General features: G+C 44.3%; 8 protein-coding genes and 2 long non-coding RNA genes across 17 annotated transcripts; 6 read left to right on the top strand and 4 right to left on the bottom strand.

The window, feature by feature from the left end:
• The first annotated feature begins 39,654 nt into the window (after positions 1-39,654).
• LOC101156280 lies at positions 39,655-42,538 on the top strand. 2 transcript variants are annotated; one of them, XR_002292141.2, is made up of 3 exons: positions 39,655-41,844; positions 42,112-42,240; positions 42,316-42,538. It is a non-coding gene; the product is annotated as an uncharacterized LOC101156280 (long non-coding RNA). The 2 variants fall into 2 exon arrangements; XR_002875153.1 differs by having other exon boundaries at positions 39,663-42,240.
• Positions 42,539-55,698: 13,160 nt separating this feature from the next.
• Positions 55,699-60,313, top strand: LOC101157565 (B-cell lymphoma 6 protein homolog). The gene is made up of 9 exons (XM_004078721.4): positions 55,699-55,806; positions 56,917-57,088; positions 57,164-57,385; positions 57,487-58,302; positions 58,378-58,496; positions 58,570-58,734; positions 58,811-58,941; positions 59,036-59,173; positions 59,268-60,313. Exons 1-9 carry the CDS (start codon positions 55,776-55,778, stop codon positions 59,403-59,405), a joined length of 1,932 nt encoding a protein of 643 aa, XP_004078769.1. The 5' UTR covers positions 55,699-55,775; the 3' UTR covers positions 59,406-60,313.
• A 2,961-nt stretch (positions 60,314-63,274) lies between these two features.
• cmpk1 (cytidine/uridine monophosphate kinase 1) lies at positions 63,275-68,889 on the bottom strand. Its single transcript, XM_011486104.3, has 7 exons — positions 68,680-68,889; positions 67,952-68,098; positions 66,520-66,672; positions 66,369-66,445; positions 66,181-66,277; positions 63,809-63,845; positions 63,275-63,692 (listed from the first exon to the last, which is right to left on the bottom strand). Exons 1-7 carry the CDS (start codon positions 68,821-68,823, stop codon positions 63,658-63,660), a joined length of 690 nt encoding a protein of 229 aa, XP_011484406.1. The 5' UTR covers positions 68,824-68,889; the 3' UTR covers positions 63,275-63,657.
• A 45-nt stretch (positions 68,890-68,934) lies between these two features.
• On the top strand, positions 68,935-72,527 carry LOC101155797 (protein FAM78B-like). The gene is made up of 3 exons (XM_004078632.3): positions 68,935-70,084; positions 70,194-70,473; positions 71,492-72,527. The coding sequence occupies exons 1-3, from the start codon at positions 69,762-69,764 to the stop codon at positions 71,732-71,734; spliced, it is 846 nt and encodes a 281-aa protein (XP_004078680.2). The 5' UTR covers positions 68,935-69,761; the 3' UTR covers positions 71,735-72,527.
• Positions 72,528-72,943: 416 nt separating this feature from the next.
• On the bottom strand, positions 72,944-83,981 carry LOC101157322 (UDP-N-acetylglucosamine transporter-like). 3 transcript variants are annotated; one of them, XM_020710761.2, is made up of 8 exons: positions 83,874-83,981; positions 76,447-76,693; positions 76,147-76,301; positions 74,919-75,041; positions 74,672-74,849; positions 73,937-74,055; positions 73,695-73,828; positions 72,944-73,618 (listed from the first exon to the last, which is right to left on the bottom strand). In XM_020710761.2, exons 2-8 carry the CDS (start codon positions 76,649-76,651, stop codon positions 73,525-73,527), a joined length of 1,008 nt encoding a protein of 335 aa, XP_020566420.1. In that variant the 5' UTR covers positions 76,652-76,693; positions 83,874-83,981; the 3' UTR covers positions 72,944-73,524. The 3 variants fall into 3 exon arrangements, with proteins under 3 accessions (XP_020566420.1, XP_004078768.1, XP_020566421.1); XM_004078720.4 differs by lacking the exon at positions 83,874-83,981 and adding an exon at positions 80,536-80,648; XM_020710762.2 differs by lacking the exon at positions 83,874-83,981 and having other exon boundaries at positions 76,147-76,351; positions 76,447-76,538.
• On the top strand, positions 81,161-87,261 carry LOC111949032. Its single transcript, XR_002875056.1, has 4 exons — positions 81,161-81,253; positions 83,566-84,281; positions 85,525-86,448; positions 86,552-87,261. It is a non-coding gene; the product is annotated as an uncharacterized LOC111949032 (long non-coding RNA).
• A 143-nt stretch (positions 87,262-87,404) lies between these two features.
• LOC111949031 lies at positions 87,405-91,407 on the bottom strand. Its single transcript, XM_023964860.1, has 2 exons — positions 90,398-91,407; positions 87,405-89,322 (listed from the first exon to the last, which is right to left on the bottom strand). The coding sequence occupies exons 1-2, from the start codon at positions 90,482-90,484 to the stop codon at positions 87,586-87,588; spliced, it is 1,824 nt and encodes a 607-aa protein (XP_023820628.1). The 5' UTR covers positions 90,485-91,407; the 3' UTR covers positions 87,405-87,585.
• Positions 91,408-91,969: 562 nt separating this feature from the next.
• imp3 (IMP3, U3 small nucleolar ribonucleoprotein) lies at positions 91,970-93,955 on the top strand. The gene is made up of 7 exons (XM_004078630.3): positions 91,970-92,195; positions 92,467-92,574; positions 92,657-92,731; positions 92,799-92,878; positions 92,963-93,014; positions 93,086-93,158; positions 93,291-93,955. Exons 1-7 carry the CDS (start codon positions 92,059-92,061, stop codon positions 93,315-93,317), a joined length of 552 nt encoding a protein of 183 aa, XP_004078678.1. The 5' UTR covers positions 91,970-92,058; the 3' UTR covers positions 93,318-93,955.
• tyw3 (tRNA-yW synthesizing protein 3 homolog) lies at positions 93,944-99,529 on the bottom strand. Of its 4 annotated transcripts, XM_020710757.2 has the most exons (7): positions 99,283-99,372; positions 98,855-99,103; positions 95,809-95,889; positions 95,555-95,737; positions 95,284-95,355; positions 94,678-94,811; positions 93,944-94,614 (listed from the first exon to the last, which is right to left on the bottom strand). In XM_020710757.2, the coding sequence occupies exons 2-7, from the start codon at positions 98,858-98,860 to the stop codon at positions 94,410-94,412; spliced, it is 681 nt and encodes a 226-aa protein (XP_020566416.1). In that variant the 5' UTR covers positions 98,861-99,103; positions 99,283-99,372; the 3' UTR covers positions 93,944-94,409. The 4 variants fall into 4 exon arrangements, with proteins under 4 accessions (XP_020566416.1, XP_011484401.1, XP_011484402.1 ...); XM_011486099.3 differs by lacking the exon at positions 98,855-99,103 and having other exon boundaries at positions 99,283-99,529; XM_011486100.3 differs by lacking the exon at positions 98,855-99,103 and having other exon boundaries at positions 93,944-94,604; positions 99,283-99,529.
• A 6,115-nt stretch (positions 99,530-105,644) lies between these two features.
• On the top strand, positions 105,645-140,388 carry LOC101157087 (phospholipid phosphatase-related protein type 4). 2 transcript variants are annotated; one of them, XM_011486169.3, is made up of 11 exons: positions 105,645-106,104; positions 119,628-119,813; positions 120,657-120,786; positions 123,067-123,262; positions 125,211-125,268; positions 125,359-125,532; positions 127,391-127,526; positions 128,583-128,811; positions 130,626-131,241; positions 134,666-134,819; positions 136,231-140,388. In XM_011486169.3, exons 1-11 carry the CDS (start codon positions 106,021-106,023, stop codon positions 137,097-137,099), a joined length of 2,832 nt encoding a protein of 943 aa, XP_011484471.1. In that variant the 5' UTR covers positions 105,645-106,020; the 3' UTR covers positions 137,100-140,388. The 2 variants fall into 2 exon arrangements, with proteins under 2 accessions (XP_011484471.1, XP_020566414.1); XM_020710755.2 differs by having other exon boundaries at positions 125,359-125,598.
• The last annotated feature ends 549 nt before the right edge of the window (positions 140,389-140,937 follow it).

Here is a 140,937-nt window from a genome sequence, read left to right as displayed (position 1 = left end):
TTTATATGCCTTTATCATTGTTTGAACGATCCCACCCTCATCCCCAGAAGAACCACTCTGTACTGCAGTCTTATAATAGTTAATAATAGATAATAATTTGTTAATATTGAAATAATCTCGTTTTTCAAGGTGACATTGCTCAGCCAAGTTGACAAAACTCTCCAGCTTTCTTTCCTTCTTTTCTAAGAAGCACCATGCTGTTATTCCTTTTGGAGTCCAATATTGATAGGTATGATCATATTCTGCTGGTTTAAATTGCCTATCATATGCTACCCATTTTTACATTTTTTCTAACTATTTTTTAATGTTTGCTTTCAAAGTCTAATATTATTTCCACACCTTGACATTTCATACTTTTCATCTTCCAGTTGAATTTAAAGTTGTTTCTAATAAATTCAGAGGGGCAATAGTTGAAGTTCAAAATATGAGAATATTTTTTTACATCCAGATATATCTTCAAATGTTTCTAATAATAACTGATAAATTTGTTTAAAATAAATAAACTTTTTCTTCTATTTCTTATAACGTGTAAGTGCGTTGTTGTATTTTTTTTTGTTGCTTTATTTTTTTATGTTGGACATATTTTAATTTAACAACAGGGGTTATGAATCTTCTGACAAACCAGAGGTATGTCTGAATAAACCCCTTTGGTAATCTTGGCCAAACTTTATTCATCTTAATCATATTCTGATTGATTTTTTGTGTGTTTTGTATTTGTTGGTATATTTCTGTTGTATTTCTTTTTCTGAACCATTGTTCAATTTCTTTTCATTTTATAGACTATTCTTTATACTTTTTATTTCTATTTTTCCTTAACCATGTTGTTTTTGCTGTTTGTTTTCTACCCAATTGCTGCTTAAAGAGTATCCCATAATACTGTAGGGTCTACCGCTCCATCATAATTTTCCTCCAAATATTGTTTTATATCAGTTTTTATGTCTTTTCTAATTGCTTTATTATTCAAAATCCCAAAATTCAATCTCCATGTGGTTTGTTTCTTTCTATTTAAAATATTTTTTTACACATAGAAAGTTATGGTCAGACACATCTGCACACTTAATTTTACATTTTCTTTGTGATTTGCAGTCATGTGTAGAATGTTTCTGGAGGGGATTTATAGTCCTCCGCATCATTCAATCCTAATTCTTCGGTGCATTGAAAATCTTTTTTTGTAGGGGGGAAACCGGAGCATCCCGGAGAAAACCCCTAAAAAGGTGTGTGTGTTTGGGTCAGGGGGACTTTATGGTAAAGTAAAAAAAGAACAAAAGCTTGAATCTGCAGAAACTTTGCAGGAGGTGTGGAGATTATAAGTAGAATGTTTTTCAGCTTTCTTTCTTTCACTTGTGTGTGTTTAGTAACATTTTTTTCTGCTGTGCGGCTCATGCAGGGGGAAACCGGAGCATCCCGGAGAAAACCCCTAAAAAAGTGTGTGTGTGTTTTGGGCTATTTATATTACTATTTATACAAAACCTCTCTTTACCATACATGCACATACTCTTTCCATACCTCTTTCTATGTGTCAAAGAGTTTTACAATTTTACAACAACAAAATACAAAAAGAAAACAAAACCAACCAACCCCTTTGACGCCCCCCCCCATAAACACATGCAGAAAAAAATACCCTAAAATAACAAAAAATAATAAATAAATAATAACTAACTATAAGAATTGATGGCTTGGGGATCTCATACCAGGAGCAGCTCAGCCACTTATCATCACCACGGCGCCCACCCATAGCGGACAGCTACAGGGTCCACGCCACAGGCGTGGCCCTCAGCCGACCCAGCAAGGGCGAGCACTGCGGCAACAACCCCAGACCAAACCAGCAAGCCCTGGTAGAAAAGATCCCCACATGAAAACTTTAAACAGAGAATAAAGATGATAAAAATCAATACATGACATCTATTTAAAGACTTTTAGACTTTTTGTTCTCTTTGCCCTTAGATTCCTTGTGTGTGTTCAGTAATGTCTATCAATCATAACGTTTGTGGAAAAAGGACTAAAATCTTTATCTAGAATATCCACAGAAACGTTGGAAAAGCATGACGTTGATCATGTTAAAGTCTTTTGTCCCTAATTGACCTTAGTTTCTTCAGGTCCAACACACACTGTTCCCACTTCAGGCTTTTTTTGAATTGGTTCGTCTTTTTGGTTCTGAACCTCCTCCAGCAGTTTTTAACTGTCCCAGGATTTTCTTTTTCCCTTTATTCCTTGCTGTTTTCCTTCTGAACAATTCCACATAATCTACCTTGTGTTCAGACTTGCGGCTGGACATGTCTTCTTGTGGCCTCATGGTGTCTTGCTGAGCTACATTTTCCTCATGTTTAGCAGACACGTCCATGTGATTGACAGCAGTTGTTTCTTTGCATTTTTCATAGAGGAAGATGATTCCATGTAAGCTAATGTCAGCCAGACAGGTCTCATCTGCTACAGAGATCCGACTGTCGTTTGCTTTCAGAATGACACCATCTTTGGCAACGTAGGTGTAAAAGTGACTGCTTCTGTGGCAAATGACAGAGGACAGGTTGAATTGTTCCTTCTTGCCATTGATAGGAACATAGATGGAACTATCTGGTCTGATTTTTTCCCTGACTGCAGACTGTCTTGGCACATACAAGGGAAATATGTCACAGTCACCAAAAGAGATTGCCGTTTCCACATTTGATGAGCAAAACTGACACTTTATGTTGGAGCAGATATTTTCAGCGTTGCTGCCAAGAAGTGAGGCGATGGAATCTGTGTTTCCTGGTTGCGGTGGAAGGAAGAACATGTTCCCCAAATCATTGAACCCACATGAGATGTTCTGGCACTTGTGACATCTACTTTCTTGGTGCATGTGGAGATTTGCTTGGACTCCACAGTCTTTCAGCCAGCACAACAAAGGATTGATGAAGTCAGCAATGTCATTTTCTTCTCCGAATTCTAAATCTGGTATGACATGAGCTAACTCCAGTAAAGCTACTGCCACTTCAGATTGACAGAAGAACGCTCCTGGGGTTTGGACTGCATCCAGAAGCAATTGGGAAGTGGCTGGCATGGTTGATATGGCAGCCATGACTTCTGGGTCCAGGGATTGAACGGCATTCCTCACAGTGTTCATATTGATTAGAGCTTGGAGGGTGGAGTTCAACCAACAGTTGTTGTAGTCGTTAGAAAACTTGCAGAAGTCCTTTGTTACGTTGTGACTATTAACTGTTGAAGATTTCACAAAGCCGTTGTTTGCAGTTTGTTTGGGTGCTGCACTTGTCATTCCGACTTTAGTGTTCATCTTGTGTTGTTCATAATTGTTTGTCGTAAATGGTGTAGATGTCATGGGCTGTTCCATGGAGGAAGGCTTGATTGGTCTTAAGAAGAACATTTTCTTTCTCCTTTTAAGGATTTGGGACTTCATCATGACACTACGTTTGACTAGTTTTCTTGCTGTCCTGAGCAGAAATCTTTGCATTGCAAAACTTTTCACAAACATCTTTCACGTAATTTCTTTTCAGATGTCTCTGTCCAGCTCCACGATAAGATGTCTCAAAAAACAAATGCAGGTCTATTTATGCCTTTTTTCCAGGTGATGTCAAATGACACGATTTACAAAAAATACCTCAAGTGACATCATTTACGACCTCAAATGACATCAGTCTATATTCTGAAAGTCAACAATGCAAAGACATCACCTTTGATGACATCACCATTGATGACATCACCATTGATGACATCAGTGGTGAGGCTGTGGGGGATGTCTGGCTATGTTATTATTTATTTATTTATTTATTTAATTTTTGTTTATATATTTATTTACGAAAAGTCTTCATCTCCAATAATATTTTGAAAGGGTTCTTGTAAAGTTTAGCATTCTATATTTTTGTAAGAATAATAGGATTTGGTTTGGTTTTGGTGGTTTTTGGTCAAGTTCTGAGTCTCCCTCAGTCACACTGTTTCCCGGTCCATCATGATCCACAGCTGTCATCGTTTTAGCCAATTGCCCTCAACCTATTTAAGTGTCTGGTTTTCATTTCCTTCTTGGCAGGTCATCTACTCTGCTCTATTGTATAACTTTTTTTGTTACACCGTGGGTTTTGTCATGTTTCAGTTTGGTTAGTAAATCTTTTCTTTTTCTTTTTTTTTTTCTTTCTTTTTTTTAACTTGTCCTGTCCAACAGCTAGACAGGCAGATGAGAGCTGAGGGCCTCTTGTGTTGGACATATTTTACTTTAACAAGAGGGGTTATTAATCTTCAGACAAACCAAAGGTATGACTGAACAAACCCCTTTTGTAATTGAGGCCAAACTTTTATTCATTTCAACCATGATTAAAAATCTTTGGTGTTGGACCGGATGGAAAAGGAAAGAAGGGAAGAAGAGGGGGGGATGTCAGAGGGGGGGGGGGTGATAGTGAGAGGGGGGGGTAAGACCATGAAGCAGCATAAAGCAGACAGGTTTACTGGTTGTTTATCATTACGGTACAGTTCAAATGTAGTACAAAAAGGGCGGGGCCTGTTCACACACACCCAAATATTATCAACACACCTGCTAGCTGCAAAAAATGTTCACATGTCAACATGTACACAAAACAGATAGTGTTCACGAACGCATACCTATGCCTTTAAACCAACTAGTGTGAAATCTTTCATTCATTCAATCATGCAAACTATAAGTGCAAAGTGAGCTAACACCTGTGCTCAGGTGAGTGTTTATGTTCTTCTAAAATGGATGGTGGAATGTGAAAAGAAGGAGGAGGAGCGCCAAGCCACCCCCACACCCAGACCCCCGCCACAGCAGCAGCGGCAGCCGGAATTCCCCCAACGCCACACGGGAACAGGCAGGGAACGACTGCCCCCCGGGCGACCAAGACCGCCACCCAGGCCAGGGCCAGCAGGACCGCCGCAAAGCCCCCAGAGCCAGAGAGCAGGGAGGCGCGGAGGGAAAGAGAGCGCCGCCCCAGCCCAGCCAGGAAAGCAGCCCCCCCGCCGCGCCGGAAGAGCCCAACGCAGGGCCCCACCGGAGAAGGACGCCCACAGCCCCAGACGAGCACCCCACCACCACCCAGGAGTTCCGGGCATCCCCCCGCCCCAACCCCAGGTACGAGCCAGGACCCCCCAAGGGAGACCCGCTCCGCACTCCAGGCAGCCACCCACCCGGCCCACGGTTGGTCCAGGGAGGAGCAAGGCAGGGGCCCGCCTCCCCCGCCCAGGAGGGGGGAACCCCGGGGAAAAAAGGGTGGCCCACAAGGGGTGTTATAAATATGGCCCGACCAGGCTCGGCCATGTTGGAAGTTTGGCGGGGCCCAGCGCTCAGGGGCAAGGACCAGGACCCATCCCCCAGGGACACGAACACCCCCGGCTCAGGTGTAATATGAAGCCCCTGCAGCATTAAAAGAAAGGAATTATAGTACTAACCTGTGAAATGATTTACCTTCCTCCTTCGTGGACTCATTTCTCCGATTTTGGCAGTTGAAACCCGCACAATGAACTGGCATTTTGCAAAAAATGTGTTCACATGCTTGCACTGCAGCAGTGACTTGACCTCACCAAGATGGCGGTGCCCTTCTCCCATGAGGAATCACGTGATGTCTCCTCTAGCGATATAACTCATTGGGTAGATCTTCCTTATTGAAATTGTGCCAAAGCTTCACGATGATGAAGAATGTTTCCTGAAGATCCTCATATACACATATTTGTTTAGCAAAGAATGAAGAGAAGTATCAAAGAGTAGAACTGTTGAAAACGTTTTTACTGTGTTGTTGTAGTTTTGATGTCAGACAGCAGATGTCGGCAAAGTCCCACGTTTGAACAGGAAAACAAAGCTTCTCAAAAAACTCACAGCCTCTGCTCTACAGTCTTCCCATGAATGGATTTTTTTGTTTTGCTTTATATCAAAAAATGTAAAGTACAAGCTAAAGAGCATACATATCCTCTTTCAAGCAATAACAAGTAAGAGAGGTGTAATAACTTAAGTTCACTTCCTCAAAACTGAGCTCTTTGGTATCAACCCAACCTGTCGTGTTTGGAGGAAGAGAAATGCTGCATATGACACCATGAACACCATCCCCACTGTCAAGCATGGAGGTGGAAACATTATAGTTTGGGGCGTTTTTCTGCTTAAGTGTCATCTGAAGGATATAGAAATCATTTGCAGAGAAGTATATGAAGGTAAATTTGTTCCAAAAAGAACGCACTCATAGATTTGATGTGAAAACTTGTAATATAGAATGTGAGAACTTGCACACCAAAAATCTACAAATGCGTTCTTTTTGGAACACATTTACTTTCATAGAAGTATTCAATTTCAAATATTATTTACAGAAAGAGAAAATTCTAATGATTAAATCATTAAAATTTTAATGACCAATGATACGAACAAACCGGAGGGAATTTTGTGTGTCTGTGTGTGCAACTGAGATATTCTGGTGCCTGAACAAAAACGATACAAAAATATTCTAAAGTTTAAAACAAGGGCCCCTTGGTGGGGAGGGTGATTGGACATCACTGTGAGTAATCAGGACATGTCCTCTCACTACCCTACCCATCATTTTTAACTGCATCCCCTTGGTACACACACCTTTTACCCCTCAAAATATACACACTAATACAAACAAACATGCTTGCACACACACACCCTCACAAACATGCATTTTGTAGAGAAGGTGGGACCTCGGACCATCTGTCTCCTACCCCATCACTAGTAGGGGTACTGGGCCCTTGGCAACGGCGGCCGTGTTCCCTGGGTGCTGGCTTCCTGGGCCCGGCAGCCCTCTCCACGCAGGGAGAGGGATCCCTGAGCTTTCTGGCAAGACCAATAGCCGGGGATCACATCACATCTGAGCCGGGGGGTGTCCGGGTCCCTGTGGTGTGGGTTTTCTGGTCCTTGCCCCTGAGTGCTGGGCCTCACCAAATTTCCAACTGTGGCTGAGCCTGGTCGGGCCATGTTAACAACACTTCTTGTGGACCCCCTCTTCTCCTGGGTGTCCTCCTCCTGGGGGGGATGGCTGGCCCCTGCCTTGGTCTCTCTTGGAGCAACAGTGAGACGGGTGGGTGGCTGACTGGAGAGCAGGGCAGGTCTCTCTTTGGGGGTCCTGGCTCATACCTGGAGTTGGGGCGGGGGGATGCCCAGAACTCCTGGGTGGTGATGAGGTGCTCGTCTGAGGCTGTGGGTGCTCTTCTGGGGCGGGGCCCCTCGTCGGGCCCTCCCGGCACGGCGGGGGGCTGCTCTCCTGGTTGGGCTGGGGCTGCACTCTCCGTCCCCCCCATGCCTCCTGCTTTCTGGCTCTGGGAGCCCCGGTGGCGGTCCTGCTGGCCCTGGCATAGGTGGCGGATGTGATCATCAATTTTAAACCCCCCCCCTCTATAATCACCCATCTTCCCCCCCCTCTCTCTAACATCCTTATGTGTTCTTCCCTCCTTTCCTTTTCCGTCTGGTCCAACACAAAGGATTTTCAAATATAAATAAAATGAATAAAGTTCGGCCTCGATTACAAAAGGGGTTTATTCAGACATACCTCTGGTTAGTCAGAAAAGATTTACTAACCAAACTGAAACATGTGAAAGACACACGGAGTAACAAAAAAGTTGACACAACAGAGCAGAGCAAATGACCTGACCTGACCTGACAAGGACGTCTTCACTGCAGGGATGCTCATCTGGGTGGAGTACCTGTACCGGCAGACGGGGTTGTGGATGTCTGCGTGGACCCTGATGCTCCGGACGAGGCTGCTGCTGTCACTGTTCTCCTAGAGGAGGATGAAGAGCCCACCATCGGTGGGCCAGATATCTCCTCCGGAACTGCAGCCCGGTTAGGTGACCCAGTTGGCACCAGCATGTCCCGAAGGTCCTGGTGGAGATCAGGAGTCTGTCAGTAGTCTCCAACAGCAGGATTGACAGAATAGTCCCACTCTGGGAACTCCTGCCAGACACAAGCAGAGGGTCGTTTACCTCGCCAGGCACCAGGATAGGAAGCCTGAAGGACGTTTTAAGGCCACAAAGGGGAAGAACTCTTCCTGTCCTGGAAGGAAGAAGAGTGTCCAACGGTATGATTCGTTTCTAGAAGCCTTTTCCTTACTTTGAAATCTGCTTCATTTTTTCATGCTGTTGTTTCTTCCACACAACATCCACATCCCTGGTCTTGGGGGACTATGTGACCCTCAGAGACGCAGGGCTAGGCAGCCCCAGGCTAATGGACTGGGGTGGACTTCAGCTGTTGTCCTGTTTGGGATTTGCATATCTAGCTTAACATCAGATGCCTTTTCTAAAACGACCCTCTGCATTTACCCGGACTTGGGACCGGCACACAAAAGCACTGGATTGTGCCCTCATGTGGTTGCATTACGTTTTGGAAACGGCATGCTTCCAATTGTTTTTTTTATTTGATATGATGTATTTTACAATAATTTTGTATAATATATTTAGAGCCAAATCATTTTTTTAAACTTAATTTTTATTAGTTTTTGTCACATAAAAAAACACACAACCAAAATCAAAACAGAGGTCGATTCTTGGTGCTTTGTGTGTCTTTTTGTTGTGCAGTGTCCATTTTTTCCACTTTCGGTGTAATTGTGCCTTTTCAGCTTGGAGAAAAATAACAGACAAAGTAAACGCACAAGTTTCTGATCTTGTTTCCATTTTCCTTGTGACGCATATATATATACTTAAATAAATTACTTCTATTGGTAACAAATAATTTAGTTAAATTTATTCAACCTAATTTCTTACGTCTATAAAACTCAATAATTGTTTATACAACTCAAATTTACGTAGTTACCTAACTAAATGTCACATTACTCCATTAATCTTTTTTCCATCTTAATTACTTAAATTTCTTGAACACTCATATGTCTAAGTTTGAGCCGGCAGAAATGCTCATTTTTATAACAATGAATAGGACGGGGGAAAATGCACGGAGTGCAAAAATTCATTAAAGAACTTTCCATCATTACAATTACAGTTTTCACTTAATGTTTGCTTTTAAAGTCTAATATTATTTCCACACCTTGACATTTCATACTTTTCATCTTCCAGTTGAATTTAAAGTTATTTCTAATAAATTCAGAGGGGCAATAGTTGAAGTTCAAAATTTGAGAATATTTATTTTACATCCAGATTTATTTTCAAATGTTTGCGTTTGCGTTGTTGTATTTTTTTTTGTTGCTTTGTTTTTTTTCTTTCTAACTTTTCCTGTCCAACAGCTAAGCAAACAGCTGAGAGCTGAAGGCCTCTTATGTTGGACATATTTTAATTTAACAACAGGGAGTTATAAATCTTCTGACAAACCAGAGGTATGTCTGAATAAACCCCTTTGGTAATCTTGGCCAAACTTTATTAATCTTAATCATATTCTGATTGATTTTTTGTGTGTTTTGTATTTGTTGGTATATTTCTGTTGTATTTCTTTTTCTGAACCGTTGTTCAATTTCTTTTCATTTTATAGAGTATTCTTTATACTTTTTATTTCTATTTTTCCTTAACCATGTTGTTTTATGCTGTTAGTTTTTACCTAATTGCTGCTTAAAGAGTATCCCATAATACTGTAGGGTCTACTGCTCCATCATCATTTTCCTCCAAATATTGTTTTATATCAGTTTTTATGTCTTTTCTAATTGCTTTATTATTCAAAATCCCAAAATTCAATCTCCATGTGGTTTGTTTCTTTCTATTTAAAATATTTTTTTACACATAGAAAGTTATGGTCAGACACATCTGCACACTTAATTTTACCTTTTCTTTGTGATTTGCAGTCATGTGTAGAATGTTTCTGGAGGGGATTTATAGTCCTCCACATCATTCAATCCTAATTCTTCGGTGCATTGAAAATCTTTTTTTGTAGGGGGGAAACCGGAGCATCCCGGAGAAAACCCCTAAAAAGGTGTGTGTGTTTGGGTCAGGGGGACTTTATGGTAAAGTAAAAAAAGAACAAAAGCTTGAATCTGCAGAAACTTTGCAGGAGGTGTGGAGATTATAAGTAGAATGTTTTTCAGCTTTCTTTCTTTCACTTGTGCGTGTTTAGTAACATTTTTTTCTGTTGTGCAGCTCATGCAGGGGGAAACCGGAGCATCCCGGAGAAAACCCCTAAAAAAGTGTGTGTGTGTTTTGGGCTATTTATATTACTATTTATACAAAACCTCTCTTTACCATATATGCACATACTCTTTCCATACCTCTTTCTATGTATAAAACAGTTTTACAATTATACAACAACAAAATACAAAAAGAAAAGAAAACCAACCAACCCCTTTGACGCCCCCCCCCCCCCCCCCCCCATAAACACATGCAGAAAAAAATACCCTAAAATAACAAAAAATAATAAATAAATAATAACTAACTATAAGAATTGATGGCTTGGGGATCTCATACCAGGAGCAGCTCAGCCACTTATCATCACCACGGCGCCCACCCATAGCGGACAGCTACAGGGTCCACGCCACAGGCGTGGCCCTCAGCCGCCCCAGCAAGGGCGAGCACTGCGGCAACAACCCCAGACCAAACCAGCAAGCCCTGGTAGAAAAGATCCCCACATGAAAACTTTAAACAGAGAATAAAGATGATAAAAATCAATACATGACATCTATTTAAAGACTTTTAGACTTTTTGTTCTCTTTGCCCTTAGATTCCTTGTGTGTGTTCAGTAATGTCTATCAATCATAACGTTTGTGGAAAAAGGACTAAAATCTTTATCTAGAATATCCACAGAAACGTTGGAAAAGCATGACGTTGATCATGTTAAAGTCTTTTGTCCCTAATTGACCTTAGTTTCTTCAGGTCCAACACACACTGTTCCCACTTCAGGCTTTTTTTGAATTGGTTCGTCTTTTTGGTTCTGAACCTCCTCCAGCAGTTTTTAACTGTCCCAGGATTTTCTTTTTCCCTTTATTCCTTGCTGTTTTCCTTCTGAACAATTCCACATAATCTACCTTGTGTTCAGACTTGCGGCTGGACATGTCTTCTTGTGGCCTCATGGTGTCTTGCTGAGCTACATTTTCCTCATGTTTAGCAGACACGTCCATGTGATTGACAGCAGTTGTTTCTTTGCATTTTTCATAGAGGAAGATGATTCCATGTAAGCTAATGTCAGCCAGACAGGTCTCATCTGCTACAGAGATCCGACTGTCGTTTGCTTTCAGAATGACACCATCTTTGGCAACGTAGGTGTAAAAGTGACTGCTTCTGTGGCAAATGACAGAGGACAGGTTGAATTGTTCCTTCTTGCCATTGATAGGAACATAGATGGAACTATCTGGTCTGATTTTTTCCCTGACTGCAGACTGTCTTGGCACATACAAGGGAAATATGTCACAGTCACCAAAAGAGATTGCCGTTTCCACATTTGATGAGCAAAACTGACACTTTATGTTGGAGCAGATATTTTCAGCGTTGCTGCCAAGAAGTGAGGCGATGGAATCTGTGTTTCCTGGTTGCGGTGGAAGGAAGAACATGTTCCCCAAATCATTGAACCCACATGAGATGTTCTGGCACTTGTGACATCTACTTTCTTGGTGCATGTGGAGATTTGCTTGGACTCCACAGTCTTTCAGCCAGCACAACAAAGGATTGATGAAGTCAGCAATGTCATTTTCTTCTCCGAATTCTAAATCTGGTATGACATGAGCTAACTCCAGTAAAGCTACTGCCACTTCAGATTGACAGAAGAACGCTCCTGGGGTTTGGACTGCATCCAGAAGCAATTGGGAAGTGGCTGGCATGGTTGATATGGCAGCCATGACTTCTGGGTCCAGGGATTGAACGGCATTCCTCACAGTGTTCATATTGATTAGAGCTTGGAGGGTGGAGTTCAACCAACAGTTGTTGTAGTCGTTAGAAAACTTGCAGAAGTCCTTTGTTACGTTGTGACTATTAACTGTTGAAGATTTCACAAAGCCGTTGTTTGCAGTTTGTTTGGGTGCTGCACTTGTCATTCCGACTTTAGTGTTCATCTTGTGTTGTTCATAATTGTTTGTCGTAAATGGTGTAGATGTCATGGGCTGTTCCATGGAGGAAGGCTTGATTGGTCTTAAGAAGAACATTTTCTTTCTCCTTTTAAGGATTTGGGACTTCATCATGACACTACGTTTGACTAGTTTTCTTGCTGTCCTGAGCAGAAATCTTTGCATTGCAAAACTTTTCACAAACATCTTTCACGTAATTTCTTTCCAGATGTCTCTGTCCAGCTCCACGATAAGATGTCTCAAAAAACAAATGCAGGTCTATTTATGCCTTTTTTCCAGGTGATGTCAAATGACACGATTTACAAAAAATACCTCAAGTGACATCATTTACGACCTCAAATGACATCAGTCTATATTCTGAAAGTCAACAATGCAAAGACATCACCTTTGATGACATCACCGTTGATGACATCACCATTGATGACATCAGTGGTGAGGCTGTGGGGGATGTCTGGCTATGTTATTATTTATTTATTTATTTATTTAATTTTTGTTTATATATTTATTTACGAAAAGTCTTCATCTCCAATAATATTTTGAAAGGGTTCTTGTAAAGTTTAGCATTCTATATTTTTGTAAGAATAATAGGATTTGGTTTGGTTTTGGTGGTTTTTGGTCAAGTTCTGAGTCTCCCTCAGTCACACTGTTTCCCGGTCCATCATGATCCACAGCTGTCATCGTTTTAGCCAATTGCCCTCAACCTATTTAAGTGTCTGGTTTTCATTTCCTTCTTGGCAGGTCATCTACTCTGCTCTATTGTATAACTTTTTTTGTTACACCGTGGGTTTTGTCATGTTTCAGTTTGGTTAGTAAATCTTTTCTTTTTCTTTTTTTTTTTCTTTCTTTTTTTTAACTTGTCCTGTCCAACAGCTAGACAGGCAGATGAGAGCTGAGGGCCTCTTGTGTTGGACATATTTTACCATTTAACAAAAGGGGTTGTATTACAAACTTTACACAACCATGAAATGGTTGACATGAAAAAAAAAAATTTTAGTAATTGAAGGCATACAACACTGTTGTATTCATTTCAACCCTGAAACAAAATCACCATCTATGTGTTCACGTAAATGTAAAAAAAGATAGTTTGGCAAGAAAACTGTGTGAAATCTTTCATTCATTCAATCATGCAAACTATAAGTGCAAAGTGAGCTAACACCTGTGCTCAGGTGAGTGTTTATGTTCTTCTAAAATGGATGGTGGAATGTGAAAAGAAGGAGGAGGAGCGCCAAGCCACCCCCACACCCAGACCCCCGCCACAGCAGCAGCGGCAGCCGGAATTCCCCCAACGCCACACGGGAACAGGCAGGGAACGACTGCCCCCCGGGCGACCAAGACTGCCACCCAGGCCAGGGCCAGCAGGACCGCCGCAAAGCCCCCAGAGCCAGAGAGCAGGGAGGCGCGGAGGGAAAGAGAGCGCCGCCCCAGCCCAGCCAGGAAAGCAGCCCCCCCGCCGCGCCGGAAGAGCCCAACGCAGGGCCCCACCGGAGAAGGACGCCCACAGCCCCAGACGAGCACCCCACCACCACCCAGGAGTTCCGGGCATCCCCCCGCCCCAACCCCAGGTACGAGCCAGGACCCCCCAAGGGAGACCCGCTCCGCACTCCAGGCAGCCACCCACCCGGCCCACGGTTGGTCCAGGGAGGAGCAAGGCAGGGGCCCGCCGCCCCCGCCCAGGAGGGGGGAACCCCGGGGAAAAAAGGGTGGCCCACAAGGGGTGTTATAAATATGGCCCGACCAGGCTCGGCCATGTTGGAAGTTTGGCGGGGCCCAGCGCTCAGGGGCAAGGACCAGGACCCATCCCCCAGGGACACGAACACCCGGCTCAGGTGTAATATGAAGCCCCTGCAGCATTAAAAGAAAGGAATTATAGTACTAACCTGTGAAATGATTTACCTTCCTCCTTCGTGGACTCATTTCTCCGATTTTGGCAGTTGAAACCCGCACAATGAACTGGCATTTTGCAAAAAATGTGTTCACAGGCTTGCACTGCAGCAGTGACTTGACCTCACCAAGATGGCGGTGCTTTTCTCCCATGAGGAATCACGTGATGTCTCTTCTAGCGATATAACTCATTGGGTAGATCTTCCTTATTGAAATTGTGCCAAAGCTTCACGCTGATGTAAAATGTTTCCTGAAGATCCTCATATCCACATATTTGTTTAGCAAAGTATGAAGAGAAGTATCAAAGAGTAGAACTGCCATCTCTGCAAGACTCCAAACCCTACGTTACAACACATCCTGTCCGGTTGCAAAGCAGCTCTGGCCCAGGGTAGGTACAGATTGCGGCATGACCAGGTCTTGAGGAAACTGGCAGAGGTCCTGGAAGTACAGAGGATGGAGGCAGCTAAAGATCATCCCACAAAGACACCGTCTCTGATTCACTTTGTTGGAGAAGGGGCTGGAGCAAAGAACACCAACCAGAGAGGGACACCATCACTGCTAACACCAGGATGCGACTGGAACTTAAGGGTGGACCTCGACCATCAGCTCAAGTTCCCACCAGAGATAACTACCACCTCTCTGCGGCGAGACATCATCCTGTGGTCCTCTGCAGCCAAAGCAGTAATCCTGGCAGAGCTCACAATCCGTTGGGAGAGAGGAATGGATGCTGCATACGAAAGGAAGAAGAACAAATACACAGAGCTGGTAGCTGAGTGCCGAGATGCTGGGTGGTCAACCACCATCTGCCCGGTGGAGGTTGGCTGCAGGGGCTTTGTTGGAACATCCACCCAGCTCCTCCTAAGGAAAATGGGAGTGACTGGGTCGAAATTGAAGAAGGCATCCAAGGACATGGCGGAAGAGGAAGAAAAATCCAGTTTCTGGCAATGGTTGAGGAGGAAGGACAGTTCATGGGGAAAAGATGGGTCCTAAGGGCAGCTGCGGGGGGCGGCAGGGAGACGTCTCTGCCGTTGCTCCACCACCGTGAGATGTTCTGGGATTAATGGAGCGAAACATCAATGAAGGGTGGCTCCCGGCTGATGACCCTGCAGCTGCCCTACTGGCACCGTCGGAGGTGCGTCAGGCGGAAACGCCATGCAGGTAGCTTTTACCTGTGCTTACACCTTAATAAGAAAACTGTTAATATATATTAATCCCATACAAGAAATTTTTAAATAGAATTGTGAATAGAATTAACAAATGCTAATAAATGTATTTCTAAGCAGATTAATACCACTTTACTCATGCTTGTTAATGTCTCATAAGTAGTTTATTAATGAACATTTTAATGTATTTATAAACAGCTTATATAAACTTGTAAGTCAGTTGTAAGAGATTTACAAATGCTAATTAATGTACTTATAAGCAACTTACTAAAACATTACTAGTGCTTGTTAATGTCTTATAAATAGTTTATTAAGGGCTCTTACTATGAACAAAAAAATAAAGTAATTTGCCTTTCTGATGAGACACATATATTTCTATTTGACTAATTTAAGTAAAAGAAGATTTTATAACCAGTTTTTTACATTGAATTCGTTACCCCCCTTTACTTTCCATATTTCTCCAAGCAGGAGGCACCATAGTACTTTCATTCATCTTTTACCATTTACCATTTATCATTTACCATTCAATATCCAAAAACAGTTCTTAGAAAATGAAGGAGGCTAAAAACTGAGAGGATGTAGGAACTTCAAGATCAAACTGATAAGAACCACAAAGATAGCTGTGTGTCGGTGTGTAGCACTAAACTTTGGAACGGTTTAAGTAATGAGCTCAAAAAATGTTCAAATATTCAAATATTCAAGAAAATGTTTAAAGAAACTCATATTTCAGGATGTGAAGATAAGAGGATTTAAGGATCAACAGGCGTTTGAATAATTCCAAATACATGTGTGAACTTGATTGTTGTGAAATAATCAAATCTCTTTTAATTACAACCAATAAGTATTACATTGTAATGTGCAATAATGATTACTGAAATTTTTAAATTACAATCAATAAGCTATTGATTTTGTTTACTTGATCTGCAATGTGTAGCAATAATTACTAGTTTGACGTTATCATGTGTTCTAATGATAATCAATTATTATTACATATCGGTATCGTTACTGTTTACTGAAATCATGAATGAATGTTTTCTGAAGATCATCAATCATTTCTAGGCACTGGATTTTGTTACTTCAAGATAATCTATCTGATCAGAACCGGATTTAAAACACTGTAAAATTTTCAAATGAATGAACTCAGTAGGGGTGGGATTATATAAGCTTGCTTCTTCCCACTCCTTTTCAAGCAATAAATCAAACTCTACTTATACTTTAGTTAATGATCACTGTATTTAATTAAGCAAATGTGATTCAAGTGAGGTTTTTGTTTTATTTTCTGTCTTTTTAATCTACGCATTTCATCATTTCTGTAATGAGTTTGATAAATATATTTAATTTCTTTATTGCTTTGACTACAATGCTTGAAATAAATCAATAAATCAAATCAAAATCAAATCTCCTGAAACTTGCTCAGACTTTAGGGTCACAGGCAACGTTTGGTCAAAGGCAGACTCTGAGTGCACAGAGTAACGCATGCATGAGGAGAACATGCACACTCCACTCAGAAACGATCCGGTCGGGATTTGAACCAGGGCTGGATCCCTGGTCCAGAGTGCTAACAATACACCGACCAACCACACAGCCCTACAGTTTGGGGCCTTCATGCTGGATTTAAGGAACCTTAGCTTCCACAGACTTTCAAAAGTGCTGTATTTAAAAAAAAGATAAAATAAGTGTTGTCTTTTCCTTCCTCCTGGGCTGCACCACTGTTTGATGTCCCCCTTTTTATGAGTGTCTCGAGTTTCGAGTCTTTCTAGCCTGCTCTGCAGTGGTTTTGGTTGTAGTTTTTGTTTATTTTATTAAAGCCCGTTCCTGGAACCTTCTGCCTCCTCATTCTCTCTGCGCCTGGTTGCTTCTTTCTTCCGCCATCGTAACTTTATGGAGCAGCCCAGGAGGAAGAAAAAGACAAGACTGAAATACACACAGACAAACGAGACACAGGTGAACACAATCAGGAAAGATGGGGACCAAAGTAAAACTCAAAACTACAACAAAACAGGAAACCCTACAAAATAAAACAGGAACTTAACACAACCTATCCAGAACCAACAAAGAACCAAACACAAAAGGAAAGAAACAGAAACTGTTACAGTCTGGGTCTCCCTGTGCCTGGAAAATACAGGCCTGGAAAACCAGGAACCACCTGGGCGAATCAGTGACAGCCAGTTCGCTGGGGCAACCCCTGATGGGATACGCCGAAAGGTGAACCACCTTCTGTCAAAAACGGCATAAGAAAGAGTTTGTTTTCTGTTTGAGGACAGTTTGAAAAATAGGACATGACCTCTAGAGGGCAGCAGATTTCCTCCGGTGTAAACTGTAAATCCCATATCTGGATGTTGAAGAACACGTAGAAATGTCGCCTTATAGTAAATGTCTCTCCTGTCTGAATTCATGGGTTGATATTTGGATGAGAGCGGCAGAACCCCCACTTTATGTGTGTGTATGTGTGTGTGTGTCTGTGTGTAATTAAGTGTTCATGTGTGTAGTGGGAAGGGGGGGGGGGGGGGTTGAGCAGAAGCAGAATAATGAGATTAAAAGGATAAGTGACTCTGTTTCCTTTTTTGACTGTGCATGAGGGCAAACAAGTTAAGCGTGTGGAGACAGACCCAATCAGGGCGTGGTCACAAAATGGGTTCCTACGTGAAAAAAAGAAAATATGTAAACACTTGAGTGATTGAAAGCAGTGCAGAGATAAGAAGGTTGGGGGTGGGGGGGCACATACAGCTATAAGACTCTTATCTGTGTCAGCTGGTAGACTCACCTGCTCTATTTGCTCATTGATACGCTCAGGGGTGGGGGGGGGAGGGCACGCAGCATAAACTGTCTCAAAGGGGAAAGCTATCAAGAGTCCTTCAGGTTTAAAATGCTTTGATTTCTGACCTTTAACCTCTGACCACTTTATCCCCACAAAGCGTCAGAACAAGGCGCTCAGACCAGTTTCCATCACACGGCTGCTGCTGCTGCTGTTGGCCTTTGAGTGTTTCAACCTGATCTGCACGTCAGCAGTAAGCAATCAAACACACAAGAGCATCCGCCATCGAGCTCGCTGTTTGGAGCTGCAGCTCTGAACTTCAGGCTCTTCTGTCAGTCAAGGGTTTGGCCTGAAGGAGACCCGGGTCCTCCTGACTGAGGATAGCAGAGAGAAAGCTGCCAGACCTCTGAGGAAAATCAATACATGAGTCTAAAACGAGAGTGGATTCATTCAGGTGATTTTTTAAGTCTCTTCCTCTTTTCTCTGCCGTCAGAGTTTATGTTAGCCGGGACAGGATCCACTAAAGCTGCGCCTGACGCATCAAAATAACCTAATCTGTTAATCCAATCACCGGAGTGCTCTGACACCGGGCTGATGACTTTCCACCGGCAGGATGGACCACGCCCCTGTGCTGCCCATCTCCTCCTCATCAGCTCAGAGACAGAAAACCTTCTGTTCTGCTGTTTCCCACAGATGGAGTGTTTTTGAGGAAACATCCTCAGGCTTTGGCCACACCCACCAGAGCAGCTCTGCTGCCGTGCAGAGGCTCCCCTCTAGAGGCCGCTCCTGGTTGCAGCCAATGCTCACAGAAGCCCCCTCCCTGACCTGAGGTCCCCGGTGAGGGATGCTCATGCATGAGCTCTGCTTGATTCAGAGGCTTTTCTTTCCACTTGGCTGTCTCAATCAATAATGTGCATGTGTGTGAGCTCATGCACAGCTGTCAGCATGTGTGCATGCACACAGACACGCCAGCGCCTCATGTAAACTTGATCAGATCTGTCTGACCAGCAGCCGAGTCTGAAACTCAACGCCTGGACTGTGTTCTGGAGCAACAGATGAGCATCTCCATGGTAACAGAATCTTCTCACCGAGATCTGTCAGACTCTTCCAGAGAAGACAAATATCTCCTCCCTCCATTTGCCTGACAACAGGTATGGATTTTCATGAGGAGCCGGTAAATGTCAGAGGCAGAACAGAACAGCTCTCTTAACAGAGAGGCATGAGCGTGACATCTGGAGCTCCACGGCTGCATCTCCTGCATCGCTGCAGGATGATGAACCATCATCTTCCTCCTTTGTGTCCTCAGAACCACATGCTTCATCTCTGCTGCAGAAACTTCCAGAACCTTCAGGGTCTGGGCTGTGTGGCGGCATCCACTTCCTCCCTGGCTCTCCTGGTGTGAAGTACAATTGCAAGTCGATTTCCAAATACCTCACCTTTGATTTACAGGCCCCCACCCTGCCAATGAAACATCTGTGAAGGAGGACAGCGCCGTGCTGGGTGTGCCGCTTTGAGCCGCACCCTTTGGCGTGTGGAAACTTTGTCCACAAAACGTTCTGATCCGATTTCCTCTTTGATTGCTTTCATTTCAAAAGCGTAACACTCCCTTCCAACAGCAGAGGTCAAATGGAATTGAATCGGTTAGTTCAAAAGGGGCCCAAGATCAAAAGATTTGTTGTTCCAGGAAATGATTTTAATTGCACAGCTTAAAGGGACGCTACACCAAATGATTAATACTTTACCCAGATTTAGCACCAGTTCATAGCTTACAAATGCTATAATATGAAGCACCTCACTTTTACAATTTCAGAGGACTATCAAACTAAAGTCTCTGGACTTGGGCCCTTCTTGAATTAAACAGGGGCGCTGCCATATTGGATAACAGTGATGCCATCTATGGGATAAAGCTAAACCCATGCAAGAGAAACCCAAGTCCAGGAATTTTGCATTAATGCATTTTAAATGTCAAGCATAGTCAATACATTACAACGGACTTGGGACTTTTTTGTACATAATCAGATAGCTTTTCCCTTAAGACCATAGAACATATAATATCTGTATTTTGAAAAATTGTGGACTTGGGCCCCCTTTGTACTAACCGATTCAATTATTCTTGGATTTTAACTGAAGTTAATGTAAAACCGCTGGTCTGACGAATCCTCCCTCATCTGTTCTGCTCTCAGTAGAGATGTTCAGTATTCTGTTGTTATTGTTTTTTGTGGGAAATACGCTTCAGTTTGATAAATAGAAAAACAGTCTTACTCAACATATGACTGATCTCATCTCAGGCTGCAGCTTCTGTCCTCAGGGAACCTCTGAAATGTTTCTGTGGAGTCTGGACAGAGCCATGAAGCTCCACGTGGCAAACACATGGTTCTGATCATGAGGCAGGAATGTCTCAGTCCCAAAAAACACCATCACAGCTTTGTTCTTATCTCTAGAAAAGAAGAGCAAAACTACACAGAACTCAGAGAAGGATGTGTTTTCTTGAATTTTAGGTGATGTGGTTGAGCCTGTGTGTTTTATTTCCTCTGGATGTTTCCAGAACGTCAGTTTGACAAACAGCAAACTAGGAGTCGGAGCTGTCTGCACACAGATCTGCGTCTTCAGGGCAGACGGTGGCTCCAGTGGGCGTGTCCGTGTGCAAACTCTTCGGACTCTTCTTCACGTGTTTTAATGATTAAGTCTCCTCTTTGGCTGAGGGTTGTGTAACTCAACCTGCTGCAACTGGTTCTGCGGGACAAGGAGAGTGAGAGAGCTAAATGAAACAAGATCACCTCCACACTGAGAGGAGGTGCATGTACACAGGTTAAAGATTAGACTGTACAAGAAAGAGCTTAAAGGGACTGAAACACGAGGACTGTGAGCATGTTGTGGTTTTAATCTCTCAAACAGCCAGCAATCCTCCAGGGATCACATTCACATAAGATTCTCCTAAAACAGATGTGTGTTTACAGATGTGGATGAAAATGTAATGACACAAAACAATGGTTACTGAAGAGACGTCAGGAAAATTCCAGCTCCCACTTTGTGGAAAGGTGACTTCCCACTGGTGCAGGAAGCAAGGCTCATGAGGACAATGCATGAGTGACTTTTGTGACTGTTCTGCACAAAGACCTCACCTGAACCTGCTAAACACATGTAGGATGAAAGATTAGGGGCTAAGCCTCGTCTTACAACATCAGTGTCTAACCCAGGGGTGGAAAAACTACGACCCGGAGGCCATATGTGACCTGCTAAACTATTTAGTCAGGACCGCCAAACTAACAGAAACTAGAAGGAGCTGCATTTCCAGAAGAAAATTCTGGGTTGAACGCTATTATGAATGAAAAGGAAACTTAAAGGGTAATAATTGGCATAAAAATAAAGAAATGATCAAAGTTGACCATAAATAAAGTGAAAACAGCACAATAACAAAAAAGATATGTTTGTGAAAAATACCAGAGCCGGGAATCGAACCAGCAAGCTTCTGCACCAAGGATTCCCCGTGTATTTCAATGGAGGAAAAATCCTGGAATATCTTGAAAACTCAAGGATTTGAAGGACCAAAAGTCATAGCTGGAAAAAGCTGAACATTTGAATAGTTGAATCGTTAACCCTTGTGCTATCCTAGGCACTTTAACATTGGGAGTGGGGTCATATAGACCCACTAGACAGTGCGCTGAACCTTTTTTGATGGTTTGTGAACCTCACTGATTTGTGAACCTCACTGGTGTCCATGGATTACATGAAATCTTTCCACCTTTATTCACCTTTGTCATGGTAGGCAGAACACGTCAATGTAAGGGTGGGGTCATCTAAGATAGCACAAGGGTTAAAATAGCTGAAAAATTGTAGAAGGAGTTAAGCAGCAAAAACTGGTGGAAGATACTAGAATAAAGAAAGAGAAACAGGAAAACAATGAGTTAAATACTTTATAGCATTCAACCATCATACTGATAATCTGTAATTTTCCCTATAATTCTGGCGTCTCTCCATAGACGGGGCACTACAAATGAATTGACCTTTATTAAGGTACAGAAAGTAATTTTGCATTCCCTTTTCTGTTTAAGATTTGTTGTTTTTTCGACCTTCAAGTGTGTTTTCCGAGTCACACATCATTCCAACACCACATGAACGCAGCATTTCTCTGAGTTTGGATTCTCCCCAGAGGGACGTCAACCCATCGGCACTAAAATAAGAACAATAAAAACCCACCAATGTCCTGTTTTAAAATCAATTTTCTATCAGAATAAAACTTTGTTCTCATCCATATTTAGTGTTATTTTTCTCTCATGAGGTGGATTACCAAAACACTCCACACATCTGGTCGGACCCTTCTGTCAGATTTCAAAACCCTTTTAAAATTTGCACACCCGGGTCTAATGCCACAAATATGCTTCTAAAACAACAACAACAACAAAAAACCTAAAACTTTACTAAACCTGGCGGCCTGGTGTTGCAGTGGTTAACACTCACCTCACAGCGAGAAGGTCCTGCTTCAACCCCCGGCTGGGTGGAGTTTGCATGTTCCTCTCGTTCATGTGAGGTTTCCTCCCACAGTCCAAAAACATGCTTCACAGGTTAACTGGTGTCTAGATTACCCCCAGGTGTGTGTGTGTGTGTGTGTGTGTGTATGGCCCTGTAACAGACGGATGACCTGCTCAGGGTGAACCCCAACAACAGTAGCAACCCTGTGACCCCAAAAAGGATCTAGTGGGTTCTGGAGATGGATGCACTTCTAAACCTTGTGGACTGTAGCTCTATCAGGTCAAAAAAAAACAAATTGAAGGATTTCTTTCTTTTGTGTGAACAAAACCTTTGCACCGATCTCCTCTTCTGCTACATTTGTGACCACATGATTACGAAGCTCCAAATTCAAACAAAGTTAAAACAATCTGATGAGAAGCCCCCAGGAGCCATGAAAACATGCTCTGCAGGGTGGGGTCTTTCACTTCTGATGCAGTCAGACAGTTCAAAGTGATCCACCTGTAGAAACTGCCAACCGTTAAAGGGGGCTGCAGGTTTCCCATTTTCAATGGAAGAAGGTGACCTGAACCGCACCCCTGTCTTCAGTATGAACTGAAATCAATGCTGTGGATGACAAATGATGTTGGTACCTGAGCAGCAGCATCGTCTGGCGTGTCAAAGGCTTTAAGGACTTGTGGTGGGATGCCGTCGCTCAAGCACCTAAATTCAGGGTGCAGGTTTATTTGAAAGAGGAAAGACTTTGAATGAAAGTGGATGGTGTTTTAGCTGCACGGAGAAGTGTCCTCCCTTGAAAAACGGTTGATTGTAAGGGGCTCAGGGGTTTCTGTGCTGTTCTATGAATCCAGTTTACTGCCACCAATGCTGTTGACTGTGTGTTGGTTGACTGCGGGTGATGAGAGCGTAGGAGGAAGGCGTGTTTTAGGCAGAGAGAAAGACAGGATTATTGGACCTCCACCTCAGTGCGTGTTCCACCTGTGAGACTCACGGTTCCTCAACCTTCTCCTCCAGTTCTGCCTTTATCCCCAGTCCAGCAATTTATAGTCATTATGGTCATCATAGACCTTCTGTTCAGACATCGTTCTGTTGGTGGTCACCGTTTAAGGCAAGGCAAGGCAAGTTTATTTGTATAGCACAATTCGTACACAAAGTAATTCAAGGTGCTTCACAAAACAGAAAAATGCATCAAAATCACAATACATCATAGAAATAATCAACTTAAAATTTACTTTAAGAGAAAAGAAAAAAATTGAAAATTGATTTAAAAATAAAGGAAGGTAAGGAAAGCAAAGTGCAGATAGGACCTTTCAGTCATATACACGGCTAAACAGAAATGTTTTAAGTCTAGATTTGAACATGAACACAGAAGAGGCCTGTCTTACGCCTTCAGGGAGGCTGTTCCCGATTTTAGCTCCAGAATATTGAAACGCTGATTCCCCTTGTTTAGTTCTGACTCTGGGCATCAACAGGAGGCCGGCCCCTGTGGTCCTCAGAGTACGAGATGGTTCATATGGCACTAACATGTCAGAGATGTACTTTGGTGCTCGGCCATGGAGAGACTTGTACACAAGCAGAGCTGCTTTGAAGTTTATTCTTTGAGATACAGGGAGCCAGTGCAGAGACCTGAGCACAGGACTAATGTGATCATACTTCCTGGTTCTGGTCAGGACTCGAGCAGCAGCATTCTGGATGTACTGAAGCTGTTTTACAGCTCGTTTGGAGAGGCCGGTGAGCAGGCCGTTACAGTAGTCTAACCTACTGGAGACAAATGCATGAATAAGTATCTCCAGGTCTGGCTTTGACACTATGTTTTTGGTTTTGGCAATGTTTTTTCAGATGGTAAAATGCCGCTGATGTTACTGACTTGATATGGCTGTTAAAGTTTAGGTCAGAGTCCATGATTACCCCTAGATTTCTGACTTGATTTGAGGGTTTAAGAGACAGAGAATGAAGGTGACTGCTGACACTTTCTCTTTGTTTCTGTGGGCCAAAAATAATAACTTCGGTCTTGTTTGAGTTTAGCTGGAGAAAGTTGTTCTGCATCCACGCACTGATCTGTTGGAGGCAGTGGCTGAGGGAATCCACCGGCCCATATTCACCTGTTGTCAGTGACACAGGTGACACACGTTTAGTCTGTTTGTCGTGGGATCTTGGATTTTTTTGCCTCCTCTCTTGGATTATTGCGTTTCAACTTCTGTCTTCCCTGACTCCGGATTTCCAATGCAACTTTTCCCTCTGCCAATGCTTGATCCGCCGTGGAAGTTTGGGGTTCCCCCTGGTCTGACGTCGTCATCTGTCCATGGGGGCCCTTTTTCAGTGGGATTTTTATCTCCTCATTGTGGAGTTTTCTCAGTGCTCCTCTGTACAACTGGTGGTGCAGAGAACTATTTTCACTCAAACAGATCTCTGAGTATAATTAAATCAAATCAAATAAACTTTATTTATGAAGCGCTCTAATAGAGCCAAAACTGCTATAAGGCACATTGCAATAAAATGCAAAGAACACCACTGGATAAAATATATGCATAAAAACAAGGAAGACACTAAAAAAAAAAGAAAGAAAATAGGTACCACAGTGGTAAACAGAGCAGAGTCCCATGGCTGTGAAAATAGGTTTTAAGCTTAGTTTTAAAAATGGACAGAGAACGGATTACGAACGTTAAAGGCAGAGCGTTCCAGAGCTTCGGGGCACAGATGGAAAAGGTTCAATTCCCTCCACACTTCCTCTTAAACCTCGGTACCTGCAGGAGAAGCTGATCAGCCGACCTGAGGCGCAGAGGAGGAGTGTAGGGAGAGAGAAGCTCATAAAGGTAAGGCGGGGCGACATCATTCAAGGAGAGTTGGTGGTGGAGAGAAGACGTTCAGGAGTGTGTTAAGATGAAAATCGTGTTCATGCATGTAGTGAAGGAGAACATGAGGGTGGTTGGTGGGATCTGCAGAGGAGAGGGGTGGATGGAGGCAGATGGAGAAGAAGATCTGCACAGACTGTGAATCCCACCACCTTTTTACTGCAGTCACTGAGGGCTGTGTCACACAGCCTCTACATACATTTTGTGCAATTTCCGCGTATGAAATATCAGTCTTTCATGATAAATGTGTGATCTACGTCATTCATACGTGCTTTAGGCGTTCGTCATTCGTCGATGTGCACAGACGTCCGTCGAGGGTTTCTGACGGGTCTTTACATGAATTCGGTTTTAAGCTGTTCAGAATTTTTGGTCGGTTGAGAATTATGCCTTTTGTGCCTATTTTACATTGTTTATATGCAGTTATGACATAAACATTATGCAGATGTGTGTGCTTCTTGCAACAAACATACACAAATTTTTGGTTTTCCACGACCGTTCCACAAACGTCTAACGGACTTTTTACGCATGAACCTACGATAAATAGCTTTTACATCACGTATACGGCGCACACATCACGTTAAAATTACGTAATTGACGCACGAATCACTAATGAATTGCATGTATACAGCTCAATAATCACCAGCTGATCACGTTCCACGTTGGTTTAGGTGTTCTTTGCATGGTTTATTCGTACTTCTGTGGTTTTAACGTGATTGGTGATACATCTGTGAAAATTTCATGTAAAGATCACGACTTTTCTCACTTTTCCCGCGTATCCACGTCTGACCAAGTTTCACCTATGCAATATGCGCAGTTGTGGCTGTGTGACGTGGTCTTCACCGGCTTGTTCACTGAACTACAGATGTTCTGATGTCTGTCTGTCTCGTTAGTCTCTCTCTCCTGTCCTTTCAGACCTGGACTGCTCTCAGCAGGTCTGGCCTCGAGTCCTGGAGGGCCAGTGTTGCTTCTTCTGTCCTACCTCAGCTCCTGTATTTGGTCAGCACATCTGATCCAGGTACTCTGCAGTTTCAAGTCAAGTTTCAAGTCAGGTTCTATGTTTATAATAAACTTAATTTAAAAAACATTAGATTTACGCTAAAAACGTCCACGTTTTTTGAAATCTGTATCTTAAAAGGGAGGATTAGAAAAATAAGTGAATTCTCAAATGTGACAAAAATTAACAATCTGAAAGCATTTATAACACTAATCTGCGCTACAAGGTGCACCATCAAATGATGGTCTATTTTCTAATTTTTTTCATGTGAGGCGCACTGAACCATAATGCGGATTTAGCCAGACAAAAGAGTCAGAGATAAAAGATAGATCAAATAACAACAACTCAAGGCTTCAGAAAACTCACAACAAGGTTCGGTCCTCTGGCAGAGTGGCCACTGAATGAACTGAGGAAAGTGGACCAGTGGCACAGTCGGAAGCAGTGGTGCCGATCCGGCTAAACTCAAAATCCAAGACTAGAATTTATAGAAGGGAGAGCAGGAGGCAAAAAATCAGGACTAATCATTTTAGCACCTGCTGCAGCTGGAACAGAGGCAGCAGCCCAGGCTGCAGCCCCTCACACCCATTCTTGTTTGTCCACGTAAAAAACCAGATGGACACCGCCAAAGCGAACGTTACTATGACTACACCAACTTCCCACATTGTTAGTAACAGCAAAAAGCACTCCAAACAGTGCTACACGTGAGCAGAATCACAATCAGAATCTGGCATTAGGTGCTCCGGTTCATGAGGCGCACTCTTGTTTTAAAGAAAAAAAAAAGACTTTAAGATGTGCGTAAAATACAGAAACTTCCCTTTACTTCTCAAACTGTCTGACTGAAAGCAGCTAATCACTCTGCAGACGGCGTTCCCTTCTGTTTCAGTCCATTCAGGCCATGTAGGGAGGGAAGGGGGGGGGGGGGTAAATAATGGACTAATGCAGTCTGTCAAATACGGGACTGACCTGAGCTGCCCTACTTTGAACTGAAACAATTGATCGTCTTTATAATTTTCTGGACTTAATATAGATCAGATCTGGAACAGGAATATGAGGGATCCATGATCTGCGTCCAACACACGCGTGTTCTTTGAACTTCTCAGCGCGAGCCAACATTCAGAGTCAAGCATGGAGGCACACATGGAAACCACAGAACTCCAGGTGATCGTTCACTAAATCTTTGACCAGTCTTCCCTGATCCTTCTCAGACGGACACAGTCCAGCCTGTAAACAGTCGTCTGTCCTTCAGACCGCTGGGGTTTATGAAGACACATTCTGCATGATGCTGTTGAGGAGGAACACTCTCTCTGAGCCTCAGTCCTTCTTGCTCTTTGCAGCTCCAGTGTGCACGTCATCTGTGCACTGTGAAAGATGTACACCGGGATTCATTTTTTAACAGTATTTGCCTCTGTTTTATTATTATCATTTGTGAGAACATTAGGAGACTGGTTGAAGTGTCACACAAACAGACATGCAAAGACTTCAGTTGGTTTGGGAAAGAGCGGGAAACTGTGACTTATCTGTTTTGAATATTCGCAGCCACTGCTGTCCGTGGAGGTGCCTGCATCTGTCGCCTGAGGGGCGCCTTTCAGCAAACCTGCTCTGGCACAGATGAAGAAGATTTTAGGAATGAAGCCAAGGTCATCCGTGTGGCCTGGTGTGAAGTTCATAATGTCGGTGAGGTCACTTAAACAGACCGGAGTGTGCTTTGGGGGTAGCACCATCAACCAGCTGATGGCAGGTTTACATTTAGTTCTGTAGATCTGCCAAAATATAAGGAAATATGCAAAATCTGTGAAAAAAATATCAAATAAAACTCCCATGAAGTTTTGAGCTCACACAAGCAGAATGGGGTGGATGTTGCTGTGAATGAAAGCGTGCGCAGACTTCATGCAGATTGCTGCGTCCTGTCACACCGCTGCAGGAACCCATGCGGATGTGAGAAACAAAAATGCAGAGAGAAACATGAAGCTGCGGCTCAAATGGAGTTAAAATGTCCCGGCGTTGTTGCCGTGGAAACAAAGAAGCTGTGTCAGAGAGCATCTTGGTACAAGGTAACCCCAGTGCAAAGCCTGAGTATTTGTGACGAGAAAGGCTCCATGTAAACAACACACTCTCAGAAATACGCTGGTTAACCGGTTTCTGTCTGCAAGAGGCCTTTGAGTCAGAGTTTGCAGGTAAAACCAGAGGATGGGTGGCTGTTGTTTGAGGTCTGCAGACATCTGACTTTAGGACTTTGTTACCATCCAGCCTGCTGGATGAGTTCTGCAGAAACATGAACCCTGATGATGCGTCACAGTCTTATCCTCATCATCATCAGACTGAGCAGGTTCCCTGAGGAGGCCTGATGGAGGAAGAGGTGTGAGGGGTCAGAAGGAAAAGGGTCCTGCAGATCAGTGAAGAAAATTCAGTTACAAAACAATCAAATTCAAAGATCTATCTCTTTGTCTCTTAGACAAAAACAATTCCACCGCTTCCTTCTTATCTTTTGTGCTATATATTAGATGCTGCTGTTCAAACTGTCTTAAAAAAAATCTCCTTCATTATATTTATAAATTCTCTGTAATCAGTTTCAAAGTTGCTCTTTTGAGAGTTTTAACATTTTTCTACAAACAGAACTTCATTTTGAGACAAAAGAAGTTTATTTCCATCAAAAGGTTTTTCCCAAAATGTAAATAAACATAGTTTAAAAAAAAATATTGTTTGAATCTTTCATTTTTAATTTTTACAATTATTTAATTGATAAACAGAGTAAAAAGGCTGAAAATGTTTTCAACATATATTTCTGTTTTTATTGTGTAAAACAGCCTGTTCCTGTCATGTCTCATTAGTCCTATGTTTTTTCCTGAGTTGTGCCCTTTTGCTCAATGTTTGTCCCCTGTGTTGTCTTGTGTTGCACTTCCTGTTTTATTTTTTAACACCAACTCTCCTTTCGTTTCAGGCCTTGTTACTTCCTGCCCTGGTGTTTTCCTACAGGTGTGACTGTCTAATCCTCCCCGAGTGTTTCCACCTATGATTTCCTCCCTCATGTCTTAACCCTAGTGCTATCCTAGGCACATTACCATTGGGAGTTGGGTCATCTAGACCCACTAGACAGTGCTCTGAACCTTTTTTCTTCAATGATTTGTGATCTTCACTGGTGTCCATGGATTACATGAAATCTTTCCACCTTTATCCACCTTTTTCATGGCAGGGAGAACACGTCAATGTAAGGGTGGGGTCATCTAAGATAGCACAAGGCTTAAATAGTGTCTCTTTGTCCTCTGCCACAGCAAAAGCCTATTCCTGCGATTAAAAGCTCTAAACGCTGCATCTGAGTCCAGCCCTGAGCTCTGTCCTGACAGTTTCTCCTTTGAGGTTTTATTGGAATATATATAGTTTCCATTTGAAAACTCATCATTTTCCTCTGAGCAAAAAACACAAAGAAACAGGGATGTGAGGACACTGCATCAGGCCTCAGTCCTGCTTTAACGGTGTGAGAAACAGGATTTTTCCCACGGTGTGAGGGGTTTCAAACTCATTTTCTCTGAGCTTCGCTTTGTGGTTTAGCTCATGAAAATGGAGATTTGGATTTCATTGAATCCTCTTTGTATATAATCACAGCCTTCTCAGAAAAACTGAGTAAAGAAATGATTGCTGCCAAAAAATGTGTCATTTAAATGTTTCAGCGCTGGGAAAGTCATGAATCTCATGAAGAGAATTAGTGTGATTGTCTTGAACAAGTACGTCAGAATACGTCTGAACCTGCATGAGAAATTGCTGACAACCCAGGGGGATTCATTTTTGGAGGAGGCAGCATTCAGAGTGATAGCAGTCATGTGCTGGCGACGCACATCTGTCTGGTTAGAGAGCTGTTGCACTCATCTGTGGGGTAACCAGTCTGCAGGAAACATGGCCTCTGGTCACTGAAGAAGCTTCACCACAGACGTGATCCAGCAGCAGATGTATGAGAACAGAAACATCTTTACACTCGACAAAGGCACAGCGTTTCCCAGAGACGAAGGTCATGAACTGTCCATCAGCTGGCCTGGAAGCACCCGGCACAACCGGGGGGGGGGGGGGGGGGGGGGGGGGGGGGGGGGGGGATTCTGTGGAGACAGAGGTGTGGGGGTGTCCGCCTAGGCTGCTGCTCCACAACCTGGCACTGGATGAACGAATGGAAATGACTTGCTCTAGGCCAGGGGTCGGGAACCTATGGCTCCCGCGCCATATATGGCTCTTTTGATGGTCACATGTGGCTCGCAGACAAATCTTTAATTATAGTTTTTTTTTTTCATTAGACCAGTCCTTCTCGGGCGCGATGCAATGCCAGAGGCGCGCAGTAGTAGCGGTGCTTAGAGAAAAAACTATCAGTTTACTGTTATCTATTATTTCACAGAGTTTGTACCACCCGGAAACCTTTGAATTGCCTCCCTGAGGAAGAGCGCGCAGTTTTGGGGACGGGATGTGTGAGGAAGAAAGCAGAGGGGGGGGGGGGGGGGACCGGCAGCAGGTGAATCGCGCAGAGATGGTAAAAACGTAAACCTGCTGCCCGTCACTCCTGCAGCGTGGGTGTGTGTGTTTGGTTCCATGTCTGTCTCACATCTACAGAACATTCAGACTATGATCACGTTTAAAGTCTCAACGCCTGCATGAAGCAGAAACTCACCACGGATCAACCAGACTAGACCATCAGCAAAACCACCACGAGAAATACTCATCATTTATTAGCAACAGTATAACAATGTTATTAAAAAGAATCCACAGACTTATTGGACTTTAAAAATGTTGAAATTACATCAAATGCACACATTCACTTGTATTTTAGTTTTAAACAAATTGTCGCGGACTGAGTTTAACTTGGCTGTTGGGCCGCCTTAAAAGTTCTGGAGTTCATGGAACGCATCGTTCAAGCAGAGATCTGATTGGCCCTCAGTTCTGTCGCTCAGCCTGTTGTTAGGGAGTTTGGACCAATGGGGTTCAGCCATGGGCCGAATAAGGGAAATGGGAGGGCTGGAGCAGGACGGGGGAATATAAAGTTGGTAGAAGCGCTCTCGTCTCGGCGGGAGAGATTCAGGAGTTGCTGAATTGATTGTACGGCGTTTGTTGCGGTCTACAGTAACCAGAATAAAGAACCCTAAAAGAGGTTAAGTCTCCGTGCCTTAGTGTGGGAAAGGGACACTACATTATTGTATGGCTCTTTCGAAATTACATTTAAAAATATGTGGCGTTTATGGCTCTCCTGGCCAAAAAGGTTCCCGACCCCTGCTCTAGGCCAAAAGGTTTGCCGTTCAGACAGCTGTGTCTTCTTATGATTAGATGAAGTTCACCTGTGTGGAAGAGAGAAAGACTTAGTGCCATCAAATCATCATCTTCATGAATTTCTTTAGTGTTCCAGAGTCAGCTGTATTAAAAGTGCACTGCCAGGAACAAAATGTCTCCATAAGCGTCTTCAGTCTAAAGGTTTGTTGTTGTTTTTCTGAACACGTTCTTAGATAAATTGGTCCAGTTGTTCAGGTTCTGTTGTTGTTCCTTCAGTCCTGAGTGGGTCCGGTTTGTGATCACACAGCTGTTGTTTGGTTCCTAACTGTCCATCGGTGTGTTTAAGGCTGGGATGGATCTGCATACCTGCCATGCTGGTAAACCGTCTTACTTCAATTGGTTTCCTGTCACTTACTGTAGTCACTGCAGAGAACCAACGGCTAAAGTGGATCACGGCGCCTGAAAAGAGTCAAAGATTAAAATGATGCTCATTTGAGGGCCACAATGTTCAGAACCCTCTAACCAGGATGGAAAATCACAAACAAGAAGGAGACTTAGTACAGACAGAGAGGAAACTCGCCTTCCCTTGTTGCCATAGTTCATCCTACACTATTAGAAAATAAAAAAGCCTTTGTATTTGTGTTGAGGTCAGCTGCCCTGACCTTAACCTACCATCACTGTTGGGCTTACTCATTTTTACTATAAAATGAATTGCCTCAGTAGGGGTTTTCTGTTTTATTCCTTTTCAAGCAATACATTAAACTCTACTTGACTTTAGTTCAAGATCACTACATTTAATTAAGCAAAAGTTACTTAAGTGTGTCTTTGTTTTTTCTGTTACTTTTACACATTTGATCATTTCTGTAATGATTTTGACAAATCTGTATGATTTTTTTATTGTCTTGACTACAATTAATGCTTGCAATCAATCAATCCATCCATCAATCCATCCACCCACCCATCCATCCATCCATCCGTCAGTCAAGTATTACCATGAGAATGTGGCGTCTCTTCATACTTCAGTCACTAACTTCATTTGTTTTGTCGTCTTCGGTTTGTTTTAATTTCTCATGTTGAGGGCTTTTTTTTCATTCCTTTCACTGTTTCTTCACAAATTACTGACATTTCTATCCACCCGTGTTTGGTTTCCTCTACAGCCCAACTGTACCAAATAAAATCCAGTTTCACCAAAGGTTTTAAACTGGTTAGAACGTCTTCTGTTGGTGTTCCAACTGTCAGGTCAGAATCCCTTCCTGTTTGTGCTCAGTGAGGGCCACGCCGCACAGACTCTGTGTAAACACACTTCAGATGTTTGGAGCCATGTTGCCTTTCTCAGTCACACAGGAATGTGATCTCTCAATCCACCCGGATCTCCTGTGGATTTAACTGTAAACTGTTTTACCTGTGATGATCATCTGCTCCCACGTTCAGGAGACAGACTGACGCACTTCTTTCCAGCCTGCTGCCAGCAGTGGCGCCACCAGGGGGTGGCCAGGGGTGGCCACGGCCACCCCTCTCCGACACCTGGCCACCCCAGTGGCCACCCCAGTAGCCACTATAAGCTGTGGTAGCATCAGTTGTGCGTTTCATCCCAAATGCACAGCCAGCAAGCGTGCAAGTCGCTCTGATCACCTAAACCGGCCCTCACCCCCTCCCCTCCCTGCTGCCTTTGAGTGCGCAGACAAGAGGAGCCGCTGGATGCAGAATGAATAAGACGCGTGGTTCACTTTCGCGTTCGAACCCTCAGATCCTCGGTCAGACAAAAGAACCAGTCTCAGTCACTAAAGATGAACTTTCTTTATTACTTTTTCTTTAAGTCAAAAACGGCGACTGACCGCGCTCCACACCCTCACGCGCTCTCCCCCCTCTCTTCCTGCATTGCGCGAGCACCGGTTTCAGCACGCACACACACGCGTGCGCGCGTGAACGCACGCACGCACACACAATCACACATCCCAAAATGCTACGTTTCTTTTCCTGTTAAATATTTTCCGTGGGTCTTTAACAATCTGTTTACTGTACTTTAGATCTGGATAGATAGATAGATAGATAGATGACTTTATTAATCCCACAATGGGGAAATTCCATTTATCTGTGGCAGCAACACAACATTCAGAAATAATCGGTATAATATAACATCAATAAAGGACATCACAAATGACATTTATATTAAATAATTAAAAATATCACTAAAATTATTATCAAAAATTATTATCAAAAATTAGATTCTTATTAAATAAAGAAATATATATTAAATATTAAATAAACACAGCTGCAAAGGTGTAAAAAACATGCGGTCTGCAAAACATGTAAACCCAGTGTGCAAATACTTGGTGCAAATACGCCACATCATCAGCGGTGGTAGATGTGTCATTACTTTTTATTAATAAGTAAAAAAAGGATGTCCCTGTCACAAGCCACTCATTTTCATGGCACTATTTAAGCACTGGTTGTTGTGTTACCGCAACATTTTGATGTGTTTTTGTTTCCACAGAGTTACCTATAGTCATTAGTTGATGCTTGTGTCTGTCCATTTTCAGAGAATGAAGAGAAATTCAACATATATTCTTATTTTAAGAATAAAAGTGCAGCAGAAGGAGTGAAAGAGATGGTAGGGGAGCAACAGAGGAGTAGTGAGAAGGAGGAAGATGAGACAGAGCAGCATAAATGACAGAAGAGAATGAGGAAGACAAAGATGAGACGGCATCAGAGGAGGGACAGTCAGCATCATTGGTCAGAGAAGCAAGGCAGAACTCAGCATAAGGGGCTCCACCTGTTCCTGGACCAACTGGTGAAGTTAGAATTATGTTACCCTAATAATAAAAATGTTTCATGATTATTAGTCTGAATAGAAATGTCAACAGATATAATTAATAATTAGAAGGATATTTTTATTATTATTTCAGAACAACAGATTTAATTTTTTGTTTATTATAGATATCTCTCAGTCAAGAGCCGAACACCCCAAGCAGACACACCTAAGCATTAAATATAAACAAAAAAATAAATAAATATATATCAGTAGTAGTATGTACTAATGGTATCTACTAGTATCTATTAGTTATTATACTAGTAGTATCTACTATAAGTTCATGTTCTACAAAATATCAGTAGGCATTTATCTTTCTGTTGGTTTTCTAAAGGTTGTTTTACTACGTTTGGTAGAATGAATTTTAAAAATATAGCTCATGGTTTTTGTGTGCCACCCCAAGATTAAATGTGGCCCCCCACTGGCCACCCCCATGAAAAATTTCTGGAGGCGCCACTGGCTGCCAGGACCCCTGCAGCAGTGGAGTCATGCAGAGTCCTGCCGGACTCTGCATGTGTGTGGGCAGTCCAGTTTTGGGAAGTGGAAAACTTTAGTTGTCTCCGGGTTTCTGGACAAACAGCAGTGTGGATTACAGGGGGGCTCAGTTCTCCGGCAGCATTAAGTCTTTTGTCCGGATGATTGTGTCTCCATGCAAACCGACACAAGCCCCAGACACCGGACCTGCTGCAGGTCTGTCACCTCCAGGTATCAGATGCAGAGGAGAGACAGGCGGCTTGACAACCCCGATGAAAGGCTGAGTGTTCAGCACAGCCCCCTTTCACACCTAACACCGGCTCCTGTGCCGGTTCTGTTTACCAGGTTCGGGTTACGCCCAAGGTTCTCCTGAAACCAAAGATAGCTCTGCTGTAAATCAACCCACGAGCCCTGCGTGGAGGCTGCGCTGACACCCCAGCCGTCCTGCTTTACATGCAATAAAACACAAAACGGGCATCAATATTTCTGCAACCTTCTGAGAAAAAGTTTCGACTTCCAGTTTAGATTCTCCTCATACCTTGACTGGAGGGAATGTTGACAGAGAGCACAAAGACTCACAGGTTCAGAAACGTCTTTCAACAGTTCAACAGAAACATAGTTTTTTCATGAAAGCACGGCTAAGAGAATATTAATGTTTTGTGTATCAGAGGGGGAAAAGTTTTCTCCAGAAGGAACTTCCAGAGGTTCCAGGACAAACCACCACTTCAGTACAACATAAATACACACAAATGCATTTTTTTAGGAGAGGTTTGGACAGCATAAGAGGTTTGAGGCCTGCAGAAAGAAGATTGCGCAACATTGGTGAAGACTCGAAAACAAAAGCTGAGACATGTTTGCAGATGACAGAAACGGCTCTCTGTGTTTGTTCATCTGCAGAACGTAGAGGACAGGAGATGTGGGGAGTGGGGGGCACGTCTCGGCTGGAAGCTTTTTCCATCTTAAACTGATGGAAGAACACGACCATCCGGCAGATGCCACTAAAAACTGACAAAGTGAGACTCAGCCGGGCCGGACCGGCGGGACAAAGACATGGTCCAGCACGCACATGACTTCTGGGGTTTCCTGGTTGCAAATGGACACCATGTCCTCCAGAGAAACACTGACACAGACCTTTATCTGCAGAGGCTGTGAGATGACAGCCCTTCAGGAACGTCCAGGCTGTAAACAGCAGAGCTGTGAGGTGAGAAATGAGATCCAGAATGGGCATCAACATTCCTGTGCATCTCAGAGAAAAAGGACCCGGTTCCTCTATGTCAGATGCACTTTGGAGTTTGTGGCTGCACCGACACACTAACCTCATCATCGTGAAGTGTACTCTGGAGTGGGATGGTCTCCTCTCCCCATCAGGAGGTTCACATTTTATTTCCAAATCTCTTCTTGGACTTCCTACATATGCATCTTGATCAAGATGAGGACTGTAGAATCACATGGACTGCGTTCCAATGACCGTCTGTTGCTGGCTGTTCCATTTTCCCGTACTGACCTGGGAAAAAAGGCTTTTGTCTTTTCTGCCCCCTCTACATGGAACACTCTACAAAAAAGCTGGAAATTAAAAAAGCTCATTCCTCTGAGTATATTCAAATCCAGGCTGAGAATGGAGGAGAACGTCACCATTAACTGCACCTGTTTAACATAAGCTCTCATTTTTATTTATTTTACGTTTTAAATGTTTACATTTTTATTGTTAATGTAATTTATTGTCTCCCTCAAGCCATGACTCCCTTGAAAATGAGATTTTTAATCTCAATGAGACATTTCCTGTAAATAAAGGTTAAAAAAACAAAAAACATTTTCACTGGAAGCAAAAGATGAGCATTGAGTTTTATGGTTCAGAGGGGTTTGTAGGATGTTGAGGATTTTTGATTTTCAAACTTATGACAGTAAAGGAATTTTATGAAGGAAAGTCGTCAAATTGGGCTCTAATTAAAGTCAAATCAGCATCTGAAGGTTCCAAGTCTGAGGGATCCACTGCCTCCGAGTGATGCTTCTCTTCAGACTGAAGTGAATGATGAGGGCATGGCTGAAATCCTGCCTTTCAGAGTCTACTCTCACTGCTGCAGGTTGGTGTGGAAGAATGTGAGGCCCGGATAGGGACGGGGCTCCTCGGGCTCGTTCAGACCTCCAGCAGGAACGTTTCAGCTGACAGTCGAGGCTGCAGGACTCCCTGCTTTCACATGGACTCAGAGCAAACAGCTGTTGGTTCAAGTTCCCTGCTTTAGAAGAGCTCACTTGACTAAAACTTTTCACATTTATGATTATTACTGACCATAACGAATGAAATTCTGGAGAAGTTGGGACATTTTTTTAAAGCTTTTAGACAGAAAAAAGCTTTGGTGTAAAAGCTACCCTCAACTCTAAGCTTTCAGACCCCCCTCCCCTCCCATTTCTGCATCTGTGTACCAACTACAGCAACTTGACACCTTTTTTCCAGTTCACAATGTGTGCGGTTTGTATCTATTACTGCAACGTGACGAGCTTTAGCTGGGGAGGGATGGACTCGCCCCCCAGCAGCATTCCTGAAGCCAGCAGCACATCTGTCAGAGCAGCAGATCCTGCAAATGCCCCTAGCTGTGGCTGCTCACATCTGTCTGAACCTAAACCTCCTCAAACATGTTTACATGTGTGTGAGTGTGAACTGGGAGGGGAAGAGAAGGAAAGCCATCTGTGTTCTCCTGCGTGATGCTGAAGCTGCTGGACAACAGCCTCCTGTATCTCTATGTCCCTTCCCCTCCACGTTACCTGCAGGCGAGGTGATGGTGAAGAAGAGGGGCACAGCCTCCATAGAAAGGGGAGGGGATGAGGAGGAGCAGCGGGAGACAATGTCCTAAAGACAAATGCAGCTTGATTCAACTTAAGTCACAGCCTTTTTGGGTGCACTTACTTGCATTTTTAATGGGGGGGGGGGGGGGTCTCCAAGTTCCTTCTGAAAATAGAAAAACAGAAAATGATTAGAAGAAAGAAAAGTGGAAGCTGATTCTGTATCAGAGATGAGCTCACATCTTCTTATTGGTCAGTAATGAATATTTAAATCGTATTCTGAAAGTTGATTAGAAAAACAAGACAAAAACATTAACTATGAAACAGCCTGTAAGCAACAACAAACAGCACAGCTTCAAATAAACAAGAAGCAGTCATCCAAAATCACAGATGCATTGTTTTGTACTGTTTTATTGTCAATATTATTACCATACGCTAGACCATAGTGCATGCATTTTACTGTTAACATGTTTGAATTAAACTTAACAATAACAATTTATTGCTCTCAGGCTGCTAGAAGTTGGAAGCTGGGGAAAGTATGGTGTACTGGGGTTCTGTTCTGTCCTCTACTCTTATCTACTTCTCCTCTATTCTTGATCATTTATCATTTAGTTCTCTGTGCCTCTGATTGGTGCAGTGCAATTCATGTACTGTCACTCTTTCCCACTCCCCTCTGGGGGAGCAGGAGTGATTCCAGGTTCCAGTTGGCTCATCCATGGTCCTGTACATGACTGTGTACCTCATCTCTACTACTGCTCCTGTCCCTGGCTGTGGATCCTGCCTCTGGCTCGTCTGGCGTCCCCAGCCGTCCCCCAACTTCATCTGGATGAAGATCATCTGCTGGCCTATTTAAATATGCAGTTGTAGTGTTAGATAAGCTAATTCTTCTCTAAGAGTTCTGGAACCTCGCATGTCTGTCCTGGGGGAGGATCCCTCCTGAGGTTTCTTCGTTTTCTGGGATCCATTTCTTTTAGGAGGTTTTCCTTTCCTTAACCCTTGAACCTTTTTTCTTCAAAGATTTATGATCTTCACTGGTGTCCATGGATTACATGAAATCTTTCCACCTTTATCCACCTTTGTCATGGTAGGGAGAACACGTCAATGCAAGGGTGGGGTCATCTAAGATAGCACAAGGGTTATGAGGGTCTAAGGGCAGGGATGCCCAGTTAAGTTTAGTCTGTTCTGTTTGGTTTAGCAATCTGCTGTTGTATTTAAGAACAGACTTTTATTTTTTGTACAATAAGCGAAGCCCGTTGAGTCGACTGTGTTGTATTATTGGGCTAAATAAATAAAACTGACCTAAAATATTTATAAACTGCTTAAGTCTTAACCGCCAGCTCAAAACTGAATTTACGCAAAGATCCATCGGCCGAAACATCCGGGATCATCTCTCAGCGGTCCAATGTTGGCACCACACACGCAGCACTTACACACCACATACACACCCCGGGGTGGAGGGGGCTCTGCTGTTTGGCAGCAGTGGGGCTCGCCACCCCCCTGGAGACCCCCCCATTTTACGTGCAGCACACACACTGCACCCCCACACCACAAAATGTGGGATCGCGGAGGGGCTGGGTCCTCTCAGGGCAGCCTGTTGGCTTGGGCAGTGGCTAGGTGTGCGGTGTTGGGGGGTCGGTTGGCCAGCGGGGGTTACTATGTGATGATGGGGGGCAACCAGAAGAATGTGTGAGAGTGCATGGGTAGGGACAGGCCTGAGGGCTACCTCGCCAGGGCCCACTGAGGCTCACCAAGGGCAGATATGGGAGGAGGGGTTGAGGGAGGAGTTGGGTGAGGGGGGTTGTAGAGGGTAGTGTATGGGGTAGGAGTGGAGCTATGGTTGCGTTGTGATCTTTGGGGCCGCCCGGGTCGGGCGCCTTGCCAGCTCTGGCCTATGGTGGCGAGATTCTGGCTGGATGGTTGGTGGCTCCTGGGCCCGGTGGCCCCAATGGGTGAGTACGGCTGAACGCACCTGCCCTGTGGCCTTGGGACCCGGACGCCGGGGTTACCCGTTCTCCACGGTGCCAGAGGGACCCCCATAGGGAGGCCTTCTCTGCACCTGGCCGTGTGGGTGGGTGGTCTCCCTCCCTAGGCTGCTTGAGTCAGATTCACCACTTAGTCTAAACCTCTGTTCACAAACATTATTTCTGGAACTGTGTGCAAGTTTTCTTTACTTTAATTCAATTTTTTAAAATAAATAATAATATAATTTCAAGCATTTTTTATTTCTATTCTATTCTATTCTATTCCATTCTGTTGACAGACACCTCACACTCCTGTTTTTGGATCGTGCGTCCATCTTTCTGCCATTCCTGACTCTTTTCTGTTGCTTGGAGACAAAGTGAAGTCTCTACGTGAACCAGCCCCTTCGTCTGTGGCTAAAAATACTCAAGTAAAGTACGTTTTGTGAACATACTTGTATTTTTCTCTACAAAAACCAGGCATCTTCATTCTGGCGCAGAGGCTTCAAACAGTGGTTAATTGATTTAATTGTTGGATGATTTTCACATTTGTTCTGCCTCTGAGAGGAGGCGGTCGAAGTGACGCTGACAGCTCTGTGCTGACAGAGGAATGGCTGGAATGTTGCATAACTTTGTTATGTTTGCCATAATACGTGGCTGTTTGCTCTTCATGGACGCCTGTGGGAACAGGACTCTGCGTATTAAATTTGGTGGTGAGTTTGACGGCTCAGATTTAAAATCTCTGCTCGCCTGAATGTAAAAAGTCAAAACAGCCTTGAAGCATGTGTAAACCTGTGGCATTCTTGAACTGAACAAGAAAATGTTTTTCCTTCTATCAACACACAAAGACCAGATGTGCTGAGGGAAATTATTTGAATCCTAATCATTCCTCTATGAATTGTGAGCAGACAAGCTGCAGAGGACAGAGATCCAGGTACTGTGATATAACACCCCCCAAAGGCGCTCCACCCCCCTCAACACACACGGATACCTTTGCTCAGTTGTACGGAAAGCTGGAAATGTTCCTGCAGAAGTTCTCTAGTCCAACCCCTTTGGTGCTCCGGCCGTGCTGCTGCTGCTAACATGTTGCAGATGAACGTTCTGCTGTTCGGTCACCAACGTAAGCTGCAGCACTGAAGGGACACCTGCTTTTCTCATGGAGGACATGTTCACACAGAGAAGCATGCATGTGAACAGCTCCAGAGTCAAAGTTTTGGTTAAAAACAAACTTGTAATTCACGCTAGGCTGAAAAGCAGGAGCAAAAATGAGAAGAGAGGAGATTTACGGCATTTCTCCCTCAGAAAACTGCAGACATCTGACCAGCAAAATGAGCAGCCTGAAGCCCAGCAGCATCCCAAGGAATGCTGGGGGATGTTCCTGCAGAGGATTACAAGAACATGTCCCGACTGCGGTGTCTCTGCTGAGGTTTGGAGCATGAACAGGGCAAAAATCTGAGGGACAAGAAGGGGGCCTGGCTGTGGCTGAACACTGTCATCTGGACGAGAGGCTTCTGTTTTGAGCATCAGAGACTAAAGCTGCGTCCTTGCTGGGGGATCCAAGTCGTTTCCGCTTTACGGATGCAGTATAGGCTGTGGTGCAGAGGTGGAGCAGCTGACCTCTGATCACATGGTTCTGAGGTTTGGTTCCCACTGTCCCCGCCAATGTGCTGAAGAGGATGAAGAGGAGCCGCCTTTAGCGCGTGTGCGTACATGGGTGAATGTGTGCGTACATGGGTGAATGGGACTGTGAACCACTTTGGGGCGTAAAGTAAGGCAGAAAAGTGTTCTATTTTCAGTTGGGGGTTTATTATTCATGTCACGTTTCTCAGTTTTCCAAAGTCCAACAGCTGAAAAGCTGACGATAAGAAAATGTTGTCAAAAAATGCTTTTTTTTTTCTTTCTTTTTTTTTACAGAACATCAACCAAACATAATTTTCATTTCAAAATTCTTCTCAAAGTCAAAAATGCATTTAATCTTTACTTCAAAAAAAAAAGTCATAAATTTGCTTAAAAACAAAAGCCTCAATCCAGAAACTTTATGTACGGAGTCCTTAAGTCCTTACATTACATTAAAAAACTAAAATATATCTTCTTCCCACAAGATAATATTCTGTTCCCTCAAAACAGTTAATTCGTGCGAACTAAATAATTTGTGCGAACAGAATGATACTAGCCAATCATTTATCCATGGATGTGAGTAAAATCCCGTCATGCATCACGCATACCCAAGATGCATTTCGACCAATCACCGTGTCTCTTTAACTGAAGTGTAACAACAAGACCAAAGATTGGCTGGTCAAAATGCATCTTGGGTATGCGTGATGCATGACGAGATATTGCATGTTTGTAATACTAAGATCTAAGAGCTAAGTCTGGTAGGCGAAACAGCCAGCCAAATCTTATGATATTTTTCTGATTTTCATCAAAGACAATAATAGATCGATCATTCTTGCTTTTAACTTTACGCCGTTTGAATGTTCACAGAGACACGGAAGTAGCGGCAGAAAACGGCTTTTGCAGCAAGATGGACGGAGAGCGTACCAGGATGTGAATGAACGTAATTACCAATGCTTTTGTGCTTTCTAAAATAAATAAATCTGATCTGTAAACATCCTCTGTGTCTTCAATGCAATGTAATGAGACACACACAAACAGAAATGTGACGGTATCTGCTGTAAATCCAACTATTACTCCCATCCGTGTCAATGAATAACAGGATAAATGATTGGCTAGTAGTTAGCATGTAGCCTACTTGCCTTTGAATGTAAAGCGACTGCTAAAGAGTATGTTAATAAAAGACAAGTTGTCATGGTGCCTCTGTCAGCTCTCCTCCCCCTCCCCTCTCTGCTTGGCTCCTGGTGATTCCCAGCTGTGTCCACTCATCTCATCTACCACCAGACCTTCAAAAGGAGATCCAGAACCAGTATTCATCGCCAGTTCGTTACCCCTGATGGTGCCTAGTTTGGTCTGATGTCTAGTCTAGTCCATGTGCTCATGTTCTCGTCTAACGTTTATGCCTCGCCTTCAGGACCTTCATATCACGAGTGGACACCTGAGTCACCTGTTTAACCGAGCTGAAGAACCTCACTGAGCTCCAAGAACCTCAAGCCACGCCACGAGCCAATTTAGACCTTCAGCCATGCCACGAGCCATAGCTACTTCCAGGAACTTCACCTGCTGCTCTCCAGCCTCCAGCCACATCAAGATCTCAAGCAACTCCGAATAACATTAAACCTTTACTTACCAACTTACTCACCTTGTGTTTTCCTTCCGGGTTAAAGCGAATGAAATAGTATTTCGAGAGAACGGAATATTATCTTGTTGGAACAAGATATTAATCTGTGGGAACGAGATATATTTTTGTTTTTTAATGTCAGGACAGGTGCTCCGTATTTAAGTGGTAAATCAATTTTGTTTAGTAACTTTTGTTTGTAAAGATTTTTTAAACAATAAATGAATCCCACAAATAACAGCTTCATCAAGAAACACACATTCAAACATTATTGATTACCGTAATTTCCGGACTACAAGCCGCTACTTTTTTCCTGCGCTTACAGCCTTGCGGCTTATTCAGTGACGCGGCTAATTTATGGATTTAATTGGCGGCCGCCATGTACGTACTTTCGAACTCAGAGAATAGTTTGAATTCTCTATCTAACACCAAGCACGAGGAATTTTTATTCAACACACCTCTTAGCAGCCAAACAGCATGGACTTGACTTCAGGTCTTAGACACTTCAGTCATGGTTCAACAAAACGAAACACGCATGCCCGGCCGCATCCCAGAATCCTTTGGGGCCATTAGACCCAACGTGCACGTGATCGCCGCTACAATATGATGAAGCTTTCAAGTTAAAAGCAATCGTTAAAAGCAGCGTAAAAAAGTCCACCGTCACCAACGGGTTTGGAAAAGCCGGTTTGCTGCGTGACGGAGAGAACAGCGCATGGAGTGAATTTACACTCCATTTACGGTTTCTAAGGAAACCGTAAAAGCGGAATTTTGCTTTGAAAAACTCACAGCCTCCGTGTGAGCTGGAGACATCTTCTCCTCCTGCTGATTGAGCTGCGGGGCCGATGACAGTCTGAAGGCTCCCACACGTAACAACGCATCCGCCCCTCATACACAAAACGTACAGTATTAAGTCCGATTGCTTTGCACAGAAACGATTTGCTCCATCCACCGGCGCAACGGGGACGAAGTGCTCCTCCTTGAAGCTGCCCTGGCCAGAGGTGTCGGAGTAGATAGGAAGGGGAGACAAGGAGCGCGCGGGGCGGGAGCGGAGCGCAGAGGCGTCCGCGGAGTGCAGAGGCTTCTGAATTCTGACGCACGCGCCGCACTGAGGCGCGCGTATCACGCTGAGGCGCGCGCTTTTCAGTCGCCGCTGCTTTATTTTACCGTTGTGTTTTCTAACCAGTCCTGTTACTCCCATAACGCTGCCGCGACACAAGCGGAAGGAGAGCTTTTCCCGTTCACCCCTCCATGCACTGCTGCTACTTGCTAATTCTTAAACAACAGAATGGCGAGCCGGGCGTTGGCCCCGCCTTTAGCCCCTAAGACTCATGGGAAATGGGGGATCGCGGATGTAAATTTCCTCATCATAACTGAGGGATGTAATGTTGATTATATGGTTACTGTTTGTAATTTTATGTTAGATACCTAGATTGTCAACAAGTAAAAAAAAAAAATGAAATAAAAACACCATAACTGAGGGACTTGTGAACAGAATATAGGTCCATGCTGTTTGTCAGATGTCGATTCACTCAAACACGTGACCATTAGGCAAAACTGGCACCATCCACAATGTGCTAATAAATTGCACTTGCTCTGGGATGCTGGGCGTGATCTGTCAGGATGACAATACCGGCTAACACATGCGCGGCTTGTACTCTGACGCGGCTTGTGTATGTATAAAAGCAGTCAAACACGTGAATATGGGTGGGTGCGGCTTGTAATCGGGTGCGCTTTGTAGTCCGGAATTTACGGTAGTTTTCCTGCAACATGTTTGAATTGACATAATTATGAAGTATTTATTTAAGAGGAGCCGGTTTAGCTCGTGCTGGTTTGCGGCGCCTTACGTCCGTGAAACCCAGGTTCAAATCCGGGCTGGTCCCTGTTCCCCTCTCTACCTCTGTGCCAGTCCCAAGCCCGGTTGCTTTGAGAGGGTTGCATCAGGAAGGGCATCCGGCGTAAAACATTGCCAAGTTTACCATGCGACTCGTTCACTGTGGCAACCCCTGATGGGAAAAGCCGAAAGAGAAACAACAACATGAAGTATTTATTTAAGAGCCTTTTTTTTAGAGTTTAGAGGATTAGATTAGAAAGTGGTAAATAATGTACACCTGTAGAGCGTTTTTCTACCTTCCTCGAAGGCCCAAAGCGCTTCACAGTCTCAGTCCCATTCACCCATGCACACACTGATGCCGGCTCTGCTGCCGAACACTGGCGCCTCATAACCACCAGAGGCGAGGCGGGGTTCAGTGTCTTACCCAAGGACACTTCGAGAAAAGGGATCTGAACCTGCAATATTTTGATCAGAGGTCGACCACCCTACCGCTGCAAGTAAAATTATGAAATACTTCACTGAATACCGAAGAATATGAATCTATTTTTTTGATGTATATTTATTCATTTTTATACAAAAGAAGACAAGTGCACATGAAAAAAGACAAGACTATAATAAAAGGAACATAACAAAAAAACAGCAGTAAGTAAAACGAATAACAGATAAACAAAAGAAAAAAGCCTCTATATAAGTTTCTGTAATAATTACTGAGTCATTATCACTTCCAAAGTGTTCGTTGTACCGGAAAACAACGGACACATCAACGCGTACATCGTCCAGAAAAGGCTCCCATGTATTAAAAACTGATCAGTTGATGAGTGAACTACACGTTAGGTGGTCTGGGGGGATATGGTCAGGGGATTCAGACATTAAATGTAAGTTATATTCTAAATTTAAGTGAATATTGATCTTTTGGTTGATCTGTTTGGTTGTATTAATGTGAGATGGTGAGACCCCCCCACACCACCACCACACCCACAAACACACACACACGCACACACACACACACACACGGCTCTGAGGTGGATCCATGTGGGAATGAGATCAGGCTGCTTTCACTTTACTAAAACGCTCTTCTTTAAACGGGTTACTCTAAAATCAAGTTAGCTCCTTCCTCTCCAGGACGATGTCTGTGTGCTTTTGACGGGATGAAGACACGCTCCACTTACACTCCAAACAACATGTCTTCATTAGTTCAACATTTCTGAGTCAGACTGGCATTGTCAGGGCAGAACGTGAACTTCATGTTCTCTGAAAGGATCTTCTGAAGCGTCACAAACGATCTCTGCAGCGCTGTGGTTCTCCCTCAGCGTTCTCCTTTCTCTGTGTCTGCTGTCGGGCTGAAGTTGTTTTTATGAAGTTACTGTGTCAGCTTCAGGCTTCAGCTCGGCTGGCACGGAGCTTGGCGCCTGCGGCTCTCTCTCCTCCAGGCCTCAGATGTAACAGCAGCTCTTACCTCTTCTTCCAGCTTGTTTTGATTTGTTTCGAATCTTCCAAACTATCAGACTCACTATAGAAGAATCCGAACATCTCGGGTTCTGATTGGTTGGCCAAAGAACGTAAAGGTTTTCCAGCTAAAGTCAGGCAGATATTTCACAAGAGTGAAACGGCATGGGTTTAAATGAGTTCATGTCTCACTGGAGCCTCCCACACACCACACAAATGTGGGAGTGTTCATTTACACACAGATGAAGAGCTCAGGGAGTTGCTCCAACCAAAACATCTCAGTAACATGCAGGTAGCACAAACCGTCCTTTGATTGTTCACCTTTGTGTTCTGTGAGGGAGGAGGACGTCTGTTTTTCATGTTTCAAACGGTGTAAACTTCCCTCACGTCTCACACACCCGAACTGCTAAAAGTACAGTAAACACCATGTTTGCTTGAATATAAACTTGTTGGTGGTTTCATTTAAATCAAAAAAACAAACTGTGTGTTTATTAACGACATTGACGTTCTGAACCTGTTTGAAAAAAAAAAAACAGAATGCATTTCTGCCCCAAATCCAGCAGGTTAATTTTCAACGTAATCCAGAGGCGTTCGTGTTTCCTCTCACGCAGCGCCGCACTTTGTTTACTATTGTTTCTCACTATTGTGAAGAATAAAAACCAACCAAACAGGTTTTGGTGGTTTGGTAGGAGTGGTTGTGGACGGTTGGGAAAGCAGAAAAAGGAAAAAGCTGACTGTTAAGTAAGGAACTTAATCAGACTTTTAGAGCTGCGGTGGTACGAGGAAGCTGTCGGCTTAATGCTTTCTTTATCTGCCTCCTTCCTGTTACATATCTTTCTAAACTGAACATGATGGTTTACATTTCATGTGCAGCTGATTGGCTGACAGACGGCAGCAGATAAGCCGGGTGAAAACAGCAAACGTGAGCTGCAGGTATGGCCTCTGCTTTCTCTGCTGACATTCGCAGACTGTCCGTGGTATCGTCTGCTGCTCAGGCCACCTTCATTTTCCCCATCCAAATTTTCCCAGCTGCTCAATTGTCTGGGTAACTTTCCGATACTGCTCCACCTGAGAGGAACACGGGATCTGCACACAAACAGGCACACAAAGACCTCCCCCTGGCTCGTTGTGAAACAACAGGGGAATCTGCCATGGTGTCACCACGCACCTGAGTACTTTTCCACAGATAAGAGAGAGAAGAGCTCCGTGTTGATGTTGACTCTGCTGTTTTTACTACCTCACATTCAGTTAATGCTGCTTTTATCAACGTTCTGCTCCTTCACCGCTGTCAGCTGGTGCACGAGGATTTCCACTCTCGGTTTCCACCTCCATCCCATCCCCGGAAGGTCACAGGTCAGCAGGACAGTAACAACCTGATTCTGTGGACGAGAAGGCTGGATGTACAGGGGGAAAAGTTCACCCTGAGCAATGTTCCGTACATTTAACCACTTTCAACTCGAAAAACCTTCTTGTTTGTGTGCAACAAAGCAACTATTCATGAACACCCCCCCCCCCCCCCCACTCCCCAGCCATTAAATTTGAGGTTGGATCCCAAGAACACAAGTCCCCGTCCTCATGTGACCCTGGAGTTTGGAGACAATCCACATAAATAGATCAATCTGGGGCTGCGATGTCCAATGTTGGAAAACCAGCGTGTTTTTGAAAACCCTGACTGTGCAGAGCAGCAGCCTGACGTGACAATCAGCTTCTGTGGACCAACTCAGCTAGTGTAACACCGAATAGCTGTTGTGAAGTCATGAGGATCAAAGAAAACAACACTCTTTTAGCTCAACCTCTCTGTTTTATGAAAAACAACAACCTCCATGACGTCTCACGGCAGAAAAACAACAGATTAAAGCGCCTATATCATGAAAAATCAATTGTTTTAGCTTTTAAGTGTAATATAATGTTAATTTCTCACTAAAAACACCCCCAAAGAGGTAGTTTAAACCATTCACGTATTTCTGAGTATTCCCCCAAAAATCTTCTCTCTGAGCACCAGCCCCTCCCAACCCATGAAAACGAGAGGGTCCTCACATTGTGACATCACAAAGTGAGGAACCGCCCGTTCCAGGAAGAGTATGCACTGCCAGCCACGCCCCCGGGCTAACACGCACACCCACTTTCTCAGTAGAGCTAGCGGTGATCGACTGAATGCTTTTAAATTATATGAACATACATCTTTGAAAAAGTTCAGATGTTGTTTGTTTTTGTAGAAAAACTCAGACACACTGCTGAGGCCGGGTCTGGGATAATGTCAAGAAAGGGGCGGCACCCACAAGGAGAGAAAAGTGGAGCCTCGGAAAACGAGTCGTCTCACTACTGGGTTAGAAGAGAACTCAGAAAAATAACTCATATTTCATTAAAAAAGGTTCTTTAGTGTACCAAAGGTAATATATAATCATATATGTTTTTATGTTGTTATGGGGCGACAGTGGCTCAGGTGGTTGAGCGGGTTGTCCAATGATCGAAGGGTTGGCGGTTCGATCCCTGCTCCCACCAGCCAAAACGTCGTTGTGTCCTTGGGCAAGACACTTCACCCTCCTTGCCTCCAGTGTGGTTCCACTGGTGTGTGAATGTGCATGAATGATCCCGGTGATGGTCAGAGGGGCCGTAGGCGCAAACTGGCAGCCACGCCTCTGTCAGTCTGCCCCAGGGCAGCTGTGGCTACAACCATAGCTTGCCATCACCAAGTGTGAATGAGGAGTGAATGAATAATGGACACACTGTAAGCGCTTTGAGTGTCTTGAAAAGTGCAGATAAATCCAATCCATTATATATATATCATGCTATTCTTAAAGCCTTAAGAATAGCATGATATAGACTGTCTAAAGAATGAAATGAGAACAATTTGAACATTTGCTGAAGGAACCATCAGTGATCAGGACTCTGCAGATTCATTTTAATAACATTACCAGTAGGTCAACTGTCTCATTTTCATTCAGAAACTTTTGTGTTGCATGAAGTTGGATGTTGTTGCCTCTATCAGGTAACGTTACACCTCACCTTCTGCAAACAGCCAATAGTTTTTGTTGACAGCCTCGTAATTTTTATATCTGAATGTAATAACTTTGGGAATCATTTTTTTGAACACAAACTGGCGTCTTGTTTGATGGATCGCCTCCATTGGTTGGCCTGGACTTAAATGGTTGGATGGTTCTCATAGCCGGCAGTAAGTCAGACTTGTTCCGGGTGCATGTTGGACTCCGGCAGGGCTGCCTTTTATCATAGTTCTGTTCATAGTTTTTCTGGACATAATTTTTAGGCGCAGCCAGGGGCCAGAAGGGATCTGGTTTGGGGACCACAGGATTTCCTCTCTGCTCTTTGCAGATGATGTTATCCTGTTGGCTTCATCAAGCCAGGACTCCCAACTTGCATTGGGGCGTTTTGCGGCCGAGTGTGAAGCAGCTGGGATGAGGGTCAGCACCGCTAAATCTGAGGCCATGGTTCTCGACCGGAGAAAGGTAGTTTGCCATCTCTCATTGGGTGGAGTGTTCCTACCCCAGGTGGAGGAGTTTAAATATCTAGGGGTCTTGTTCACGAGTGAGTGAAGACCGGAGCGTGAGATTGACAGGCGGATCGGAGCAGCTCCATAGTGGTGACGAGAGAGCTGAGCCAAAGAGCAAAGCTCTGAATTTACCGGTCGATACTCGTTCCAATACCCCTTGTGCTATCCTAGGCACTTTAAAATTGGGAGTTGGGTCATCTGGACCCACTAGACAGTGCGCTGAACTTTTTTCTTCAATGATTTGTGATCTTCACTGGTGTCCATGGATTACATGAAATCCTCTCCACCTTTAACCACCTTTGTCATGGCAGGGAGAACACGTCAATGGTCTTCTTGACCCCATAGGATAGCACAAGGGTTACCTACCTATGGTCATGATTTCTGGGTCATGACGCCTCCTTGGGGAGGTGTTTCGGACATGTCCCACTGGGTGGAGGCCCCGGGGAAGACCAAGGACACGCTGGAGAGACTATGTCTCTATGGTGGCCTGGGAACACCTCGGGGTCTCCCCAGAGGAGGAAGTGGCCAGGGAGAGGGAAGTCTGGGCATCTTTGCTTAGACTGCTGCCCACACGGTCCAGTTCTAGATAAGCAGAGGAAGATGGATGGATGGATGGATGGATGGATGGATGGATGGATGGATGGATGGATGGATGGATGGATGGATGGATGGATGGATGGATGGATGGATGGATGGATGAATTGAATTGAACTAAAACATTGTGAGCCTAAGTTGATTGAACATTGTGCCAGCAGCAGCACACACACACACAAAGACAGAGGAGCAATCTATGTTGTACTTCAAAGTCATTTTACATTTTGCCTTTAAATTAGTGACTCTAGTCCAAGTCGCGTGTTTTGAGTCCAAGTTTTGTGATTCTAGTCCAAGTCGTATGACTTGAATCACCTCTGTCTGAAAGTGGTTGGAGCAGCACTTCGGGGTAGAGCAGAGGTGCTGCACAAAGCTTGGACAGTGGGTAAAATAAATGAAAGTGTTACAAACAGTGGTAAAAATCAAAGGTCACACGTCTTTGCTGACGGGCAGTGGACTGTGCAGTTGCTGTGTTTGAAGAGGCGCTGCATAATATCACATTCAGTGCCAGAAATTCTGTAAAAGGACATAAAAAATTAAGTGAGAAATTTTGTGCTAAAGGAAGAAGTCCATGTTTGTGTGCAGATGTGGATTTATGACATCTCTTGCCACAATTCTCCCAGTGTCCAAAGCAGTTTGGTCCCAGATCGTAGCGTTATTCAGCGTCCGCAGCATTAAGCAGAAACCAAAAATATGTAACCCCGAGGAGAGCAGAGTTAATGTTTGATGTACAGGGAGCAAACTCTGGCCCTGTTAGCTTTAATCTGAAATGATCTGTGGCCTGGACAGGCTGCTCAGAGGCCGCACAGATAACAGTTTCCATTATAGCAACCTGATCGGAAGGGTTGTAAATCTGTGCAGGGACAGGTGGATCCACACCTGAACAAGGACAAACACGGCTGTAAACAAAATGTTATCAGCTACATCTCAAAGCCAATGAAATAAAAGCAGAAAAGAACTTTTGCTGATGATCTAACTTAACTGAGACCCCTGCTGACCTGACAGCTGCTCGGATGTTTCCTCATTTCACGTGTGAACTCATGAAGACAGCTTTCATGACAGCACCTGTGCACCTAAACTTTCATCAACACTTTTGTTTTTTTTAACGCTTTCTTGCGCCATTGAAGCGGACAGCAGGGCATCGAACCGCAGACCCAGAAGTCCTGATTTCCTGTCTGTTTATACTGCCACTGCAATGATACGCTTCTGGAATTTTCAAAGGTTTGAGTGAAATGAGACTTTTCAGGACACCTTAAAGAGGGCTGGCTGGAGAGGCGCCTCAGTGTCGGATCTGACTTCCCTCTCCTCACCTGTGGATGAAGCGCGCTTCTGCAGCAGCTGCGAACACGACCTGGATGTGGACGGTTCATCACTGCAGTTACACCTCACCAAAAAGTCTTCACCTTCAGTTTGTCTTTGCTGCTCCTGATCGTCTCCTTTAACCCTTGTGCTATCCTAGGCACTTTAACATTGGGAGTTGGGTCATCTAGACCCACTAGACAGTGCTCTGAACCTTTTTTCTTCAATGATTTGTGATCTTCACTGGTGTCCATGGATTACATGAAATCTTTCCACCTTTATCCACCTTTGTCATGGTAGGGAGAACACGTCAATGGAAGGGTGGGGTCATCTAAGATAGCACAAGGGTTAGGAATATTCTCGCTCTATGCCTCGATCACATTTCAAACCTAAGGTCAGATTAAAAACCTTAATTTACTCTAAAGGGTCTATATCCAAATGTGTGATCGGATATTCTTTGGCACAAATAAAAACAATTTTTAATAAAATAAGGTCATGTCCGAATTCCCACCCTAACCCCTAGCTACTAAAAAAGTATGTAGTGCCCTGAATTTTAAAAGGAATTCGGACTCCATGCTCACTTCTTTCCTTGTCTTTTTTAATGGCGGATATGACATAATTGATTTCACAAAGTTAAAATCTAATTGATATGAGCGTTTTGCAACGATTATTTTTGAGTCCTCTGTCTTCTGAAGATAAAAACGTTAATGATTAAGTAAAAAAATATATTTAAATACATTTTTTTTGGTAACAATTTGTTTCGACGCAATGCATTGTGGTCTATATTCGCCACTCTAGTGAGCATCGATGCACACTGGTTTTTCGCAGAGACTTCTGTGAAGTTTTCTTGGGCATTCGATTTGGGAATTGTAGATTTGAACAGCACTACAAAATGGCCAACGTGCTATATAGTGCACTATGTGGGGGTTTAGGGGGGAAGTCAGCCACAGCCCTAGAGTTATTTTCGCAGCTCATTTTCCTACCAGGATGTAAGACGACTCGAACTCTGAGGCTCCGCCTTTCTCTCCTTGTGGGTGCCGCCCCTTTCATGAAGTCATCCTAGAGTCGGCCTCGGCAACGTGTCTGAGTTTCTCTCACGAAAAAAGCAAGATGGGCGGTTCCTCACTTTGTGATGTCACAATGTGAGAACCCGCTTGTTTTCGTGGATTGGGAGGGGCTGGTGCTCAGAGAGAAGGTTTTTACAGGTATACTCAGAAATGCGTGAACAGATCAAAATGCCACTTTGGGGTTGTTTGTAATGATGAAATAACATTATAATACACTTAAAATCTCAAAAAAGCTGATTTTGGGGTGATATAGGCCCTTCAAACTCCACCGTACAAGCTGTGGGAGTTCTGCTAAGGAGAAATTTTCTGTCATTTGCTTGAAAATTAGCTGTTATAGCTTCAGCTAATGTGGTTAAAAGTTGTTACTTGAAGGTGAAGTGACTACTCTCCTTGTTTAAAAGAAAAAAGATATGAACCCTTCACAGATCCGGTTTGCTAATAAAAATGAAAGAAGACAGCTTATTTTTTCTTCTAACTTGTTCTGCCCAACAACTGAGCAAACATCTGAAAGCTGAAGGCCTTTTGTGTCGGACATATTTCACCTTTACAAGAAGGGGTCATGATTCTTCGGAATCCAGGGTGTATATTTGTGCAAACCCTTTTTTTTGTTTTTTTTTAAACTATTTTTATTACATTTCATGTTTTAAATGTATGTTTTCTTTGTCTTTTTTTTTTTACAGAAGGAAGAGATAAGGGAAAAATGTGAAATGGGGGTAGAAGAAAAAGAGAGGGGGGGGGTGAGGAGATGCAAGCGCCAAGTTGCTCATTTGAGTAGATTATGATTTTAAGCTTCATAACATTTATGCTAGATGTGCTGGAAAGACAAATATTACATCCAGGAAGGAGAATCTGACACTAAGATAAGTGGAAGACCTCTGTCCATCAATATACTGATCTCAACTGGACAAACTGTGAAAACATTACCAGATAACGGATTCACTATGTTTTGATTTACAGTTTGAAACCCAAAAATAGTTCATTTGTAGCTGACATAACATAGTTATGATCATTTAATCATGTAATTAAATGGTCTGGAACCCCGGGGGGGGGGGGGGGGTCACCTGTAGTACCATGGTTCCTGTGCAGCTTTAAATACACAAACATGAGCAGCGTAGAAAATGTTCAAAGTTCACCATATTGGACTCGCTTTGAGAGTTTTTCTTGGGCTACATTTTAGCGGCAGTTAAAAACAACCACAGTGTGTTTGTGTTTGTACTTGTGTGGTCTTGTCTGTTGTGTGTGTCAGCAGTGTTGTGTGTGTGCGCACGCTGCAACCACAGACAAGTGGTGCAGGATTTCCTATGTATCTGGTGCATGCAGCTCCTCAAATTCAAGTGCGAGCCGACACAAATGCTTCCCTCTCTGCTCCTCCGAGGAAAAGTGGGGCAAAGATTTCAGAGTCATATTTTACGTATGCGACCTCTGATCCCTGTCAGGGAACCCTGTGCCTGGATCATGTTTTGGGACAGGCATGTTGTCTAGGCCCCAGGTTAGAGGAGTTCATACGGGGGGGGTGGGGAGCACTTGTTGACACGCTGAGCAGCCGCTGAAACCGGCCCAGCGACAGAGGAGGACTGCAGTAAATTCTTTCCAGAGCCAGCTGGAAAAACCCAAAAAGAGCTGTTTTGATGACATGCGAGGCCTTCTTCAGCCGGGCCCTGCAGACTGGCCGGTGCTCATGAGAGAACAAACACATCCAACCCACTTTAGGAGCAAAGTTGCATGTTTGTGAGGGTCTCAGGGCAGCTTCAGCCTGCTGCTGATATGAGGATGGAAGACTCTGTCTTTGGGACAAACACTGAACTTCCACAACAGAGACCCGGCGATGCCACGGTGATGTCAGCGAGGTTGTCTTAGACCAAAATTCTGTTATTGAACGCAGCCTAAAAGATGAGGCTCTTTATTTTCAGCGGCAGTCGGGCAAACAAAGCTCCAAACGGAGCAGCTCCAGCACCTTGAAGGCAGTGAGTGTTCACCGTAGTAGAGCAGTTTTTAAACCCCAAACAATAAAAGAAGTGTGCTTCTGCAGCTATCTTTGGTGCAGATATGAATTCCATGCAACCTTCTGCTCCGCTATCTGCATTTGCGCCTCAGCAAAATCTCAACGTGAAGCTCAGATAATGTGCTGATGGAGGCGAGCGAGTGCGTGCGGATGAAAAACCAAATCAGATGAATATTTTTTTGCCTCCTGCAGAGGATGTGGAGATGACAAACCCACAGAAACTTGGGCCACTGAAGACAACCGCAGGGGGAAAAACATCTACATTCAAAACGTCAACTACAAATAGAGCACTTTGTTGCCATGGCTACCTGAACTGCTGTAATTTAGACCTGTTTAGCTGCGCGGCACACATTGGAGCTCTGGGTCCAGTTTGTTCTTCATCAGTGTCACCAACTGTAGCGTGATGAGGGATGAAGTCAGCCTTCTGCGTTTGATTTCCCTCTTAATTATGTCATCTCTGGTGTTCCTTCTGTGTTTAGGATTCCTCCTCATGTGACTCATTTCAGAAAGTGCTATGATCACTGTGGCAGCGAGGAATAAACCGCTTTTCCAAGTACTCAAACAACACACAGAAAGAAGTCATCTTAATGCATAAAGTCCCATTATCTGGACTTGGATCATCTTCTAACATTAGGAATGTTTCCCTGCTTCTCCAATAGGCTTTCGGTTCTGATGTGGTTTTTGTTTTTAGCTTCACAGATGGTGTAGAATTTGCATAACAAACAAAATGAAGAAGTTCAGTGATGTCAGACATCATTATAGCATCAAACGTTTTTGTTCTGTGGTTTCATAGAACAGACTGTTCTAAGAGATCTCGCTCTTGCTTACACATCTGACACAGGAACTTCCTGAGTTCTTGGCCTTTTCACCAAATATTTAGACCGAGTTATCTACGTTAACCCGGTTATATTAGGTAGTTTATGGTTTTGCTGGTATTACAGGAAGTTCAAGGGAGAGGCAAAAGCACAAACACGGTTCATCTGTGAATGAATTCTGAGAACTGAGAATTAGCAACCACTTCAAGTCCCAAAACAAAAGAGACTTGGACGAAACTGACGCAGCTGATTAAAGAAAAGTAATAAAGTTTCTTTAAAGTTACCTGCAGACAAGTAACTAAACCCAAATATGTGAGAATATTCGAGGCTTTATTTTAATAAAAGCTTGGTTCTTTGCAGACAAGCTCGGCCCTGTTTGGTTCAGTATTTATAACTCGGTCAGCTGACCTTGCACTTGGACTGTTCCATCTCACGGGGAGACTTGTTTGTACGACAAAAACACTCCCGTTACAGCTGTAATAACTTTTTAAACTGACAGTTGTCTCACAAATCTTTCCCACCCGGGAAATCTGAGCGCCTCCTCTCACTAATTCTGGATGAAACCGCTTTTTTGGTGTTGGGCAGCTCGGCACATCGAACAACACCCCTGCGCTGCGCGCGCGATGGTACGGTCCCATGTTGAAATTCCCAGAATTGAGCAGCCTGGTTTCTTAGAACTGGATTCTCAGAACTGGTGATGCTCAGAGTTTCGAGGAAACTTTTACAAGGTGACTTTCCCCCCTTCCTTCCCTCCTTCCTTCCTTCCTTCCTTTCCTTCCTTCCTTCCTCGCTGTTCGGCGTTAGTGCAGATGTGCGGTGGGGTCGGCAGCAGCGGCTCTGCGGCGCCGTGACTTTGACGGTTTTGACGGTGTTTGGTGGAAACATGAGCGTCTGGCCGGCAGTGATTCCGCTGACAGCCGCTCCGCCGGGCTGCAGACGGAAGCTCAGGCCGAGCGACCAGAGTTCAAACATCTGCTGTGATAACTTAACATGTGGCCTTGACGCCTGATATTAGCTGAAGCCTTTACTGCCACGTATCTACTTGTGGTTCTGGTTTGTTTTGAGGACTTTGCTCCTTCTGGCTTATTTGTCAAGTTCGAGCGCGCGCGCGATCATGCTCCGCCGCGCGCCTCGGGACCGGTCGGTCCGGTTTCGTTAGCGCGCGTCCTGTTGTATGAGTTCATTCTATCAAACTTTATTTGGACTTTTGTGTGTGTTTGAGTTCCACAGCAGTCGAACTCCTCGGAGTTCCGGCTCGCCTGTGGCGTAACTCGCGCAGAACAGCCCGCGTGCGCTCAACCCAGCTGCTACAGAATCGCCTCGCCTGATTGGCTTGGCGGTGGGGGGGTGGGTTGAGGGGGGGGGGGGGGCGTTAGCGACATACGCGGGTCCCAAGTTTTTTTTTGGGGGGGGGGAACAGGAAACCTCTGTGTTCTGGGGAGTTAATCTGAGCGCGCAGGACGGAATGTGCCCAGAGAGCGCGCGCGCGCGCTGCTCCGTGCGCACTTAAATCAGAACTGCTGAACACAAAGTTGGTTCGGTCCCAGTCATGGTCGATCAAATACATTCTCTTTCCTTAAACGTGTTTTCCTTGCCTAAAATAAACCAAGTCGCTTTTATAAACGGTTATAAAGAAAGGGGGGGGGGGGGGGGGGGTCGGTTCGTTTCATAAACCCGCCTGTGTTCCGTTTTAGTGCCGCCACCTTCTGTTACAACGCCGTCATTACACGCTTGCTCTGTTCTAAGAGATGAGAACCACAACATCACAGATGTCATTCCTGTTGAGCTGATATGATGCCGCTCTGCCTTAACATGAACGCTCTGCTCTGTCTGCGCAGACGGCGACAGTATGGCCCTGACTGCAGACGGCTGCATTCAGTTCACGCGCCACGCAGGCGACGTCCTGCTCAACTTCAACCGTCTGCGCAGCAGGAACATGCTGACAGACGTGACCGTGCAGGTGGATGGACAGGACTTTCACGCACACAAGACCATCCTGGTGGCCTGCAGGTGCGTCCTCGCCAAACTCAGCCGCGCGCCTTTTCCCCTGAGCCGTTTGTAACCTGTCGCTCCCTTTGTCCTCAGTGGATTCTTCTATTCGGTGTTCATGCATCCCGAGAACGCAAACCTCAGTGCCATCAGCTTGGACCCCAAGGTCGACCCCGAATGCTTTTCGCTCCTGCTGGACTTCATGTACACCTCCTGCCTGAACCTCAACGACAGCCTGGTGCTGGCCACCCTGAACACAGCCGTCTACCTTCAGATGGAGCACGTAGCTGACACCTGCCACAGGTTCATCAAGTCCAGGTGAAGAAAATCAGCATTTCAAACTGTTTTATTATTATTATTATTATTATTATCGTTCTACTGAAAACGGAGGAACGTGACCTCTGAACTTGTCTCCACAGACATCAGAGTCTGAACATGCAGCTGGATGGAGAAGGAAGCGTCTCCATGAGCCTGCCAGAGGAAATACCAGCTGCAAGACAGACGAAAGAACAAGACGCAGACTCGAGAGCCAAGTCCCCCTCCAGCACGTCCTCTCTGCAGGACGGCAGGGCTTACATCCCCACCGTTTTCAGGGGGATCAACACCTCTAGCTCCTATCACGTCTATGGAGATTCCTACATTCCTGCTGGAAAGTTCAGTGATTCTCATGAGATCGGACCCCAGAACCCCGAGTTCAGCACCGTCCTGGACCGCTCCGCTCTGCCCCACTGCGCCTTCTCCTCTGCTGTCATCAAGCCAGCCCTCGGCCACGGCAGCACCCAAGCCCCCACTGCTGCCATGGAGGAAGACGGCCCCCAGCATCCTCCTGCCAGCTACCTCAGACTGTCCAGCAGCTACAACAGAGGGGTCATTTGCAGTCCTCAGAGTCCCCTAAGATCTGACTGCCAGCCAAACTCCCCAACCGAATCGAGCAGCAGCATAAGTGCCAGCATGAGCCAGAACCAGGCTCAACACTGCCCCAAGGAGGCCAAGGCCCGCAACTGGAAGAAGTACAAGTTCATTGTTCTGAACCAAACCACAGATGGGAGCGACAAGGAGGCTCAGGGCAGCAGCACGGATGTGAGGGTGGAGTCGCCCGCCCACAGCCCCTCCAGGAGTGGTGCGGCAGGTGGACCTGGTGAGCACATGGAAGAGGGCGCCACTGAGCAGCGAGACGATTCAGGCTCGTCTCAGAGCATCCGCAGCTGCAGGAGCAACAGCTGCAGCAGCATCAGGTAATGCTGCGCAGACAGAGAAGGCTGTAACCAGAGCAAAGAGGAAGGACACTAACCAGACTCCTCCCCCCACAGGTCCTCAACCTACGGCTGTGACAGTCCTCGCAGCGTGGAGGGCAGTCGGCTGTCCCCCGACTCCTACAGCAGGGAGGACAACGCCAAGCCGCACTCGGCTTATTCCCCGTCCAGCTGTGGTTAGTGAGCTGAACCTGCAGCCGTCTCCAGCTGCAAACGTGCGTGAAGCTAATATTTCCCTTTTGCCTGCAGACAATGATTACTTTTCCAGCGGCTGTGACTCCAAATTTGCAGAGGAGGAGCACCTGAAGGAGCACATGCTTCAGGCCCACAGCGACAAGCCCTACAGGTGCGACTGCTGCCAGGCCGCTTTCCGCTACAAGGGCAACCTGGCCAGCCACAAGACCGTTCACACAGGTACGTCGGCGCCTGCAGAGCCGTCGGGTCGCAGAGCCCGTAGAGTCACGTCTCTAACTCGCCGCTCCCCTTTCAGGTGCCAAACCGTACCACTGCAACATCTGTGGCGCTCAGTTCAACAGACCGGCCAACCTGAAGACGCACACCCGCATCCACTCAGGAGAGAAGCCGTACAAGTGTGAGACATGCGGCTCCAGGTTTGTGCAGGTGAGAGCAAATGCCCGCCGTGACGGATGAAGCCGACGCCCATCCAGTCACCGCTGGTGTCTGATTAGCTGCCTTTTCTGCGCCGTTCCTCCAGGTGGCGCACCTTCGTGCCCATGTGCTGATCCACACTGGGGAGAAGCCGTACCCGTGTGAGATCTGCGGCACGCATTTCCGCCACCTTCAGACGCTCAAGAGCCACATGCGGATCCACACGGGGGAGAAGCCATACCATGTAAGGCTCCGCCCCCTTTACCTGATGAAAGCAGACTCTCTGTGCTCTGAGCATCAGCGTTGACTTTAACCCACGGCTTTTTTCTTCTCTCCAGTGTGAAAAATGTGACCTGCACTTCAGACACAAAAGCCAGCTGCGGCTGCATCTGCGGCAGAAGCACGGCGCCGTCACCAACACGAAGGCGCCGTACCGTCGGCCCTCCAGCAACGCGGCGGCCATCGGCTCCTGCTGAGTCTTCGGCTCTGCTCCCCAACAATTCCTTCCTTTATTTAATCAGTTTTGGAAGAAAAGAAGAGACTCTGATAGCAGAAATTGTTAATATATGTTTGCCTTTCTGAGCTTGTAAATGGTGCACAGTTCCTCCCTAATGTGGCGTCTGGATGTGAAGCAGCAGAATGTAGACCTGGACGACAGTTTAGATTCCTGCTTTGTAAAGTGAGAAGAGCTGAGCGGTGAGAAATACTGTTACAGTTTGGCTTTTGGTTTTCGGTACAGCAGATAAAGATAATATATTTTCAGACGGCGGTCTGCTCTCACACATGCATGACCTGCACTTTCCCAGCAAACCGCAGCTTCACTCTCATAAGGGCTTCTGAGTCACTGCTCTGTTAAAAGTACTGATGTGAAGCTTCAGATTCTTTTCTATCATGTTGATATTTTGCACATACTTCTAATGTCGTCCTAGTTCTAAGTATTTCCACTATTGAAGTTCTCATTGAGTTCCATTCCCAGCACTTGCTCGGTTTGTTTTCATCTGGTACTGTTCTCGTCGTGCTGTTTGAGTTTCTCCTCTGGGAATCCTGCTTTTATTTTGAAACTCGTGCTCTCAGCATGCAGTCAGTAGCAGTGATGGTGCCTTACGTTCTCCGAGCTGAGAATGACTGCAGGGGTCCTCTGCCTCTGCGGCGCGTGCGAGCGTCTTGGGCGGTGCACGCGCTCATGCGTGCGGTACTTCAGACTGCAGCTCGGTCTATAGAATGAAGCTCTTCAGATGCAAACACCAGGCCTAAAGCTAAAACACTCAGGAATGTTCAGTCACATGTAAGCAAATGTCTTTTGTAACAGTAGATTGTATATATTTGAAATATATTTATATATATATAAATATCAAGAAAATAAAGCGTATTGTGGTAAAAAAAAGTGTCATGATGCTCATGTTTGAGTTCAGATGGACAAAGAAAAGCTCCAGTGTGAAAGCTGTAAAGCAGCAGCAAAAAAAACAAAACGTCCACGGTAAAACCAGAAGAGTTCAGAGGTCATTTCTGGACCTACAGGATTCAGTTTTCATATGCCAGGTCAACTCTTACAGAGCCGTTTGGGTCGATTTCTCACAGACGAGTAGAAAGATGGCCTGAAAACATTTGTGCTTATATTTTGATTTTGATTTGAAATGGTTTATTTCAAGCAATCAAAGAAAGAATAATGCACAAAACAACACCATCAGCAGTTTCACATTCATACAAAGACGTATCAAACTTAGGATAATTGGACATGTTAATAAAGATTGCTTAAAAGGGAGTGGAAAGGAAGTGAACTTCTATACCCCTGTTTTACCGTAACCATTTTATTACATGATTTATCATCTGGTTCTTAACTTTTTATCAGATATCTATGTATGAAGTATCAATAAATCACATGACAATGATGAAATACTTAATTATATAAAATAGACAAGTTATTGCTAATAATTTGATTTTTTTTTTGCATAAATATAATGCAAAGAGAAAATGGCTTTTTCTCCAAAATATTAAATAGTTTATAACTTTTAACAAAGGTTCCTATGACGCTTTCAAAATAAAAGACACCCTGTGTCACATCATTTTAAGGCATGTAGTGTAGTGGAACATCAACAGGAGTTTAAAAAATATACAGTTTATTTTCCCATTTGTGGCGCATCTCTGCCAGAACTTTATAAATCTAACAAACCAAAATGAAATCAGAGCTAATTCAGTGACTCACCGTGTTTTCTGTACCATAACTCACACTTCAAATACCCTCCTTTCCCCACTTTGCTTTAATATGAAGGCTGCTGTCTTTTCCACATCCCAAAATGCTATTTTGGAGATTATTACTGGTAGTTAGTGATATAAACATTTCCAAAAATCCGAGTTTGTTTAAGTTGGCATTTAGATCTTGCTAAAAGTTCTGCTCAACCGTTCTGCGTTAAAGTCCCACTATCTGTCACTCACTTAGGTGTGCGAAAGTTGTTCTCCGCATTTGACTCATCCCCTGGGGGAGCGGTAGGCTGCAGAGACAGCCGCGTTCGGGAACCATTTTGGATGATTTAACCCCCCAATCCAACCCCTCAATGCTGACTTTCATGCAGGGAGGCATTGGGTCCCATTTTTAACCCTTGTGCTATCCTAGGCACTTTAACATTGGGAGTTGGGTCATCTAGACCCACTAGACAGTGCTCTGAACCTTTTTTCTTCAATGATTTGTGATCTTCACTGGTGTCCATGGATTACATGAAATCTTTCCACCTTTATCCACCTTTGTCATGGTAGGGAGAACACGGCAATGTAAGGGGGGGGGGGGGGGTCATCTAAGATAGCACAAAGGTTAAAGTCTTTGGTATGACTCGGCCAGGGTTTGAACCCACGACCTTCCAGTTACAGGGCGAGTTACTGAGCTGGTTAGTACAGCGTAGATTGAGAACTAAGAATTAAGCGCCCCCTTCTGGACAAAGGATTAACAGTCTGTCCACCTCTGACATCTGCATCGGATGCACAGCATTTTAGTATTTTGGGAGTATGTTCCAGGCCACACATCTGAATTACTTCCTTCCATGCAGCCATCATTACACGGGAAACAGGTTCATCCATCAAATCTATCTTAGTCTGCGATTTGATGTCCGCCAGTCGAGCTCTGACTGCTCCTCCCTTCACAGTTGACACCTACCTCCACCCCTCCACTTGGTTTACTGAAGTTTTTTTTTTAACTTTACTAACTTACTTTTACTTAATTAAAAAATGTAATTTTTCTTTAATCAGGGAGCCACAACGGTGGGGTCAAAGGGCCTCAGGTTGCAGAGCCCTGTCAGTAACAGTAAATGGGATCCGGTGATGGTGATGAATGGTACTGCTTCACCAGGATGGAAAGCGGAACAGCAAAGTTTTGAGGACCCAATGGCATTCCCTGAAGTCACACATTGACTGACGTAACTGAAACACATGGAATAGTTGGAGTTAAGCATTATTCTTCCTTTGTGTTTCAGGGAAGTCTTCAAGTAAATGCTCATTTCATCGTGTTTTCAAGGACAGAAGTAGAAAAAGAGATGCACGAATCAGGATGGGTGGAAAGGACTTTTCTGATGTGGGATTAAGCAGATGCATAGCTAAAACATATGAAGAGATCATCAAAAAGTCAATGCATACATTCTTGCTTTGGTTTTTTTTTTGTTTTGTTTTTTGCAGCAGCATCCGTGTGATTGACAGCTGTGTAAATTAGAGGCTGGATAAATGGGTCTTTCTATGACTTTATTTATTAAAGCAAGAGTTTTTATGCACCATGTTGAGACCGTGAAGAGTTGAACATCAGACGTGAAGCCCAAACATCCACACGGGTTCAGCTGCTTTGGTTTTCTACAGTAAATCCAGACAGAATCATCCGTTTCTCTCTGCAAAGGATGGATTTTTATCTATTGACACCCACACATGTAAATGCCACTTTTGAACCCCCCCTAGTGTTTATTCTATAATGTTCTTAAGGCGTCTAAAAGTAAACTTATTTTTTATTTTCATGGCAGAAATGGAGACACACAAAACAAACCTGATAGAAAATCCGAACTTTACCGGTTTTCTCTTTAATACTCAGATGCATTCAGGATTTCTTTAGCTGAATTATTTAAATAATTCTTACAGAAACGTTTTTTAAACAGAAAAATAAATAGTCTAATAGACCATTGGGGATAGTGTTGGCAGTCTTAAAAACACTTTTTGTTTGCATTAACGTTGCTTGTGGTTAAAAACGTCTTTGACCTTCAGTTGACCTCTTTGTTTTTGGCTGTAATGCCAGAACAAAAGACCTTTCCGGCTCATGTCTGTCTTTCAGTTTGAACTCGTGTTTAGTTCAGGTTCCTAATGAAGCAGAAAACGTCAGTGTGTGTTTAACATTTATTGTGTTTCTATGGCAGATTGTCATGTTGGTTCAAATCAGAAAAGAGAAATGAAATGAGCATGATGTGAACTTGACAGTTTTATGCAGATTTTAAACAAGCTTGCACTTGATCCAAATGTACATTTTTTAAATCTGAAGATCATAAATACTCCAAGGGTTTGGTCAGCCAGTTTCACATGTATCACTGCAGCACGGCTGTGGAGGTCTTCATTTGACGGGACTGCGTTGGTGTCCGTTCAGGTCCACAAAGGTTTCTGTGCTCAGAGGACCGAGTCTGCCTCCATGACAGCACATGATCAGAGGGCGGAGCTCCACAGATCCTCCTCACAGACAGACGTCAAGCAGCGGCGGCCGCGCATTGCTCCTCATTTACAGCCGCACATGTCATTTACAAAAGACACTAATCAGAAGAAACCAAACAGAACATCCAGTAAGAATGGCCGCATAAATGCATAATTAAATGTAATAAAAAGAAAAGTAAAACATAAGCGATGCTTCCAGACGGAGACACTCAACCCTCTTTGTCTAGGATGGCTTTGACCTCAGCAAACACCTGGAGGAGAAGAACAGGTGGACGTTCAGTCAGCAAGCACAGACTTCAGTAAAACAGACAGATGGTCGGTCTGCTGTGAACACCGCCACCAGCTGCCTGCCGGGTTTGGCTGTTTAGAGGACGGCTCGGGGTTCTGAGGGAAAGCAGCTGTTCCCGGGAACATTCCCGCGTCGTTTTCTGTTGGATGACTGCATAAGCCGACCACGTCACATGACTACCGTAACCATGACGTTCCTGCAGAATCTCTGAGCAACAGCAGGGGGTATTCCAGAAAGCAGGTTATGCTAGCTCCCACAGTAAGTTTGAGGCTAAGGAAGTTGATAACCTCAACTTTCGGTTCCAGAAATGGAGGTATGTTTCAGGATATGTCAAGTTGCCATAGCAACTCATGCTCTGAACATAACCTGGTCTGGAGCAGGTTTAGTTGAAGGTTAGTTTGTTTTCAGAGAGGTGAAGCAGCATGGCGTGTCCATTTGAAGATGATTTAGTGGATGAAGAAGCTCAGTAATACTTTTTCCACCATGAGAGGGTGATAAGACCACATATGGATGTTGGAAAAATAAACTTTTTTACTTTGATCTAACTTAATTATTTGCTTCAGTTAAGATAAACCATTTTTTGTTAAGTCAGTTTAAAAATAACACGGAGTTTTCAGACATTTATTTTTACTTTCATTTAAATTAATTCAATTAAGTAGGTGTAACTTTGGTGCTGCTGTTAGATCGGCACCGCAAGGAATTGTGGGATACCATTCCCTTTGCATGTCTGGACGGATTTTGGTTTAAGTGTGGGTTTTTGACCAAATGTGTTTAGTTGTTTTACTGTGTTTTGCCATGTTTTGCTGAGTTATTTTGTCCTACTGTGGTTATGTCTCTGCACCATGAGTGAGAGTGAAGGAGAGGATGATGAGTTTATATAGCACCACTACAATGTAATATTGTAATAACAAGGACGGAAAATTGTTTAATGAATTTGTCCACAATGTGCATTTTTTTCCCGTCCATTTTATTGTTATAAAAATGATCATATCTGCCGGCTCATACTTAGACATATGAGAGATCAAGACATATAATTAATTAAGATGGAAAAAATATCAATTGAATTGGAGTAATATGACGTTTAGTTAAATAAATATGTAAATTTGAGTTGTATAAACAATTATTGAGTTTTATAGACGTGAGAAATTAGGTTGATTAAATTTAACTCAATTATTTGTTACCAATAGAAGTATTTCATTTAAGGTGGCAAAATTGGATAAGTTGCGTCACAAGGAAAATGGAAATAAGATCAGAAACTTGTGTGTTGACTTTGTTTGTTCTTACAAGCAGAAACTCTTTCTTTTGATGATGCAGCCGTGTCACTTTTTTGATGGACGTATAATCTTCATACGCCGTCATTCAAACCTCAGACTCTGTCTCACTGTAGTATAGCGCTTTCTTTTTTTTCACCACGCGTTTCCATGGTGACTCCAGAAATCTGCGATCCATTGAGAATGTCTGTATGTACTTGCTGTGCACGTGCATTAAACCAGGGTTACCAAGTCGAGCGTAATTACGCTAACTCATATCCGGTCTTTTGGAACCGACATATCCAGAGTAAGCAAGTTCAGGCGGATTTCAGCCAGAGTTCAGGCTTAAAGTCAGGCTAGTTTAAACATGCTTCCTGGAATATCCCCCAGGGCCGGATGCGGACGACAAACAAAGCGCAGAAAGAGGATGCTGGACAAACGCCTCCAGCTGAACGCGGGTGGTTCTGAACTGGAGCGCTGCTGGAAAACAAAACGGAAGAGGAAAACTTTTCCTCAAAAAGGGAACGATGGCAGCCACACGGTTTGTGCGGAGCAACAAACCTGTGCGACCCTGCTTCAAGACTCCGCCCTTCCTGAAGGTCAAACAGGTTTTCCTGAACGGTGTGTAGATGGAAAAGCTCTGATTACCGGGACAGCATTTTCCTCTCTGCACACCAAACATGGTTCAATTTTGGAAGAAATGACTGAATGAGTAAACATTTTTTTATTCCGGTTCCAGTGCTGCACGTCTTTTGCTCACGGCTGTGTCACCATCTTCATCTCTTTGTTAAAACATTTTAACTAAATCTGACACTTATTTGTATCGACACTGGTATTATACATGTTGGTGGTTAAACCCTAGATAAGGGGACGTCATGAGAGGCGGGACCACTAGGTGGGGCAGTAGCGAGAGTTCAGGACTGTATGGTTGTTTTCTGGTTGTCGAATTAAGCAGTCTACAGCACGTCCCGTCCCGGAGCTTTCTTTAAAAAGCAACAATACGACAGACACATATTTTAAACTTCTGTTTTTTTTGCTTGTCCTCACCTCGTCCACAGAACGAGACGCGTCCACCGTCCGCACCTTACCGAGCTTCTCGTACAGCTGGACGATCGGCCGCGTGGACTGAAGGTAGGTCTGGATTCTGCACACATGAGATGTTCTGCTGGTTGTGGCTCAAGGAAAACAAACGGGGTCAGACGGCTGCAGCCTGAAGGGCGGATGGGAACCCTCACCTCTTCTCCAGACTCTCCCTGTTGTCGTCTGTGCGCCCACTGCTCTTCCCTCTTTCTAAACACCTCTGGATGCAGACCTGTGCACAAACAGACGGCTCAGCTGGGAGCGGGACGGGAGCACAGTGCAGGTTCCCTCCGCTCCAGGACGCACCTGATTGTCACAGTCAAAGAAAAGCACAAACTTGACGTCCGCCTTTCCGTCCATGACCGTGTTCCAGCCTTGAAGGTTGTCCTCATTCCGGGGAAAACCGTCAATCAGGAAGCGGAACTTGTTCTCGTCCTTCTGCATGGTGTCTTCCATGGCCTACAAACACACATTTTAGAAAACAGGAGGAGGTCTTTTAGCCGAATGTGGAGTTGGTGGGGCTGTGAGAGGGAGCTGCTGCCAGCCGCTTCCTGACACCTGCAACACGCCAATCAACAGAGAAAACGAACAAAAACCGGAGCAGCAGAAGCCGCTTTCTTCCCCAAACGGATCAGACAGACAGAAACGACATCCTCGCACAACCGACGGCTGCTGCTTCAGGGATGAGCCCCCTCCAACAGCCAGGAGGTTTCCAATCTGGAGCAAAGATAAAGAGGTTTAATGGACTGAAACGTTTCTTAGCCAGAGTGGGACGGAAATGCACGGCTGAAGTCCTGCAGGGATTTTGAACAGACCATGACTTCATTCATGAATCAGGCTGACATCCATTTTCCCATACTCTGTCTAAAGCTACGTTCAGGCTTCTGTTTTTCTACCGTTTACAGCACTTGACCGCCACCAAAGTTCAACCGATTTGGCACGATTTGTATATAGAGCCCAAAAACGGACTTAATAATGAGTGTGAACGAGAGAGTTACGCGTTTGTGAGCGCTGACGCAGGCTTTTGATCGGAAGTGGTCGCTTGAACAAGCGCCGCTGAGCGCCTGTGAATGCAGAGTGACGCAGAGAAACAAGTCCAACAGGAATCAGGGGAACGGACCGCATTCTTTCTAATTCATCTGCCTGCTGAAAGCAGAATAGATTTCAAATGTCTACACTCTGCTGGATTTCCAGATAGGTCTAGAATTGGATAAACTAGAACAGGAAGACGAGGCTCCAGCTGTCAGACTAACCAACTGCCTACTTCATTTCAGGCAGCGCGCATGCTTCTGTCTTTTTACACTGATAGTGTAGTATTATTTAAGCAAAGTTCAGAAAAATGTCAGAATAAAGAAAAGGACAGCAGACACATCAATGCTGGGATAAAACTTTCTAGAACTGAACCTGTAGTTTCTACCACTGTTGACGAGAAAGGACCAGCTTCAGTTCTTGGCTGTTAAAATAAAATAAAACTATTTTGACTCCGAGTGGCTTAAAGCCTCAAAGAATCATTTTGGTTTGAGTTCTGGTCAAGTGGCGCCGTGCGTCACGCAAAGGCCCTCAGAAAGCCTGACAACATGAAGAGCTGCCTCAGGGCGATGAATGAGTGTGGTGACAAGGCCTCTTGACGTATAATAAGGTGTCTTTGCAGGATAGTAACATCCCCATCAGAAGAAACCTGTGGGATTCACCTGCAAAGGTGTCAGGGGTCTCACCTGCGACAGACCAGGCAGCTTACCTTCCTAAGTAGGTTGATGGTGATCTGCACCGGGACGATTTGGCCCTCTTTGATGTAGTTGTCGATGAGCTGGCCGAACTCGGAGCCCTCTCTGGCCCGCTCCTCCCTCAGCAGGTCCCCGGCCGACAGGTGAGTGTAGCTGTAGTTCTGAGAAACCAACAGGTGAGTCAGAGCACAGATGTGCCACCCTTCAGCACCCATCTTCCCTGACAGGAGCCGTTATCAGGTGAACCTCTGCACCTGAGGGAGGTCAGGCGAAGGTCCAAAGTCTGGCCCTGCTCATTTGTCCTCACAAAGTCGGAACATTTTCAGTTTTGGCGGCTGGAACCAAAGGCCGGGCGGTCCTGAACAAACACGTCTGACTGATCCTGTTCAGGAACCGGATCCTGTTTGCCTCCGTGCACGGTGGGTGTGCGCGCGCGTGCACGACAGGATCCGATCAGGAAGTGGAATACAGGAATCCTGCAGTTACACCGACGGAAGCCGGGTTCGGGTTCGGGACGGCAAACCGTCTGAGTCACATCCCGACAGACAGGCTAACAGCTAGCTCGCTAGCTAGCACCCACACTCAACGTAAGGACGACCGGAAATGAATGAAATGTATTCCTATTTGTTTACAAAAACTAATTATCAGGAGGAGATGAGTTCAGACTCTGACTCTCTAGACGCGGGTTTCATTCCGGTTTGTCGGACCGTGTCCTCAGTCACTCAGACTTTCCCTGCCTTACCTCCACGATCCTGGAGCACTGGGTCCCTTTCCCGGCACCGGGCCCGCCCAAAACGAACACGACCTGCGGCTTCATCCCCAGCGAGACCCGCTTCAACAAGCTCGGCACCTTCCGCGACACGTCAGCGACCCAGCGGCCGAACATAAACCAGCGCCGGTCGTTGGGCCAAGAGGCCGAAGTCACTTCCGCCTTCGGCAGCAGCGACCAATGGGATTCCAGGGTGGTGTGACGCAGGCCTGTAGCTCCGCCCCGCACCCTTGCTGTGTGTTTTTCAATGCAGAGGTCGGGTGACGCCCCTCCCCTGCCTCCACAGCATCAGCACCTCCGAACGGAAAGAGACCTGCTCCGGGAGGAGGATGTTCTCCGGCCCGCCATGCTCAGCAGCTCCGGGGGCCGCAGGCTGACGGAGACGCGGCGGACGAGGGAGGGCTGCTCTGCCGCTCCACTGCTTCCATTCAAGGCGAGCTATTCATGCGGGAGCGGCGGCGGGAGCTCGCCGCGGGGACGCCACTGAAATAGAGCATCATGGAGCGGCGGGCTTCGTTGCGGCGTTTCATGTAGGTCAAAGTGATGAAGAGCCCCACTCCCGTCCTTTGAGCGTGGAAACAGGGGCTTTAAAGGGCGAAGCGGGGAAACAATGGGGATCCAGCCCCCCTCCTCTGACGCACCTGGCCGCCCTGCCGCCTCCTGAGATGACAGCGCAGAGCCGGGGGCAGAGCAGCAGGATCAGGGGGCACCGACGTGCAGCCGGACGCGCGGACTCGACCAGGGCCAGAGGAGCCTGCGGGGGCTCGGCGGACAGGCAGCAGCCCGGGAGAGGCCGGATTGCGGTTTCTGGGGACGAGCGCCAAGGGCAGTGCGGCAGTCAGCAGACAGACCGGGGGGAGGAGGCTGCGCAGGTCTGGGATCTGCTTCCCCCAGCAGCAACTCTCCTGGTCCCCCCCCAGAGCAGGATGGTACATGCTTGAGCAGTGACAGTGGTCTCCTGTCGTCTTTCCTCTTCCTCTTCCCACAAACCCTGGATTCTTATGTGCAAAGCTTAGTTCTGCTCTTCAGGCAGGGGTGGAACCCCGAGGGGACAGATGAGCAGATACCACTGCCTCCCTTCCTTGCTGTCACTCATCGCGCTCGCCGTCTGCAGAATGGGCTGTATTCAGAGCATTGCTTGCAAGCCCCGTATCAGGCGGGAGAACATTGTGGTGTATGAGGTCTCTGCCTCCATAGACCAGTGCCCCACCATCATTGAGGAGAACTCTCCAATTGTGCTGCGTTATAAAACGCCCTACTTCAGAGCCTCGGCGGGAGTGGTGATGCCCCCAGTGCCCCGCAATGAAACCTGGGTGGTGGGATGGATCCAGGCCTGTACACAGATGGAGTTTTATAACACCTATGGTGATATTGGCATGTAAGTGTGTCGACAGAAGTCCTGGCTGGGCTTCGACGTGATGGCTCACACGCGCACCCATGAAGAGGTTGTCCCTCCTCTCCATGTCCTCTGCTTTCACCGTCGACAGGTCCAGCTGGGAGCTTCCAGAGCTGCGAGAGGGTCGGGTCAAGGCCATCAGCGACTCGGACGGTGTGAGCTACCCCTGGTACGGGAACACAACAGAGACAGTCACCCTGACCGGCCCCACGTCCAAACCGTCCCGGCTGACTGTCAGCATGAACGACAACTTCTACCCCAGCGTGACCTGGGCAGTTCCCATCAGCAACAGCAACACCCCCATGCTGACCCACATCACCAGGGATCAGAGTTTCATCACCTGGCTGGTGGCCATGAACTCTGTCACCAAGGTAAGACCAGAGGGATCTTTGCTCCTTCGTCACTTCCACCTTTTGGGCTACATGTTGCTCCTGAAAATCAAAGTTTGTGGACAAGCAGTTGTTCCTCACAGCTCCCTTTGGGTGTAAGGGAGGGGTGAGCAAACTACGGCCACATGAACTACTTTATCTGTCCCGCCAAACTGGAATAAATGCTGCTGATAATCCTTAATAATTTTCCCTTTAATTCTGGTGTCTTCCCATCACAAATACACCGACCTTTGTTTAGGGGCAGAATGTTATTCTGCATTCATGTGCTGCTGGAAGTCGGACATTTGTTTTTCTGATCATTCCAACACCACCATGAACGCAGCATTTCTCAAAAGATTGTGTTTTTCCCTGAGGGGCATCAACTCATCAGTACAAGTCGCTCTGAAATGAGAAAAGCAACTTTTCACATGAAAAACTCCAAAATGTTCTTTATTCAAATATATTGATTTTCAATCAAAATTAAAGCACGCTTTTGTCAGGATTCCGTGTTATTTCTCTCTCCGGTGAATTAGGTTATTAAAACACTCCACACATCTGCTCCTGGTCCTGCGCTTCTGTCAAATTTTAGAACTTTCTGTGTCCCACAAGTCAAAACGTTTTCCCACCCCTGGTGTAAGGTCCCAGATGGCCTTGTCTCTGCCTTCAGCTGTCCTCGTTCCGGCCAGTGCAAACCCCCTTCAGGCAGACCCACGGCTGCCGTACCCTAGATCTACCACTCTGCTTGTCTTTCGAATGCTTTTGCACCCCTCACTGCTGATAATGTCAACCAGAGCATGGACTCACCTGATCCTGGTTACTCAGCAGGACGGCAATGCTGATAATTCACAGCATTTTTCAGGAGAAGAGCTGAAGTGAAACGCTCGGCCATCTTTAAGAATTAGTAGAAAGTGAAGAGATTTCACTAAATAAACAAGGAACTGCAGGTCTGATGCCAGCAGACGTGTTTAAAGGAACGGCACACTTTTAAAATCACGCTTCCCTCCTCCTCCTCCTCCTGCAGGAGCGCATCGTGCTGCAGACGGTACGATGGCGCATGCGGGTCGACATCGCTGTGGATCCAGACATGCCTCTGGGCTCTCGAGCCTCGCTGGTCGGTCGTCCCTACCAGGAGCAGCCACACATCCTCAACTACCAGGAACCCATCCCGCCAAACGCTCTGGGGAGACCCAACGCCAACGATGCCCAGGTGTTGATGTGGAGGCCTCGGAGAGGAGCGCCGCTAGTGGTCATACCACCAAAATAAGAGCATAGAACTGTTGCAGCCACAGAAATAAAATCATCTCCGAATCTCTGAGAGATTCAAGAGGAGATCTGCTTTGAGCCAAACCCAATCAGCGAGCAGACGTCCAGCAGAAATTCCGTCTACAGCCGACTTTCCAGAAGGATTTCAGGGACACTGGCACACTTTGAACTGGAGGCCTAGGTCCATCTGCATTTGAACACCAACGACCCGTTTTTAGCAGTATTAGCCTGCAACAAGAACTGCATCCTGCATCCTTATGTAGACCTTTTTGCATGACAGTAAGAATGAGACTAACAGATGCTCCCATGAGAACTCTAAGGTTAGCATTTGTTTTGTATAAGTTTGTACCGATCGAGCTGGTTTAGCCTCGTCTGTGCCTGCAGTGGCCTCCAGCATCAGCAGTTATGAAAGGAGGCTTTTGCTAGAAGCTAAAGTAGTGTTTGCTTCTCTTTGGCCTAAGACTGAAGTCACTCTCCTCTCAGTTTGTGTTGACAGAGAAAACAGCTTTAGTTTGGCTGAAACACCAACCTGCAGTCGGCTCCCCGGAGCTGATGCTGCGTTCAGGAGGTGTCAGAGAAACGAGCTGCGCCTTTGCTGCATCAGATCATTCATGTTAGACATGTTTTCTATAGGTGCAGTTTAACGAGAGGGGATACGTTTAAAACCAGGGGGGCAGTTCTGAGGCCAAGTGTATTTCTGATGTGGCACTGATCAGTTCACCTTGCCAATAAAGTTGCATCAATCTTCCTATAGCAAGGTGATGAAAAGGTCCTTTGTTGAAGAGAAACCTGCAGTCCTGCTTCGTCTCTGATTCCTGCAGATAAACGTGGAGGATCTTTTTTGTCTTCCCGTCTCGGCCCTTGCCCTCCACCCAACGGGCGGCCATGACTCACGCTCCATCTGTGTCTCTGCAGGTTAACGCCTTCCTTCCCTCAGGCTCTCCTTCCTCCCGTCTACGCTCCGTGAAGCCTCGGAACGCTTCCTCCTTTATCAGCCGTAAATGAAAACAGTTGCATTGAGAAACGCCTTAAACCATCACTGAGACATCTGTTGCTATGGAGACGGCTTTGGCTTTCCATAGAGAACTGGAACTGAACAAAAATGTTGAAAACACTCATTGGTGAGCATCGTGAATGTGCACACTCACGTACAAACGCTGATGTGAAAGAGGATCAAGGCCAGGCTCGGCATGAAAGACACTTTCATTTACTCATTTATAAAAGAGTTTTATTTAGCATATAAATACTATGAAAATAGTCTTTGGAGACAAACAAACAGATCAAAGAGCAGCAAGGTCCCAGCATCACATTCAGGCCGTTTTGATCTTATATTTCAATTAAAAAACCAACAGATTGTGTATCAAAGTAGCCCCCCCCCCCCTCCTTGCATCCGTCCTGCTCCCCGTTCCACCACTAGATGGAAGCTGCACTCTTCTTTCTGACATTGTCAGCATGACCTGTGCAACCCCCCCCCCCCCCCCCTTCATATATTTCTCTCATTCCAAGTTTCCTTTTAAATAAACACAAAGACCTGCCAAAACCAGTTTAGACTTCCCGTTTCTCCGTGCGTTCGTTGTCCTACAGAGTTGTGGACTCACAGCTCAGCTCTGCCGTGCGCTCGTCCATATTTCAAATGTCAAATCCACGTTCCTCTATGACTACTTCAGGCTGCTGTTTTCCTCTCAGGACAGCACAGAGGCTCTTTCACTCCCTGCAGCCGTTTCAACTTTTCCTGAAATTTCCTGGTGCCGGAGTCCTCCTCCGGAGTGTGCACGGGGAAGTTCCCTCAGCTCATGCTTTGATGGCGACGACGCTGGCAGGTTTTCTCTCGCAGCCGTAAAGAAACGTGGCAGAAATGACCAGCAGCGCGCCCAGGAAAAAAATCCTGAAGGAAGCAGAGGACAGAGGTTCAGGGGGCGTGTAGCAGGGAGGCTGCAGGCTCAGCTCATCATCAGGATCACCTTGTAGGGTTAAAGTCCTCCAGCAGGAAATAGGAAATAAGCGTGGATGCAATTATTGACAGAGAGGTGGCGAATCCTTTGAGGATGTTGTCAGCATATTTTATCACCACGGCAACGACCAGCCCGCCCACTGCCTGCAGACAGAAATCTGGGTTTTAACTAGCATCTGCATACATTTGAGCTCAGACTTAAAACCAGGAAGTCTGGCAAAAAAAAAGGGGGGGGGGGGGCAGTGACCCTACCTGCAGGACAACCACAACCCAGGTGACAAAGTTGTAGCCTTGAAACATCCCTGCCTGCCAGACGCCGCGGCCGTCATACACCATCATGCCCACGAAGCCGAACACAAAGCTGAACAAACCTGAACGGCAGAAACGGGCAGAGATAACAGCTTTTTCTGGATGCTGACGTGTTCCTGCTGCAGCCTCACAAAAGAAATAATCTCATTCTTTCTCTGACTGCCCTCCAGGCCTCTCCTGCAAACCTGGAACCGCCTGAGCTGGTTCCTCTGCCGGCCTCACCTGTTCACTGTCTTCTACTTGACATGCAAAGGAAAACAGCAGTCTGAGCTCGTCAAGTGTGTGAAGCCTGGAAACTCTACACTCGTGCCAAGCTTGAAAAACCTGTTTCTTCACTCATGTACCTCTTAGATTAGCTGAAGAAGCAACACTGAATCAGAATTTATCAGATGTAGCTTGGACGTTTGTATTTCCACACCTGTTCTTTCTAATTCATGCTACAGTGATCCTCCCTTGAATAAAAAGAACCTTCCTGTCATTTAGTAATCCATAAATTTACATGGAGGGAATGCGTCACTGCAGAAATCACAAAAAGAAACATGAAGCTGAGGCAAAAACAAACTGCATTAGTTTTTTTCCCCCTGTAATGTTGTTGGAGAGAAAAAGTGAGTAGAACTGTTCTGATCAATGCACTCGGTTGTGTTTCACCGTTTCGAGTACAAAGGCAGCCTCACTCACCCAGCTGGATGTTACGAACCCACACGCTCTGCTTCGTCTCCTTTAGGATCTTCTCAAAGTAAACTCCAGCAAAACCACTGGAGATACAGGCCATCAGCACAGCCATGACGCCCACAAACCGAGAGCCTGCAGTCAGGACCTTCTGCTCCTCTGCGTTCCCCTCAGAATCTGTGGGCCACTGCATGAAAGGTAAACTGTCAGTGCATCATGCTGCCAGCAGCCCAAGCTGGCTGTTGGCTTAAGGTACCTGCACCAGAGTGACTCCAGCCATGAGCAGCAGCAGGGACAGCCACTGGAAGAGGCTGAGCCGCCTCCCCAGCATGGAGACGGAGAAGAGTGCCGTGGTGAGGATCTTCAGCTGATATGTGACCTGCAGCAATCACAGGGATTGAGGACTGTAACCATCGTTCACACGTTTGCTCTCAGTGCAGCGGCCTGCGGGCTGCTGGAACTCAAACCAGAACATAGAAGCTTTGGCCTTTCATGAACGTGCAAGGATTTGTGAAACCAAGGGCTCAGTCTTGTGAGACCTCAAAAGTGATTGGACGTCTTTTGAAAGTAAGACCATTTAACCCTTGTGCTATCTTAGCTGACCCCACCCTTCCATTGACGTGTTCTCCCTACCATGACAAAGGTGGATAAAGGTGGAAAGATTTCATGTAATCCATGGACACCAGTGAAGATCACAAATCATTGAAGAAAAAAGGTTCAGAGCACTGTCTAGTGGGTCTAGATGACCCAACTCCCAACGGTAAAGTGCCTAGGATAGCACAAGGGTTACAAGTCACGGAGTGACGGCTCAGCTCAGAAAAAGGGACATTACTGACTGCACGACTGAGGAGATGTAATCACGCAGTGGCATAAATCACACAAATTGGGGTGGAAACTTGATGTTTGGAGTTAAAAAGGCTCCAACCGCAAAAGCGTGAAATTTTACCAAGAATGTTTTAATATGTTCCAATCATCATAACATTTTGCGCAGGATGCACTTGACAAACAACGACTTAACCCTTTAACTACCTGCTTGGTTCCGTGGTTTTGAAAAAGTATTGTTAAAAAACATTGTGCTATTACTCATCCAAGGCAACACAAAATAGAAAGTAGAAGGAGCTGCATTTCCAGAAGAAAAGCAGGGTTGATGCTATATTGCTGAATGAACAGAACCTTAAAGGGTAATAATTGGCACAAAAATACATATGGTGGAGAAGAAGGATGACGCTGTTGGACAGGAACATCACAACATTTCTGGTGATGTGGACGAACCTTCTCTACCTCCACTTCACCAAAGAAAATCCATCTTAATATGAGGTGGTGTGCAAACAACTAACTGCTTCCTGGATGATTGACAGCTGATATGCTTGCATTTCAGAACAGGAGAGCTTTGTAGAAATGTTTGCTGAGGTCAAATACCGAAGTTCCAGAGCTCTAAAAGGGAGGGGATGGAGTCTGCACACAGAATCAGAACAGGATGTTACCTGATAGGTGGCTGCATCCAGGTTGGATAAGGCAACATAGAGCAGATTGTTCTGCAGGGTGTAGATCCCTGCAGGCACGGCCAGCTTCAAGGTCTCCATGGGCTTCTTCACCACCTGCTCCTTCATCAGCTGTTTCATTTCCTGCAAACTGAAATCTGACACGGACATTGGGAGGGCTGTGAATCAGTCAGCCTGAGGCCCCTCCCTGTGTTCAGAGACAGCCGAGTATTTGCATAAGGCTGTAGTAAGACGATCACTCCAGAGGCAGAAGAGGAAGCAGAGCTCATGAAGGCCACTCACTGTTCTCCATGAGCACCAGGACGCTGCAGGCGAACATCTTCAGCACCTCTGCTGAAACGACAGCAGATGAGGCCAGGTAGCGGGGGCCGTCCTCCTTCAGGGTGCGGGAGTAGCGCATGGTAAGAACCAGCGAGGTGGTCTGCAGCACCAGCACCCCAAGAGACACATACTTGAGGTGAACGGAGTTCACTGGAGCGGCGATCATAATGGAGGAGTCTTTTGGTGAGATGTCAGGTCAAGAAAGAGCCTTCAAACAAGACAAGAAGACAGACTGAATCACTGGAAGGACTCGGTTTGCCTCTGTTAACGGATCTTGATCCCAGACCAGAGTGACGGAGGCCTGCAAGCACCTCCCACTGTGTTCCTGACTGACAGCTGGACAGTGGAGGCATGTATGGAAAACCTTCGTGAGTGTGGAGTTCTCTGCTGGATGCTCATTGGTCTGAGATCAGGATTTGTCTGGTCTAGTTTGGGAATCGCTTTCATTCATCTCTCCTAGATACTCTTTGTCATAATATCTAGGTTAATCTTGACTAAAGCAGTTCTATCTATGAATATGACGTTATGTGTGTTATCAATATTTACTGATCCAAGCATTGGCCTAAAGGACAAACACTTACAGAATGAGATCTGCAGGTCTAAAGGCTTGGTGACGTAAGGCCTCAGCTGTATCTACCTGCACTGCAGTCCAACATCCTCTTCATCAGATTGTCTTGCTGTTGCAGTTGCTCTTACAGGACAACTCTTTTGTCCTGTACCAGATGGCTGGTGTCTCTATGCTCAGCTGTTTTTGATCCTTTCTCACTGGAACCTTTTGTTTTGTATCATCAAAGATGTTCCAGGACTTCAGGCTCATCCATCTGTTTCGTATTATTGGTGACAGAATCTCTGGTATTTTTCCTGGTTGTCTCTTTCCTGTCCCCTCAGACCCCGTCATGGGTCACCTTTCTGAGCCTGGTTCTGCTGGTTCGGAAGGCCGTGTCCCACAGCCACTACGTACAGAAAGTACATACTGCACGGATGAAAACTGGTCATAAGTGAATATAGGTGGTAAAGGGCGAAAAGTTGAGGTCTTTTTGTGAAATTTTTAAAACTGTTTTATGGATGAACCACACAAAGAACATGTGAATAAACGTAGAACCATGTGATTATTGCGCTGTTTATATGCAATTCATGAGTGATTCGTGCATCAATTAAATAATTTGATCATGATATGTGCGCCGTATACGCGATATAAAAGGTCTACATTGGTGATACATGCATGAAAAGTCTGTTGGACAAACGTGGAACGGTCGTGGAAAGACACACATTTGTGTATGCATATCACAAGAATCCCACACAAGTGCGTGAGATTTACGTAATAATTGCGTATAAACTACATAAAATACATAAACTGCATAATTCTTAACTGACAAAAAATTCTGAACAGCTCAAAAGTAAATTCACGCAAAGACCCGTCAGCCGAAGGAGTTTATTCAGACATACCTCTGGTTTGTCAGAAGATTCATAATCCCTGTTGTTAAAGTAAAATATATCCAACACGAGGCCTTCCGCTCTCATCTGTTTGCCCAGCTGTTGGACAAGTTAAAAAAAAAAAAAGACCCGTCGGCTGAAACCCTCGACGGACGCCTGCGCACATTGACAAACGCAATAAACGCGTATGAATAACGTATATCACGCATGAATCACGGAAGACCGGACTTTCATATGTGGAAAATGCGCTCTATGCATAGAGGCTGTGTGACGCTGCCTTTAGAATGAGGGTTAAACCAAATAAAATGTTATCATCATCTCCCGCTCACTTACAAAGGCTTTCGGTGAACACTTAGGCCAATCCGGCCTCAATGAAATGATCTGGACTAAACTGGATTTGAACAGTTCTTGTTATTTCAATTCAATTTTATTTTATTTAACCCTTGTGCTATCCTAGGCACTTTAACATTGGGAGTTGGGTCATGTAGACCCACTAGACAGTGCTCTGAACCTTTTTTCTTCAATGATTTGTGATTTTCACTGGTGTCCATGGATTACATGAAATCCTCTTCACCTTTATCCACCTTTGTCATGGTAGGGAGAACACGTCAATGGTCATCTTAACCTAATAGGATAGCACAAGGGTTAAACAGCCCAATATTTACAACAACAGTAATCTCAATGGGCTTCATATTTAAGTTTAAGGTTTCCAGTTTTTGCTCCTTTTTGTGGCACTGAGAGACAACTCTGGCGTTTTCTACATAAACCTTCATGGGATGCATGATGCATTGTAGAAAGAGAGAGAGGCCCACTGAACCCCAGAGGCACCTCCAGGGGGGGGCAGAAACGGCCTGGAGACCACGCAGACCCTTCTCAGACCAGAAAATTAAGCTTAAAATTGCATTTTTGAGTATTTCTTTATGAAAATCGTTGTGAATCAGAGGGCAGATCAAGAGATGCTGTTGGGAAAAGCTTCTGGCAGTGACAGAACTGCTACAAGCAGCAGGCCACTAGCTTCATGCTTTGCTCCATTCTGGTGCATCCACTTGCAGACAAACAGGTCCCTGTTTGTGTTCATTTCCCTTCAGAGGTCGCCACAGCAAATCCTTCTTCACTGATTCCCACAGACGGTGTGTAGAGGTTTTTATACGCCAGACGCCCTTCCAAACACAACCCTGTCTGGGACCGACACAGGGGGACTACTGTGGCTACATAGTAACCCGAAGGCTCTCGCCCACACTAGATGAAGCTTATTGCACACTCTGGGAATCAAACCCTGATTTCCCATGTACGTCTTTGATTGCCTCGTCTGATCTGGAATCTGGCTCAAAACTGTACGGCTGGATCGCTCTGATATCGTTCACCGTTTCTGTTGCACAATTAAAGGGAGGGGGTGTGAGGGGCTGTAGGGTGGGAGAGAGTGTACACAAAAGGATGATGGGAAATAGAGGCGGGCTTACTTACGGGCAACAGTCCTGCTCACAACTCAGAGGTGAATTTCTAATGAACACATGCTGCTCTGCAGAAACTATGTTCTTTTTAAATCATGTCTATAAACTGCATCCTCAACAAAAACACGACTGAGAACGCTTTGGAAACAGATCAAAAGATGATCAGAGTGGGACTTTTAAAGAAAAAGAAACAAATGGATATATCATAGTAGTAGCTGAGGACAAAGGACTCCTAAGGACCCGAATCTATGTAGTCTAAGTAGACAATACTATCCAGTTTCAAGGTCTGACTCCTCCCCCATGAGCACATATAAACCAGCTCTTTTACCGGCTATTTCAGAATTGACAAAGCCTTTTGGATAAAAGGTGAAACGTCTTAAACTTTAAAAACCAAGTCCAGATGACAACCTATAAACCTACTACTATGATGGAATCTACCTGGATGAATGAGAGTCTTCATAGACATACACATGGATATAATTTACTCTGAAGGGTTTAAGAAAAACAGGATATAGAGTCATGACCTCTGTTTTCACCCTGTTTCACATGAAAAAATCCTTCTTGGTTGAAAAGTTACACAAATTTAGATGAGTTTAAATACAGATTCCATTTACAGCCAAAGAAAACGAAAACATTAAATCGTTCTTGTTTTGATGTTTAATGTTGTTTTTACATTTCAAGAAATCTTTTAAATTATAGATTAGACGGATTTCTGGCGTAATCTTCTGTACTGAGATACCAAGAGACTAAAAAGTGCAGGAATGTGGCCCTCTGGGCCTCAAAATACTGATTATTATGGGCTTCTGTCCATTAGAATGCTGAGAGAACTGGACCCAGCCTTCAACTTCATCATGAGCTGCGTCCTCTACAAAAAGGTTTGTGGCAAAGAACTTTAAACTAACATTTTGGACTTAAGCCATCACGTCTGACCCGTTTGAGTCTTTCAGAGCAGAGTATCCCCAAACCGCATCCAAGCCTTCCGCGGACGATGATCTGAATTCGGCTTCGTTTCCATGACAACCACCACCAGTTCCCCCGACCTCTTCCAGCAGGAAGCATCCCGATGTGGCGACAGCGGAAGGGAAGGCATGGGGCCGGCGATCGCGGCTGCACGCGCCGCGCCAGCGCGCGCTAACGCCGCCTACGACGTTCAGCTTCTTCTTACCGGAACATCCGGCATCCCGAAGGTCTGCAGGCAGCCCGTCCGCGCGGCTCTGCTTCACCCCCCGGGCTGCAGCATGAGGCTCCCCCCTTCCCGCACACCGTCGCACATTTCCGTGCAAAGAGCCGGGAGGTGACCGGGAAAGCCAAAGTGGGAGGAGCAAACCCCCCTCCCCCAGTCACCGTGGCGACATGAATGTTGTTCACACAGTCAGAACAGCACAGTGTAACCACGGTCGGGTGGTGGGGGTGTCACATTGACCTCCTTGTGTGGCTGTGCTGGTTGGGGGGGAGGGGGTGTCTGCACAGCGCAGCTCTGTTTCTGTCTGCGGATCATTTTTTACGCGCGTGGATCTCCACATGGACGCTAAAACAACCAGACCCAAACTGCATCCTGGTGACACCCTGTGAGGATCCTGCAGTCTAGTTTGGGTTGGTGACATTTTAGTGACGTTCTCCAAGTTCTGCTCCGGTTTTTAGGTTGTCCATCATCCACAGCTGTCCTGGTCCTCTTTAAGTGTCTGCTTTTCAGTTCTTCAGTGTCAGGTTGTCTCGACGTTCCTCCCTTCCTTTCGTCATGTCTAAGTTTATTCAGTAAATGTTGACGTTTCTGCCACCAAGCCCAGTGCCCCGTGTTTGAGTTCTTCACCTCCAGCTCCTGGCACGTGTCATGTTGGTTTTGGTGCCCTGATCTGGGTCAGCGCGTCCTGCAGTTTCCTCAGGTCAGAGAAACACAAAGCACCTTTTGATGGAGGCAGGATTTCTACTTCTCTGCTAGCCTCACACACGTGCAGCCAAACTTAAAGTAGAAACACCTTCTTTCTGCAAAAGTGAACCACTGGGAGGAAAAGTGAGGCACAGTCAGAGCAGATGTTCTCCTCCAGAAATGTTCTTACAGAAGACATTTCCACAGAATCCAAAAAGAAGTCAAGCAAAGGCATGGGTTCCTGCATTCTTCTGCCGGTGAGGGACAGGACTTTGCTTCTGATCCTCTTTTGATCTATTTTCAAAGCATTCCCAGCAGTCTAATTGTAATTATACTTCTTTTAACCAAAAATCTAAAAACCTGGGTTGTATTCTAGGACATAGTTTCTGCAGAAATTCACCTCTGACTTGGGTGGGGCTATTGGCGCAGAGTAAGCCCTCATTTCCCATCATCCTTTATTTACACTCTCTTCCTAACTTTCCTAGTGCAACAAAAATGGTGAGCCGTGAGGCACTGGCATCATCAGTCAGATTTACAAACATATGAATCCTACTGAGTGGCTTCTTCACCATTTGCTTAGATACAGTTATTGTGTTTTCTCGATGGAGATCACTGCCAGAGACGAATCTAAACAAATTCCTGAGTTTAGACACGTAATTCTACACTCAAAAAAAGATGCAAAACAAGATTAAAGAAGAACTGGACAAGCTCCCACTAATTCCATTTTTCTGTAGCAGTGGTGTCACATTCTCTGGGATGACCAGCGCCCTCTGCCTAAAGGCAGGCGTACTGCGGGCCTCACCTGGTGTACAGCCGTGAACACCCACATTAAATAAATAGCTTTGTCTTAAAAAATATCAATGTCCAATCTTATTTTGAAAAATTTCTAAAACAGAAAGTGGTTTAATAAAAAAATAACAAAACATGACTATTATTCTACTCATAGAAAAAAAGATCTGAACAAAAATGTATATTATAAAGGAGGTCAAAGTTGGAACCCCTTGTGACTTATTAGCCATTTTGCTCCTTTGGCTGAAATTGCGTAATTGAGACACTTTTTTGTGGCATCAGTCCCTCAAATGTTTCTTAAGTGTGAAGTGTCTAAACGTCCACACAAACAGAAATTATATTCTTTTGAAATTATATTTCATAGAAAGTTACACATAGGTTTAAAAATGTTTAAAGTCAAGTTATATCACTTGGATCACTCAGTGATGTTCAAATTGATATTAAATGTGTCTGTATCCAAATATGTGGGAAAATATTCTATCTTAGGGTGTCCCAATTTTTTCACTTAACTGTGTTTAGCAGATAAAAAAAGACTAAATGAGTCACTGACCAATGTAATCAGACAGTTGGCTAGAAAGAATTATAAACAAAGCATCTTTTCTGACAATAGAAAGATCGAAAACAGTAAAGCACTTCCGTCAGCGTGTGCGGCGCAGTGCGGATGCAGGTGAGGCATGGGCGGCTGGTGCCTCACCTCCTGCTTTCTCGTGTTTTTGAACAGGAAATTCCTAAATTCACTACTTTTTTTTTAACTGCTGAAAACTCGCACAGAAGAAAGTAATCATAGAACAGACATGTCTAAAAAATGACGTTTCATTTTTAATTTTAAAAAAGTATATTCATCCATTTATGCATTTGCAGGTGAGCTCACCTGCCTCACCTGACTGCACGTCACTGCCGTACAGTTTAGATCCAGATTCCAGCTCAGACGAGGAAAACAAAGACGTTCATCCATTTCTCCGACGGGGGATGCATCAGAAAGGGGCGGAGCTGGGAGACTGTGGCTTGCTGACTGTAGCACTGACATCAAAACCATGAGCTTTTCCCAAAGTCATTTTTTGACTGCTCCTGATTTGCAACGATTTGAATAAAGGAATCCTCAGAAACAAAATTTTAATCCTAATTTGTCCTCCATCATCAGAAATCTCCCAAAAGAACAAGTTAAACACAATTTTCAACAAAGTGGATCTTTATTGATTCACTAAAGTTATAAAGATTCTTTACTGTAAAGACGCAATATTGTTGAAAAAGCTTTAGGGTGTGACTGCAGGATGTCAGCATGGTTGGCTCCTTCTTGGAGAAAATGATGCAGAAATTCCTTTAGTGCAGCCAGAAAAGGCACGTGGCAGAAGATTTGTGGTTCAGTCATGCAAACCAGCATCAAGACAGGAAACCCAAAATCAAATTGTTTTTCAAAATAAATGTTACTGCACCATCACTGTGACCAAAAGGTTGGAAATGAACTCTTTTGGTTTTTAAATTAGAGAGCTTTGAAAAGAAACAGATAAAACCGACTTTGAAGATATTTGATCTCCGCAGGTTCCAGACTCGACAAACCTGATGGTCTGAGAAACCCTGCAGCCAAATCCTGTAGCTCCGTCCGTGGAGCTTCTATTACTGATCTGCCTCCCTGTCTGAAGGAACTAAATCTGCGTCTGAAACCCAGTCTGAACGAACCGAAACACCAGGAAAGCTGGACTCTTTAGAGCAGCAGCAGCTGAAATGCTGAACGGGACCTTCAGCTCGAGCCTGTGGAGAACTTTGGGTCCAGCAGACAAACGAAGAGCCCAGAGGGAGCCAAGCTCCGTCTGTCTCTGCGTCTTTACGCGCGGGGACGCACTGCTTACCAGGACGGACCCTGAGCCGTGGATCGACATTCACACCCACGGACGCGCGGACACCCGTACGGAAGCTCTGAGCTGCCACTGCGAAAAATATTTTTTGGAACAGCTTCTCGTAATAACGAGAAAGTATCTCGTAATAACGAGAAAGTATCTCGTTATAACGTGATAGGTTTCTCGTAATAACGAGAAACATATCTCGTTATTACGAGAAACCTATCACGTTATAACGACATACTTTCTCGTAATAACGACATAGTTGTTTACAGTAAAACGTCATCTTCTCGCGGGACATTTCATTCTCGTCTTGATGACCTGTGGGAAAAGATGGAGAATCAGCGGGAGCCTCTTTATTCCTTTTTAAGGGATAGAAATGTGTCAGAGGACAGAATTTCCACCATGAGGAATGACAAAGTAAGTTATACTTGTGATAAACATAGTTTACGTGAGTTTCATATCGATTTAATTTATTTTTTTGTTACTGAATGAGCCTGCCGTGTACTGCGTAGACCTGAGACCAAGACCTCGTTAACTTAAGTATTGTAGTAGCTGCAAGGAAGCTCCTTAGGCGGGCGGTTGTCAAACAGCTCTTTATTAATGTTTCTGTATCTCAGAACGGTTACAGCACGAACCAACAGGCACAGCGAGCTTCTTCTAACTCCAGCGACAACGTTCACCGAACGCACACGCACACACACCCACAGGTAGACCCCGCCCCCTCTCTCCCACCAGTCATCAGCCCACCGCTGATTGACACACACTGTGGTCTAGCATCTTGCAGAAAGAGGGGGGCGCCGGCCACCTGCAGCTCTGTCCAAACTCTGGGTCGTCACAGTATGTAATGTTTTAGAGTTGCTGGGTATAACTCTCTTCAGTATGGACGTGCTTTGTTAACGTCTTTTATTAACATAACTGGTAGCAATCGCTTTTAACAGAAGGCTTCGTGCTTCGTTCATATCCCATAATGCATTATTCTTATTGTCAATACATCTTTACCGTAACGGAGATGCATTCGAGTGCAGTAGGATAAACGTATATCAAAATATTACAAAGTACACCTCGATTAATGCTGTTATCCTAAGCTAATCATAGCGTATACTTTTATCCTGCAGAAATGACGAGTTGAGGATGATTATTTACAATTTATTAGGTGTCAACATCAAGCAGTTAATGTAGAACTTTATGTTGATAGCATTCATGAGCAAGTGAGTGAAAACTATTTTATTATTGGCTTCATCATGACATAAGAAGCCATGCCAACTAGTTATGTTTGATATTATGTGTAAAAACCACAACTGGAGCAAAAGCGCGTCCTGGTGGTGTGATGCACGTATACGTGCGCTTTTTTGACGCGCTGGAGAGGAACAGGATGATGGCTGTATCAATAATCCGTCAAAAGATGCAGAGAAAACAAGGTTCTATTTTACGTTTTGGAATGCATACTTATTTGAATTAATATTTAAACTCTTAAAATTCACAGTGCCTATTTTCAAGCAACTTTAAATTTTGAAGACTTGAACTTCTGACATTTCTTTCAAAAACAAAGGCAAACTTTGTGTGAAGCTTAACGTGTAGAAAAGTTCAGTAAAATCACTTATTTAAACTGTTATTTAAAAAAGAAAAAAACATAGCACCAATAATTTTGTTGTTTTTACAGATCGACATCTCTGAGGCTGGACGAAGAAACACTACCTGAAGATTTTGAGAGGGTTAAGAAAACCTACTGACTGACTTCCTTCATGGATGCAGATAGAGGACATTTGCATTCTCTAATTAAAGTGTACTTTTCAATGGGGTTAAACCATAGAGAAATACTGCTTTCACTCAGCGCTGTTGATAGAATAATAATCAGCCTTCGGACTCTTCGAAGAATCTTGTCAACACTGAGACTTCACAGAAGAAAAAACCAAAGTGACGTTCTTGACATTGCATTATTTCTTATTGGACAACTGCAGACTTATGGTCAACTTAATGGATACAAACTGCAACATCTTAGATGTATACAGGAGGGATTTGTTGTCACCCAGAACACAGTGAGACAGTTAATCAAAATTCTGGATCCCAGAGGTGTTGAGTTGAGACAACGTAATCGTCTCCGTCGTCGACTGTATTGTAATCCTGGACCAAACTTTATTTGGCATGTGGACTCTTATGATAAACTGAAACCATATGGAATTTGTCTGAATGGGGCTGTGGATGGGTTTTCCAGAATGGTTATCTGGCTTCATGCATACTCTACAAACAGTAATCCTAAAATTATTGCTGGATATTTCATTTCAGAAGTTGAGAAAAGAGGTGGTACTGCAGCCAGAGTCCGTACAGACATGGGGACAGAGAACGGTACAATGGAAGACATTCAAAGAATTTTACGCCTTGATAATGATGACAGCTTTGCCAGAAATTGCTTCATTTTAGGATCCAGCACCCACAATCAGCGAATAGAGAGCTGGTGGGCTTTCTTAAGGAAACACCATGCACAGTACAGGATTAACGTTTTTCAAAACTGAAGGATTCAGATGATTTCACTGGGGACTTCTTGGACAAGCAGCTGATTCTTTTCACCTGTTTGAAGATCATTGAGGTGTGTACATGTATTTGAGAGAGAAAATAATATATGATAAGGATATGCTTTTAAATAAGGGATATGTAATGTATAAACATGTTTGTTTTTGCTTCCCTTTCAGGAAGAGCTTCAAAATGTTTTTCATTTATGGAACACTCACATCATTCGTCAGAGCAGAAATGAGATTGCTCCAAGTGGCCGACCATGCATGATGTATACCCTCCCGCAGCTTTTTGGTGGACAAGATTATTTGAAGCAAGTTTCCGAGCAAGCAGTGGCAACTTGCAAAGCACATTGTCTTCAGAGGGGACCAGACACATGTGATGAAACCGTCTTCTCACTATCCTGCCTCCTGATGGCAGAAAACTGTCTTCATGCACCGACCACACCAAATGAAGCAATTGAACTGTATCTATTTTTAAGAGCTTCCATACGTTCAAACCTGTCAGACATGCAACACTGGTTCAAATCAACAGTTTCCTGCTTTTTTTAAAATTAACTTCTGTGTACTCATAATTGGTGTCATATTGTCCTTTCATGCACCTTCATATGTTTTGTTTACAGAACTTGAAACTTTTTGCTGTTGTGTATGACTGAAAAAATGCTATGACATAAGAGTAGTGGAATGTTAGTAAGATATGGATCTAGGTTTACTCAGTTTTCTCATAAATGTGTAAGATATTTAGATATGTAAATTGTACATAATATACATTTAAGTGTACATGTTGGAGAACAATTTAGAAAATGTCATTAAAAATGTTAAATCTATAATACAGTACACAACCTATTCAAATTTGGTCCAATTTATAAACCACACCCCACCTCAGTAAATACATAAAATATACTTTTCATTATGTCTAACACTAAAACTCTCCTTAAAGTTCTCTGTACCTGGTGACTGAGGTCAGTTTTAAACTGATAACTAATCTGGAAATGCAGCTATGATAAAAAGTTGAAAAACTCAAGGACTCATGTTGAATGTGTAATGTTTTAATCATCACAAAATAAACAATTTGGGTGATCAAACCAACAATTTTGTTCTTTTCCTCATAACATTCAGAAATGTTACTACATGTGCTTTGACATGGTAAACAAAATGTTCATTTAACAAGTGCTCTAAAATGTTCTATTGGGAGAGATGTTTTTTTGTGTCCTCTATATGCTCTTGAAGACATGTGCAAATGTTGTTCTTGCAACTTCTGACATTTTATCAAGAGCATATTTTGGCTGTTGAATGATCAGCTTATGTGCAACATTTAAAAGCACAGCTTTCAAGTTTTCTCTTGTTGGGATAAATTTAGCAGCCACACGATCTAATAAATCAAGCAGTTCCTCATGCTCTTCACCAAGAAGATCCTCCAGCAAAGCCTTGTTCACAAGATCTCTCTCTTCTGGACTGATGTAAAAGAGGAGTGACTCAAATAGCAAGTCAGGTGACACCAAGTGCTCACCAAAAACCAGCGCCACTGTGAAAGCTGGTGCAAGGTGGCTTGGGAAATAGCCATGGTCTAGGAACCCCTTTACAAGGATTCGTCCAACAGATTTCCATTCTTCCTCCTGCCACTTTGGGGAAAGTAATGGAACTCTCATGTCTTGCCCTTCAGCAGCACTGTCTAAACACTCTGTCCAGAAAGCAGAATAGACATCTCTAGAAACTCCATCTGCATCTGCTCCTATTTCATCGATAAAACTAAATTTTAAAGGACAGGTGAGCAAGCTGGGATCTTTGAACTGTGTTATCAGTTCATCCATAAGCATTTTCCTATGAAGTTTAATGTTAACATTAATCGTGTCATATCCGGACAGCTCAGTATTACTGTGTGCTTCATTATCTGATGAAGTCATACTAGGTATGTGGGACACAGAGGTAGATGCAGGCTGCTCAGTAACACTGGATGTAGATGGCACATCACTAGTTGTGATATTGCTTTGACTTGCCAGCTCAAGGGCAGAAGAAGGAATAAGAAGAACTGCCGAGTCTCCTTCATAACTTGACAAAATAGACACAGCAGATGGTGGGAGCATAAGAGCAGGTCCAGGCTCTTCAGTGGAGGTAGCTATCGTTGGTGCAGAGTTGTTTGAGACAAACTGGTTCACAGAACTTAAGTTCAGGGTGGCTGAAGTAAGATTAAGACTCACAGATTCCCCTTCATCACTTGATGAAATGGGCAGAGTGTCTTCCAGTTGCCATGCCAGAGGTTCACCGGTGTGAGGACCTATCAGGACCTCTGAGAAGTTAGATGAATATGAGGAGCTGTTTTCATCCTCTGGCTCATCGTGGTCCATGCGGTCATCTGGAATACTGATTTCTGGGATTCTTGATTCCTTCCGTTCTCTTGTGCAAAGATAAAATCTTAACGTTCCCATTTTTAGCAGGGAATAAAGTTCTCCTACTGTGGTGTTTTCATCTAATACTGCATCCTCTTGATAATCTAAAATATCAAAAGTAAAATCCTCCAGTTGTCCCTTTTTAGATCTTCCATTTGGAAAAAATAGTTCCTTTGCAATGCTTAAAATGTCAGCCTTTTTTGCTTCCTTTGGCAAATCTATTCTCCTTGTTCCACCTCCATTTTTCTTGCGTAGCTGCTTTCCTTCGTGTATCCATCCTAACTCAACCTTTCTGGTCTTTCTCACAGCCAGCTTGTTGTTCTTCAAATATGCCCTTGGATGTGTTTGAGTTGTATCATGTTCTCCATGGTCAGGGCCTTCTGGTTGTGTGTCAAATCCCATCTTTCTTTTTAGTTTTTGAAGCAATGACTGGCGTTGTGCATCTCTCTCACCTTTCTTTTTATATTCAGAGCAAAACCTTCGTGTGGCAATCCTGTCACCGTAGATTGGAACGTAGGTGGCCAAGCTGTCATCATCCATGCTTCCAATAACTGATATGTCAATCTACAGAAACAATTTATTATTAGTTATTCATGGTAAAATAATTGTTTTAAACTGGACTAAACAGTGGTTTACTGTACCTTAAAAAAAAGTAGGATTGTATACGCAACATATTCATCAAGAAGCATCAAGACAGTTTGTGACTATCTGGAGCTACACTACGTGCATCACACCACCAGGACGCGCTTTTGCTCCAGTTGTGGTTTTTACACATAATATCAAACATAACTAGTTGGCATGGCTTCTTATGTCATGATGAAGCCAATAATAAAATAGTTTTCACTCACTTGCTCATGAATGCTATCAACATAAAGTTCTACATTAACTGCTTGATGTTGACACCTAATAAATTGTAAATAATCATCCTCAACTCGTCATTTCTGCAGGATAAAAGTATACGCTATGATTAGCTTAGGATAACAGCATTAATCGAGGTGTACTTTGTAATATTTTGATATACGTTTATCCTACTGCACTCGAATGCATCTCCGTTACGGTAAAGATGTATTGACAATAAGAATAATGCATTATGGGATATGAACGAAGCACGAAGCCTTCTGTTAAAAGCGATTGCTACCAGTTATGTTAATAAAAGACGTTAACAAAGCACGTCCATACTGAAGAGAGTTATACCCAGCAACTCTAAAACATTACATACTGTGACGACCCAGAGTTTGGACAGAGCTGCAGGTGGCCGGCGCCCCCCTCTTTCTGCAAGATGCTAGACCACAGTGTGTGTCAATCAGCGGTGGGCTGATGACTGGTGGGAGAGAGGGGGCGGGGTCTACCTGTGGGTGTGTGTGCGTGTGCGTTCGGTGAACGTTGTCGCTGGAGTTAGAAGAAGCTCGCTGTGCCTGTTGGTTCGTGCTGTAACCGTTCTGAGATACAGAAACATTAATAAAGAGCTGTTTGACAACCGCCCGCCTAAGGAGCTTCCTTGCAGCTACTACAATACTTAAGTTAACGAGGTCTTGGTCTCAGGTCTACGCAGTACACGGCAGGCTCATTCAGTAACAAAAAAATAAATTAAATCGATATGAAACTCACGTAAACTATGTTTATCACAAGTATAACTTACTTTGTCATTCCTCATGGTGGAAATTCTGTCCTCTGACACATTTCTATCCCTTAAAAAGGAATAAAGAGGCTCCCGCTGATTCTCCATCTTTTCCCACAGGTCATCAAGACGAGAATGAAATGTCCCGCGAGAAGATGACGTTTTACTGTAAACAACTATGTCGTTATTACGAGAAAGTATGTCGTTATAACGTGATAGGTTTCTCGTAATAACGAGATATGTTTCTCGTTATTACGAGAAACCTATCACGTTATAACGAGATACTTTCTCGTTATTACGAGATACTTTCTCGTTATTACGAGAAGCTGTTCCAAAAAATATTTTTCGCAGTGGCAGCTCAGAGCTTCCGTACACCCGACCCTCCAGCGTCACTCAGCTCTGTGAGGCTTCTCTGAGCGTCTGATGAATGAGTCCATGAATCCGGGAGTCTGCTGACACCTGCCGAGGAGAATGTTACCTGTGAGAGCACGCGCGCAGGTCCCAAACCCGAAGTGCCAGTTTCCTTTGTTCCACTCTGTCCACACCCCCACACACACATACACGCACACACACATTATTTGGTTATTGTACTAGCACAAATAGTCAGATTAATACTGCCTTTGAATCTTTTAAGAATATAAGAAATTGTACTGTGGAAAAAACGAAACAGAATTTTAGAAAGCATCAGCCGAGTCTAGCTCTCTGTGAGAAATTGATTCAATTGTATGAGGACAAAGTTTGTGGATGATGTGTCATTAAAAAAAACTCCTGCATTACATTTTCAACTCTGCACTAAAGTTGAAAAATACAGTATTAACATTTTGAGTTAAAATGAGTTTAATGAAAGAACGTGTTCTCAAAAAATACGAAATTTAAACATTTTCATATTTAAACCTTTTTAAATTGTTTTGATTTATTATCCTGTTTTCATAATTGTTCATTTGATCTTTTCTCATTTTACTTCAACACAACTTTAACTAGAAGAAACTGCATTTCCAGAAGAAAATGCAGGGTTGAATGTTATTGCTGAATGGAAGAAAATGAAACTTAAAGGGTAATAATTGGCCAAAAAAATTAAATTCAGGTCATGAAAAAAAGAAATGAACTAAGTTGACCATAAATACAGTGAAAATAGCACAGTAACAAAAATATATTTTTGTGAAAAATGCCAGCGAGCTTCTGCACCACAGAAAGAAGCAAAGGTTTTCAAGGATTCCCCCTGTATTTCAATGGAGGCAAAAATCCTGGAAATCCTGGAATATCTTGAAAAGTTCACGGATTTGAAGGACCAAAAGTCATAGCTAGAAAAAGCTGAAAGAGTTGAACATTTTAATAGTTGAATGGATAGAATAGCTGAAAAAATGTAGGAGTTAAATGGCGGAAGATGCTATGATAAAAACATAATGCTATAAAGCATTCAACCCAATTCTTTCCAGTTTCTCTTTCTTTATAATTCATATAATTCATAATAAACTTCATCATAATAAATTCATATTCAAAATGATTTTTTTTATTTCCTGATACAAACGGTAGTACTTACACCCTAACGCAGGGAGGCGCCGTTGTGATTCAGACTTGTCTTATCGAGGAAGAAGAAGAAATATCTCACGCATTTCCGGTTTCCTTCTGTTGGCACGCGGAGATCTAAGCGTGATATTCCTTAGGTCGTTAAATCCATCACGATGGTTCGTAAACTTAAGTTCCACGAGGAGAAGCTCCTGAAGAAGGTGGACTTCATCAACTGGGAGGTGGACAACAACCTGCACGAGGTGAAGGTTCTGCGGAGGTTCCGCATCGAGAACAGAGAGGATTACACCAAGTGAGTCCCGGGAGGCTGATGCTAGTCCGAGGAAGACGAGCAGATCATCATGTGTTCGGAAAAGTCTTTCTTGTGTTTAATCCTCTTAGTTTTAAAAAAAATCTTAAAATATTATCTGAATTCCTTCAGTCAAAAATATCTTGGTCAGTCTTGCTTAGCTGCGTCTGTTCAGTGACCTCTGACCTTTTGCACCTCTGCGTCTCTGCATTTGAAGTGCAGGCTTCCTTCGTTTGTTCGCCTTCTGGTGTCCTCAGAACTCTGTGTCTCTCAGGTACAACAAGCTGAGTCGAAACATCAGAGATCTGGCGCAGAAAATCCGAGACTTGGATGAGAAGGATGGTTTCCGAGCACAGAGCAGCCACCGGCTGCTGGAGAAGCTGTGAGTTCCCCGTCACTGCCCCCAACCCCACCGCAGCGATGCATTTCTGCGGCTGCATGACCCCTCCCTTCCCTCCCTAAAGGTACAGCATCGGCCTCATCCCCACCAGACAGAACCTGTCCCTGACGGAGAAGGTCACGGCCTCGTCCTTCTGCAGGTAAGGCGCCGCGCTGAGGCACGCTCTGCCCCTCAGCGGCCTGAAGCTGAACGCTGTGCTCCTGCAGGAGGAGGCTGCCCTGCATCATGCTGAGCCTCCGGATGGCCCAGAACCTGAAGACGGCCATCACCTTCGTCCAACAGGGACGTATCCTTGACTGCTGCGTCTGCAGAGCCCGTTTGAGGGTTTTCATTCACGTATGACGGCGTGTTGTTCTTGACCCGGAGGCAGACGTGCGCGTCGGTCCAGACATCGTCACAGACCCTGCTTTCCTGGTTACAAGGTTAGGTTTCTTCTCCAACCTTCCCTAAATCCTGAATGCCCTGAGATAACGAGGATGTGATCCCCGATTAGGAACATGGAGGATTTCGTCACATGGGTGGACTCCTCAAAGATCAAGCAGCACGTCATGAACTACAACGATGAGGTGGGTGGGGCTTTTCAGACCGGCTGCAGATGACCAAATGGTCATGAGCGTGGACTGAGCGTGGTCCACGTCTGTCGGTTCTGTGCAACTTGTTCTCTCCTCACTGAGGTTCCCGCTGTGTTCCTCCTGCAGAGGGATGACTTTGACATGACGGCGTGAGTGTGGACGACAGGAGGAAGGACTCTGGCGGTGATCCGCTCTGATCCTGCAGGAGCCCATGTGCCTTCTCTCAGCGGGGTCACTCGTGCTTTTGGTGTTTCCTGTGAGCCCGCAGGTTTATTTCTGCAGAAGTGGTTGTTCCTCTGATGTTTTTTAGGGAGGATTCACAAATTCACGGCCTCTGATGCCGTCAGATCACTGTTTGGGCTCAGAATCGGCCTAGCTTCAGAGGCCGCTCCATCGGACTTCATGAAGGCGGTTTGGTCCCTGACTCCGCCCACCGGCCCGTTCTGGAGTTGCTGCTCGTTTCTGCAGCAGCTTCAGCCGAAAGGATGCAGAGGTTTCAACAGCAGCAGGACCGTCCTCCTGACCGTTTATCAAAACATCCGGGACCGAGTGTCGGGTCCATTCAGATCTTCAGCTCCAGTTCTCCACATCACAGCTATTTTATTCCATAGATTCAATATTTATGTGAAGTCTGTTCTTTAATTATCAGCAGATCGGCTGGTATTCAGCCCACAAAGTACAGCTTTTCTGTTTTCTTTGAACGTTTTTTAATGTTATTCCAGATTTATGAGCATTTGTGTTTATTAAAGTAAATCTGTGTGATGAAACCAGAATAAACACAATGAAATCCAGATTTTATTTGACGTCTTCATGTTTCACCTCACATTTATGCATTTTAAACCACTTCACCACAAGTTCTTGACTGATTTCTGTCTGTGCCTGATGGTTTCTATCCCAGCGTCAAACGTCTTCATGCTGTGGACGGTCTCTTTGGCGATGGGACCACTGATGTGCAGCGGAGTATCCCACGCTCACGTCCGGCCGCCGTGGGTTTGAATCTGAAAGTGTCACTTTGCTGCATTTTTTCAGACAACTGGCTTCAGTAAATCCTTGGATCTGAGCTTTGAGTCCGGCTTTCTTCAGAGCTGAGATGAACCTTAAGACGGGCATGAAATGCTGGACCGCCGCAGCAGGGGTCACATGACCTCTGACCTGCAGCTGTGCGTGCGTCCTGCAGGAGCTAAAGAGCGGGACTCGAGCTGTTACGGCACCATCAGCAGTGCATCTGGAAATGTTTGTCATTTCTCATGAAAACAGATCCAGACAGTCGTCCAGTGAGCAGCTGTCCTCTTCGTCGAGCTCGGCGTGGGTCTGACTCTGGTGCCTCTTCCTCCTCCGTCTGTACACAGCGGCCTGGTTCTCCTGCTCTCCGGGAGTGACGGCCGGATCTTCTGCCCCCTGCAGGTCCGGGGTTTCTGCTGTCAGAGCTGCCTGGAGGATCTGGAAAAACCTGAACAGAGTTTCAGAGGCTGTCCAGTTCTTCAAACGACCTGGGAGTGGACACCTCACTGACCTGTGGATGCGTCTGAAGTTCTCCTCCATCTTCTGATTGGCTTTCTGTGTCAGGAAGTGGACGTACTCTTCTCCAACCAGGAGCTTCCCGCCGTGGCTCAGAGGAACCTCCAGGCCGTGGGTGCTGCGGACGGCCTGCACATCACAGGAAAGGTGATTATCTGGACTGCTCTGTCCTCACAGTCCGTCTGTCCTCCAGGACGGTGTCCCATGAACAGAGACACACGGGAGGCTTGTAGGTTCTGACTCTGGGATCACTCAACGCCTTCAGAACAGTTCCTTCATCTGCAGCTTCCCAGAGGAGACCCGTATTCAACCGACACAGAGAACACCAAACCTTTTTTATTTTTGTGTATCCAGAAGTCAGTAATGAGGTTTGAATCTACAAATATCTCAGACTTCCACACAAAATGATCTCACTATAATAGCATCAGGACTATTTTGACGTGAAAACGAAGCCTTGTCTTTTTCTGATTCTGGTTCAGGTGGACACCTGTTGTTGAGACCCGGCTAAGCTTTTCACAGCAGCATTTAATGATGTCACTGCGCCTCAGGTGAAGGAGCTGCTCAGGTTATCGGTTGATCCCAGCACCGACGGACGGCGTACCATGATGATCTTCCCAGATCTGCTGACGGTGAGCCCAGAGTTCCTGAAGCCGGAGTTGACAGCCACCGAGTGCTGCGGGACAAACGATACGGTTCAAGCTCACTTGGAGTCTGGATCTCATCACTGTGGATTCACTTCTTCCTAAGCTAACCTTGTAAGAAGTAACCTGTGGGTCACGTGACCTCCCCTTTCATTAATACATCTCAACAGTACTACGGTAACTCAGTTAGTGGTCCCAGCCTTCATAGAAGACGCAGTAGTAACATTTTACCAGGTTTCTGCGCAGCATCAGAAGATCTTTTCCACATATGAAAGTCATCTGCACATTGGCGAAGACGCGGCGTGCAGCTCTCACCAGCAGCTGTGCGTCCTCTAACCGGTGACACTGAACGTGGAGGACGAAGGCCTCAAACTTCAGCACCGCTTCCCCGCTGGACCTGCTCAGAGCGGACACCTGGAACAGAAGCCACACCGTGCTCAGGAACCGGCGTGATGAGGATTGGTAACGCAGGCTGGCGCGCTCACCAGGTCTTCAGACCTGCAGGGGTCATGGGAGATGAAGAGCCACCGGCAGTCCTTCTTCTGCACAACACCGCCCTCTGGAGGCTGCAGGGCAGAAGCACAACAGATGAAGGCTTGCCTTGGGAACTTACCCATTACACAATCTAAAAACATTTCCCATCTCCAGGATATCAGCTCTGTGTTCATCCAAACAGGCTATGATAAAACACTGAGTAGTTAGGAATATGAAAGATCATAAAATATATTTTATTTGTGTTTATTTGATTCTATTAAAGCAGTTTTCTTTCAACCTTTTTTGAGCCACAACACACTTTAACCTTGACAAAAATCCCGCAGCACACCAGCATCCAAAAATTAAAAAAAGAAGAAACTCATAGTCTGTATTGATCTACAGTCGCTCTACAATCTCACATGCTTTTTTGTGATAATTATGGTAGAAAAAGCTGGAAGCTGCAGCGTTTTTTTCTAAAAGATGCAATAAAAGTTAAGTTAGAATATTTAAAAACTGTTTGATGTGTGTTCGTTGTGGTTTCAAGACGTTTAACAACGACGACTCATTGTACACTGAGGCCCTGTCACTTTAACCCAATGCATCATGCTTTTTAAATTTCGCTGGCATTGGTGCCAGGATCGTCTGTACCCAAACTCGGCCATTTCACATGAAATTTCTTCAAAAACCGCCTGGTTGCGATAAGAGCCCTGGAGTTTGGCCCGAATCGAGCTGTCACCCCAAATATTAATCAAATCTATGACCTCGCTTCCCTTCCACTGACTGGTTTCAACAGCATCGTCCGCCATGGTTGATGTTTATGTTCTCATTCCCGCCTACTTCAACGCAGAATTATGACTTTTGTAGCGTATCAATAACGTACGGGTCGGATACATTTGATCTGGCCATTCAGACGGAGGTCGCATTTCAAAAGATCGGATCTGTGTCGTTCAGACTGTCATGAAAGATCAGATACAGGCCGCATAGGGGGAAAAATAATCGGAATATGGTCGTTTCAGCCTGCAGTGTGAACGTAGTCTTTGATAAGAATGACGGTACCGCTATTTAGCTGCAGCTTCAGCTCTGTTTTTGGAAAAGCCCCCCCCCCCCCCCCCCCCCTCAATTGTCTCCACCAATCATTCCTGGAGGCTTAATCATACATCATCAGTCTGACCAATCAGAATTGGTTATAGTCTTTACTTCCTTGTTCCAATTTAGCTCCTAAAGTCTCTCAGTTCCACCAAAAATACCAGCTATAGCTCATATTTAGCGGTGTAGCTTTCTACAGAATCCAGTGTCGGACGTGGAACAAGTGAACAAAACAATGAAGCTCAGAGAAGAGAGTCTGTCTGCCATTGGCGGCAGTTTTTAGCACTACATCTCCCATGATGCATTGTGTTTAAGTAACAGCGTCTCAGCATATAATGAGTCTTCCCTGATCAAACATATTGTGATCATATAATTGTTCAAAAATTTCAGTTGCCTTTGCACCAACATTGAAATACATATAAGAAAACAGATAAATCGCAATTTAGAAAGAATATATTTGTTTTTTTGTGAGGTTCCATAAAATTACATGTTAATAAACTGAAGGAAAAAACAACTATCAGGGTAAAATTACAAATAATTTAGTTGAAAATTATTACGTAAAACTAACTTAACTTTTATTACATCTTTTAGAAAAAACAGCTGCAACTTCCAGCTTTTTCCTCCACAATTATCACAAAAATGTATGTGAGATCTTGGAGGGATCAATGCAGACTAGAGTTTCTCCTTTTCTAATTTTTGGATTCTTTTGTGCCGCGAGATTTTTGTCAAGGATAAAGTGTGCAGTGGCTCAAAAAAGGTTGAAAAACACTGTACTAAAGGGCCGATATCCTGCTGTTCTTAAGCCTTTCAGAGTGAACTAGATCCATATATATCATCATTTAATATAACATTTTTTAATTAAATATTAGTTATTTTTACAGCTCATTTTCCTACCAGGAAGTAAGAAGACTTGATCTCTGAGGCTCCGCCTTTCTCTGCTTGTGGGTGCCGCCCATTTCATGACATCATCCTAGAGGCGTGTTATGAAATGTTCCTACCAGCCCTCACTGCACACGTGCAGTCTGAAATGATGTCATAATTCTCCGTTTTGGCAGACGGCCCATGAATCTGTGCTACCTCTTGGATCTTATGGTTACTTTATGATGGTTTTCGTGACTTTAGGTTACATTTAATTGTGTGCTTAATGCAATGCTGCACTTGCAGCTTAGCTCTGAACCTCTAGGCGAGCTGCTACTTAACTTTTGGGACTTGTAAACCGCTTTCACACCGTAACATAACTCTGTGTCCTCCTCCCCCGTCAATCTTTCCTATCCTGCTGTGTCAATCGGTACATTTGGCACCAAAATGAGAACAAAAGTCACAGTTTTGACATAAAAACTCCAAAATGTTTTTTTCATCTTCTAATCAGTTTGTTCCCTTTCGGGGTCTCGGGGCTGCTGGAGCCTATCCCCGGCACTTTTGGATGAAAGCAGGGGACACCCTGGACAGGTCGCAAGTCTGTCACATGGCCACAATCACACAACCATGCACACACACACCTAGGGACAATTTAGAGTGACCAATGAACCTATGAAGCATGTTTTTGGAAGGTGGGAAGCTGGAGAAAACCTACTCATGCACGGGGAGAACACGCAAACTCCACACAGAAAGGTCCCCCATCGGCGTTCTGGTTCAGGTCCCCCAGCCGGGACTTGAACCTTCTTGATGTTAGGCAGGAGCGCTAACCACTGCACCACCGTGCAACTCCAAAATGTTGTTTAAAATATATACATTTCTTTCCGATCATAATAAAACCACATTTTTGTCCAGATTCATGTTATTTCTTTCTCTTATGAGGTGGATTACCAAAACATTCCACTGATCTGCTCCTGGTCGGCCCTTCTGGACATTTTATAACCCTTTTTGTGGTCCAGAAGTTATTTTCCTTTGGGCTTTTCCCTTCAAGGTTCGCCACAGCCAATCATCTTCCTCCATGTAACCCTGTCTTCTGCCTCCTCTAACAGCAGCTACCTTCATGTCTTCCTTCTCTGCATCCAGAATCCTCCTCTCTGGTCTTCCTCTAGACCTCTTGCAGCTCTAGACTCCTTCCACCGATAGATTCACCGTCTCTCCTCTGGACGTGTCTGAACCATCTCAGTCTGACTTTATCTCCACAACCTCTAACATGTGTCTGTCCCTCTGATGTCCTCATTCCTGATCCATCCTGGTTCCTCCCAGAGAGAACCTCAGCATCTTCATCTCTGCCCACTCTGCACTAGACTAAAGGCATTGAGAGTTTTACCATTCCTCCTAAATGCACACGTCAGATAACTAAGCAAAATTAGGGTCAAAGGTTTGATCTGTAGTTATTAGAATACCTATAAACTTGCATTTTTATGTCTAATGTCTGTTCAAAATTACTTAATTACACGCTCGTGCATCCGCTTCCGCGCTCTCACCCCGTCCATGAGCACGATCCTGCCGGAGCACGAGCTCGTGGTGAAGAACCGTTCCTGCGAGTTCAGGAGACACACCACATGCCGCGCGCGCTCGTCCACGCTCCCCTTCCGGCTTTGATCCAGTTTCCCCAGAGTCGTATTTTTCCACTGAGCAAAGGTTTCCATGGAAACAGCCATGGATGCGCTCTGGAACCCGCGTGCAGGGTGCCCACACCAAAACACTCAGGCTGGAGCTTCTTCTTCTTCTTTTTCCAGGAGGCGACAGCGACGCCGTTTGGAGTCACTTTCGCCCCCTAGCGGAGCGCAATGGAATTTAAGGGAGAACGAGAAGCTGTTCAGTTTATTTCAGGGTTTTCAATGTTAAAGAATATAAACAAGCAGTGGGATACTGTTTTCCTAAATTTTAACATTTAAATAACTAAAAAATTAAAGGGAACAATTTACAAAATATTTAATAGGAAGACTAATAAGTTCCCTACCTCAATGTAATGGTGATTCACTCATGTGGAATCTGGCAAAATAATAACTTATAATAGAAACATCGAGCCTATTCATTCAATAGAACCAAATAGAAAAATCCTGCATATAGTTTTGGGTTTGAAGAGAAGAGCTGAAGCAAATAATAATTTCACAATAGGTCAGATAAAAGAAAAAAATCTACCAAAAGTGGAGTTCTAAAGAGGTTTAAAGACCGACCACACCTGCCTTTCTTCCTTTCATTGCCCAGCTGCATCTACTTCTGCTCTACTTTTGTTGTTTTCCATTTGTGAGGCAGAAAAAACGTTTAACACATTTCTATTAAACACTGCTAAACCTCTGCTGAGTCTCTGATGGCAAATCTTTCTGTGATACTTTGCAGAGTTTGGTGGAGCTAAATACAAGAGAACCAGACCCAAACTAAGGCCCTGGACTCAAATAAAAGCGTCTTGTGGTGGACAGAGCTGTTGTAGAGATTGTTCTGTCTGCATCTCCATCCTGCTGTTGCAGCTGCTAATGGACCTCTTCTGTTGCAGGGAGGGATTCTTCTGTTCATCTTGTCAGCTTCCTACTGCCTCATTGCTGCAGTTACCAACGTTTGCCTTCAAAGAGATGTTCCAGTAGTTTTTCCTGTTTGAATCTCTGTAATAATGCTCCTCTTGACAGAATCTGGCTCTGCTGGAGATTTCCTTTCAACTGAAGCACCAGTTGGAAGCACTGGTGCTTGAATGTTTCCTACGTTTTTCCCTGCTTTTCGATGAGTTAACGGCTGACGTGGATCAGTGATGGCGGTCAAAGAAATTAACGCCACTGACTGCATCCTGCTCTTGTCTTCCTTTCTTGTGCTCATAATTAGAGACCTCAGCATAGCCGGAAGCCGTTATTTGATCCCTCTTGCAAGGCCATCACTGGCCATTGTCAGAGCAGACAAACACAATATTACCAGGTGCAAACAGTGTCCTGCAAAGGCACGAGCATTAAGCCTTAGGGCCCCTGTCACCTGCAAAAAAAAAAAAAAAACATCACAAAACATGTGTGTAATGAATATAAAACCATAATTTACTGCAGCAGAGGGACTGGACACCTGGCTTTGCCTCAGAGAAGGTCATGCGTGTCTGCTGTGCTGCTCAAAAGGAGGACCACAATTAGATTTGTCAAAGTACAAAAGAGATGTGTCTTTGTCTGTTGAGGATGGAAGATTCCTTTTTCACATTTTAGACTTTTATACCAGACAGCAGTGGATGCAGTTTATTATTCTCAGGCAGAAATGTAGCTGTTGACATTTTGTTTAATACTTTTAGGCAGATAGCTTCATAACAGCTGTCACAACGCTGGTTTTTAAATCCAGTAGTGCTTTTACTAATTAACACTAGAGCTGTTGCCGGCGACAACAAAGTGACCCACGCTCTTTGAACCGCCGTAACTCTTCAACCATTTACACAATTAACATCATTCGATTATTTTCATGACTATGAAAATTGTAGATTCACAATGAAGGCATCAAAACTATGAATTAACACATGTGGAATTATATACATAACAAAAATGTGTGAAACAACTGAAAATATGTCATATTGTAGGTTCTTCAAAGTAGCCACCTTTTGATTTGATTACTGCTTCGCCTAATGTCCATTCCTTGTGTTCTTTCGCCCAAACAAGTCTCTTCTGCTTGTTGCCTTTCTTTAGCAGTGGTTTCCTAGCAGATATTCTACCATGAAGGCCTGATTCACACAGTCTCCTTTGAACAGTTGTTGTAGAGATGTGTCTGCTGCTAGAACTCTGTGTGCCATTGACCTGCTCTCTAATCTGAGCTGCTGTTAACTTTCCATTTCAGAGGCTGGTGACTCGGATGAACTTATCCTCCACAGCAGAGGTGACTCTTGGTCTTCCTTTCCTGGGGCGGTCCACATGTGAGTCAGTTTCTTTGTAGCGCTTGATGGTTTTTGTGACTGCACTTGGGTACACTTTCCGAATTTTCCCAATTTTTCAGACTGACTGACTTTCATTTCTTAAAGTAATGGTGGCAACTCATTTTTTCTGTACTTAGCTGCTTTTTTTCTTGTCATAATACAAATTCTAACAGTCTATTCAGTAGAACTATCAGCCGTATCCACCTGACTTCTGGTGGTCCCAACCCCATTTATAAGGCAAAAAATCCCACTTATTAAACCTGACAGGGCACACAGGTGAAGTGAAAAACATTTCAGATGACGACTTCTTGAAGCTCATCAAGAGAATGCCAAGAGTGTACAAAGCAGTAATCTTATCAAAAGGTGGCTACTATGAAGAACCTACAATATGACATATTTTCAGTTGTTTCACACATTTTTCTTATGTATATAATTCCACATGTGTTAATTCACAGTTCTGATGCCTTCAGTTTGAATCTACAATTTTCATAGTTATGAAAACAAAGAAAACTCTTTGGATGAGACGGTGTGTCCAAACCTTTGGTCTGTACTGTATGTTATGTTAATGCGTCTCTCTATATTCAGGGGAAACGACTGTTTCTCTGTTCACACAATGATATGTTCCAAACATGATAAAGGCTTACACTTTGACAAAGATACAGCACTTTTGATGTTTTCTAAGTGTTGGAGGTCAACACTAACCCTCGACTTGGAAGGAAGGTGTTGAATAAGAGCTGTGGGGTCAGTTTTCCATATGTGGGTGCAACGTGGTGTCAACAGGTGAGGACGTCCAATCATACATCATACATAAATACACTACAGACCAAAAGTTTGGACACACCTTCTCATTCAAATGAAGGGGAAGGTGTGTCCAAACTTTTGGTCTGTACTGTACATACATGCTTCCTTCCTTCCTTCCTTGCTTCCTTCCTTGCTTCCTTCCTTCCTTCCGCACGCACACACACACACACACATACATACATGTTTAAACTCTCAGTCCATCCTTTTTTGGGGTCTACTTTGACTAGTTCTCACACTTTTACTTCTGAAATACGAGATCTTTTGTTTTATCTCACTTTAATTCAGCTAGTTTTATCCTTAACTCTTGGATTGTAACCATCCGTTTTCTCGGTTTCATTAGTAAATCTGTGTTTCGTTTGCGTTTCAGATGTTGTGTTTACTGTTAAAAATCTTTTCTTTGAACATAACTGAGTAGATGCGTTTCTGAAACTGGGAGGTGAAATGTGCCCTGCATGCGCCTGTCTATTAATAGTCTATTAATCAAGGCTTATTTTATGTCACACTCTCATGGTTTTACTACTGCAGCTCGTTAGGATATTCAGACGATGGTTTGAGAGTTTCCTTTGGATTATTTTTAATTTGATGTTGCTTTAAAAACACTATAGCAGACTGTCTAAGTGTTGTTTGCGCTGAACACCGGTGGTAGTGGTCTGTCAGCAGATTGTAGTGTCGCCCTGAGGCAGAACCGTCACCCCATGTCCTGAGGGCCATATCCTACATCTCACCACCACTCAGTCATGCTGCTCTGCTGAAACTAGGTTTTTAGCACACGTCTGATATCAGACATCAACTTTACAAATCACACCACAAGGTTGCTGGTTTGAACACCAGCTGGCTCCGTTCTGTGTGGAGTATTCGTGTTCGTTTTGTATCTTTGTGGTAGAAAACCACCCTGCAGTTCTGTTCAAACTGAAAAACTCTGATTTTTTTGCAGGAGTGCACAGCTGTTCCCGCTGTTTTTCCTTACTGATGTGTGTGAAATAACCCGTTCTGTCACGGATTAATGTCTGGTTCCACGTCTGTGACAACTGCAGAGCTAAATACAGAACCAAAGCGGAGGCAGAAAAGCAGATGAGACGGAACACTGGAACCACTGAGTGACACAGCAGCGACACCCTATTGTTTAACGACAAAAAAAAGTGGTTGACAACATTTTTTAGTTTTTCTTCTATGCTGTTGCACAAGAGTTTTCACAGAATGAAAAAAGAAAAAGCAGCAAACGTGTTTAGCATTATCAACAACATACAATTAAACACAAAGTTAATTACTAATGTAAAAATATGGTTTTATTCATAAATCTTTATTATATGGATGTGCTTTTATTTTTATCGACGCCAGATTAAATAAAAAAAATAAACGATAAAATACAAAAAACAACTATTTACAAGTCAAATTTTAACTTGCTAAATTTTCTGCTTTTTTCTTTTAAGAGCATTTAAAGTAAAACAACACAAAACACAACATAAAATAAACAAACAACTATTATTCATTTAAACTAGCCTTTTTGTTTGTATGAAACACGTGTAAACATTATATTGTTCACCTTTCAGCTCTTCCACTAGGGGTCGCCACAGTTTTCACTAGCTGCATTTACATTGACTAGAAAATTGTGCAAGTTGGATTTCTGATATTACATTTACCAAAAGGAATTCCAAAAAAAAGTTTTTGTGCTTGGAGGAGGTGGTTTTTTAGGCATATCCAAATTGACATAGTTCTCAAAACTGCAATGGAAACACCAGAGGTCCCACAGCGTCACACAGATCATCCAAAGTTGAGCGTGTCGTGTGGAATTGTTGGATCCACAGCTCCTCTGGAAAATCACCAACCACCATTTCCCAACATGGCTTCATGAGTAGCCCCTCCCACGTGTCAGGAGCTCGCCGCTTCATGGCCTGAAGAGGACGCCGACGTCTTCTCAGATAGAGGATGATGAGCGCTAGTGCTGTGGCAGACACGTGAATGTATCTGCTGTCAATCAAAGTATTGATCACATCCATCGTCGTGTTTCTGAATGACTTATCGTGACAGTTGGTTTGTGTTTATTCCCATAAATAGGATTTAATGGAAACACTGTAGTGGAGAAATTGTGTTTTTTTACATTTCTAGAGTTTTGATAAAGTTTTGCACATAGGTGTGATGGTTATGCAGGTAATGACTCGCACAGGTGGTTCAGAGAATATTTACACTGATTAAGCTTCCTGGTTACGCTTCCTGGATACGCTTCTTGACACAACCCTGTATTTCTTCTGGGCTGGGGACCGGCCCAGGGAGACCTTGTTGCAATGGGTCTTGGACACTGGATGAAGCTCATTGCGCAAATCAAACCCTGATTTCCCGTGTGCTAGTCCTGCATTTTGCCAACTGAGCCATCCAGCGTGTAGACAGGAATTCAACAGACAGAAGACCCGGCTGAAAAAACACAAGCTTTAATTACAGGTTAGAGTGAAAAATAAAGGAATGCATATGTGATGCCAAACATTATTTTCTCCTAATTTTCTAACATCTGAGGTGACAGAGCCTCACCCCTTTTGAACTGCGAATAGCTGCGTTCGAAACCTTCTGGGGGGACGCTCCTGTCCAGGTACAAATGGGATTTGATGTGACCCTTAATATTTGGATCATGTGATTATACATTTAAGTGTTATTTCTTTTGTTGTCTGCAGTAATTACCAGTTTAGATAAAAACCTTAGATAAGCTCCACCTCAGCTGATTAAGGAATAAAGTTTATAGAGGTGGAGGTTAAAACATCTTTTTGCTTGTTTGTGTTCTGTAGTTTATAGTCTAAATGTCCCTGTTGGAGAAGAGACACCTGTTCCAAGGAGGAGTGTGTGATCTGAGAAGACCTGTCCTGCTTGTCCTGCTTGACTCCCTTTCACTGGAACTATGATTGCGCTCTTGGAGAGCCCGGCCATCTTCAAAGGAAGTTACTATCTACACTGTGTGACGCTAATTCTCTCACCAAAATAAAAATGTCAACCTTAGATGAAAAAATTTTCTTTCACAAATCCAATTCAAGTCAAATATATGTTGATGAGTCAACAAATATAAATCGATAACGTAAAATCTAAAAACATGTCAGGTTAGATTCAGAAGAAAACAGAGGAAATGGTTTATTTTGAAACGTGATGCAGGAAACGTGTTTCCCTGTTTTGTGTTTGTCATTCTTTGCTGCGGCAGCGGAGCCGAGCGGAGCCAAACCGAGCCAGCGCAGCGCGGCACAGCGCAGCGCGGTTCGCAGAGCGGACAGGTGCGCGCGAGCGCGGGTGAGCGTGACCGCGGCGCTCCTCTGCCTCCGACACCTGATGATAGAAGGCGGCGCAGTCACGTCCGGAGCAGACGCTGCCCGCACTGCGCAGTCCGCGCAAACGCAGGCATGAACGCAGCCGTCTGAAGTCCCGCTTCACGACTGAGGTCCACCTTTGGGGGGGGGCAAAGGCGGGGGGGTTGGTTGGACGCAGCGGGGAGAACTTGGACGCAGTCAAAATTACGCCGGGAATCAGGTACAGCTCACTGTCTCCCGGCAACGGGAGAAACCAGCGGCTGCCCGGGATGTCGCGCGCCAAGGAGCGGCTGAGGAGCGTAAAGGAGACGAAGGACAGCGTGACGCTGCTGCCCTGCTTCTATTTTGTAGAGGTGAATGTATGTCCGTCTGTCTGCTTGTCTCTGTCTGTCTGGGTGGAGACGGCCTGTGGTGGACCGGCGGGTCCAGACGTCATGACGTCCTCCCAGCTGCAGGATGCTCAGGCTGTGTGGTTGTGCTCGTGACAGTTCTCGTGGATTTGGAGGCTCTTCTGTATGGCAAGCCGTTCTGACATTTAGTGGCCTTTTAGAGAGTCCAGCTGCTGCTGCTGCTGCTGGGACCTCAGATGAAAATGGCCGTTTTGTCTGACTGAAGCTTTTATAGAAACACTCAATAATGTACACAGTCAATGTCAAATAAAGCTCTTTTTTTCATGAAAAACAACAGAAAAACTTTCGATTTGTATCATTCATTCCTCTAAAGACCAGTTCAAATGGTTTAAACACAAAAAAGTAGCTTCAATTTCACACAGAGGTAAAGTCTGAAGCCGCACTATCACACTGCTACAATGTTTGATATTGATTTGATCCTAAACGCTTCACATTTGATCAGTTCCTGCTCACAAACTGCTCAGACCCACATAGTAGTTATGGAAATTTTTTAGCTTTACGTGTTTTGACAAATAACAGGAACAGCACCTATATTCTGAAAGTAATATCAAGCCATTTCAGGATTTTTCTTCTGAAGGGGAGCTAAAGGAAACTGAGCTAAAGCCAAAGTTATTCACTATCAGAATGTAGGAGCACGAGGTCTGGATCTCATCTTTGTTTTTTGTTAACATGAAATTTTTTTCATCGATTTGATTACAGTAAAATTCTAAAAGCGTCACATTTGAACAAATGTTCCAAACAGCGACATCACCAAACACAGATTTAGGTCGTTCATTTGAATCTGAAACAAATGTTTTTGTCACCTTTCATATCAAAAATGTTAAAAGGACTTTTAGTTTGCTGACAAATTGTTTTATATTTGTAAATTAAAATCAAGTAATTAAAGATATGCTCTCTTTCTTAGAATTGTATTTTGTGTATTATTAATTACATAATTTGGGCATTTTGTTACCTTTTGTGTCCATATTTGTTGACAAAGTCACAATAAAGTGGAACTACTATTTATTCATCACTTTTCCTTTCTTTGTTTTTGGAATGGTAACGCAGAAAAAGAATAATGATAAAGCCATTTTTAAAATTATGCATATTGTTGAAAAAATATGTGGTTTGATATTTACACACTTTGCTTTATGATCTTAGTTTGATCTCTCAGAGATCAATGTGTCTGACATAAATGTCATCGTCCTCATTTATGACAAGAAACGACACAATGCAATAACTGGACACATTAACAACAGATTTTCCAAAAGATTCAGTAAATAACTGTTGATAGACGGACACAGACGACTATTTCAATGGACTGTTTTGCTTATATCTGGTTTTGTAGATCAGAGTTTCCCAACCCTGGTCCTCGGGGCACACTGTCCCGCATGGTTTCCATGCTGCCCTGCTTATGCACACCTGATTCAGCTCTTCATCTGAAAATGACAGTCATGAAAGGCAGGTGTGTTTGAGCAGAGGTTGACTGACAGTCTGCCTCAAGGACCTGGGTTGGGAACACCAGGCGACTGAATTCCAACGGAGAAAAACAAAATCCTATCATATTTTCACTTGTGAGAATTGAAAACGAAGCCAAATGATAAAGATAATAGTGTCAGAATGGCTTGTCCCATTTCCATGAAATGAAGAAGCAAGAATGCCAAAAAAATCTATCTTCATTCATTTGTGTTATATTATATTTCAAGAGTTTCCATTTTGGTGAAGTGAATTCATGAACAAATATTCTCCAAGACAAAGATAACATTAAAAAAGGGTTAATTCCTCTGTGAACCCACGTCTACATAAAGGAGCTCGGACAACACCTGTTAAAAAATCTTGCAGTTCTGTTTTGGATGTTGTGTACCTAATTATTGGTAGATATTTATGGCCATATATGGTGCTGATGCTTCTGACAGGCGACTGTGTCCCACTAAATCTCTCGCTGTAAATCAGTCATTTGTTTGTTGCAGGACTGAAGGCAGCTGACGTCTTGTGTTTAGTTCACACACCTCCTCGCTGTTAAACATCCTCTGAGTAAATTTACCGTGGGCTAATCCTGTACCATTTACCGTGGTAATCTACAGTGTCAGTAAGAGAATGGCAGATTAGTCTTTCACTGTCATTAAATGCAGCAATCAAAGTCAAAATAACAGTTTCCTTCTAAATTAGCACAATAAACCATAATAATAATAATAATAATAAAAAGGAACTATTTATTTAGGTGCTGGCAGTGGAAGTGCCTGATGGTGTGAAACCTGTGCTGTAAAAACTGTAAACTTGATTTAGTCGAGCTCAATGAAAACTCAGCTATTGTGTGTAGTCTTTATAAGGAGATGATAGTGAGGAGACCCAGGTGTTGCTTCACGCTGAATATCCACAGGAAAGGTGCTTTAGAGGCTCTTTAGACTGCACAGAGGTTCTAGCAGGACACTAATTTTTAATGCAACTTTCAGAAAGCATACATTGTTGTACCTTTAGATGAAGCAGCGCTGTGCTCTTCTTCTTCCCTTTGCAACAGAAACACTGTGAGGGAGAAGGCTTTTCCTTTGCTGCCGCTAAGTACAGAAGCAGAGTTCAAAATGAACTAGACTGTTGCCTGGACATTACACTACTGTGCCCTGTAGGTGTCGTTGACTGTATTTGAGAACTGGACTGAGTGACTCCTCTCCATGGCGTTCCAAACAGGAAGTACCCCTCTATTTCGCAGTCATCTATTGGTCAGAATAACCATTCTTGCTCTGAGACCTTTTTTAACTTATTCTTGACAGTCCTCATGTTCTTCATGATATTTGTTTTGTATTGGAAGGTATTTAAGTTATAAACTGACCAATCAGAGCCCTCAGTGAAAGTATGTGGTGCCTGATGGCCGTCATATCCAACATTCGAAAACTTTGATTGACAGATTTTGGACCAATCAGTGCTTACTGCTGACAGCTGGCTCCAATGTGGCAACGTGCATATCTTTCATTAGAGCCAGAACTAAGTCCTTTTCAATGGGTGACATCACACTCACTCTCTCCTAAAAAGTTCAAACTAACATTATGTGAATCATTTTTTCTCATGACAACAATTACTGACTGGTCTGTATCACATTTTAGCCGATAGTTGAACCTCAGATCCAGGAACGACAGCGCTGTTTCCGTTCAGGTCGTGGATCAGTGGACCAGCTCTACACCCTCTTTTGGGTGCTGCAGGGTTAATGGGAGTTTGCTCCTCCAATTCAGATGTGTTTTGTGAATTTGGAGAAGGCAGTGTTCTATGGAGGATGCTCTGGGAGTATGGGGAGTCTTACTGAGGGATTTCTGGTCTGTGTATGACCGGAGCAGGAGCTTGGTTTACGTAGCCGGCAGTAAGCTGGACCTGTTCCCGGTGCACATTGGACTCCGGTGAGGCTCCCTTTTATCACAGATTCTGTTGATAATCTTTATTGGTGGTTGAGGATTCCTGCCCCAGGTGGTATCTTGGGGTCTTGTTCACAAGTGAGGAGCATGAATTCGCTTTGGGGAAGAGAAAGCTGAGCCAGAAAACAAAGCGCTCAATTCAATTCAATTCAATTCAATTCAATTCAATTCAATTCAATTCAATTCATCTCAATTTTATTTATATAGCCCAATATATACAACAATGAACGTCTCAGTATGGTTCATACCGGTAATTGTGTAATAAACATGAATCATAAAGAGCATAAAGTCATAGAATTAAACTAAACTGGGCATCCCTGCCCTTAGACCAACCTTCTCTGTAAGAAAAAACTCCTAAAAAAATGGATTCTGGAGAAAAAGAAGTAACCTCAGGGATGTCCACATGAAGGAGGGATCCTCCCCCAGGACAGACAAGCGATGGACCAGAACTCATAGAGCGATTTAGCTTATCTAACTCTACAACCACATGTTTAAATAGTCCAGCAGATGAGCTTCATCCAGATGAAGTTGGGGGACAGCTGGGGGCGTGAGACGATCAAGAGGTAGGGTCCACAGCCAAGTGTAGGAACAGGGAATCTGGAATCACTTCCCTGGAGGGGAGTGGGACAGAGGGACAATACATGAATCGTAGGCACCAAAAGAGGCATGGAGAACTATATGATAAATAAATGATCAAGAATAGAGTAGAGGAAAAGTAGATGAGAGTAGAGGACAGAACCCCAGTGCACCATACTTCCCCAGCTTCTTGTAAGGGTTAAGCTTAGGGTTCAGGTCAGGGCTAGTCTTTAAAATGGGGTGGGGGGTTGGAGGGGAGCATTGTCAGTAGTCTGTGGATTTAGTCTTGGATAGATTGTAGTGCATGTGGGATCTGGACGTCCCTTGAAAATATTTGTGTGGTTGCAGTGAGATCAGATCATCCCTTGAAGTGTGTGTGGTACAAGAGTCAGGTCAGGTCGGGTCGAAGACGGGTTAAGATCCAGGCAGGATCTGGAGCAGCCTAATTGACAGAATAATTGAATCAGTTAGTTCAAAAGGGACCCAGGTCCAAGAGGTTTGTTTTTCCAGGAAATGATTTGAATTGCATAGCTTAAAGGGAGGCTACACCAAATGACTAATACTTTACCCAGATTTAGCAACAGTTCATAACTTACAAATGCTATAATATGAAGCACCTCACTTTTATAATTTCAAAGGACTAGTAAACTGTAAAAAGTCTCTGGACTTGGGCCCTTCTTGAATTAACCCTTGTGCTATCTTAGATGACCCCACCCTTACATTGATGTGTTCTTCCTACCATGACAAAGGTGGATAAAGGTGGAAAGATTTCATGTAATCCATGGACACCAGTGAAGATCACAAATCATTGAAGAAAAATTGTTCAGAGCACTGTCTAGTGGTTCTAGATGACCCAACTCCCAACGTTAAAGTGCCTAGGATAGCACAAGGGTTACACAGGGGCGCTGCCATATTGGATAAAAGTGCTGCCATCTATGGGAAAAAGCAAAACCCATGCAAGAGAAGCCAAACTCCAGGAATTTTGCACTTGACCCTTGTGCTATCCTAGGCACTTTAACATTGGGAGTTGGGTGATCTAGACCCCACAAAACAGTGCGCTGAACTTTTTTCTACAATGATTTGTGAACCTCACTGGTTTCCATGGATTACATGAAATTCTCTCCACCTTTGTCATGGTAGGGAGAACATGTCAATGGTCATCTTGACCCCATTTTAAATGTCAAGCATAGTCAATACATTACAATGGACTTGGGACTTTTTTGTACATAATCAGATGGCTTCTCCCTTAAAACCATAGAACATATAATATCTCTATTTTGAAAAATTGTGGACTTGGGCCCCCTTTGTACTAACCGATTCATTTGTTATTGTTATTGAGTTTATTTAAACACATTAACAGTAAGTTAAATATTCTCTGAATACTAGCTAGTCTGACAATAAGCCTGTCTAAAGAGGAATGTTTTCAGTCTAACTTTGAATTTAGAAATTGTGTCTTCCTCTCTTCGATGAGCTGGGAGTTTATTCCATAAAACAGGGGCTTGGTGGCTAAACGCTCTACCTCCAACTGTACTTTTACTAATTCTAGGAACCACAAGCAGTCCTGCAATCTACCAGTCGATCTTTGTTCTAATACTCACCTATGGTCATGACCAAAAGGAGGTTCCGAATACAAGCGGCTGAAATGACCTTCATCTGTAGGGTGGCTGGGCGCTCCCTTCGAGCTAGGGGGAGGAGCTTTGTCACTCGGAGAGAGCTCAGAGTAGAGCTGTTGTTCCTCCTCATCAAGAAGACACACTTGAGGTTGCTCTGCCATCAGGTCCGGATGCCTCCTGGACACCTTCCTGTGGAGGTGTTCCGGGCATGTCCAACTAGGCAGAGGCCCCCCGGAAACCAAGGACACGCTGGAGAGACTATGGCCAAATCCAAATTCATTACTTTGCGTCAGACTGTTCAGGCTTTCACGTTGTAAGTTAATTTCTGATAATGCACACTTCGTCGGCCATCAGAGCACTCATCTACGAAAAAATGCGCTTCTCCCGTGGTGGATGGATACCCAGCCTTAAGTGACTATGGCTCCCCAAATAACAAATTCGAACACAGCTTAAGCTCCAAATGCCCCATATAATAGTGCAAAAGGGAGGAGCCGTAGGGTTATAGATTGAATTTGTATTCGTCTATCTACATCCATCGGCTGGCCTGGGAACGCCTCGGGGTTCCCCCCCAGAGGAGCTGGAGGAAGTGGCCAGGAAGTCTGGGGACTCCCCCCCCCCCGACCCAGTCTCGGATGACTGGAAGAAGATGGATATCAACTTTTTCTAACTTTTTTACTTTGCATGGTGGTAGTTGCTTTAGCTTACAGGGTTGTAATGATAGTACTTTTGGAAAAAAAAAATTTCTGAGGTGATATTAATACAATTTTGACAATCACTTTACTAAAAGAATACTTTAATGATACATTAGTCTTATAAGACTTCTGCATGGTAGTAGGTGCACTGTAGTCAGGGCAGAGCTAGCCTGGATTTGTTTAACGAAACACTCAAATTCTCAACAAAACTAGTCACAAATTGGATTTATGCCCCGACCTTCCATTCCCAAATATGATACCAACTCAGAGGTCCTACATGTTGCTGGACCTCAAAAACCACAGGAGATGGGTTTTAAAAGGGGGCAATTTCTCACTGACTCCCATTTTAAAAGGTTTTCAAACAGTTTTGAATTTTTTTTATGTTTATTGCTTCACGGGGCGGCCGTGGTGCAGCGGCAGGGCGGTCGACCCATGATTGTAAGATTGCAGGTTCGATTACCACCTTGCACACCCATGTGTCAAAGTGTCCTTGGGCAAGACATTGAACCCCAACTTGCCTCTGGTAGGAGGTTGGCGCCAGTGTTCGGCAGCGGAGCCGCCACCAGTGTGTGAATGTGTGTGTGCCTGGGTGAATGGAACTGTGACTGTAAAGCGCTTTGGGCCTTCGAAGAAGGTAGAAAAGCGCTATTTAAGTATACACCATTTACTGTTTTTTATTCATGACAATATCTGCGGGGAGTCCATCCAGTTTCTAAATCCGCTTAATCCTGTTTAGGGTCATGGGGGGTTGCTGGAGCCTGTCTGTCAGGAAAAGGCACGGACACCCCTAGGAGGGTTTGCCAGTCCATCACAGGGTCACACAGAGCCAGAGAACCACACACTCTTACAGTCACATCTAAAAGACAATTTAGAACTACCAAAAAAAGAAACTATGAAGCATGCTTTTGGACTGTGGAAGGACACCAAAGTACCATGTGGACCAAAGTACCCTGTGGATCCACAGGTTCACTCAATAAAACTCATTTAATTGCCCAGTCAGCCGTTTGTTGTGCTGTTCAGAAAGGCAGAGAAAGCTGCAGTCAAGGTTCCACTACAGGCTTGATTTTTGCCATTCAGAATTCTATGGGTGGTTAGTGATTCTCAGTCCAGTGTTAATGTGTCAATGGTTCAACCAATCAGGTACAACACTCACAGTGCATTCTTGCTTGAGAAAGCAGAGATTGACAATTATAACTTAGTGTCCGTAACACTAGTTGTTGCACTTTTGCCCTGGTTCAAGTCCGACTTTGGATCTTTTCTGCATGGAGTTCGTGTGCACGTTCTCCTCATGCACGTGTGGGTTTCCGGCTGGCACTCTGGCTTCCACCAGAAGCCAGCAGATTTAATTCAATTCAATTTAATTCAGTTTTATTTATTTAGCCCACTATTACAACACAGTTGTCTCAACTGGCTTCACTAATTTTACAGAACATAAAATCAGTTCTAAAATACAATAGCTGTTTGCTAAACTAAACTAAACGCACTAAATTGGACATCCCTGCTCTTAGACCCGCCTTCTCGGTAAAGGAAAATTCCTAAAAAGCCAGAGGACTTGATGGGCTTAAAAGATGAATGATAAAACACTTGAACACTATTCATTGTCATAAGCCTATTCAAATTTAAATCTAAATCAAATTTGTCATGCCTATCTTACCCTGAGTGGCTCCTTGTCAATCAGTTTTGTCAGCCATTTATAGAGGATGCTCCTTATTTACAGCCTGCAGTCATTTAGGCTAGTCTCTGTCAGATTCTTTCACTTTCATAATAATTGACAATCATCCTAAAACAGCTTATATATTTATATTATCAAGCCACTGGAGGACCCTGAACTCATAACTGGAATGGAAAAACCCCAGTTTGTCAGGAAAACAGGGACAAACCTAACATGAGGTTTGAATGAACCATCTATCTGTTTGCCAGCCGCTAATCTGGAACTGAAAAGAAAAGCTGACAGGGGTCTTGTTATTATCCAGATGTTTACTAATTTCCTCAACAGTTTTCTGAGTGTCCATGACCTTTCCTACCTTCGCGACACAGAATATAAAATATTGAGTATAAACATTTTTATGGCTCAGTTCCTAACAAGCAAACCAGACAAATTGCATAACTTTTCTGACATTCAAAACCTACTTTTCAATTGTCTTGAGTCCTCTTTACTTGTTAACCTTTGGAATACCATAACTCTTCAACCGCTCAAGTGAATTCTAATGAGGAGAAAAGCCGCCTTGTGCTGAATTGCAACACTTTACAGTTGCGAAGTGCTTAAGCCATTTGTGTGCCATACTTTACTAATACAAAGCCGATGTCCAAAGCCACCTTTTCGCCGCCAGAATCAACTGATTCACGGGGATCGCGTGAACAGTTGAAGAGTTACAGGTGTTCATAGAGTGTGTGCCATTTAGGTGTCGCTGGCGTCATCTCTGGTATCAAAGGGTTAAAAGCTGCACTTCCGTTCTTCTCCCCAGAAATCCCATTCACCAAAACACCAGTTTTATGTCCACAACAGAAAATCCAACATAAAAAGGAAATTTCAAACAAAATAGAGGAATCTTCTCACCAAAAGTTGATTCAAACGGAAGGTAAAGTCACATCCAAACCAGAAACAGTTAAGTTTGAGTTGTCCTCAGCAGTTTATCTAAGCAAACTGAGTTTTTTTCCTTCGGGGCCCCTTCTGTCCCTTTCACCAGTCTAATTCATCCATCTTCTAAACCTGTTTTACCCCTTTCGGGGTCATTGGGCTGCTGGAGCCTATCCCGGCCACTTTTGGGTGAAGGCAGGGGACACCCTGGACAGGTCGCCAGTCTGTCGCAGGGCCACAATCACACACTCATGCACACACACATTCACACCTATGGACATTTTAGAGTACCCAAAGAACCTATGAAGCATGTTTTTGGACGGTGGGAGGAAGCTGGAGACCCCGGAGAACAACCACGCATACACGGGGAGAACATGCAAATTCCACACATTGGTGATTCTGTTTCGGGCCTCCCAGCCGAGACTTGAACTGGAGCCTTCTTCTTCAATTCATACCAGCTCAGTGGCCTTGTGGTAGAGTGTCCGCCTCCTGGTTTGGTACTCAGCTTTAACCCTTGTGCTATCCTAGGCACTTTACCATTGGGAGTTGGGTCATCTAGACCCACTACACAGTGCGCTGAACCTTTTTTCTTCAATGATTTGTGATCTTCACTGGTGTCCATGGATTACATGAAATCTTTCCACCTTTATCCACCTTTGTCATGGTAGGAAGAACACGTCAATGTAAGGGTGGGGTCATCTAAGACGGCACAAGGGTTAAGGGGTTGGATTGGGGAGGATTAAACCACCAAATGGTTCCTGAGTCTGCAGCTCACCGCTCCCCCGGGGGGGGGGGGGGGGGGTCAAATGTGGGGAACAACTAATGGAACTTACATCTATTGTTAACTAAATGTTTTGGTGTATGAAGCTGGTACCTTATGGCTTGCCGCTTTTGGAAGATGTCTACCTGAGTCAATAATAAACCTTTTTACAATTACAAGTGGGCTTAACCTATTTTTTGAGTCCAATACTTGAACATTAATAAATCCTTCTATGAGCTACTGAGATCCATGATTGATGTGATTGTAAAAGGGAAGGGTAAAATTTTTACATGACCGGATTCTGTAAGCCCTGACACTGATATGTGTCATGTAATTGAGTTCTGGTATATCGCCTGTCTGTCCTGGGGGAGGATCCCTCCTTCATGTGGACACCCCTGATGTTTCTTCGTTTTTTCCGGATTCAGTTTTTTTAAAGAGTTTTTCCTTACCGCGAAGGAGGGTCAAAGGGCAGGGATGCCAGTTTAGTTTAGTCTGTTTAGTTCAAGTTTTAGTATTATCTTATTGAATTCTATGCATTTATGATCCTTTTTGATTGTATGTTTTCCTTACAATTCCAGCACGAAGCCCACTAAGACGACTTTTGTTGTGAATTTGGGCCACACAAATAAAATTGTATTGAATTGAATTGAATTGAATTGAATTGAATTGAATTGAATTGAATTGAATTGAATTGAATTGATGCATAGAAATGCGGATGACTGGCCAATGGTTTAACCCCAAGTTACTTAGTAGAATTTTCTTAGAAACATTGCTGTGAAGTGTCTTCCTCCAAAACCTGCAGCCTGTTGTTAAATGTCCCACAAAATGTGTTTTAATTAGTGGTACTGTGCAGGGCACATGGAGCCTGACTGATGTGTTGGAAAAGCCTGTAGGTAGCAGTAACTTGTGTATTTTACATGGTGATGCAGTGGTACGAAATCTTTTGCCATGTTTTTTGACCGACTACATGTAGAACCGATCAGAATCTCTGCTTTTTTTCCTCCTGTCCTCCACTGCGCATCTGTGAGTCTCCTCGATTTTAGCATCTCACTCAGCACCTCATCATCCCACTCACCAGCTGGCTGCTAGGCAACGCGACCCTCTGAATGGGGGGTATTTTTAAATCTGTGTGCTCAAGGCTGCAGACATTATGGAGAGGAGAAATGTCTTCCTGCAGCCACAAAGGCTTTGGGTAATATTTCTATATTCGTTTTTGACATTAGCCTTGGTCAATGTCACGTCTGAAACCATGAAGGGAGGACAGAGATGTGTGTCAGACTGTCAAGCTGAAGCCTTTTTCTTTGTTGTTGGCCAGCAATGTATAAATACGATGGTGCTAGGGCGGAACGTAGTCTTCTTTCCAGCAGTTTCCACCCCTGTGTGTTTATCTAGGCCAGTAAATTAGGGCAACAGGCTTATGACAATGCATCACAGTGTTTCTAATCACTGATACCACAGTAGTGTGGAGGTGGTAGGAGTTCAGTGCAGAGTGCTGCATGGTCGGCGAGTCTTGTTGTTAGTAAAGCAGCAGGAGGAGGATTTGTGTAATCTGAATCAGAAGACAAATACACATTTAGTTCAACAACATTAATGGTGTCTGTATTATTAACTGACTGTGGCCTGCACATTAATACTGACTTTCGACGGACGTCTTCCGTCTTCGTCAGAGTCGTCAACTCTGACGAAGACGGAAGACGTCCGTCGAAACATGTCAGGAATGTGGGGGGTAAAAAATCCAACCGTGTCTGATAACAGAAGAACCTAAGAAGTCAAATACACATTTAGTTTGTCTGTGAACAAGGAAATACAATATGATGATGGTACATTCTGGTCTAACTTTTGACCTTAAAGCCACCTCAATAATAGGAGGCTCAGATTTGATGTTTCTGTCTTTATGAATTACATCCTGTTTGGTAAAAAGAGGCAGGTTGACAGTAATCAGCTGTGCTTTTAGCAGACACACTGTGGTGGTAAAAAGAGACTTTTTCCTTACAAAAGTTTAGAAATGGATCGCTGGGTCTGATAGATCCAAAATCACAGCTATCTTTGAAAAAGAACTAAGCCTCAAAAATGTGTGCAAAGCTGAGGGTTTTTATTGGAGGATGGCAGCTTCTGAGACGGACAAAAACCACTGAAACAATGAAGATGAGATTGTAAAACAGCTAAAAGATAACTTTTGTTTGAACATTGTGGACAATAAAAACATCAAAAATCTTTATGGTGAAACCACATTATGACACAAAATTCCCTAAATAATTCCGTGTTTTGAGTCTCTTTTTTATGAATACTCAGCTGAAGGTGAAGTACATTGTTATCACACGTACTCCATAAAACAAGCAGTGATATTCTGCCTAAATAAATGAATTTGGTTTTGAGCTGTTCAGAATTTTTGGGTCGGTTGAAAATTACAGGAGGGTTTACGTGTTTTATGCATAGTTTATACGCAACTATCTCATAAAACATATGTGCATGATTTTTACAAGATGCATAAGCAAATTTGTGGTTTTCCACGACCGTTGCAAGTTTGTCCAATGGACTTTTCACACATGAACCACAGATGTGGTGTGGTTTTATCACATATATCGAGCACATATCACATTCAAATGACGTAATTGACGCACGAATCGCTAATACATTCTTATGTTGATTTCCGTGTTCTTTGCGTGGTTTATTTGTACTTTTTCCGGGGTTTTAACCACGATTGATTCGTGATACATCTATGAAAGTTTCACATAAAGAACCCCAAAGTTTCTGACCAATTTTCATCCATGCATTATGAGCAAAATGTACACAATGGCTGTGTGACACAGCCTTTATCTTCATCTTTTTTCTTAGATAACATTTCCTCCTATAACCTCTTCATTCCCTCATTCCGGATGAAATGTGCAGCTAAAACCCATCTGGAAGAATCTCCTGATCTTACAAAGTCTGTTTCATCTCAGCTTTCACCACGTGGTCCACTGCTCTGCCCCCGTCTTCCTCAATACCAGAGTCATCCTCACCCCACCACCCTCTGTACTCAGCCATGACCTTCAGTCACTGATCTCTACAATATGTCTGCACGAGATGAGATGTGCTCCTCCTTCCGCTTCTATGCACCCATTCCTCCTCTCTTTTCACGTCTTCATCACTGACCTTTCCATTCTAGTGAAGTCTGCCCTCCTTGATTCCTGTCCTAAACACCAAACATCTCCATCACTTCCTCTTCACCCACATGTCTTTTAAAGTCTGCTCCCATCACTCCTCTCTTTTCTCTCTCCTGAATTTCTCCCTCTCATCTCACTCACATCCTACCAGGGGGAGCAAAACCACAGAAAACATTCAACATCGCACTTTCAACTTCCAGCTTCGTCACCCCATCGGTCACTCTCTTCCCCTCCAAAACATGTCAAACTGCCCCTTCAGGATCTCTCCTCTCCGTTCCTCTTTCTATTCACACCACAAAAAAACAAAAAGAAAAACCAGCTCAAACCTCCTCCCAGTCTATAAGCCTCGCTCTTTCTTCATCTGTTCTCTTAAAGACAGGTGGTGGATGTTTCTAACTTGGGCCATTGGCCGTCCAGAATGAACGTTCTGGTAGCAATTAGTTTGCTGAAAGAAGAAAAAAAAAGAAAGAAGAAAAACACATAAAACAAAAAGTAGGACAGATGATTTATCTATACCTCTTTTGAAAAGTTGTTCAAGTTCTAACTAGTGAGAGGGGCTTTAATTTAACACACGGTATCATTTCTAAAATAGAACATGGACAAGCTCTAATCTAGTTGCGTTACAGAACTATTATCAGCATTTTAGGTTTTTCTCTTTGGTTATAAAATGAAAAGTCTATTGTCTGCTAGCCCTCACGAGCTTTTTCTCACTCTTCTGAAGCTTCCCATCCTCGCCTCCTCGGTTGTCATCCTCTATTTTCTGGAGCTGACGGACATTTTCCAGCCGGTGCATTCTGGATACAGCTGCAATGACCGTAGTCTGTCGCTGCCCTACATCCCACCTCGCCAGGAACTCTGCCCACTACCGCTGCTCTTCAGCCTGGCCTTCGCAGTTCCCACCGTCACAGTGAGTAAATAAGACATGAAGCTGTGAAAAAATACGGATCAAACCCTAATGACTTCACCCACCAGTTCTCAGAGGAGATGAGTTGAATCTTCGTACTCTTCTCAACATCAATTCGTCAAAGGTCTCAGAGTCGCTGTGGTTCCATCAACACCATGAGTTTTGTGCATTCTCAATGCCGTCTTCCCATTTGGGCCCACGGTGGTCAGAATCGCCAGATTGGTCTGTGGTCATCACCGGGCCCTCAGCCCATGTCAGCAGCCCTCGTCGAGAGTTTGTGCTGCCACCGTCTGATTTCTAACAAGCGGACGGTGGCAGTTGGCAGTCTGAAATCGACCAGTCATCAGAAGATTTTAGGGACCTTGGAGACCCTCCTGTCAGTCAATTATCTGCTGCTTTCCTGTCATCCGACTGTCACTGCCACCGCGCGACCTCCACATGTGCCTGCGGTCCCTGAGCGATGTCGAAAAATCCTCCAGTCGCTGTTTATTACGAACTTTTTCTCAAAACCTCAGCGGTCACCGCGAAGCATGTAAAAACGCGACTGCTGCCACCCGATTACAAATGGCGCTGTGTGGCCACCTGCCGATTTTGCTGAAAAACGTGCATTTCAGTGGCGCAGTGGTAGTCTAAGCTCTTTGATATAGTTTGCGCCTTCAGAAGGTCGAACCGTGCAGAGTGAACAGAAACATGTGTGCATGTTCTGTTGCAGTCCAGCAGAGGCTGAGGGAATTCCCTCTGGTGGGACACAGAAAACATTATTTGACAACAATGTAATGTATGTTGTAATACCTATATTGAATATCTTTAGCAGCCCTCATTTATGTTCCTTTGTTGTGTCTTCAGATACTGATTGGAGAAGCCATCCTCTACTGTTATCTGTCCAGGAACTTGTCAGCCACACAGACGGAAGCCAGCATCAACGCTGCAGGCTGCAATTTCAACTCCTACATTCGAAGAGCTGTGCGCTTCATAGGTGGGAGGACAAATACTTGCTGTTGTGAGAAATACTTGTGCTCCATAATACTATATAATCTGTTTCAAAGTGTTTTCAAGAACAGCACCCATACAAAGTGAGTCAGAGCAAAGCAGATCGGTTAAAGGCCTGCATGGCTGCATATCACATCCTCTGGCCTAAAGTGATCTTCATCACTTCTTCTTCCATCAATTCACCATGTCCTTGTCCACAGCCTCATCACCTGTTAGCGAAATCACCCAATGACAAGCTAATGGTCTTCTCTTAAGGAGTTTCTGATCCATAAACTTGTCAAACGTGTCATCAGTCGCCTGTTCCTGTAATTCCCCCCATCCTGCAGCAGCAGCTTCCTTAAGGCCGTGTTGAACAGCCACTATGCACATTTTCCATTTTAAATTCTTTCCTGATTCATGCGTGATTTACGTTACACATCAGTGTTTCTTGCGTCCGTCAGTTGTCGGTGTGCGCACACGTTTGTTGAGGGTTTCTGCCGATGGGTCTTTACGTGGATTCAGTTTGGAGCTGTTAACAATTTTAGGTCGGTTGAGAATTACGCAGTTCATGCGTATTTTACGCAGTTTATACACAATTATTACGTAAATCTTGGGAAATGGTGCGTGGTTTTTGTGAGATGCATACACAAATGTGTTTCTTTCCACGACCGTTCCACGTATCTGCAACAGACTCTTCACGCATTAACACTATATCTTATATCGCATATACATATCCTGATAAAATTACTATTAATGCACAAACCACTCACAAATTGCACATAAACAGCACAATAATCAGGCACGGTTCATGCACGATTGGTGTAATATGTAACGGGTCTTTAAATCGGTCGACCTTTCACCCCTCCAGCAGTCTAAACTGAGTGGGGGGGTGCCACTCCCGCTCAGGGTCCCCGTCTCTGCCCCCCCCCCCCCCCCCCCCCCCCCCCCCCCCCACAAACTGCCTCGGATGGCGCCCAGCAGCTTAATTAGAGCTGGTGCAAATCAGAGGAGGCTGCCGTTAAATCGAACCAAAGGACTAGGACGGACCACTGCAGGCGCTGACCGTGGTGCTGGTGCGATTTGACTTCTGCTCAGAGCTCTGAATGTCAAAGTGAAGAAATTCAATGAAGCGCAGATTTACATGTTCTTTGTGTTGTTCTTTTGTGGTTTTAACGTGGTTCATTTGTGATACATTGAGGAAATTTCACGTAAAGACCACAACTTTTCTCACTTTTTCCACATAGATTCACGTATGACCAATTTTCATCCGTGCAATATGCACAAAATGTACATAGTAGCTGTGTGACATCAGAATAAAAATAATGTTCTGCCATTTTTTCTTCTTTTCACTCTGCCTGCCTTGGCCTGTCTGCTGGTGGTGAAGGAGCCAAAATTGCAGCAGACTAGGCTCATTGGCAGTAACTAAAAACTTCAATAAATAAACTAAAGTGAGCGACCTTGGGAGCAATTTTGGGCAGGCAACTCAGGCAGGTGTTCACTTCGGTGACTCCCCTAGGGCGGTTCAGTTAATCAACTCACCTGTTCAGCGTCCTATTTAAGTCCAGGTGTGTAAGCTGTTCATCCTTCTTTACTGAAGAGCTGCGTTTTTCACCCCACCCTCCTCCCCGGCTTCCACCTGTGAGCTCCGTTAGGGCTAGTTATTACCCAAAAGTTTATCGAAATTTGTCTCATGGACTTATGCCAAACTAAAGGAATGTGAAATGCCGACTAAAGGACTGTGAAATGCCAACTAGAGGAATGTGAAATGCCGACTAAAGGACTGTGAAATGCCAACTAGAGGAATGTGAAATGCAAAGTTAAAGGAATATGAAAGCAAAACAAAGATGTGAAAATAAATAATATTATTACTGCATGAGTTGTCTGACTGAAAGGATGATAAATCTATGAAACCAGGGAGAAACAAACAGTGGTCACCAAGCATGTAACCTGAAAACCAGACACTTGAAAACTGAGAATCATTCACTTAAATAAAGACAGCTGTGGATAACTGCACACTCTAACCTGACCTGCCTGTGACGGACAGATAAAAAAACCTGAAAACAGAACAAGAACCAAGAAATCCAGAATTAAAGTCAAATAAAACAAGCTAAATTCTGACACCATTATTGTATTTGTTACAGATTTCTTTAATCTGCAGACTTTGTGGAGTCTTGACAGACACAAATACAATGTAATGAAATCATTGGATGGTAAATGACTGAGAAAGGAAGTCGATGTGCCCATGTGCTCATGTATGTTGTGTTGTGAACACGCTCTCTCTGTGCAGGGGTCCATGTTTTCGGCCTGTGTATGACTGCACTTATCACTAACGTTCTCCAGCTGTCCACTGGTCAGCACACACCGTACTGGCTGGACGTGTGCAAGCCCAACCTGACACACATCAACATGTCCTCCTGCGATGAGGCCTTCATCCTGGAGGACATCTGCTCCGGGCCGGACGCAGGGCTCATCAACTCTGGCAGGTAAGGCTCCAGCAGCCCTCTGCAATCCTTTAGACGCTTTCTTCATTTTTACAAAGAAAAGCAAAAAGGCATTAAAGACATCTGTTCTGTGACCTTTGCCACATTTCAAGCAAAGATATGGTTCAGATTTCTGCCAAAATGATCAGTTTTACACACTTCATGTTCACTCTGCAAGTTACCAACAGAAATTCATTCTGTCTGTCTTAAAGACGTGTTTTATTTTTTGTAAGGTCTATTATGTGCATTTTTTTTTGTCATCTTGCCGCAGCGGATGTTTATTTTATGAAGGTGTCAGAAAACAACCCTTTTATCATTTATTTATATGCATTAGAATATTGGTATTACATAGAAACAATGATAATAGGTAACATTTCAGATTATAAATTGCGTTTTTGCATTGTTTGGCTTATACTCAGGTGTGACTTATATGTGTTGAGGGCGCTGTAGCTGAATGTGTCATGTATGATCAAACCTGGAGAAGAATCTGATCGTTCTCCTCCTGAACCTTGTGATTTTTTCTCATTTGTATCGAGACAATGCTGAAAAGTTCCTCAAATTTTTTTGATTGTAAGTTTTCCCCTCTTGGGATTAATGCCGGAATGCAAGTCTTCAAATTGGGTCACAGAGAGACGGAAGTACCGCTGAAAGCGACCATCATTCATATGCAGCTACTGCAATAGACGACCAAGCTTACCGTACAAAAAAGTCTCTGAATGATGTAATGAACCCAGACATGTAGATGTTAATACCATTGCTTTTGTAGAGCTCTGCAATGTACAAAAATCTGATCTCTCAATTTCATCCATGTCTTCTGTTTTAACATCCATTTATAACATTGCTCATATTACTTAACTTCTGTACTTTGACAGTTCTTTACTCATTGTTCAGGGAGGATTATCATCACTTTATAATACCTTTCTACAAAATAGTTTACAGAACATTGATTATCTTAAAGTTTATTTAACCTTGACATCAATTCATCCTTTGACTCATAACCCCCCCTAAAAATGCATTTTGTTAACCTCCATCCACTTCTTCCCAAAACACACCAACATTTTAAGTTAGCCTTTTTTTTAAAGTTAAGGATGAATCAGCTCAAAAGTTGACTCATGTCTGTCACAAAGGTCACTGGCGTCCTAATGGGCCCTGGAGCGCTCTTTCCCATTCTTTATGCAGAGAGCATTGCCAAATGTGTAAATAAAGAGAAAGGATCCTTGTTTGTTTCATAATCAGAAGGATGAGATTCAGAAAAAGATGGTCTTCCTCTTCAGAAACACCCTCCTTTATTTCACTGTCATGATCCATCATCTGTTTCCTAAACCTGACGGATTCCAGGTAGCTGAATCTCACCTTGGTTGGACTAGTGTGCAGAAAAAATGTCATTTTCTTACCCCTCTCAAAGGATTATTCTGAAAATCCTTCCATGTGGCTCACGTATAAGAACCTTTTACAAAACAGATTTAGGATCATTTAGTCCGGCTTGAAGGAGGCGCGTCAAATTAAATCCAATGAACGCCAGACCCAGGCATGAGGGTCTTCCTGACACAAACACACACGAGATGAAACAAGGAAATTCTTCCACTTCCTGTTTGAAGCTGGCTCAGTTTATCCCTGTTAACCAATCATCGCCTCTGCAAGCTGTGTTTTTCTTGCCTATTTTCATAATTCAGGACAGTATGAGGTTCATTAACATACATAAAAACAAAAATGACCCTTTAGAAAACGCCCTTTGTCAGCAGATGAAAGAGAAGGGCTGCATGTTCTCCTGACAAACCATCTGCCCGAGGTGAAGTTATTGACTTTGTTTATATAAGCTATTCTTGCTGCATTTATTAAACACCTGTTAGGATGGAGTCACCTCCAAACATGCACTTTAAAACTCCTTAAAGGTCATTTGAGGAGTTCTGTTGCAGGTGAATGTTAAGCATTTTTTTTTCTGCCTCTGTAGAAAGTCTTTCCCTTCCCAGCATGCCACACTGGCTGCCTTTGCTGCCGTCTACATCTCCGTGAGTGGTTTTTGTTTTAATGACATTTACTGGAGACAGAGTTGTGTGTCAACAGTTCCTCATTTGTTCTGATGTCGTGGATTCTTTCAGATGTACTTCAACACGGTGCTGACAGACTCAGCCAAGCTGCTGAAGCCGCTGCTGGTCTTCTCGTTTGTCATACTGGCCATCCTGACGGGACTGACCCGGATCATCCAGTTCAGGAACCACCCTGTGGACGTCTACTGTGGATGGATGCTGGGAGCTGCCATTGCTGTTTACCTGGTATCAGCTCGCTGCTTTCCCGAAGGCCGTGTCACACAGCCACTACCAACATTTTCAGCATTTTTGGTCGGTTGAGAATAACTCCGTTAACGTATATTGCGCAGTTGATACACAATTATTAGGTCAATCTCATGCAATTGTGCATGATTTGTGCACACACAAATTTGTGTCTTTCCACGACCGTTCCACGTTATCTGAAAGGCCTTTCACGCATGAACCACCGATGTATAACTTTCTCACATACGGTGCACATATTGCGTTTTGTAGTTTTGTAATTGACACACGAGTGAAATGAATCGCACATAAACAGCGCAATAATCACACACGGTTCATGTTCTATGTTGATTTATGTGTTATTAATTTATTCAGACTTCTTCCGTGGCTTTAACATGGTTCATTTGTGACACGTACGGGAAAATTTCACGTGAAGACCAAACCTTTTCTCACTTTTTCCACATATATTCACGTATGATCAATTTTCATTCGTGCAAAAAATATACGTTGTGGCTGTGTGTGAAGCCATTTAATTCATGTGGTTATAAATTTTGATTATCAAATGTATACTTTGAGGAACCCAGACCATCAAATCCCAGAACAGCGGTGCAGAGCTCCGTACAAAAGGGCCGTATGAACGCCTGCCACACATCAGGTTTCTCTTGTCTAAAGGGCTGGGTACCGTGCAGGTAGCCCGGCTGGGGTACCTGAACCAAAACATCAATGGGGTCCTTTCTGTGTGGAGTTCTCACCGTGCATGCGTGGGTTTTTCTCCAGCTTCCTCCAACCGTCCAAAAACATAATTCATAGGTTCATTGATTACTCTAAATTGTCCCTAGGTGTGAGTGTGTATGTGTGTGATTGTGGCCCTGCCAGACTGGCGACCTGTCCAGAGTGTCCCCTGCCTTCACCCACAAGTGGCCGGGATAGGCTCCAGCAGCCCCGTGACCCCGAAAGGAACAAAAATTATAGAAGACGAATGAATCCTTTTCCCATCCAGAATTAAGAAGACTTGAACTCTGATGCTCTGCCTTTCTCTCTGTGTGGGTGCCGCCCATTTCATGTCGTCAGCTTACAGACAGCCTCGGCAGTGTGTCTCTGTTTCGTCAAAGAAAACAGACAAACATCTGAACTTTTACAAAGATGGGTGTTCATATAGTTTACATGAAAGGAAAGCGTTTAGCCGTTCACTACTAGCCAGGGGGCGGGGCTGGCATTGCAGACTCTTCCTGGAAGGGGTGGTTCCCCAATTTGTGATGTCACAATGTGAGGACCCACTCGTTTTCATGGATTGGGAGGGGCTGGTGCTCAGAGAGCAGGTTTTTAGAGGAATTCTCAGAAATGCGTGAATGGATCAAAATACCACTTTGGGGATGTTTTTAGTAAGGAATGAACATTACAAAACGCTTAAAAGCTCAAAAATGTTATAGGCCCTTTAAAAGGGGGCTTGCATTTGAAAACAAAACAGACCCTTTTAGCGAGGGCCTTCTCCTGGAGCTTAGGTTGCTCTCACAGTTCTCCTGAAGAGATCACTGTCAAGTTTTTGTGAGTAAAACCTTCCGTCTCCACGCTTTCAGGCCTCTGGCAGCATCAGACATGAGGGTCACATCTGCCATGAAGTGGGGGGCAGGTCCAAATCCACTCAGGAAAAGTATTTCAGGGGGAAAAATCTTCAGAGAAAATCTGCTCTGCTTCACATTTCATGTCTTTATTATGAGGTCATCTATTCTGAAGATGATCACCTAACCCAAGAGAATTCTTATCATCCACCTTCAGGCAGGACTTTGGTTTGATCCTGACGTGAAGTCACAGTGTGGGTTAACAAGAGGCCACTGAGCGTCTGTCTTGCCGTGTTTGTGTGCAGGGTGTGTACGCTGTGGGAAACTTTCAGCCAAGTGAAGATCGCTCCAGAAGCCGACTGTCTCCTCCGATTCTGAGGGAGCCGCCTCTCTCGTCCTTACACAACATCAGCCAGGCAACAGTCAGCAACAGTCATCCAGGTGAAGCCCGGCGACATCTCCAGTGTTGGACGGATTTTCAGGAAAAATCATAGAAAAAGAAGTACAAATGTACAAATGACATGACCAGGTCGTTTAAAAAGGACTGGACAGATGATGGTCAAAGGCCTCGACTGGAGCGGCTTCAACACATGACTCAGCTCTTGTTAAGAGGCTGTTAGGAAAGTTCAATTAAAACAAAGCTTTCTAATGTTGTCGGCACTTCAAGTATTGTTGAGTCAGACACTTCTTCACATGGAAAGTACAATGCAAACCCCCCTAGATATTATCTTTTGTGGTCACAGAGGGGTCTTTTGGATTTTTTTGTAGCTTAGATAGCTAGCTTTATGCATCTGACTTTGGAGCTTGTTGCTGTGGAAGGCCGTTGGTCATCTAATCTATTAGAATTTTTATTAGTAAGAACTTTGTTTTAAATGACGTATGCAGAGGTCTTTGGTCCTTGGGTTTGGATTACAGTTCCTTTGTTAGACAGGCAGCTCTGCTTATCCGGGTTCATGTGAGGCGGTTAACAAAACAGGTTCCCAACGTTTTGCAAAAAGATCTTGTTGAGCTGCTCTGGAGAACACTGAGAAGTTTCTGGGTCAACTGAACTCTCCCTCATCCCTTGGCTTTGCCTTCCTTGGACAAGCCCATAATATCTGATAGAATAGCCACTCTGCAGACCCTCTGCAAAGTCATATTGGTGAGGGCGGTAACCTGTGACAGGGGGTAACCCCATCACAGTCTGGCCTCTGGACACTGAAACTACCTGGGCTCTGGATGAGCCTGGGCAGTGGGTCTACAGAGGGGGCGGAGCCCTGCGATCCACCGTGGGCTGCAGGACTCATGGATGATCCAACGTTGTTGAAGGATTTGCCTCAGTCTGACATGAACACAGGGTTGGGCCCCGCTTTAGTTGCCTGAGGCCAGTGACGTCTTACCGGTTAGTTGGTGGAGATGAAGGAACAAATTTACAGCAAGAGAAAATCAGACTTTTAAAAGTATTGTTTCAAACCTCATACAGGTGTTCATATTGTGAACTTTATAATTTTGTAATAGGTCACCACTCCCTGGGTCCCAGCCAACCGGAGCCCATAATAACCAGGACGTCCTCCCACATCCTGTCACATGAGCAAACGGGGCCCATCCTGACACGCAGTTCCTCCTACAGAGAACCCTCTCTGAGCAACCTGAAGAGAGCCAGCGCTGAGGTGGAGGTCATCTCTCCATCAAGCCCACTGGGCAACCGGGACAACATGATGAACTTCAACAGCAGCACACTGCCAAGGTCGGTCATGAAACTCTGCTGTGTCCTCCATGCAGCGTAGCAAATCAGTTTATTAAGGTCTGTGAGAAATATTCAAAGCCTGGTTTACTGTTTTCTTTTCCTGAATCTACAGTTATTGTGAGAATAAAAACAACATTGAGCTTCAACCTCCTCACCCTTCAGCTGATGTAATGTAACTTTGGTCGGACATGTCGGAGGTTTAAAGGGGTTAAAGCTGTAAAGCACATCTGTCCAACTCAAGGCCCACGGGCCAAATGTGGCCCTCCATGTCATTGGATGTGGCCCGCGAGAGCATAAAAGTTTTTAATTTCTTAGAATAAAAAATAGAAATTGGTGTGTATTTATTCATATGAGGAATCAGGCTTGAAATATGGGATTGGGCAACTATACATTAGGACTTAAACACTGTCTATAAAACCTAACCTGACAGAATCAAATCTAAAAGGATTTATGCTAGAGTAATAAGCAAACATATGTTTTCTATGCAACTGTAATTGTCACTTTAAAAAGTTATAATAAATAAACAATGAGTTATTTAACATTAAGGAGTAGTTACATTTATTTTTCATTACATTTAGTTACGTGTATAAGTTATATCTGGCCCTTTGAGGACAGCCACTATGCTGATGTGGCCCTCAGTGAAAATGAGTTTGACACCCCTGGTCTACAGGCTGCTGATCATAGGGTGATTAACAGATGTTTGTAAAGATCTTTGGTTGATTCTCACTCCTGGAACCAGAGGATCAGACCTTATTTGGAAGCTAAAAAAATGTTAGTTGCCTAAAAAGACAGTTTCCAGGTCCAGGAGCTCATTTTCCCAGGCCTTCCATCCTCCTCCTGCTGACATTCAAGGTGTTCAGTAGACGTCAGGTGACACATCCTGAATCCTTTACACCCTCAAATTAAAATCTTCAAACATATTTGTAGTTTTGATTGATGGACAATAACTGTAAATCCCTGCTTGTCTCTACTGCTCTGGTCTGTTGGATGCAAACGTGTGGAGACGCACCTTATAACTCACCTACTGTCTTCAAAACATGGACAGATCAGACAACACATTTAGATAAGAAAATGGAGTTTAAGATACAAAGGAAAAGGCTTCCTACTGGAAACACAACAAAATGTTATTTGTGTAAACCAGAGATTTCAGGGGGAAGCTGGTTGTTGAAACAGCATTTTCTACAAACACAAAAAACATTTATCATCAATTTCAGTGTCTCCTCTGAAATGGATGTTTGATTTCAGCAAACTGAAAAGGACGGCAGCCTTCATTACTATCCCTCTTAGGAGAAGAAAACACTGGACCTTCCTTTCTGAGAGAAATGATCACAGTCCAACCGCACAATTCTTCAGGGTCACAACTCAGAAAGAGAAGCGATCGTACTGTTTGGGGATGTTACCGATGGGTATGCGGCTGGGGTCTTTGGACAACTGGACCTTTCACTAAGAGCCACATGGGTGGCTTTGGTCCGTTGGGCACTTCAGAGTGATCGAGTCCCGTCCAGAGGAGCTCTGGCCTGCTCCTTGAGGGGTGATGCCCGCCCAGCTCCTTCCTACAAGTGGATCGGGGCAGCGTGGCACAGGCTGTCATTGTACCCTGCAATGGGTCTGCTACAGTTGCCTAGCTGAGAGGCATGGTACTTTCTGCTTGGTTCAGAGCTCCAAACTCTGGGAACAGTCAGGGAGCTGTTCCCAAACTGCCCTTCTTGTTCCCAAACTGCCCTTCTTGTTCCCAAACTGCCCTTCTTTCCTCTATGGCCGAGAGACGTCAACGCACACTGAACATGGACGTCTCTGCTTCTGCTTTCTTCCAGGTCCCATGGAGGTTCCTCATTTGAGGAGGGTCGTGTTCCTCGACGTCACGCCTCCACCCATGCCTCCATGGACTCTACTCGATCCAAGCAGCTGCTCAGCCAGTGGAAGAACAAAAACGACAACAGGAAGCTGTCCCTGCAGGTTATGGATGGAATACGGCCATCCTCCTCCTCCTCCCCTCAGAGAAACATAGATCTGCGCTGCTCCTCCGAACCGTCTGCCATGGGCCTAGAGATGGAGCTTCGCGGAGGAGCCCACATGTCCTCATCCGGACCTCAGGAGTCAGAGATGCGTGTCGGGGCCCACATTCCAGCCCAGTATATGAAACTGGCAGCAAACTCAGTGCCTGCAGGCAATCATAACCACATGGTTCATAATGGGAGCACAGGAATGACAGGGGGGGCCAGAGTCTCCATCCAGTCACGGCCCGGATCCTCCCAGCTGGTCCACATCCCAGAGGAGGAGAACCCCTCCAGCAAGGATCAGGAGAGCGAGTCAGAGGACAGCATCATGGACGGGGGCGGGTCAGTGAGGGAAAAATGGCTGAGAGTGACAGAAAAGACCACCATCCCCTGCAGGCCGCTCAGCGCTGGAGGACAGCCCCGTCTCATGCAGGTCCATTATTCTTCATCCTCAACATGATCATTTCTGCTCACGAGATCCCAAAGCTGTTTTATATTTATATATATATTTTACGTTAAAGGATCAAAACTTACCTGTTATGTTCTCTACAGAAAACGTTTTAGTTTATTGTCAGTTTGACCAGATTGATGGTCACAGATCATCCAAATAAATGGTTAGTTAGTGTCTGCTTACTCAGGCATGCATGGCCTGTTTTCTGGTGTTGATGAAGCCTGGGGAAGGGTGGGAGTCCTGCTGGAACTCCCTGACACTTTCTATCCTTAAAAGTATTTAATTCATATTTATCATTACATACGAATTACTGAAGCTTGATTTTAGATCGAAAATAAACATTTTGGAATTGAGATGTTTTAAGAACCATTAGTTTGATCAAATCTAGAAAAAGTATCATATTCTTCTGAGAGATAGTATCAGTTATGATACGATGGGTTGTTGATAATTGATTAAAAATAATTTACTATCAACACATCTTGTAATTTTTCAACACAGCAAGTGGTCATTTGACAAATCAATAGCTTGAGTTATTCTCACCATAATGTTTTGACAATTTAGCCAAACTTTTCCCGCCAAAAATATTTTCGAGGCGCCATCGAAGCAGCCGTTTTGAAATGAGAAAAAAAAAGTCATTCCACTGCCCCTAGTGGAATGATGATGAACTACAGGGTAGAAAACATTGAACGAGGCATGTCCAATGTGTTTAACCCTTGTGCTATCCTAAGCACTTTAACATAGGGAGTTTGGTCATCTAGACCCACTAGACAGTGCGCTTAACCTTTTTTCTTCAATGATTTGTGATCTTCACTGGTGTCCATGGATTACATGAAATCCTCTTCACCTTTAACCACCTTTGTCATGGTAGGGAGAACACGTCAATGTAAGGGTGGGGTCATCTAAGATAGCACAAGGGTTATAGGAAGCTTGGGTCATGTTAAGATGAGGGTCTCCTCAGAAGTACATGTTTCAAATAAGAACCAAATATTTATATGGGATTTATTTCTTTGTATTTATATGAAGAACATATGAATTTAAACTCACTCTGTGTCCAGAAGGCCTTCAAATTATTTTGGAGCTTCTTCTGCCTCCTTTCTGACAATTATACCGGAATTTCCGGACTATAAGCCGCTACTTCTTTCCTGCGCTTACAGCCCTGCGGCTTATTCAGTGACGCGGCTGATTTATGGATTTAATTGGCTGCCGGACTCAGTGAATGGTTTGAATTCTCTATCTAACATCAAGCACAAGTCAATTGTTTTTCAACACACCTATCAGCAGCCAAACAGCATGGAGTTGACTTCAGGTCTTAGACACTTCAGTCATGGTTCAACAAAAAGAAACACGCATGCCCGGCCGCATCCCAGAATCCTTTGGTGCCATTAGACCCAACGTGCACGTGATCGCCGCTACAATATGATGACGCTTTCAAGTTAAAAGCAATCGTTAAAAGCAGCGTGAAAAAACTCCACCATCACCAACGGGTTTGGAAAAGCCGGTCAGCTGCGTGACGGAGAGAACAGCGCATGCTCAGGAGTGAATTTACATCAGAGTCATAGTGACTCGGCTGGCTGCACGTAAATATGTGGGAATAACATCAGCCTTTATTTTGTCGGGACACGACTGAAAACACAAATTGACGTGGTCGTGTTAACGGTTTCTAAGGACTGAGCGGAGTTTTGCATTGAAACGCTCACAGCCTCCGTGTGAGCTGGAGACTGCGTGTCGTGTGAGCTGCGGGGCCGATGGCAGTCTGAAGGCTCCCACACGTAACAACGCATCCGCCCCTCATACACAAAACGTACAGTATTAAGTCCGATTGCTCTGCACAGACACAATTTGCTCCGTCCAGCGCAGAATGGGGACGAAGCGCTCCTCCTTGGAGCCGCCCTGGCCAGGGGTTTTGGAGAAGATAGGAAGGGGAGACAAAGAGCCCGCTTGGCGAGCGCGGAGCGCAGAGGCGTCCGCGGAGCAACAGTGTTTGTTGTGGAAAGAAACTTCTGACGCACGCGCCGCACTGAGGCGCGCGCTTTTCAGTCGCCGCTGCTTTATTTTACTGGTGTGTTTTTTTAACCAGCCCTGTTACTCCCATAACGCTGCCGCGACACAAGCGGAAGGAGAGCTGTTCTTCCGTTCGCCCCTCCATCCACTGCTGTTCCTTGCTTATTCTTAAACACGTACAACAATGTGGCGAGCCGGGCGTTGGCCCCGCCTTTAGCCCCTAAGACTCATGGGAAATGGGGGATCGCGGATGTAAATTTCCTCATCATAACTGAGGGATGTAATGTTGATTATATGGTTACTGTTAGTAATTTTATGTATGATACCTAGATTGTCAATAAGTAAAAAAAACTAAAAAAAGAAAATAAAAAAACCATAACTGAGGAACTTGTGAACAGAATAGAGGTCCATGCTGTTTGGCAGATGTAGGTGTACTCAAATGCATGAGCCTGAGGCAATGCTAGCTTCACCCACAGAATGCGAATGCATCACACTTACTCTGGGAGTCAGAATGTGATTTGTCAGGATGACAATTTTGAATAGTACATGCGGCTTGTACTCCGGTGCGGCTTGTGTATGTATGAAAGTAGTTAAACACGTGAAAATGGGTGGGTGCGGCTTATAATCGGGTGCGTTTAATTTACCGGTAATTACGCTCAGAGTGTAGAATGAACATGTTTGCACAAACATGCGCACACAACGCACATGCAAAACAAATAATGTCTCATACCAAAAAGTAGTCTAATTAAGTGTACTACAAGTGTACTTAGTCTATACTAAAAGTAAGGCAGTATACTTTAAGGTTAACTTTTTATATGGTATCTATATATTGTCCCAAGTTCCAATTTGGTCTGACGAAGTATTTCGTTAGTGTACTTCTTGTACTACACAAACATGGTCTAGTATACTTGCTATACTCATGCTAAAGTATACTTAATAAATTAGGGGTTCTAAATCTCCTTTTTGGTTTTCGAATGACAAACACCTAACTCTGTTTCCTACTGAATTGACTCCATAGTTTCCTGAAGGAAAAGTAGGTTTTCTGTTTTTTTATTTTTTCCTGAGGAAATTAGAATTTTCTAGGGAAAACAAACTCATTGCTTGGGAGGGATCAAGGGAAAATGGAAAACTCAAAAGTCAGTAGATCCCCTAAAGAGTCATTTATTTGAATTTATTTGAATTGAATGAAATTGAGTTGATGTTGGCTGAAGAAGCTGTGATTCATCAGCTTGTGGTCGGTGTGCCGTGATTTCTGTAATGAGACTTGAATCATCTGGATTTTCCCGATTAGATTGATCAGGACTTAATGACCTTGAATTATACGTCTGTTTGCTTTGTTCTGATGTTTTTCTTGAATCCATTAGATTAAATCGGTGGTGCTTTAAAGCAAACTCTTCTTTTTCAGGTGATTGCTTTATCCAAGCAGCAAGGGCTGCTTCACTCTCCGCGGTCAGAAGACGGTGGCAGCACTGTCAGCTGCACAGGGTCAATCCGGTACCGAGCACTCATGGACCAGGACCCGTCTCCACCAGCATCCACCACCGGGGCAGTTGGAGGAGGTCTGTACTGCGGACAGCCGGTCAAACTATTTTCATTTTAATAATGTAAATGCCCTTTCATCAGAGAGTGATGGCTGGGAGAAGTTTATCCTGATCAAACCTGACACTCAACAACCATGAGACGTTTTGTTTCCTGGGCTGTTTCATTTTCAGGATCCAATATTTCACATGTCATAAAAGCCTTAACCACATGTGGCGCCAAAACAACCCAAAGAATTCCAAAGCTGTGGAGGGTACACTTGTGTCACCATGTACCGTATTGGAAGGAAACAAGGGCAACTGAATGAAACTCAGCTGCTGGATGACATATTACACTATTTTTAAAATGGACTTCCGTTCTCTACCCTCGGCTAATCATGGCAGGAGAATATGCGATACGCAGCAGTTATCTGTAAAGGCTGCAGCTAAATTTGCAGCGGTGCAGCAAAGATGTGTCAGCAGTTAGCGGGTCAGGTCAAGTGAGAACGAGCTCATCCGAGTGAAAACAGGCCTTTTGAGTGGAGCTGGACCAGTAAAACAATAGTTGCCCAGGCGCTCGAGGGCTTCAGGTTCTTTGGGGAGGCCGTCGTTCAGAGGTAGAGCGGTCAACCTCTGCTCGGAAGACCACACCGCCATCTGTCAAAGTGTCTTTTGGCAAGACACGTTGCTCCTGGTGGTTATAGGTTGGCGCCAGTGATGGGCAGCAGAGCCACCATTAGTGTGTGTTCATGTCTGAATGGGACGGTAAAGCACTTTCCACTAAACATGCAACTCTTTTAACCAGGACAGACTTTCACTGGGTCATGTGTTAGCCATGATCTGCTGACATATACAGTAAATCTTGCCTGAGAAGGCCCTGGTTCGAAGGTATAAATGTGGGGGTGATAGTGTGGCCTTGGGACAGACTGCCGACCTGTCCAAGGTGTACCCCGCTTTCACCCAACAGTAGCCGGGAAACGCTACGGCAACCCTGTGACCCCAAAAGGGATATAGCGGGTTAAGAAAATGGATGGATGGACTTTTCTGCCATCTTGTGGCTAGAGCCTAAAACCAAGCAGTTTTTCCCAGCATGCAACACCTGACACAAACACTTGACAGCCTTGAGTGTTTTAATGTATGCATGTGTACAGTGGTGCGGCAACTTGTGCATGGTGCATAAAAGACAATTGCACCTTACCTGACTGGCTCCTACAGGCTTGTAATAACTGTATAGACAAATTTGCTGACACTTCCACAGATGCTGCAGTATTGACTTTTTATCAGCTTTTTGGCAACGCCACCACTAAACAAAAGGAATGGCACCTAATGTTTACAGGGATTTAGATTTGTGGAAGCCTGTGAATGGAGCCATGTTGGGATACATATAGCTGATTCACCATGACCTGTTTGGATCCAAAGACGACGGTGTTGTAAATTTGCTTTTCTTTTGTAGGAGGTTTGGAGAGATCTGGCAGTATAGTACGTGTTGATGCCCACCCAGAGGCCCGGCAGCACAAACCCATAGTGAGACCCCCGAGCACAGATGGAAGTGGCTCATGGCGATGGAAACCCCCTGAGCAACGGTCATCCCTGCGGCAGACAACCTTCGTCATCAACAACCTGAACAGACATGTGGACAGCTGCGATTCTCTGAGGGATGGCAGCATGGCAGATGGTCGAAGGAGCGTCACAGGAACTGAGTCTGAGAGTGAAAGTGGCGGTGAAAGCAGAGGAGGAGGGGTCTACACCAACCACCCTCACGTTGTGCATCCTTCACATCCCCTCCACCCCAACAATAACTACCAATACCCCAACTATACCCAAAACAATCCCAATTATCCAAACTTTAATAGCGCTCATCCTAATTTCAACCCCAATTCTTCTGGCTCTAACGTGTCCTTTGCTCCCACGGTCCCCTTAGCTCCTCCCTTCCACCCCCACCCGCAGGGTGTCACCACAATAAGGGTCACCCCGGTGGAAGTGGCAGCTACCAGCAGTGACGGAGGCTCCGACTGTCAGTCTGTAGCCTCATCCAGTCGGGAGTCTACCCTGAGGAGGAAAAACAGCAGCACGACTGCCAACAACCAGGAGCGGGGACCCACCCCCGACCTTCCGAACAACCACCGCACCGACTGCGACAGCTCCACCCGCTTCCACGAAAACCTGCGGAGTTTCCAAGAGAACCCTATCCAGCCCAATTACCCCACCAGGCAGATGCAGGGGGTCTATGGACGACCAAGCCCAACTCCTCCCCCTGTCTTACCCCGCCCTGTCCTCTCTCACACCCCACCCCCGACCTTGGGGCTGGCTTATAAAGAATGACCCAGGTGTGAGATTAAAACATCCAACGTGGGCTGATGGGCATAAACTGAGACGACACAGAATCCATCTTTCATTGACAGTCAGCCCAGAGGTGGAGGGTTTGACTCCCACCTCCCCTTAAATGTTCAGAAAGGCTGCAGTGTTTTTACAATCGTGGTTTACCAACATCACGACTGGTTCAAACCTACTATGAGGCTGGTTTATGGCAGATGCACTCTGGATGATGGGGGTCCGGCTCTGCCTCTAGTCTTTTTCACCACAGCCAGGGTTCACTGTGATGTTCTTCTGTTAATCGGCCTTTTTTTGTTGTTTTTTAAATTAAGGATTGCTTTGAAGATCTGCTTGAACACCTGATGGTCTGAACTCAAGAAGAGACCTGAGGGTTTCATTTGTCCTTGTCAACCGTCCAGTGGGGATCTGAATGGAGAACTCCTCCTTCGCCTCAGCTGTGATCGGGACGGCCTTGCCTTCTGACACACAGGGGGCAGGACACCAGGCTTCTGCAGGTTCTGACGGAGATCCTGCCCCAAAGGGAACATGAGTGAGAGCCCATCAGGGCTTCAGCAGCATTGTGGTGTTGTGTTTGTGTTGGAATCATATGGTGGATGTGCGTTATTGACCCCCCCACCCCATCAGCAGACATGAAGCTCTGAGGCTCAGCTGTCAGAAAAAAAGTGCACTTTGTGGAGAAGTCAAGACAACACTTGGGACAACATTAAGATACTTTTTTTTACAGTTTGTATCTATTTATGACGTTTACATGGAGTAATGGATTCTCTGGTTCTTGGGGGGGGGGGGGGGGGGGTGTTAGACACGTAGACGCATTTACATACGAAGACAATTTGTGATAGGTTGGTGTGACATCCCATCATCAAGAAAGAGTCAAAGAATAGCTAGTGATCGCACAAGTTCACGCTTAAATGTCAAGGTTTTGGTGTGTGGATGTTTGGATGCTCTTCATCAGCTCTCTGGGCGTCACGATGAAGAGGATTCCCCCAGGATCCCCCAGTGAGCCACACAGTTAATGTGCCACTTATACATGCTTTTATTTTGAAAGAATTTAGAAAGAGACGTGTCTTTCCTGCTTTAATCACAGGTTCAGACCATACTGTCGTCAGGATTATTGAGAGGTTCTCTTAACTTGCGGCTGACATGGTGTGTGTGGGGATGGGGGGCTTTTACGGTGGGTTTGTGGCGGTTCTGGAGGTCTGCTGGTTGGAGCACAGAAAGACTGGTGCTTGGGAATGATTCTGCCGGTTCTGCTGCTGTGAGCCTGACCCGGTTCAGAGAAAGGGTACAGGTGGTCAATCTGGAGAGGTTCAACTTGGATGAGTTTAGTTTCTTCCAAAAGGTTTATAGAAGGCGTGGAATGCTGATGGTTCAGCCCAATGGTCACAGAATCAGTGATCCGATCCGAAACGCAGATACTTCTGATCCGTACGAGTTTTCCTTTATAAGTGGCAGCAAGTTTGGTTGTGAGTCGTCATGGCAATCGCATGGCTTGATGTGAAAGGATAATCATATGTTTTTATGTAAATACAATTACTTATGGGAACTGGTTTGTATTTAGCAGAATTGTTCAAAGCTGAGGTGGAACAGCTTTATCTAGGCGCTTCAGGCAAGTTTGATCGAACTGAGAACCAAATCATTAAGCAACATCTCATCTCACAAACTAGCTGGAGAGAGATGATCTGAGTTATAGTCCGCACCAGGATCTACCCAACTCCACTACCTAACATGATTAGAGCTTTATGCTGCCAGAGAAACGTCCGATCAGCAAACGACTTTCTGTTTTATCAGCACTGACGGTCTGCAGGGTGACCCAAATGTGAGTGATGAGGTTTTTGGTTTCAAACATGCTACAGAGAGGAGCTGCTTCTGTCTCCAGCTCCTGTTTCCTCTGAGTCCAGCCTCTTCAGCCTTAGATGCTCACAGATCCTCCTGCTGACATGGCAGCCATCCCAGAGCTCGCTCGGACGGTGCCGCCGGCTCCAGAACAGTGAAGGCTCACTGTGGAGAAAGGGGGAACAGTCTTGGTAGCAGCTTTTCTAGGGGTGCGTGCACGAACCATTCTAACACACAAACTGTGGTTCATGAGGGAATTTTGTGCAAAAGTCAGCAGCTTGCTGGTGGGAAGGCTACATTTCAGAGCAGTTTGGGATGGAAATGAGTGTTTTATTAGTCATTTTTCTACGTTACCATATATTAATAAATTGAGCCTCTGTTTTTTAAATGAATGCAGGCGTATAAAAGTGCAGTGGTGGAGGCGCAGAAGTCCTTTCGTGGTTCAGGCGCTTCTGTAGGCGTCCACTGTCCATCCGTCCATCCGTCTGACTGCATGCAGAACTGAGAAGCTGGTTCTGATTCTGTCCTTGTTACAGATGATGGCTTGTAATGAATGTAATCCATTTTTAGGCCTTTAGGACCGTTTGCTCTTAATTCTAAATAATTATTTGGTTTTCTCTGCACTTTTAGTCGCACATTACAGGAAATTGACATCGAGTGAGATCATTGAATCTTTTTTCTGTGATTTGTTTCTCTTTTCAAATGTTTCATTTTGTCATTTGGTAAAACTGCATGTATTCTTTGCCGCTTTCCTTCATATTCACAAATATCTAAAAAAATGTGAATTTTTCTTCATAGAGATGAGTACGAAAGAGTGGAAGCAGAATATTTTCAAACATATTTTGTTGTATTTTAAGGCATTGTGGCATTTATGGCAATTCTATTTATTTATAATAATATATTGAGTATAATATATTCATATATATATATTATGATATTGTAGGTGTTCCTTTAAACGTGGACAGGCCGCCGCTCTGAGATTTGGGTTTTGTGAGAAGCTTTTCATTAGGACGAATTTTGATAAGTCCTCTTAAAGGGCTTCTCTGACATGGAACATGTTTTTGCAGAGTTGTACATCTGAGATGAAGCGGTTCTGGACTGAAGCCTGAATCTCTAAAGCTGGTCTGTAGACTGGCGGAAGCCAAGGCGTTTTCTAGAATATGTTTTTATTAAGCGAAGCTCTCATTCTTCTTTGGTTTTCGATGCTAAAATGTGTTGGAGTGCTGTATCTGTGAACCACCTCTGAGTGCTGGAGGGAGGCTGTTTTGTACTCTGCGGCCCAGATGGGCAGAGGTTCTGCTGACGGCAGCTGGGACCCTCTGGAGCAGCAGGACCACCAGCAGAAAAGACTCCTGACAGAGGTGGTTCTGACAAAGCCAAGCATCCTGATGTTTCTGTTGTCTGGTGTTTCTGTAACTAAATAAAGGTTTGATATCCAGCCGTCTGTTGGGCTCCGTTAGCTTTAACCTGGTTCCGTCTTTAGCTTTCTCAAATTTGCTTTGCCTGATGCTCAACAACTCTTCATCACCTTATTGCAGCACCTTCATCCTCTCTCCCAGATAAATGCCTGAATCCTAAATATTCGTAAAATCCAAGAAAAAATGTTTCACTCTGCTTCCCTGCATGGATCTCCAGAACATCTATGCTCCGTTCCTCTGATGGATTCATTCCTGATCCATCCAGGTCCCAAAGAGAACCTCAGCATCTTCATCTCTGCTGCCTCCAGCTCTGTCTCTGAACAACAACATGGCTGCTCTCACCACAGTCTTCTTCACCTTTCCTTTCATCCTCTCTAACAGTCTCTCCACCTCCAGAACATTCTTGTCAGGATCTCTTCTCCTCCATTCCTCTCTCCATCCACACCATCGTAAACAGCTTGAATCTTCTCCTAATCTCTAACCTTGCCCCCTTTCCATCTGCTCTCTTCAACTCACAGGAGATCTAACGTTCTTTTTTCCATATCTTCCTGCAGCTAATCTTCTCCTCAGCAGGA

The sequence above is a fragment of the Oryzias latipes genome, chromosome 17, assembly GCF_002234675.1.
Source record: "Oryzias latipes chromosome 17, ASM223467v1".
In the NCBI taxonomy this organism is placed as follows: Eukaryota; Metazoa; Chordata; class Actinopteri; order Beloniformes; family Adrianichthyidae; genus Oryzias; species Oryzias latipes.
This window is presented reverse-complemented; position numbering and strand designations above follow the sequence as displayed.

Excerpts from the sequence above, each read along its gene's own strand:
- LOC101157565 (XM_004078721.4), top strand. The coding sequence starts at position 55,776 with ATGCTCAGAGTTTCGAGGAAACTTTTACAAG. Across the intron at positions 55,807-56,916 it reads TTCGAGGAAACTTTTACAAG|ACGGCGACAGTATGGCCCTG; the intron begins GTGACTTTCCCC and ends CTGTCTGCGCAG. Across the intron at positions 57,089-57,163 it reads ACCATCCTGGTGGCCTGCAG|TGGATTCTTCTATTCGGTGT; the intron begins GTGCGTCCTCGC and ends CTTTGTCCTCAG.
- cmpk1 (XM_011486104.3), bottom strand. The coding sequence starts at position 68,823 with ATGTTCGGCCGCTGGGTCGCTGACGTGTCGCGGAAGGTGCCGAGCTTG. Across the intron at positions 66,673-67,951 it reads CCATCAACCTACTTAGGAAG|GCCATGGAAGACACCATGCA; the intron begins GTAAGCTGCCTG and ends GTGTGTTTGTAG. Across the intron at positions 66,278-66,368 it reads AGGGAGAGTCTGGAGAAGAG|AATCCAGACCTACCTTCAGT; the intron begins GTGAGGGTTCCC and ends TCATGTGTGCAG.
- LOC101155797 (XM_004078632.3), top strand. The coding sequence starts at position 69,762 with ATGAGCAGATACCACTGCCTCCCTTCCTTGCTGTCACTCATCGCGCTC. Across the intron at positions 70,085-70,193 it reads ACCTATGGTGATATTGGCAT|GTCCAGCTGGGAGCTTCCAG; the intron begins GTAAGTGTGTCG and ends CACCGTCGACAG. Across the intron at positions 70,474-71,491 it reads CCATGAACTCTGTCACCAAG|GAGCGCATCGTGCTGCAGAC; the intron begins GTAAGACCAGAG and ends CTCCTCCTGCAG.
- LOC101157322 (XM_020710761.2), bottom strand. The coding sequence starts at position 76,651 with ATGATCGCCGCTCCAGTGAACTCCGTTCACCTCAAGTATGTGTCTCTT. Across the intron at positions 73,829-73,936 it reads GGGTTGTGGTTGTCCTGCAG|GCAGTGGGCGGGCTGGTCGT; the intron begins GTAGGGTCACTG and ends TTCTGTCTGCAG. Across the intron at positions 73,619-73,694 it reads GAGGACTTTAACCCTACAAG|GATTTTTTTCCTGGGCGCGC; the intron begins GTGATCCTGATG and ends TGCTTCCTTCAG.
- LOC111949031 (XM_023964860.1), bottom strand. The coding sequence starts at position 90,484 with ATGGAGAATCAGCGGGAGCCTCTTTATTCCTTTTTAAGGGATAGAAAT. Across the intron at positions 89,323-90,397 it reads CCACCATGAGGAATGACAAA|ATTGACATATCAGTTATTGG; the intron begins GTAAGTTATACT and ends TTGTTTCTGTAG.
- imp3 (XM_004078630.3), top strand. The coding sequence starts at position 92,059 with ATGGTTCGTAAACTTAAGTTCCACGAGGAGAAGCTCCTGAAGAAGGTG. Across the intron at positions 92,196-92,466 it reads AACAGAGAGGATTACACCAA|GTACAACAAGCTGAGTCGAA; the intron begins GTGAGTCCCGGG and ends TGTGTCTCTCAG. Across the intron at positions 92,732-92,798 it reads ACGGCCTCGTCCTTCTGCAG|GAGGAGGCTGCCCTGCATCA; the intron begins GTAAGGCGCCGC and ends GTGCTCCTGCAG.
- tyw3 (XM_011486099.3), bottom strand. The coding sequence starts at position 99,459 with ATGGCTGTTTCCATGGAAACCTTTGCTCAGTGGAAAAATACGACTCTG. Across the intron at positions 95,738-95,808 it reads CCTGCAGGTCTGAAGACCTG|GTGTCCGCTCTGAGCAGGTC; the intron begins GTGAGCGCGCCA and ends CTTCTGTTCCAG. Across the intron at positions 94,812-95,283 it reads GATCTGGGAAGATCATCATG|GCCGTCCGCAGCACCCACGG; the intron begins GTACGCCGTCCG and ends TGTGATGTGCAG.
- LOC101157087 (XM_020710755.2), top strand. The coding sequence starts at position 106,021 with ATGTCGCGCGCCAAGGAGCGGCTGAGGAGCGTAAAGGAGACGAAGGAC. Across the intron at positions 106,105-119,627 it reads CCTGCTTCTATTTTGTAGAG|CTTCCCATCCTCGCCTCCTC; the intron begins GTGAATGTATGT and ends ACTCTTCTGAAG. Across the intron at positions 120,787-123,066 it reads AAGAGCTGTGCGCTTCATAG|GGGTCCATGTTTTCGGCCTG; the intron begins GTGGGAGGACAA and ends CTCTCTGTGCAG.